Here is a 144,179-nt window from a genome sequence, read left to right as displayed (position 1 = left end):
CGAGGAGTTATGGGATATTTAGCAGAAGTGAACAGGATTATGGTCTAGGCCACTTTAGGCTATATCACTGTTACTATGTTTGTGCTTAATGTTACTAGTGCTTAATACATAGCAATATTTGTATTACTACGTATTAAGCACCAGTAACATTAGGTATATATATATATAGTGCGGATAATACACCTTATTAATATGATATGTATTTACATGCTAGCCAGCATATATTACTCAACGCTGCCCTTAACATATAGCCTAAATTCTGCTTAGAGTTACAGTCGGGGGTAATGGTGCTGGTCTGGTGTAACTGTATGCATCGACTCCACTCTGGGCCTGAAGGGGTTAATGGGAGCCCGGGGGCACAATCAGCTTTGCCCCGCTATAGCTGCAGTAGGTCTCAGTCTGGAAGGAGGAGTAGAAAGGTCTGAACCTGGCTCAGTCAGGCCCTGGCCAGGAAGGAGGGCAGAGCTGTGGTTCTCGCTGATTGAGGAAAAGCTGGCTGGTGCCAGACAGCTGAGTGGGGCTGCGGGCAGACAGCACCTCTGAGGAGGAAGGTGTCTCTGCACCAGGGAGCCCAAAGCAGCTGGGGAGGATCAGCAGGGATTCTGCACCCTGGTGAAGGGGGCTGTGGGGAGCGGGACAACTCCTGTTGAGCAGGGCGGGTGGAGAAAATGCCCTTGCAGCAGAAGCAGCTGGATGTCCAAAGGGCTAGAAGCTCTGCAGGGAAGGGGTGAGGAGGTGGAGAGAGAGCAGGGCCAATATCTTGGTTGCCTGGGAGAGGCTGAGGCCCGAGAACAAGGCAGAAAGGAAGTGGTCTGGGAGGACAACTGGGGTCTGTGTAGCCAAGTCTTGACTGCACATTCCAGAGTCCCTGGCCTGGAACCCAGTGCAGAGGGAGGGTCTGGGGTCCCTTCCAGCTCACCAAGGAAGGAGGGGCAAAACCACTCACAAAGCAGGAAGGATAAGGAAACCCCAGAGACTGGGGTAATGACCAGTGAGCCCAGACCGGGGCCAAAGTCCCAGGGGAAGTGGAAGGCCTGATATTTGTTGCACTAGTTGTTTCACCCTGGAAGGGGTGGGACTCTGTGAGCAGGGAGTGCTAAAGGAGAAGAAACTGGTCTGCCATGCCCAGCCAACCTGGGGCATGCCGGCCAGTGAGTCACCTTCCTAAATCCAGATTTACACCCTCTGAAGTGAAGAGCAGAATTTACCCCATTAGCTGCAATGTCACTTTCCATGAAACAACCTTCAGGTTCAATTTGGCCTGTATGCAGGATTAAAGTGACGAATGTACAGGAAGACTGGATTTGAATCATTTCAGTATAAATCACTTTCCTTCAGGGACATTAGTGCAGAGCCTGAATTAACTGTCACCTTATGTTCATTTTTCTCCAGAGAAATAAAATGATGATGTAATTTCCCCAAAGTATGTTCTCTAGATGAGCCTGTCATTGTGGGCTTCCTAAAAACAAAGTGAGATGTTCTTCTGTCTAATGTGTGTCCGTGGAGTTATCCTCCATGCTCAGAGCTCACGGGGCTTTTCATCCCTCTAATGAGCTGGCTGTTTTTCCCTGCACCACAACTGACATTGACAGACACAGTTTTGTCAGCAGAAATATAGGGTTTTTTTTAAAACAACAACTAGTTTTTATATTCTCCAAGGATCTACTTGATTTGTTTGTTTGTTTGTTTGTTATGGAATAATTAATCTTTGGCCCAAAGAGCCTGCCAGTGCACTAAGGAATACTCAGCAATGTGTCCTCTTCCTCTGGAATTTCACCTGCAATTGGCATTTCCTCAGGAGAGAGAACAGGAGTCCTTGTGGCACCTTAGAGACTCACACATTTATTTCAGCATGAGCTTTCCTGGGCGACAGCTCACTTCAGAGGATGCATAGAATGGAACACACAGAAGATATTGATACGTACAGAGAACATGAAAAGGTGGAAGTAGCCATTCCAACTGTAAGAGGCCAGTCAATTGAGATGAGCTATCATCAGCAGGAAAGAGAAACTTTTGAAGTTTCTCTCTCCTGCTAACGATAGCTCATCTCAGTTGATGTATGTATCAGTGTCTTCTGTGTGTTTCATTCTATGCATCCTCTGAAGTGGGTTTTAGCCCATGAAAGCTTATGCTGAAATACATTTGTTAGTCTCTAAGGTGCCACAAGGACTCCTGTTCTTTTTGCGGATACAGACTAACACGGCTGCTACTCTGAAACCAGTCGGGAGAGAGAGGAGATTAACAGTGCACATCATTGTGCAGCTGGAATTGCTCAGCACTTGACCTTCGCTCTAGAACAGGATGAGAAATCTGGCTTGAATGTCAATTTCTTGTAGTGACTGTGCTGAAGCATCTGTCCTTTGTGACAAGAACATGCATCTTCTGTATTCTGACTCTTGTGTCGTCTCTCCAAGTAGAATTTCTAGCAGCACAAAATAATCTTTCCTGCATCATGTCTCATCCTTTTGATCTTCAGGCCTCAATTTTTTTCTGATCTTTTACCCATATTTAATGAAGTGGAAACTTTTTGAAAAAGTAGTTTGTGGCTTCAACACTAACAACTGGTTGAAATACCATGAGCAAGCTTAAGCTTTGAAGTTATCTCAAGCAGGGGCCCATGACCAAAGATGTTGCCAGCAGACAGGATTAGGTTGATAAAAAGGCAGCCTAAGAAAACTACTCTGAGTTTGTATAAGGATCAATTTTCAGTTGCCTGTCCATACCCTTCATGTTTTCCAGCATTAAAAACAGTGCAGGTTTTACCCTTTGATGTGATCTGCCAAAATGCATACAGGACAGGAGCACCTCTTATGACAGTCGTTAACATTGACAGTGAGGGGAGCTGTGAGCTTGCAATGAGATGCGACAACAAACCAGGCCAGCGTGACTTGGGGCCGTGTATTCTGCAGCTTCGCATTGTGAGGGAGCAAGGCTATATATCCCCTCTCGATACGGCTCCCATACCATATTCATCCCTGCATGCCTCTGTATCGTAAGTTGTAGGTAACTGGAGGTAGTTCATAGTCAAACAACACAAATTGAGGGGCCGGAGGAGACTGACTAGCATAAGGAATATTTTTAAATGGCCATGCATGGGTTAATTCGGCCAACAGATGGACTAGGGCAGGTGGACAAAGGGTACATTTGTAGGAGTGTTTGACAGAGGCAAACACCACAGGTTGGCATTGAAACCACAGCCTCATGTAGGGGAAGTCTAGAACCACTTCCACCTCCTGGAACATCCTGAGAGACCATGCTTGGGAGACAGCCTCTCTTGGTGATGCTGCTTGCACAGCATTTCTTCCCTGGCTGCATCAGCCCCTCATTGCCATGAGCCTGTCTCCTCCCCTCCCTTCCATTCTCTTTTTCCTCCAACTCTCAGTTTTCTTTCCTTTGAATTCCCCAGCCCTCATCCCACCACTGTATCCTCTTCCATCCCTGGGGTGATCATCATACTGTCTCTTCTTCATCCTAGGAAAAGAGGTATGGTCTCACCGTTCAGACACTGGCCCAAAGTGGAGCAGAGCTGGTTGTGCAGGACAGAGGACCTGGCCCTTGACTCAGTGACAGGTCTTTCAGAGCTATTAAGCTCCATAATCTGCCCAGGTTTTTAGGGACTTTACATCCAGCCACAGATATTGCTGAAAACCAGATCTGCTTCACCCACCATGGTCAGCTCTGGCAAAGGGACATGGGCTTCACAGGTTCAGAAGACAGGAAGGCTAGCATGGCACTGGAGAACACAGAACCAGCTCTTCTGGATTTCATCACCAGAGCACAGGCCAGGAGGACAAGCGGGGAGCCAGCTAAGGAGAGCTCAGCTCCAGGCCCCCAACCACGGAGCGTGGGCAGCATCTGGAAGATGTACTAGGATTTTGCAAACCTGCTGGTTTGTTTTGGTCAGTCTCAGAACCCAGGCTTCTCAGGGTCACCCTCTTCTCTCATCTCCATGTTCAGAATACTGCACTGAGTATTTGCTTGTAGAGCAAACATGTTTAAGAGGAAAAAGCCTGATATGCTCAGAGAGTTAAACAATCACAGATTGAATTCTGCATGTTGACACAGTGTGCAGCTCCTACTGACTTCCAGAGCCAAACGCTGGAGTCTAAGGAGCTACGGTTTATTTCAACACGCTACAAATATTTAGATTATAGCTCCTGCCAACTTTAACTTTGATCTTGTGGCTAGTTTGTAATTAAAACATGTGAGTCCAAAACCAGCTTATTTAAACCCATAATTAAAAATGACTACTTAAAAATAACATGAAAGAAAAATTCATTTGGGCTGAAATTACTTTTTCAAAGTGTAGCGGGAATGTTATGACAAAGTTACAAATGACTGGGAAAGGACTTTATAATGGAAAACCCGACATACCTTAACTATAACAATGACAAAAGGTGCTGCTGTGATAAAAATAAATTGCCTTTATGGGGGGGGTGTTACCTCTTTTCTACGAAAGGAGAGCAAGAATGGAAAGCTTTTACAATTCTATTAAATTTAATGGATTTGCAGGTTCAACTCCACTGTTTATCATTTGAGTTGCACCAACAATGAAAAACAATATATAGGGCTAATTAATTGCCAGCGTTAGTAATTAACCATTCCCCAGATGTTTATATTTTCCAGAGACTGGAAAGGATGCCATTTAGTGTGCAATTTTATAGAAAATGAAATAACCATGCTGTGTGGAGCAGCACTTATAACTGTCTCTAGTAATTCAAATGTAACAAGTAATCCCACAGAAGGAGGCTGCCGCTCGCTGATGGGCCAGCAGAGGTGATGAGATGGAGGCTATCTGCAGCTTAGTTTGTCTCCTCCCAGCTGCCAGCAGGAACTGAGGATCAGAGCTGCTCCAGCAGGCAGCAGGAAGGGCCAGCCCTCAAGATGAAATAGCAGACCAGCTCTTGGCTCACACTAAAAATGCAGGGGGGAAGATGGCCACAAATGGCTTGAAATTACAAATTGCTCCAGCTTTGAGACCAGCTTTCTCCTACTCGTCTTGCAGAGGTGCTGGTGGAAGAGCAGGGGGTGGCTTTCTCTCTTGCAGCCCGTGTGGGATTGTGTGGATGGTGGTGATGAGTTACTATCTGAATTCTGGTAGCACCTAGGGTTCCTGTGTGCTAGGCTCTGTACCGATAAGGTCAGAGTAAGGGAATCTTGTTCTGCCCATTGTATACACGGGGAACTGAGGCACGGGGAGATGAAGTGACTGCCCAGGGTCACACAGGGAGAGCGTAGACAGCTGGGAGTTGAACCAGCTCTCCCGACTCCTAGTTCAGTTACTGTTCCCAGGCCTCACCCAGAGCCTTGCACTTCACCCAGCAATGGGTGTTAAAGAGGAGAACAAAGAGCTTATCTATGTCTTTGTCAATGTGGTCACTGCCGGGTGCAGCCCAGACCAGTGCGGGGTTGTGTCACCACATGCCTAAAAACCCTAAGTGCCTTCCAATGGTTTGCTGCTGGAGCTCCCAGCCTGAGCTGCTCATAGCCTGCCTACGAGAACATAGGACACACCCCGAATGTCAGTGCACTCAGATAGTGCTGGGTCAGCAGCTCTGACCCCAGGAACATGTCTACAGCCCCACTCTGCCTTGCACCAATCTTCGTTACACCTTGCAGCATGACCCCCAACACACTCCCAGTCTCAAACTTTCCCAAAACCATGTGCTCTGCGATGTCCAGCACTCTCCTGGACAGCGCAGAGAAATACATTTGAGCTGGTTTATAGTAAAATAAAACACACTGATTAAAAATAGGATGTAGGTTTTGTTCAATATCTTCATTAATGAGCTGGAGGATGGTGTGGACTGTACCCTCAGCAAGTTTGCAGATGACACTAAACTTGGAGGAGTGGTAGATACGCTGGAGGGTAGGGATAGAGGAACCTAGATAAATTAGAGGATTGGGCCAAAAGAAATCTAATGACGTTCAACAAGGACAAGTGCAGAGTCCTGCATTTAGGACAGAAGAATCCCATGCATTCTACAGACTAGGGACTGAATGGCTAGGCAGCAGTTCTGCAGAAAAGGACCTACAGGTTACAGTGGACGAGAAGCTGGATATGAGTCAACAGCATGCCCTTGTTGCCAAGAAGGCTAACGGCATTTTGGGCTGTATAAGTAGGAACATTGTCAGCAGATTGAGGGATGTGATCATTCCCCTCTATTTGACATTGGTGAGGCCTCACCTGGAGTACTGTGTCCAGTTTTGGGCCCCACACTACAAGAAGGATGTGGAAAAATTGGAAAGAGTCCAGCAGAGGGCAATAAAAATGATTAGGAGGCTGGAGCACATGACTTATGAGTTGAGGCTGAGGGAACTGGGCTTGTTTAATCCACAGAAGAGAAGAATGAGGGGGGATTTGATATCTGCTTTCAACTACCTGAAAGGGGTTCCAAAGAGGATGGATCTAGACTGTTCTCACTGATATCAGGTGACAGAACAAGGAGCAATGGTCTCAAGTTGCAGTGGGGGAGGTCTAGGTTGGATATTAGGAAAAACTTTTTCACTAGGAGGGTGGCGTAGCAGAGGAATGGATTACCTAAAGAGGTGGTGGAATCTCCATCCTTAGTGGTTTTTAAGGTCAGGCTTGACAAAGCCCTGGCTGGGATGATTTAGTTGGGGATTGGTCCTGCTTTGAGCAGGGTGTTGGACTAGATGACCTCCTGAGGTCCCTTCCAACCCTGATATTCTATGATTCTATGTTTCTAAGAGGCAAGGTGATCTCAAACTTTTCTTCCCTTGCTGGGTATGATTTCTGTGTAAATGGTGCTTCCATTGTTTCTGATTCCACCAGGCTTAATCTACACAGGAAACAAGGAGAGAGCTGTGACATTCCCTCATGTCTGGGCAGGCCATACAGCCTCATATCATGGCATAGCCATATTTCCTTTAGACAGTGTTAATACAGACATTTCACAATGATATCAGTGACGGCATGGCATTAGTTGTCGGGAAAGACCTCACTTTATACACTCTTATAATACAGTAATATTGCATCCCAGCTGTTGAGTCAATTCCTTGTCACTTGAGGTTAACACTTCCTGTGTTTATAGACGGGACATTCCCGACATAGCTGCTTTAGCTTTAGTTTCCAAATGATACCTCCCAAGACATGTTTTGTACAACGATCATTACAAGCGTGTGTAGGGTGTGAATCCAGCGGTGCTGAGTGTCACAGGGTGGTCATAGGAAGAGGATCTGGCCCCACTCAGGAAGCGCTGACCTGCAGGCTGGAGACCATCTCCCCAGGCAGAGCCGGGAGCAGCTAGAAGCAATGTGATGCCCGGTGCTCCTGGATGTCAGAGGAGTGCACCTGTGTTCAGGGACATGAAGGGTGCACAGCAGGGGCTCTGGGGAAGGGTTGCTGGACACATGCCCCGGGATGCTGGACTCCAGGCACAGATGTTGGGGAATCCTTTGGTGTTAGTTTCTTCCTTGCTAACTTGCTCGGATGTACCTTGAGAAGGATTTGCTCCTGTGGAAAATGCTTCTGGCTTATTCCTATTCCTGGAATATTCCTTATTCCACAAGACATGCCCTGGGAGGGAGCTCTGGAGAGCTGGCTATCTCCTTGCAGAGATCCACAGGCTATGCAATCACACGACGAATCATTTAAACTCTGTTTCATACTGTCAACATTTGCCAAGTATCAAGCTGCTGTTCCTTTGCTGCATCAGAAACCATGGTGCTTTATAGGCTCAACCACGCAGCAGCGTGGAATTGAAGTCGAAGACTCAATTCTCCTGAGACTACTGCCTGGATGGATTAAATAAAGTTTTCAAAAGATTTTTTAAAGCTGCAAGCCTAAATAAATAAGGAAGCCACCCTACTGTCTAACAGTCCTGCCTTTATGTATCCAGCTGGAATGATTTATTGGTGCCTTAACCTTCCTGTAACTTGAATAGGGAGAACTGAATTCATATGACTGGTTACCCAGGGGCTGGCTAAAAGACAGGGCGAAAGTGAGCTTTGAAACGTAGTGTTTTCCACGCCGCATGCATTGCCAATCAGCTCGAGGTGCAGACCGTGTCAGCAGGTGACACAAATCTGTTTGGGTGAGATGTCAGTGTCCATCATCTATTTGGCCCTGGGCAGCCAGATTATTCAGTTACGGGCCTGTTCGTTGTTGGGTTGTTGTTTTCTTTTCTTCTGTTTTCCTCCAACTTTATAGTTTCAGAAATATTGATATATCCAACTTTACGCACTTAAAAACATGACTGTAAGTTAAAGCAAGTTCCAGTTGGAAATGAGCAGAGGAGAGATGCTCTCAAGCCCAAGTTCTCTTTAATTAAGCACTATTCACTAGATCCTTGCTCTGTCTTCTGGGACATGTATCCTAGGAAGGGCAGGGGTGGGGCAAATGAAGACACTTTTGTGCTGCACAAATTCTGGGCTGCATCAACCCCCAGTCTTAGGAGAGGCACCCAAGGTGCTGCTTTATTTTCTTTATTTTATTTTCTGGCCACCAGCCTGGGTGTGTACTGCTTTGCAACACAGAAAACTCCTGGCCCTGAGCATGCCTCCCGGTGCCCCGTGCCAGGGTGTGTACTGCTTTGCAGTATCGAAACCTCCTGGCCCTGAGCATGCCTCCCGGTGGCCCGTGCCAGGGTGTGTACTGCTTTGCAGTATCAAAATCTCCTGGCCCTGAGCATGCCTCTCGGTTCCCCGTGACAGGGTGGCCATGTGCACCAAACCAACATGGACTCTTTGCTGGGGGGGCTTCTGCCCCTGCCCATTGTGGCTACTTTACAGTCATGTACTGAGGCAGGAGGCAGAATCTGGCCCCACATATAGATGGTCAGTAACACATGTCAAAAACACGCTTTCTGAAAACCCATTTGAGCTAGAAGATATTAATCATTTATCCCTCAGGTCTTACCCTGCCAGCACAATTTTCAGCTCATCTCTTTTCCCTTCATATTAAGTTTGGGGCACAGAAGGAGACTAAGGTGGCATCTGATGGTGCTTGCAGAGGACAAAGGGTATTTTTCTGTGTGCAATGTGTACGTCCATTTTAACATTGCACAGCCAGCGAAAGATTTAAAATGAAAAGTTCTGCTGGCATAAGCTGGCGCTGTGTGGAAGCTGGACTTAATGTTAACTGAACCAGAGCTGAAAAGAATTTGCAGAAGTCACTATGAATGTGCACCCCAGACGTACGCATCCAGACAGTTTTGTGTGCCCTGGCAGACGCTCTGAAGACTGAGCATGGCATTTGCTGCTACAAAGGGTGAGTGTTGCTACAGTGCACAGTAATGAGACAGGACAACATGCTCTTCCGTTATTGCTGCTGAATGCAAATTGCATGGTTAATAAAGCCATCATCATCCCTGAGCTAACTGAGGAGGTGTCAGGGTTCCCTCCCCACTCTGAACTCTGGGGTACAGATGTGGGGACCTGCATGAAAGACCCCCTAAGCTTATATTCCACCAGCACAGGTTAAAAACTTCCCCAAGGCACAGATTCTTTCCTTGTCCTTGGATGGTATTGCTGCCACCACCAAGTGATTTAGACAAGATTCAGGAAAAGAGTCACTTGGAATCCCTATTTCCCCAAAATATTCCTCAAGCCCCTTCACCCCCTTTCCTGGGGAAGCTTGAGAATAATCTACCAACCAATTGGTTACAAAGTGAGCACAGAACAAACTCCTTGGTTCTTAGGACACTGAGAATCAATCAGGTTCTTAAAAAAGAATTTTATTTATAAAAAAGTAAGAGAATCACTCCTGCAAAAATCAGGATGGAAGGTAACTTTACAGGGTAAAAAAGATTTAAAAGACAGAGAATTCCCCTCTGGGCTCAGCTTCAAAGTTACAAAAACAGAAATAAAACTCCCTCGTAGCATAGGGAAAATTCACAAGCTAAAACAAAACAAAACAAAAATCTAACACATTTCCTTGCCCTTACTTACACTTTTTGTAATGTTAGATGCTCATTTAAGGTATGTTTTCTGGAGATGTTTTTTCCTGCCTGGTCTCTCTCTTCATCCAGAGAGGGAGCAACAAAGAGCACAAACAAAACCTCCCCCACCCCAGATTTGAAAGTATCTTCTTTCCTTATTGGTCCTTTTGGTCAGGTGCCAACCAGGTTATTTGAGCCTCTTAACCCTTTACAGGTAAAGATTCAGTATAGCTGCTCGGGAGGGATTTTATGTTACCCTTAGCTGTATCTTTATGACAGGAGGCTCCTGATTTTCCATGCATGTGAGATGTGGTTAGAGGACTCTGTGCTTCCAGCATAGTGTCCAGTTCACCCTGTGTCAACAGATAGGACACAAACCTGCTGTAGCTGTGTTGCTCTTGTGTGTCCTGAAATACGGAACTGGCTTAGTGTGTCCACATCATCATGGGGCTGCTCAGCCGATGACTGTGTAGGGCTGGTCAAACATTTTCCACCAAAGAATTTTTCCGTCTGAAGACGCCCCTTCATTGAAACTGAAAGTTTCCTGGAGAAAATGATTTTGATCAAAACACAAAAGGTTTTGATACAGCTGATTTAGAAGGAAGCCCCACATTGCAATGTCAGGAGTTCACACAGAACGTCACCCCACTCTGATGCATGCTCAGGTCTCCCCACGTCGCTGCAGTCGCAGCCAGTCAGTGGCATCGCTCACTGTGTTGCTGTCAGATCACGTAGGCAAAGGTGACATTTATAGGTGGGCTCAGGAGCATGTGGGTGACATGACTTCTGTGAACCTATTGCAGGTGGCTTCTGCCTCGTGCCATGTGGCAGGTCCCACCTAGATCTGGTGCGTGGTCTGTGACTGGACAGAAGGCAGGGGAGTCATATGATGAATGCTGCTTGTCACATGGATATGCAGATTAAGACATGGCCAGCATGGCCACACATCTAGGCTGGATGTATGAGGGGCTGCCATTGACTCTATGCAGCACACTGTCATTGGCATGTCTATGCCAACTCTCCAAGTCATTCTCCATGCTAGCAGCTGGACAACAGCGGCAAGAGAGAAGAAGCTGCAGTCAGCATGCCCACTAGCCACCCACTGGTAAGCAATTTCCTAGTTTCTAACCTTGCTGCACTCAGGAAGTCAGTCGGCTTTGGCAGAATGAAGAGCCCCCAAAAGCCCCATCGGAGGGTGGGTCAGTGTCACTTGAAGCTTGAGTTTTTGCTCTGGCTGGTTTGTTTCGTGTCTGCGTCTCTCTCACTCAGCATGATCAGGTGATACATGGAGAATAAAACGTGTCAGCTCTGTCAGTGCCAGCACCCACTGCTGCCCACTGTTCCCAAAGTCATTAGCTTCGTGCCCTAGACTCTCCTCCTGACATACTGTGACAGAGACACACTGAACATTATCGTACCACGTGGGGTGGAGCTGGGACCTGGGAGCACCCGGGGACCTGGCCCTGCAGCTATTGGCAGGGCAGAGGAGACCTAGTCTTTCCCAGGACAGCTTTGTGCAAAGCTGGGAGGGGAGAGGACATTCTCTCTGCTGTCCCTGCTCCTTGTCGGGTGATCTGTCCTGGTGGGCAGCAAGGGATCACTCTTGGGGTCCCAGGGATCCATATTGTTGCCAGCATTTGTGTGGACTGTGCAAGCTGGAGAGACAGACTTCTACTGCTTCGTTCCCTGCTCTCTGCCCTCATGCAAGGGCCAGAATGGGTCATACCAGGATGGAATTCAGATGGGAAATAAGGCGCAGGCATTTAACAGGGAGAGTATTTAGCCACTGGAATGATTTACCTGGGGCTGGGGCAGATTCTCCATCACTTGTCATCTTTCTGAAAAATACGCTCGAGCTCCACCAGTGGCTAAGCTTGCTGCAGGCGTCACTGTGTGAGATTCACTGCCCTGCACTACACAGGAGATCAGACTACAGATCTTAATTGTCCCTTCTGACCTGGAGATCTATGAGCCTATGATCTTACTGAACAGGAAGGCTGGATGGCCTTTCTAGCCTGCCACAGCCAAAAGGAAATATAGATGACAAACCTACCCAAAATTAACTGGCTGACGAATGAAGCAACTTGCCCCCCGCCCCCGCAAAAAAAAAGAGCCAAAAAAAACCAACAACCAATCAAACCACATATCAAGCAGTTTTTATCCCTAACAGGAGAAGAGCTGGCTCACAGTGAAATCCACTCAGGGGACTCAGTGACGAGCAGTGGCATAACACCTGAAGAGAGGACAGGTTAGCGAAAGAAAATGTCAGCCATTGGCTCTGGGGTGAACTTTCACTAGGAATGTTTAAACGATCTGAAAGCCTGTTCTCTATCACTGAGACCAGACCCTCTTGTGTGATAATTATAGTAGCATTTTGGCCAGAAGAGACCACCAGGTCTTCGAGTAAAGCGGTTCTCAAACTGTGGGTCCCAACCTCAGCTTAATGGGATCACCAGGGCTGGTGTTAGACTGGTTGGGTCCCAAGGCCGAAGCCGAAGCCCGAGCCCCCAACCCTGGACAGTGGGTCTTGGGCTTCAGCTTCAGCCCGGGGCAGTGGGGCTCAGGTTACAAGCCCCCCACCTGGGGCTGAAGCCCTGAGGTTTTGGCTTTAGCTACCCCTTCCACCCAGGGCACTGGTCTATTTCTTTTTTGAACCCATTTACAGTTTTGGCCTTCCCAACATCCTATGGCAGAGAGTTCCACGGGTCATTTGTGTGTTGTGTGAAGAAATACTTCCTTTTGTTTGCTGACTATTAATTTCATTGGGTGATGTCTGGTTCTTGTGTTATGTAAAGGAATAAATAACACTTCCTTATTCCCTTTCTCCACACCAGTCATGATTTTATAGGCCTCTCTCATATCCCCCTTCAGCCATGACTGTGGAAGAGGAACTGAGGGTTATAGTGGATCACAAGTCAACTATGAGTCAGCAGTGTGCTGCTGCACTGAAAAAGTTTACTGTCATTCTGGGATGTATTAACAGGATCATTGTATGTAAAATATGGGAGGTAATTATTTCTCTCTACTTGGCACTGGTGAGGACTCAGCTGGTGTATTGTGTCCAGTTTTGGGCATCACACTTTGAGAAAAATGTGAACAAACTGGAGAGAGTCCAGAGGAGAGCAATGAAAATGATAACAGATTTAGAAAGCCTGACCCACAAGGAATGGCTGTAAGAAATGGGCATGTCTCCTTTAGAAATCAGGAGGCTGAGGGAGAATATACCAGTCTTCAAATATGTAAATGATTGTTCTAAACAGGATGGAGCTCTGTTGTTCTCCATGTCCACTAAAAGAAGGACAAGAAATAATCAGTTCGGTTTGCAACAAGAGCAATTTAGGTTAGACATTAGGAAAACCTTTCCAACTGTCAGGGTAGTTAAGTACTGGAACAGGTTACTAAGCGGTTGTGGAATCTCCATTGTTGGAGGTCTTTAAGAACAAGTTAGATGAGCATCTGTCAGGGATGGTCTAGTTACACTTAATCTGGCCACAGCATGGAGGCGAGTAGTAGATGGCCTCTTGAGGTCCCTCCCAGCCTACACTGAGTCTGTAACTGATTGCTTCTTGAGCAAACTCTGCATTGCTTAAACATTCTCTTGCTGAGTGTCATAGCAATGGTTTGGTGATTTGGTGTTCATCTTCCAAGTGCCACAGTAACAGTTCAGATTTATAAATGTGGAGAGTCGTGCTATTGTGTTCAGGGCGAAGATGATTTATAATCATAAATCACAGGCAGAAGACACATAAACAGAGAATAACTGCGAGGCGGAATGGAACACTCAGATACTAGAAAAGCAATGGATCCGATAATGGGGGGAAATGGAAATCGGGCAGAAACTGAGACTCGGCAGGACAAATATTATATTGGGTTCCCGCGCTATTTTTACAGTAATAAAGATGATGACTATTTTCTCTGTGCTGATGCAAAGGGGGACATTTTCTGTACCCATGATTCTATATTACTGATTTAGAGAATTTAGGTGACTGGTACCAGAGTACACATAGTACTTGAGCAGTGGCTTACAAAGAGACCAGTAAATACTGAATGTTGGGCTGCCGAAACATTCCCATTTGGGGAAAGTGCCATGAAGGGAAGTTTTTGTCTGCCATTGGGTGCCCATGATGGGCTCTGTGTCATCATCAGCAATCTGCTGCCTTCTGCATTTGGAGACTTACCTGTTTCTTACTTCTGCACATTACCCCCATGGTGGGACTTCGGCAGACTGTCCCTTATTTCAGATTGTTGGAGAAATGAGGAGGTGGCTGCATGGCTGATCCTACAAAGTAGAGACCCATAGGAATCTAGCTCTGGCTTTGGGCTTCTTCAAAAGAAATGCATAAAAAATGAGGGCAGGGGATTATCATTGTCCTTCCTCTTCCCAAATAGGTAAAAGCACCTCAAACTGGACAATGACATCAGAACTACATAAACCCCAATGGCTACACTTCTCCTCTCCTGCCCTCTGGGCCACCCACTCACATGACTGGCATTGCCACAGCGGCAGAACTCCTGGCAAATAAACTGTCTTAAGCAGCTTAACTGAAGCCAGGGAATAGTTTCAGCAGCAGCAGCAGTTCAATTGTCCATTGCAGGGTCACCATGGTAATAATGCCAAGCTGCAAGCCAAGGCGTTTGCTGCCCAAGGGAGATGTTGCTTTTAGCTTTGCTCAGTGGAAAATTCTCCTTTGTTTACCTTCATCCCTCATCCTCCTTTTTCACTTCCTCTCACTTTCCTTGCCTTGATTTCGGCTCTTCCGCTTTGATGTTTTATCTCCGCATTCTTGGTTTCTTCCTTCTGTCTGTCCTCGCTTGGTCCCTCCCACACCACTAGCAACTCCCGGATTTCTGCCTTAGGGTGACCAGATGTCCCAATTTTATAGGGACAGTCCCGATTTTGGGGTATTTTTCTTAAATAGGCTCTTATTACCCCCCACCCATGCCCATTTTTCACATTTGCTGTCTGGTCACCCTATTCTGCCCCCTGCTGATTGTCCCTTCCACCCCTGCCCTCTCTTACCTCTGAGGATTCCTTTGAGGGTGGAACATCTCCCCTCTTCAGCATCAGACCTGCTCCACCTCTCCTTGCCCCCTCTCTCCTGCTGTCCTACAGGGTTGCTCACAAACAGAACCAGAGCTAAATGCTCCATTTGTTACTACTGCCATTGTTCTCATCTACCATCCTAGATTCTTCCTCTGCTCTTCGGAGGTGGGAGCTGTGCCCACAGGGTGCACTTACACATGAGTGTAGAATTACTGGGTACATATATTAGGCACCTGCAAGCTCCAAAACTGGAATTGTTCCCATTCACACCACGTACCTGTCCATGAATCAATAGCCCTTGCTCGTTTTGGCTTGCCTGATGTTCAGCTTAATTTTTTTTAAAAAAGCTGTAAACCACCTGACTGATGAAAGCAGTATATTAACAGAAAACAATATTTAAAATTTCCATGCCAATGAAACTGTTGCAGCCAGATATGAAAACACCAGCATAGCTTGAAGCAAATGAATGTTGACAAGAGTTTATTACCTGCCCAAAGCATGTCATACATTGTATCTGTGCATTGGCATGCTCACTAATCAAATTAGGGAACTCCATGGCTACTGACAGGAAAATGATGAGATGCTGGTTTGCTGGTTCATATCTGTTTTAAGCTGCTAGGAAATCCTTACACTGACTTTGCTTTATCCTGGGATAGTAACAGCTCCAAACAGCAGGATACTTAATTTGTATGCATAAAACTTTGATAAATGATGCTACAACAAATCTCAAATCGAATTAATCAGTTAGAAATCATTATGATCCGAGTTCATAAGTGATGTAAACAGAGGTCTAAGGGCTCCTTGTGTGTAAGAGCATCAAAAAACAGGTATCAATTATGTTTAACACCACATAGCCATCCAGGTCCAGGAGGGAAGGTGGGCGTAGAAGTGCCTGGAAAAGGAGGGAGAAGAGCAGATGAGAAGTAGTGCAGTGATGTTGACCAGCTCTAAGTGTGGCGGGTCTGAGAAGCATTTTTATTAGCTGCAATCTCTGGGTGCTCCGTCAGCCCCCAAGGGGTGGTCAGCCAAGGCAAAACATACTGTCAGGCTAACCAGTCTGTATTTTTTCTGATTCCTGGGTCATCTGAACGCAACCAAAGGGCAGGCACTTGGCGTGTGATTCACAAAGTAGCTGAGCACCTAACTGCCACTGAAATCAGTCAATGGGAATTAGGCCCCACTCTTGGGCTCTGGTGACAGTGAATGAGGCAGGACACATCACCTGGGATTTCCTGTACCTCAGAACAAGTTGGCTCCAAGTTTACCAGACCCTCACACCACTGAAGTATCCCGTGGATGTAAAGCCAGCAAGTGAAGCAAAACCCTTCGGCATGCCAGGTATTTCTCATTTCGATACTATTTCATGAACACCCAATATTTTATAATTTAACAAGCACAACTGTACAAAATAACTCCTAAAACAGTTACCCCTTGTGGGGCCTTCACAAGAAGAGCACCTCATGCCTGCTTGATAATTAATCTCATGGTTGCATAGGCAGCTTTTTAGTATTTAAATCTAAATAACGGTATTTTCTATTATTTGTTTAACCTGTGAGTTCAGTGAAAGGGCCAAACTAAAAGGATGTAACTAAAAGACGGACAGCGCAAATGAGAGAGATTGAATCAAGGAGTGTCCGTGGTGCCATATGCAACTTCCACAGCAGCAAGCTCCTCTGGCATCCACGCAGCACGTTAGGCTGAGCTCCATACAGGAGCCATTGGGTGCTGACAAGGCAATGCAGTAATTTCCTATGTATCTTAAAAGTCTCTGCTTAGTTGTGACTTTTCCTTTGACAGATCTCCTCACTGGCATCCAGTTAGGATTCGGTGGCGATAATCACCTGCCTGTTTATTTGTCAGACTCATTGGTTTTTTCTAATACTGTTTATTTTATCACCACACGACAAAAGCTACATCAGTGCCTTAGTGGATAGGTTCAAGCAAGAGGGAAGAAAATGCTACTAAGAGAGGCAATTGTCAGTGACATGAGCACTATATTCACTGCAGGGGGAAGGGAGAGGAGACTGTTCAGTGCCATCCAAACCCAGCATGTTCACTGGTGTGAGGGCCAAGTTGGCTCCAAGCCCACAGCTGAGCTGAGCTGCATTGGCTGCTGCAACCCTCCTAAAGAGAATCCTGGAGTGCGGTAGAGTTCTGACCAGGCCCCTCCCCAAGGGCCACACCCCCTGCTGCCAGGTGCTGCTCGCTGGGTTGGGTAAAGCAGACTCTACATCATCTCACCATCCCTGACGTGCCAGAGCAACTCTTCATCTGGCCAGGTGCGGCAGGATCATGGCCTCTTTGGCTGCTGGGAGTAGTGCAAAGAGCTATGGTAGGAGCCAGGATCTGACCCTTGGGTTACTAAAATTCCCCTTCTCCTGCAGGAAAGGAGTCTCTCTGTTACAGGAACTCAGTGTAGTTAACTGGCACTCAGCCTGCATGGCAGTGGGAGGATTTTGGAGCTCCACAACTGTAAATCTCTCTCGAGTCTGGACCTGATGAATCCCATCCACTTTGTGGTTTGTCTGTTCCTTCACCCCAGGGCTCACCAGAACTCCCCTCTTGACTAACACCTCACAGACTCCCCTCTGCCGTCATCACAGCCAATGGCCTATCCTGAGTGAAAAGCTGTCATGACATCTTGGGGCTCCGGATCTTCCCCAGCTCAGATGTTACCCCCAAGTCATTGGACATCTCAGAAAGCTGGAGTGACTCAGTGGGAAGACAGAAGTCAGCCGGATCCCAGCAGCTTGGGAGTAGGTCGAAGGGCTTTTAGTATATTGGCCTGTTTGTTGGCCTGGGATAGAATTTTGGGTTTGATTTTTGATAGTCGTATATCTTTACTAATATGTGTGAACCAAGAACAAAGACCCCGTGTGTTTCTTCTGTCCAGACAGATGGGGCTCACAGTATAATGAGATATGGGAGAGAGTTAAACATGTTCCAGCATATGGTGGGAGTGTAATATAGGTGTATACACTGGAAGGCTGCCTGGCTCCTCTCTTGCGCCAAGGTCAAGCAACCAATTACTAGGGGCAAGGGATGTTGGGGGATCAGGGACACATAAGAAAGACTAAAGCTAAAGAAAACCCTGGCCTTGGCCAGACACAACCTCACTCCTTACCCTTCCCATGGGATACAGAAGAGGTGGGATGAAGACCCTGGACTCATGACCCTCGAAAACAGTCGTAAGTGGTGGGACCAGGGATGTGCACTCCAGGTATATTTGGGCTTGCTAAGAAGTGGGGGGAAGATGGGGAATGGGGGACAGGGACACAGGCAAGGTTCTGAGGCATCAGAGCTGGGAAAGGAATGCTTGAGGAACAGACTCTGCTGGCATGTAGACGTAGGGATACGCTTGCTGGAAACGAACTCCAATAAACCTCGCATTGCCTGCACTTCGGACTTCTGGTCTTCTGCTGTCTGTCTGGGTGGCAAGAGCCATGGGAGGGGGTGAAGGAAAAGCCTCTAACAAGGACTCCATAGCTGAGCCAGCCAAAACCTTCGGCAAGATTCATCTTCCATTAGACACTTCTGTGAGTCCCAGCTTTTTCTGGACTGCTTCCTATTTGTAGCACAAAGGGCCTTAATATACATGCTGCATCACACGTTGTCAGTTGTGTTTGCTGGGATGCCTCAAGCCTTCAGGGTTAGGGTTACAGTTAGAGTTAGGTATCAGGGGGTAGCCTTGTTAGTCTGTATCCACAAAAGCAATGAGGAGTCCGGTGGCACCTTAAAGACTAACCGATTTATTTGAGCATAAGCTTTTGTGGGTAAAAAAACCACTTTTTCAGATGCACAGCTATGGATCTTAATAAGTGGTTTTTTACACACGAAAGCCTATGCCCAAATAAATTCGTTAGAGTTATCAGTGACCCATCATGCTATCTTGCACCACGTGCTATGCTATTTTGCAATATACTGGAAGGTTACTCATAGTTTCACTGCTGCATGTACCTGTCACAAAAATAGTTGTGTTTCACCTTGGGTTTGCTAACTATCCAGGCAGCACCTATTGAGTTGTTTTGTAGAAACCAAGTGTTCTCCTCCACTAATTCTAGTCATTCAGTTGGATACAGGGAGTGAGGTAATATATTTATTGGACCAACTTCTGTTGGTGAAAGAGACATCCTTTCAAACCACACAGAGCTACACAGGTCAGACCTGAAGAAGAGCTCTGTGTTAGTCGAAAGCTTGCTTCTTTCATCAACAGAAGTTGGACCAGTAAAAGGTATCACCTCCCCCACCCCCACCCCCTTTGTCTCTCTCATATCCTGGAACCACAATGGCTACAACAACACTGCAAACAATCATTCAGTTGATACGATGTAATTGTTTCTCTGATTTCCCCTGGACTGAGAGTCCCTGCAGTAGTCTTTCTATACCTTTCTCGTAACATGTACCTTTTCCGAATAAGAATACCATGGGGGTGTCCACCAGATCCTTCATGTTCAGTAATTTTGCACATGGCAGTATAGCCTCTCAGGCTGCCATCTGTCTGCTTACCTCAGTTTAAAATCTCAGTTAAAGTTGCATGATTTAGTTGTATTATTATTTTCAGTTTTCCAACTTTTTTAATATTGGCTTTTAATGTATAGCGTGATGGATTTGAGCGTGTTCCCATTTTGGGTGCCGTACAAAATCAAGAGATTCTAGTCCTGGATGTTTGCCTTCCAACAGTTCTTTTAGCCAAGAGGGAGGAAGCTAGCAGGAAGCTCCTGATGTGCTTTAACACTCGTAGTTTCAATCTGAACAGCATTAGCAATAGCACCTTCTCCCTTGGTACATTGGCCTGCATGTGCTGTTTCTAGTTGCCAGAATGTAGAGGTCAATGTTCACTGCAAAAGGAAATACTGTTTGCGGTTAGAAAAGGGCCCCCACGTATGTATATACCAGAACGATCATTAAACAGCCATCTCAGGAGTGTACCTTGGTCATTATCTTCCCATTGAATCCAATATGGTACCACTGCAAAGGAGTCCTGGTGCTTCGGCTACCAGCCAAGGCAGTGGGAGGCATGGGTTCTAGTCCCTCTGCTGCTACAGGCTCCTTTTGTGATCCTGGGCGGACAGCTTAGCTCTCTGTGCCGCAGTGACAGTAGCATTGGCCTGTCTCACAGAGGTGTTATGTGGTTAAATGTATTAAATTATTGGGATGCTCAGTTGCTATGGCAATGGGTCTGTGTACATACCACAGAGACATTAAAATACAGGCCTGGGAAGATGAAAGGGGGGAGAGAGTCTTTGGAAGTTCCACAGGGCCCTCGTCCTTGGTACTACAGTGACTGGCTGGGGAGAGGTAGTGGGGTTGATGAGTCCCTACTTATGTGCATCCACCAGTCATTCTCTTGTCCTTTGTAATGAATCTTAGGGTGGATACACAATTTGCCCCTTTGAAATTTTGCTCTCGCCATGCAGAGCTTTGCTCTGGTTTCACGCTCTCTCCTGGGAATCATAACCGGGGAAGAGCCAAGAAGGAAGTGCTTGTTTCCAGAGCAAGGTTTGGATCTGAGGATGGACCAGGGTGTAGCTGTCATTCAAATGTGGGGCTTCTGGCTCTCACAGGTGCCTGTTGAGAGCTTTCCACCTGCTCACCAGGTTTCAGCCACATCCACAACAGGACTGTAAAGCAGGGGACAGATGGTTCTGTGACACAGCAGAAAGTAAAGAGATGCAGTCAGCAAGGTCTCCCCTGAAGCGCTAGTGTTTGTTCATTTTACATGCGTCTTATTAAGTGTGAACATTTCTGCTCTCCTCCTCCCAGTATCAAGGGGGTAAATTTGAAGTGACCTGGTGCAAGTCGACACAGCCTGATTTCAGTGGGGCTACTTCCGATTCAGAACTCAGAGGTGAGCGAATATCTGGAGTTGTACTTTGTTCTTCACACTTAGGTCTATGTCTCTGTCCCATTCTTGCCCATCTGCCTGTCTGTTGGGCCCTCATGGCTCTTGGTACTATAAACTTCTGTGTTGGCAGTTCCCAAGCTGTTACAGACAGCTAGAAATGGTGAGTTAGATCCACAGCTAGTGAAAATTAGGCTGTAGCTCCATTGATACCAATAGAACTGTGTCTGTTTAAACCAGTGGTGATCTGGTCACCTGCTTTTATTGAGTAAACTCTGTGAAAAAATCAGGGAGAGGTGTTTTCCACAGCACTTTGCATTTGCCTAACTCTGCTTCCATCGAAGCCAAAAACTAAACCCACTGACTTCACTGGAGTTAGGCAAGTGCAGAAAGAATTTACAAATCTGACCTTGAATGTATATAATCTGTTTATACTTTGCAAGCACCTGCAACACTGCAAACACCTGAAACCCTGTGCTATTGCAATGAGATACAACTTTCAGACATACGCAATGCAGTACAGTTTCCAAAATGTAATAAAGCAGATTTTCATGTGATGTAGAAGAAGATTTTCCTTTTGTTCATGGTCCTTTCATGTTCCATTGGCTTTGTTGTCCCTCTTTTTAGTCATCACAGGAACAAAAAATCGTGATAAGATTCACTCAGTAAAAACTTTGATACACTGTTTCTAAGTCAGTTTTGGTTTTGGGTGTTGTGAGCAGCCACACTTGCCTGATACTTGCCCTAACATTCAGGAGGATTGATGAATTAGTTGTTTCACTTTGTTACATACAAGAAACACATGATCAGTGCTGACAAACAAAGTCAGTAGCCTTTCCTGAGAGCAGAGATATGTCAAATGTCTTTTCCAGTGGGGTTTGTTTCTGTCCTTTCTATCTCTCCCAGGAAACTTGTGATGCCACTTGTCATGAAGAGCTCTGTTCAAACCAACTAATAAGTAAATGAAGGGAGCCAGTAAATGCTCTGGGCTCAATATAATTCCTCTTGCTCATTTTTAGATGTTCATAAAATATGGTAGCTTTGTCACTACACTTTCTTGCAGTCATCTCTTATGGGTTTTTGTGATGGCAGAGATTTTCCCATGCAAAAATCTCCTATTTTCATGCTTTTAACATGACATTCTTATCCTTTCCTCACTTTCTCCTGTTCCATTTTATTTCTTGCTTTTCTTTAGATGTTGATTCCCATAATAACATTTTGCAACCCAGGACATTATCTTGCCAGGAATGAGACTGAACCTTGGAGTTCCATATTAGCTATTTGGGGCTATAAAAGAGGAATTCCAATCTTGGGTCTGAAAGCCATGGTCAAAGGTGCAGAACATTTCTATTCAGCAGCCTCTGTTTAGATGAAGAATCTTTATCTAATGGTTACATAGGGCCAAATCCTGGTTCTGTACTGAGCAGTGCTCCCATTCACTTCTGTGGGACTATGAGCATGATTATGAGATCTCATGCGAAGCCCACTGAAATCAACAGGAGTCTTTCTGTTGAGTTTGCAAGGCTTTGGTTCAGGCCCAGGGACATCAAGATTTGGTTCACTGTCTGCCTCTCCACATCATACTCCAATTTAAAATTGCCCATCTAATGCCTGCATTGCTCCAAGCAGTTGAGTCATAGAGTCATGGAAACCAGAACTGGAGAAGACCTATTAGACCATGCTGTCCATTGCCCTGGGAATGCAGAGCTGTTCCCAGCACTGCATTTTCTAGGATGTTTTAAAAGAGACTCAGGGTAAAATGAGTTTTCAGGCAGATGTTCAGTGAATTGTTTTTCAGAGCACAGCTTGTATGTTGCAGCTGTACAGTAAGAATCAAATGTGAATTGTTAATCTTCATGCAGAAGTCCACACTGCTTCCTCCCCATTTAAAATATCTTTTCAGGAATTAAGTATTTTTCAGCTAGCATTGGGTGCAGAGTACAATGTAATCCTTAAATCAGCACTCAATGAGCCATGTTAAGTTTAATAATGGGGTAGAATCTTATTTTGTTACATAGAGGAAGCAAAATCACATCTCCTGTTCTCATTTTTCTTCTGAAATACAATTTTGATATCTATTAGCCTAAGATATAATACACATGTAATTTTAAACATATCAGGGAGAAGTTATGCTCATGCTGGAATGGAGCAGAGAACTAGCAATTCAGTGGGAACATAAAGCCAGCGTAAACAGTCAATTTAACTTCTATTCAAGTATACAATATTCTCATAGAATGCAGAACGTTCCCAGAAATTGTAAAAACTGATAGTTCAATTTTCTTTCTGGAACACTCATTATGTAAGCTGAATAGAAAAATGTAATAAAGCTTTAAACTTTATTTATGTTTACCCATTTGTTTTGACTAGAAAGTTTCTTATAATACAAATCAGATCACCCGCTGCACCTAAAACAATAACCGCTTGGCTAAAACGTGATTCTTGTTGTTAACATTCCACCATTAATTTCTGAACCACAGGACTTCTACCTCTGATAATTGTCTAGACACTGTGATTATTATTCACTTGATAGACAGGTGGGTTAGATAGGTTGACACACACTTTAACAAGGTATTTTTTTTCTCTCTTTCTTTCAAATAGTGACGAATTGTGATTTGAATCCAGTAAAGTATAATTTGATTTCATGTTCTTCCACTAGTAAACATTTCTAATTGTCTGTGGATCTGATTAAAATGTTTAAGAAAACATGTCAAAGTAGTAAACAGCACAAGTCCCATGGATCCTTCAAAGCATTTCCTTTCTGCCGAGTCTGTACCAATCCAATGGAATATGAGCTTCCTCGTTAACTTAATCAGAAATAGGGCTTTATTAGTTTCATCCCATGGTCTGGCATCAAAATAACGGTATGAATTCTTGGCCAGTGCCTTGCCTAGGTCATGTACGAGTCTTCATTTTGGTCTCTGCTCAGACACCACTTCCCATATGACTCACAGAAATCAATTGGACGTAGTGCTTTGCTGAACTGGACCCCCCTCAGGGTCCTATAAAGCACAGACTATTAAACTGTTCCCTTTTGGGGATAGCACTCTCGTTATCATTCCTTTTTTCCATCAGAATCTTTTCTCTGATTATTTTGTTGAGCAATTAGTCTTGCCACAAGCAATAGCTATTATTTATCCTTTGTATAAACCGACGTTGGTCTTTTTCAAGTGTAAAGTGTAAAGTATTTTTGCTAGAAATTAGAATGTACTCATCTCTACTAAACTGAATCCCATTGTAATTCCCTTCTTGCTTCTTTCTGATGTTATCAATTCTCTGTCTATGTTTAGCTGAATCCAAGAACAGCTGAGCTTGCATCTCACTACTGAGGGGTTACTTCAACAGCCGGGCAAAACTTTCATTTTTTAGCTTGGAAGCCATCAGCGTGACAGCCCTGGAAATGATGTCCTTTATATATCCTCAGAACAGGGACAGCGGGAGCAGTGACAATAAAGATGCTACCAGCGACCACTTCCGCTATGCCCCACTCCGAAAAGGGGGGAAATAAAATCATAGCAAAATATCTTTGCCTTCATCCCAAACCTATGTGCTGTTCACAGCTGTTTATTTAAAGGAATAGCTCTTCCAAATGATTCCTCGAGCTGCTCTAAGGCCACATGTACACATTCCAGTAGTGAGCTGAGAGTCATCACGATTTCAGGGAATGGCCATGAGCCATCGCACAACATGGCAGGACAATTTAGAAAGTCTCTTAAGCAAAAAGCAGACATGACCATTTCAGTAGGTTTGCAGGACTGCACAGCAGCAGCAGGACTCCTTTGACTAGCCTCTCAGGCCCAACACAGGATGGGGAGAAAGGGGCTATCAAACTTGTTCTTAACCTGTGAGTGGATTAGAGGCAAGTTACAGTGTCAAGGTCACCAATACCCACTAATTGGCACCCCACATCCAACACAAGAGCCTGTGGTGGAATGTAACTATTTCAAATTCAATAGGACATCCTAAAAACAAAATCTCATGAATTCCCAGTACATTCAAGTGTCAGCCTAATAATATAGCCTTTATTCCTTAGTTTCAAAGATGTTGAAGGGATGGCTCAGCTAGCGGTCCTGTGGTATCCAAGGCCATGTTCTTGGACTACCACTGTTGAGATATGTGCAACTACCAACAGAAGATGGGTGCCATAAAACTGTGATTTGTGGAGGAACTCAGGGTGTAGGAAAGAACAAACTGAAAGCACCCCCTTCAGGGACATGGGTCCCAGGCTGCTCCAAGTTTTATTGATTGGTGGGGCAGGGAGTTGTAATTCACCCATTTCTGTACCAGCATCTGGTGCAAAGAGTTTCGAACAGGTGTAGAATGTTAATGGATGTTCGCCCAAGAAAGAGAGGACACCTGCTTCTGTACATCACACTAATGTTAGAGAGCGTATCCCTTCAGTCTCCCACCTCCCTGGCCCTTCTCGCATGAACAGAGAGCAACAATACCCGAAGGTGCAAACAATTCAGTGTTTATTGGGGTGAACTTCCAGCAAGCTTAAATCCAAGTTCTTTTTTTCTTATTTTCGAATCTCAGCTTACTTCCTATTTGCCCCTAATTTAAATAGTAATATTCTTAGCTATACCTTAACCAGTTATTCCACTAAAATTCACCAAACTAATCCTAATGTATTGTAACACGGTTAGCTAACCAATTATATCCCACCACCTTCATTAGTTTACACCCAGCAAAATTAATTATACAGCAGACAGAAACAATCACAGAACCAAACAGAGACCATGCAAATAAACATACAAAACAATACAGAAGTGAGGAGTTCACAACTACATCTATACAGACATAAGGTTTCCCAGCTGTGCCTATTGATAAGTGAGTTCTTACCAGACAGAAAACTATCAAACTAAATTTCCTTTTACATCTTCTAGGCTCTTCCCTTTCTCTGGAGGTGATAGATCGGATCCTCTTCCTAACAGCCCCAGATTGCCTCAGACTGTCACAGTGAGAGAAGGCCCTTACACAGATTCTTTCTTTTATATTGCTTTAACTAGCTAAATGATAAACATATACTTAAATTCTTAAAGTATAGGCCTTTGCAGACAGGCCTGAATATCTGTATCCTAACAAGTAACAGCGAGCAATGGAGCTCTGTAGGAGAGGTCAAGCGTTATGAAACTCCTGGGCCTAGAGAATTTAATAACTGGGGAAGTGGGAGTGGGACGTCCCTCAGGGAAGTTTGTTTAATAAATAAATTACTGTAACTATTTTTGAGGAGGGCTCAATTCCGAGGAAGCTTGAGCCCGGCTATATGCTCATTAGCTATTTATGTATTGGTTGTTTGGTGATGGAGAGGAACAAACTGAATTCTAACTTCCTATCCAGGCTTTATTTGTGTCCATGTCCATGCATGAATCCGGCCTGGCATTAATGTCTCCACAATGTCATGGTACAAACCAAACAGACTGATTTGGAGAATATCCTTATGCGGTCCTAAGTGTGATGTGGAGCCTTAGTACAGCCGTAGCACCCTGTCCGTTAACATGGGTCATTATTCACTACGCTTACTCTAAATGCCCTACGTTTTGGTACTCATTGAGCCCTGTCACCCAAACCATTTCCTCTGCGTTACTGTGTTTAACTAATTTGCCTGGAGAGAAAGGGCCTTAATTCCATCCCACGTTAGTTACTGAGTTAAATGATCTGCTTTGCCGTGATCAGCAGAGAGACGAGTGGAAAGGCCGTTACCGATAGCGTAAAATGGTCAGTGTAATTGGTTTATGTTCAATCCAGTTGACAATGGCATTGCTGTCATGTGAGATTGTCAGACAAGTTTAATTTTAACATGTGAAAAATGAGATAATTAAGGCGAAAGAAAAGTTTTCAATCTTGGATTCTTCAGTTTCCTTTGCACTATTCAAATTGCCTTCATACCTGATTGCTAATCAGGATAGCCTTCTGATTACGGATACCAGCCTCATGTTTGCACACACAGGCCCTGTGGATACAAATAGGCCTTAGCATATGTAGGATGTAATTGGGCAGCTGAGTTCAATGAGCTGTCACTGAATGAACTTATTTAAGGAGCATCTCATTGTTGTGAGATTGTTCTGTATTAAAGTAAGGCAGTGCCTCTGTGATTACCCACATCCTCGTCCCTTTGGTACCAACCAAGCGAACGCACTGTATTCTGTAATGAAATGCTCCCAGATAAAGCAAACTTGAGCTACGATGTCACCTTTGTGTCACAACCGCCTTTTCAAATCTGTGTTTCATTGGTCTGCTGCAACTGCTATTCTCATGTACCGATTCCTTCAAGCAGCCTGGAGCCGGCCCTTTATCATAATGCCTTATGATGTAGCATTGTGCAGGTTTGGTGATGTTTCATTGCCTCCATTGCCAGGGAGAAATCCTGGTCACCATTAAATCAGGAGCAAAACTCTCACTGAGTTCAGTGGGTCCGGGATTTCACTCAGCAACCTTGCCTGGTACTCGATTTAGTGTTTCTCTGTGTGTGGGTTTTGTGGAACTCAGAGCATCCCAGACAGAGGGTGCATGGGGAAAGCTGAAGCACAACCAGTTGGAACCAGACCCAGAATAATGCAGCGTGCTAGCCAGCTCCTTAACCCCTGAGTGACCATGGCACGCCACAGGCATTATGTTTAAAGTACTGATGCTAGTAACCAGCTAGTTCAGAATAGCTTCTAATGGTTAAACTCTGGGAATATTATAAGGATGGATGAGGAGACTGGTCCCAAAACTCAGAAGTATTCCACCCCCTGTAGTAAAGTTCTCCCATTGCTAACGACTGAACGTATCCAACATGAGATTATTTTCCATTACTGTGCTGGAAAAAGTAGATGCCACTGTGGTGCTGTCCTCATTCAGAAAGAACCTCTTTACATTTCTCTATTATTTAGTATGTTATTGATTAGTTTGGCAGGGAGGCATCCTTTGATTTCTCTTAATTATCTCTATCCAGTCAATTGGCTACTCAGTCTGGCAGCACAGCGTCCATCATTTCCATATGTGAGTCTTGGATGCAGATTGTAAAATGTCTCCTTAAGCCTTTCAGACAGTTTCCCATAGGCCACATTAATACCCGCCGACAACGGCCAAGCTGATCCTTGCAAGGCTCCCGTACTACAGAACAAAGCCATCAAGTTGCTCATGCTTCGTAGATGCTACTGTTTTTACAGAAAATTCTGCAATGCGTTAACCAGAGTTTCCCTGGCTTCTTGAACTAATGTGTGCTATCAGCACAATTAAAATCTGGAACGTGCAGCACCAGAATTAAAAGGTGACAGAGCTGGATCAGCCACTAGCCTGGACCAACAGAAAGTGAGGTGGTTAATTGGTGATGAGCTTAGAAATGACTGTGTATTTGACGAGCAGCCTGCCGTCACCATCACTACAGGGGAAATAGAGACAGAGCAGGCAAGGTGAGAGAACATACATCTTATCTCAGATTAATCTTTTTACCCTCCCCTGGAGACACGCCGCTAAGGTATAATGCTCCAATGAATAGGTTTGTACTGCTGCTTCTAGGATTGATTAGAACATAAGAACATAAGAACGGCCGTATCAGGTCAGACCAAAGGTCCATCTAGCCCAGTATCTGTCTATCGACAGTGATCAATGCCAGGTGCCCCAGAGGGAATGAACCTTACAGGTAATGATTAAGTGATCTCTCTCTTGCCATCCATCTCCATCCTCTGATGAACAGAGGCTAGGGACACCATTCCTTACCCATCCTGGCTAATAGCCATTTATGGACTTCACCACCATGAACTTATCCAGTTCTCTTATAAACACTGTTATGGTCCCAGCCTTCACAACCTCCTCAGGTAAGGAGTTCCTTACAAGTTGACTGTGCTCTGCGTGAAGAAGAACTTCCTTTTATTTGTTTTAAACTTGCTGCCTATTAATTTCATTTGGTGACCCCTAGTTCTTGTATTATGTGAATAAGTAAATAACTTTTCCTTATCAACTTTCTCAACATCACTCATGATTTTATATACCTCTATCATATCCCCCCTTAGTCTCCTCTTTTCCAAGCTGAACAGACCTAGCCTCTTTAATCATTCCTCATATGAGACCCTCTCCAAACCCCTAATCATTTTAGTTGCCCTTTTCTGAACCTTTTCCAGTGCTAGAATATCTTTTTTGAGGTGAGAAGACCACATCTGTACACAATATTCGAGATATGGGCGTACCATGGATTTATATAAGGGCAATAAAATATTCTCAGTCTTATTCTCTATCCTCTTTTTAATGATTCCTAACATCCTGTTTGCTTTTTTGACAGCCTCTGCACACTGCGTGGACATCTTCAGAGAACTATCCACGATGACTCCAAGATCTTTTTCCTGACTCATTGTAGCTAAATTAGCCCCCATCATAGCTGGGATTATTTTTTCCAATGTGCATTACTTTACATTTATCCACATGAAATTTCATTTGCCATTTTGTTGTCCAATCACTTAGTTTTGTGAGATCTTTTTGAAGTTCGTCACAATCTGCTTTGGTCTTAACTATCTTGAGTAGTTTAGTACCATCTGCAAACTTTGCCACCTCACTGTTTACCCCTTTCTTCAGATCATTTATGAATAAATTGAATAGGATTGGTCATAGGACTGACCCTTGGGGAACACCACTAGTTACCCCTCTCCATTCTGAGAATTTACCATTAATTTCTACCCTTTGTTCCCTGTCTTTTAACCAGTTCTCGATCCATGAAAGGACCTTCTCTTTTATCCCATGACAGTTTAATTTACGTAAGAGCCTTTGGTGAGACCTTGTCAAAGGCTTTCTGGAAATCTAAGTACATTATGTCCACTGGATCCCCCTTGTCCATACGTTAGTTGACCCCTTCAAAGAACTCTAGTAGATTAGTAAGACACGATTTCCCTTTACAGAATCCATGTTGACTATTGCTCAACAGTTTATGTTTTTCTATGTGTCTGACAATTTTATTCTTAACTATTGTTTCGACTAATTTGTCTGGTACCGACATTAGACTTACCGGTCTGTAATTGCCGGGATCACCTCTAGAGCCCTTTTTGAATATTGCCGTTACATTAACTAACTTCCAGTCATTGGGTACTGAAGCCGATTTAAAGGACAGGTTACAAACCTTTGTTAATAGTTCCGCAACTTCACATATGAATTCTTTCAGCACTCTTGGGTGAATGCCATCGGGTCCCGGTGACTTGTTAATGTTGAGTATCAATTAATTCCAAAACCTCCTCTAGTGACACTTCAATCTGTGACAGTTCCTCAGATTTGTCACCTACAAAAGCCAACTCAGGTTTGGCAATCTCCCTAACATCCTCAGCCATGAAGACTGAAGCAAAGAATCCATTTAGTTTCTCCGCAATGACTTTATCGTCTTTAAGCGCTCCTTTTGTATTTCGATCGTCAAGGGGCCCCACTGGTTGTTTAGCAGGCTTCCTGCTTCTGATGTACTTAAAAAAAATTTGTTATTAGCTTTGGAGTTTTTGGTTAGCCCTTCTTTAAACTCCTCTTTGGCTTTTCTTATTACACTCTTGCACTTAATTTGGCAGTGTTTATGCTCCTTTCTATTTGCCTCACTAGGATTTGACTTCCACTTTTTAAAGGAAGTCTTTTGATCTCTCACTGCTTCTTTTACATGGTTGTTAAGCCACGGTGGCTCTTTTTTAGTTCTTTTACTGTGTTTCTTAATTTGGGGTATACATTGAAGTTGGACCTTTATTATGGAGTCTTTAAAAAGTGCCCTTACAGCTTGCAGGGATTTCACTTTAGTCACTGTACCTTTTAACTTTTGTTTAACTAACCCCCTCATTTTTGTATGGTTCCCCCTTTTGAAATTAAATGCCACAGTGTTGGGCTGTTGAGATGTTCTTCCCACCACAGGGATGTTATATGTTATTATATTATGGTTACTATTTGCAAGCAGTCCTGTTATGGTTACCTCTTGGACCAGTTCCTGCGCTCCACTCAGGATTAAATCTAGAGTTGCCTCTCACTTTGTGGGTTCCCGTACCAGCTGCTCCATTAAGCAGTCATTTAAAGTATCAAGAAATTTTATCTCTGCATTTCGTCCTGAAGTGAAATGTTCCCAGTCAATATGGGGATAATTGAAATCCCCCACTATTATTGGGTTCTTAATTTTGATAGCCTCTGTAATTTCCCTCAGCATTTCATCATCACTGTTACTGTCCTGGTCAGGTGATTGATAACAGATCCCTAATGTTATATTTTTATTAGAGCTTAACATTTCTATCTATAGAGATTCTATGGAACATGTGGATTCGCTTAAGATTTTTACTTCATTTGAATCTACATTTTCTTTCACATATAGTGCCACTCCTCCCCCTGCATGACCTGTTCTGTCCTTCCGATATATTTTGTACCCCGGAATGGTTATGTCCCACTGATTGCTCTCTGTCCACCAGGTTTCTGTGATGCCTATTATATCAATATCCTCCTTTATCACGAGGCAGTCTAGTTCACCCATCTTATTATTTAGACTTCTAGCATTTGTGTACAAGCACTTTAAAAACTTGTCCCTGTTTATTTGTCTGCTCTATTCTGATGTGCCAGATTCTTTTTTATGTGACTGTTTACCATCTGATCCGGCCCTTACATTATCCTCTTCCGTCCTCTGCTTCTGACTATAACATGTAGATTCCCTATCATCAGACTCTCCCCAAGAGAAGTCTGTGTCCGATTCACATGCTCCTCTGCAGCAGTTGGCTTTCCCCCATCTCCTAGTTTAAAAACTGCTCTACAACCTTTTTAATGTTTAGTGCCAGCAGTCTGGTTCCACTTTGGTTTAGATGGAGCCCATCTCTACTGTATAGGCTCCCCCCATCCCAAAAGTTTCCCCAGTTCCTAATGAGCATAAACCCCTCCTCTCTACACCATCGTCTCATCCACACATTGAGACTCTGAAACTCTGCCTGCCTACCTGGCCCTGCGCGTGGAACTGGGAGCATTTCTGAGAATGCCACCATAGAGGTCCTGGATTTCAGTCTCTTCCCTAGCAGCCTAAATCTGGCTTCCAGGACATCTCTCCTACCCTTCCCTATGTCATTGGTACCTACATGTACCATGACCACCGGCTCCTCCCCAGCACTACACATAAGTCTGTCTAGATGCCTTGAGAGATCCACAACCTTCGCACCTGGCAGGCAAGTCACCATACAGTTCTCCTAGTCATCACAAACCCAGCTATCTACGTTTCTAATGATCGAATCTCCCATTACTAACACCTGCCTTTTCCTAGAAACTGGACTTCTTTCCCCCGGAGAGGTAACCTCAGTACGAGAGGCAACCCCAGCACCATCTGGAAGGAGGGTCCCAACTATGGGAAGGTTTCTCTCTGCTCCCATTGACTGCTCTGCTTCCCTGGACCTTTCTTCCTCCTCAACAGCACAGGGTCTGTCTGACCAGAGGTGGGAAAATTCTACAGTATCCCGGAAAGCCTCATCAACATACCTCTCTGCCTCTCTTAGCTCCTCCAGTTCCACCACCCTGGCCTCCAAAGTCCGTACGTGGTCTCCGAGGGCCAGGAGCTCCTTGCACCGACAGCACACATACACCACCCGCCCACAGGGCAGGTAATCATACATGCTACGCTCAGCACAATAAACTGGATAGCCCCCACTCTGCTGCTGGGCTTCTGCCTGCATTGTCTCCTAGTTAATGAAAGGGTGGTTTAAAGAAGAGGTTTTGAATGTAGTTTGGTTTATAGGTTTTAAGGGGACTAAAGGGGCACAGATAGGACCGACAGGGGACCCTTGCTCCCTTCCCACTCACCTGCCAAATTCCCTTGCAAAACTCCCTGTTAGCAGCCCCTGTTCGCAAAACTCTCTGGTCGCTTGTGCATGGCTTTATAAAGCCCTGGCCTGAGTGAATGCCCCGCCCACTGATTAAGGCTCTGCCAATTACCAGAGGCTTCTAGCTTTCAAACCTTCCTTTGAAGCTCACAGCCTCCAACTGCCAGCCACAGCACACAGTCCTTCAAACAAACAAGCAAATACAAGCTCAGCACACAGCAAGTAACCCCAAAACACAAACACACACACACTACAGACAGTCACTTACCCCACAGATGCTGTATTTGCTCCTCCTTCACCTGGAGAACTCCCTTGCGAAACTCCCTGTTAGATTGGCTCTGGCATATTTCCTTACTCTGATTCAATGTAGGAGCTGCAAAATGTACATAGCTTAGAGATAGTGTTTGTACAGCAGATTAGCCCAACAGATCTCTTGCCCTTTTGTCCCGAGGGGACTTTGGTACACCCTGGTATATCCCCAGAATGCACTGTTGGGCTGTAAATTCCCACACGGAGCCCTATCAAGCATCTGCCAGAATTTTTTCTAAAATCCTTTGGAAGCTGGATTAAACGGAGTTTCCTTCTTAGGGAGGAGGAATGACTGGATCCTATCTAAGGACTTTAGCAGTTAGCATAGAGATTTTCCCTTAGGGCCTGATTCAAATACCACTTCCCTTGATTGACTTCAAAGGATTTGGATCAGGCCTGTATTCACACCTCTCTAAAGTTCCCTCAAAAGCACAGAAGTCGTGGTTTTGAAAATATGTTCTGTTTTATACTATGAGAAATATGGATATATGGGTCATAACAATATTTTATACATGAGACAAAACAAAACAAGCACTAAGGGCAGAGAACAAGCCAACAGAAGAAGCACATTAACATTTAAAATGTTTTGCATTTACAGCTTTTTAACATTTTCTCTCTTGAAAATGTCTGCAACCCAGTTGTCAATGTGACTGCTTCCCTGGCTCACTCTTTCTAGTTGAACCAGGAAATTAAGAAAATAATATTTCAACACTACAACCATAACATGGGGCAGAAATGACATTCCGGTGTGCAAGTGGTTTTATTCTACAGCCCTTGTGCTTGTAAAAACCCCTCTGCTTCTGGCAGGAACAATGGTTGTAAACAGGAACTCAACCCTGTCCACAAGGAGTTGCCTGTCAGGAAGGAAATCCCTTTCAAGATCAATGGAGTCTGTAGGCTGATATGGGTGGACTTTCCCAGTGGAGGAGGCCATGATGATAACTTGGTACGAAAGTATCATAGTTGGTGGGTCACTCTCAATGGAATGATATTGACCCATTCTCTTACTCTTGGGTGATATTTGATTGTCTTAACTAGGAGACAGGCCTCTGGAGTGTACAGAACAGCTGGCCCTGGTGATTCAAGAGTGGTCAGTCAGATGAAATCTCAGACATGCCCACATGGAGGATTGATCCTGGGATGCTTTTGTTTTGCAGCTGAATGTTTCTTGGGCACTGAGCTCTATTGTGAATCACTTGGTCACATGATTTTCTAGGTTTCTAAAGAGAAAATGTTATTCAAAACCATATTATTCTCCACTCCCACCTCGGCATGTCATTCCTCTGCCCCCACCTCCACTGTTTAGAATATGTTAGTGGATGGCAGCCCATCAGTCTGTGCCATCACAACATACAGTGATGTGAAGTATGACAAGGTCACTGTTGGGTTGACATACAGCAGCTGGAATTCAATCAGCTGACAGGGACAGACTTTTTTTTATTTCCCCCCAATGACTGTAAATCCTTATTCTTCAATTTCATATGACTCGACGGTGAGTGATTTGGGCTCGCCACTCTCTAATGTTCACAGGTCTTAATAACCATGGCTGAAGGCTAGGCCAACCCCAGAGGATAATTCAGCTACTAAAAGGAAGTAAGCAGTCACTCATCAAAAAAGGAACTATGGGCCAATGTCAAACCTGGAGTAACTGGGTTCAAATCCACTGCCTTCCATTTGCACCCAAATCTGATTGTGTCTTTGTCTGATTCAAACATCGCGCTGTTCTATTAAAAAACCCTCCTGTAAAGATTGTTTTGCTTCTACTGTTCTGTGAGTGAGAGTCCCTTACCACGTCAGGAAGACTGTATGATTAAGGGCAGGAAAGAATTTGGCCCTAGCAGAATTCTGCATGTCTTCATACAAGGTGGGTGAGGTAGTGTATTTTATTGGGTACCTTTCCCAGATGGGAAGAAAAGCTCTGTGAAAGCTTGTCTCTTTCACTAACAGCAGTTGGTCCAATAGAAGCTATTACCTCACCCAGCCTGTCTCTAATATCCTGGGAGCAACATGGCTACAATACTGGAAATAGCTTCAGACAGGACAAGTCTTTTACCCTTTGTGTCTTGCTGTGGATTGCTTGTCATTCCAGCACACACATCTTGTTACCTTACACTGACAAATGTGTCGTGCTTTGGTGCTTGTTTTTGCTGTTTCAGCATTTAATTTGCTGTTCTATAACACAAATAGTCCTTCCTAACTAACAACTGTTTCAGAGTAGGTTGCTCATGTATAAGGTATTATTACATGGTGCTACTCACTTTCCCTTCACCTAACACAAATAGAATCATTGAATATCAGGGTTGGAAGGGACCTCAGGAGGTCATCTAGCCCAACCCCCTGCTCAAAGCAGGACCAATTCCTAACTAAATTATCCCAGCCAGGGCTTTGTCAAGCCCGACCTTAAAAATCTCTAAGGAAGGAGATTCTACCATCTCCCTAGGGAACCCATTCCAGTGCTTATCTAACCCATTCGTTCTCTTCCTCTCTCTTTTCATATATCATATCTGTCCTCTTGTTCTCTCTCTCATCCCCATATGCTGCTTTGCACTTAATTCTGAGTAGCATATATCCCACCAGGATATATTCTGTATGTTTGTTGTTATTGTGGTTTTGGCCTGAATTTTGCAGCTATTTAATAGGACAGTTTTTACATGGTATGATTTAATTCTCCAGGTCAGGGCTGTCACCTTTTTAAATATTCCTCCAAAGTGTTCTGGGTCAGTGCATATTACAATTATTCTGAAGAGTAGGAGAAGAGGAATGATTGTGTATTGATTGCTTATGATGTGATAATGTGTATTATGGTACATCTGTAGCATAGCAGCAACTGCAGCCTAGCCAGGACAGGGCCCCCTCGTGCTAGGTGCTGTACAAAAATAGAGATTTGAAAGCTGTTGGAATAAATGACACAGCAAGTTGCACCTGGGGAAAGGGTACTGAGAGCAGCTTGGTGGAACCGGATGGGTGGAAGATGTTATAGGGAGAGTGGCGGGTAGAGATGGAAATTAAGGGCAGAGTTATGCTGTGCCTTTGAACTGAGAAGAGGCTGGTTTGGAAGAAGGATGGAGACTGAAGAGAGTGGGGAAAGGTGAGCTGAAAAGCAGCAAAGTGAGATGCAGTTAGCAACAAGAATCTGGCAGGAGAAAAGGAGAGACAAGAGAGGAAAGGATGAGGAACAGGCAATGGGCAGGGCAGTAAAGACTCAGAGCCTGGAGCGGAGTCTTGTTGACAGAGGTGGAAGGGCCAGATTCTCCTGTCTGTTAACTCTGCTTCTCAGCTTATGTGGCACAAGATGGACTTAGATAAGCGAGCAAATGTCATCCCCCCACACACACACACACACAGGCTGTGGCTCCAGCTGTTACCCCCACCTGAACAGAGAGGTCAAGGCTCCAGACAGTGGCAGATTAATGATTTTGTCGCCCCTTGGCCCTGAAATAATTGCCGCCCCTTGGCCCCACATGAACTTGGTTTAGTTTTTTTACAACTTTGTTTGAATTAAAATGAATGTAAATATCATTAAAATAATTGAACATTTACAAGTTTTATTATAAATAAAATTACAAGTACAGCAGACCCTCACCTGAATGCACGTCTGTATAGCGTGATTTCGCTTATAGCGCAGGACCGCACATGAATCCAAAATCCCACGTTCAAGCGGGAGTTCAATGTATATCAAATATTTATTTTTTTTATTTTATGTAGATACAATAAAAGTATGTGAGACCTCCCGGTCATATTATTAACGTTTAGGTTTCTCACGAGTATGGTTACTAAATGGTGTCGCGCCGTCATTGATGATTTCAATACACGTAGAATCGCTGATGCCACGATTACAAAAATGCTGCTATTATAAATTTGCCACCCCAGGCCTAGGTCTTGTTGGCCTAGGTGATAATACACCACTGGCTCCAGCTGCTACCTCCCCCATCCCGCACAGACAGGCTCCAGCTGTCACTCCTCTCTCCCATGCAGAGCGGCTGCAGCTGTTACTCCCCCACTGGAGCGGGAGACTGCTGGGAAAACTGGACCTATGGTAACCCACTGGGCATCCAGCCAGCAGCCTTCCTTTCTGGCTGCCCAGCTCTGCAGGCAATGCCCCTGCCAGCCACAGGGCAGAAGTAAAGGTGGCAATCCCACCACCCCCTACAATAGTCTTGCAATACCCCACTCTGGCCCCCATGGTTACAACCCCATGGTGACGTTTCAGGTGTAGATATCTGAAAACATGAGACTGACAATTTTAAACCCCTGGTTGTGAAATTGATGAAAATGGACCGTGAATTTGGTCGAGCCCCAGCTATTGTGAAGTCCCGACAATGTTTCCCGAGAGCCAGTGATTCAGATGATTTGCTTGTTCTGATAAAAACTGAAAGTGGAAAATTCTTGGAAACAGTAAGTAAAAGTACATTAAACTGACAGCCAATGCACTGAGACATCATGGCAGTTTGTTTATTCTATTTATTGAATGATAAAATGAGGATCATCAGTTCAGATCTCTTTTGATAGAGACTGGGCTCAAAGCTGGGTTCAGTTCCATGAAACAATGATAAAAAGTGATCGAGATTTGGATGGGTTTTGGAAAATTCTTGGTTTGCTAGCAGAGCGACCTACTTGATTAGCATTGTTCATGTACAGAATGGCATTCGTACACCAAAAGCAAAATGGATGCAATATATTTGTGTTAAACAACCTTAGCAAATCCCTCAGAGTCCAGTGTTGACACACACACACAATACCACGGTGCTACAACCATTTCACTGATCAATTTTCCGGTGTTAGTATCACCAACAGTCAGCAGTGTTATCTGTTCACAAGAGCTAAATATGTTTCATTAAGATTAAAAAAAAGCCATTGAGGTTTCTAATATTTAGTCCAAAGAAAAAGCAAACAGGCATTGATCTGTATGTCTTTTCTAAAATATCCTGAAAACCTGTAATCTGAAAAAATCATACCCGGTATTTCATATCTATTAAATATTCATTGCTCATTCATTGCCAGTGGGTGAATTCTGTAGCTATTTTGAATTATAATCAAGGATATCAAGGGCAGCAGAAACCAAAATCCTGTGGTTTTATATCAGAAATGTCTCTAGCTTTGTGATCACTAGGAGCTCAGAAATAGATGTCATGGAGTTAGGAGTCAGGTTTCCTTGAGATTTCAGCAAAATTATGTTTTCAAGCAAGAGAACAAATGCATGAAATTGAACATTGAGGTCTTCTGTCCAAGGTAGTAAATCAACGTACAAAGGGGGCTAGAGTTTGCTCAATTACATTATCTTGGTATAATTCCCCACTCTGAACCTTAGCGTCCAAAAGATGGGGTACCAGCATGAATTCCTCTAAGCTCAATTACCAGCTTAGTACTTGTAGCGCTGCCACCAACCAGGAATTCCAGTGCCTGGTACACTCTGGTCCCCCCAAAGCCTTGCCCAGGGACCCCCATGACCCAGACCCTCTGGATCTTAACACAAGGAAAGTAAACCCTTTCCCCCACCGTTGCCTCTCCCAGGCTGCCCCTCCCTGGGTTACCCTGGAAGATCACTGTGATTCAAACTCCTTGAATCTTAAAACAGAGAGGAAAATTCCCCTCCTCCTCCTTCTCTCTCCCCCTCCCAGACTCTCCCTGAGAGAGAAAGTAATCCTAACACAGAGAGAAAATTACTCTTTCTCTCCCCCTTCTCTCCTTTCTCCCCACCAATTCCTGGGTGGATCCAGACCCAGTCCCCTGGGGTCTCATCAGAATAAAAAAAATCAGGTTCTTAAACAAGAAAAGCTTTTAATTAAAGAAAGAAAAAACAGTAAAAATTATCTTTGTAAATTTAAGATGGAATATGTTACAGGGTGTTTCAGCTATAGACACTGGGAACACCCTCCCAGCCTAAGTATACAAGTACAAATTAAAATCCTTTCAGCAAAATACAAATTTGAACTCCTTCCAGCCAAATACACATTTGAAAATAAAGAAAACAAACATAAGCCTAACTCACTTTGTCTACCTAGTACTTACTATTTTGAATCTATAAGAATCTGTATCAGGGAGATTGGAGAGAAGCCTGGTTGCACGTCTGGTCACTCTCAGAACCCAGAGAGAACAACAACCAAACACTAACAGCACACACAAAAAGTTCCTTCCCTCAAGATTTGAAAGTATCTTGTCCCCTGATTGGTCCTCTGGTCAGGTGACAGCCAGGCTCACTGAACTTGTTAACCATTTACAGTCAAAAGACACATGAAGTACTTCTGTTCTATTAACCCTTAACTATCTGTTTATGACATACACCATCAGAGTATTTGTATTTCTAGAGGTTAAAAGCAGATCTTGATTAAGAGGAAAGTCTTGTGATATATTCAAAAGTCTGGGTTCACAATGGAAATCACCAGGCAAAGTACTTCTCTGTAATGAAAACATTGTCTGTTAAACAGATAAAATAATTACCACAGTGTGATTGCAGGATGGTACAATATATCCAAAATTAACCTGCAAATTGAATGCTTAGCTTCTTCCAAATCAAGAACATGTGCAAAAAAACAACCAATTATAGCAATTTTCAAGCTGTCATTTACCATCACCTTCTGCCACAAGACTTTCATGTGCCAAAGTCTGCCACTCACAGACGATATTCGAGAATGATGTGGGTTATAAATCTTTATACACAAATCCACATTCTGCCACTGGTTGCACGTGCCCACTTCCATTGACATCAGTGTGAGTCAGGCACATATCCGTGAGGGTAAAACTTAGAGTCATGGTGTTTAAGGGCAGCTGGAACCAGTAGATCATCTAGTCCAGTGGTTCTCACACTGTGGGTTGGGACCCCTTCGAATGGTGTCGCCAGGGCTGGCTTAGACTTGCTGGGGCCCGGGACTGAAGCCCGACTCCCACTGCCCAGGGCTAAAGCCAAAGCCGGAAGGCATTAGCCCTGGGTGGCAGGACTTGGGTTACAGGCCCCTTGCCTGGGGCTGAAGCCCTTGAGCTTCAGCTTTGGTCCCACTGCCCGGATTGGTGTGGCTTGGAGTTTGGCCCCACACCCGGGGCAGTGGAGCCTGGGCAGGTTTGGGCTTCGGTCTCCCCGTCTGGGGTTGTGAAGTAATTTTTGTTATCAGAAGGGGGTGGCGGTGCCATGAAGTTTGAGAACCCCTGACTAGTCTGATCTCCTGTATAGCACACCAAGCAGCCACCAACACCACCGAGCACCAGGGGACCAAACCCAACAACCAACGTATACAGCCTACAGGAGACTCAGCTGTTCTGTGCCACAAGCAGTGAATAGGCGGGCCCGAGGTGCACCAGGGCCTGAGGCTCCCTCAGTGGGAGGGAAATTAAGTGAGATACACTGAGATAATCTTGGCAAGTGACCTGCACCCAAAAGTTGCAGATGAAGGCGAACCCCCCATCCTGACGTCCCTGCCATTCTGACATGGGAGGGAATTCCTTCCTGTCCCACCTATGGTGGTCAGCTAGCCCCGAGCATGTGAGCAAGAACCTGCCAGCCAAGCAACTGAGAGAGAAAATACTCGGTGCCATCCTAGAGCCTTGGCCCTCCCATCCAGTGTCCCATCTCTGGCTGTGGCCATCTTTGATTGTTAAGGTTTTGATGTATGTCCAACTGCAAAATATATTTTCATGCAAGGGCAAACTTCTGGTGTATGGGTGTAACCTGTTACTGTTAAACATGGAAGAACGCTAAGGCATCAGGATGTAACGATGAGAACAATGGAGAAGAGTCATCCAAAGAACTCTATGGCCCCTTCGTCTAACTGCTAGACACAAAAGTACAAAGGTGAAATTGGTGGTATGTAACGCCAACCCTCTCTTCAGTGTCGGACCCAAAATGGAATACAAATGACTCCACTCCAATTTATCCCCTGCAGGCAGAATTCTCGGAAGCCTGAAGCAGGTACAATTTGTTCAACACTTTGGCTGAAGCAGTCTGCTGAGCTCTTACACAGTTGTACCCAGCAGCTACATTTTAATTTTGAAATGCCCATACTGCATTTAATGGCGATTTTCTGCGCCCGTTGGTTGCCCCAGTACTGGAGCTGTTTGAGAACCGGAATTTCCATCCCACAGCAAATTTTGCATTTCCAAATATCTTTTTTTGTTCCCAATAGGAATGAAAAGTCAGATGTGAGAAATTTACCACCTGCAGGACATCTCCTAAAAATTCCTTTTTGGAAGAACCAGAATGGAACTTTTCAAAGCTGTCTCATCCCAGCTCTCCAGCTCTGGGGCAGCCCACTAGGCAGGGAGACTGGCCCACACTTCCCACTGGCTGGGCTGCCAAGAACTGGGAGCCCAAGAAATGTTGGGGGACTCAGGGTGCCTGGGCAGCCAGCCTGCTTACCTGCCTGGTTTCCATCTAAAGTTTCAAAGACCTCGGCCTATTCCCAATGGAACATTTTGATTCTGTGGAATCAGCATTTTCCTAACAGAAATATGTTTTGTCAGAAAATGTTTGACCAGCTGTGACCATTACATTTGGGGTGGATGCATTGTGAGGAACATGAGACAATTTGGCCCAGCATATTAAAAGGTCAGAGAGGGCAGGACAATGAGAATTTCTCTTCCATTTGCAAACAGCCACTGAATTACCATCAGCTCAGACCTTACTCACTCCACTTCCGCCATGCTTCTCATTAAAAAGTAGGCTGTTTTAAACAAGCTCTTTATTTCTGGAGTTACTAAAACCAATAACGATGATACAAATAAACAAACGTTCCTGAAGTGGAAAGTATTCTGAAATACCATGTGGACTTAGAGCAGTATCTCACCTTGCCGTGATAAGTTCAGGCCAATTTCACTCTCCTTACTGGCAGTCCATTCCCCTTCCGGAAGAGGGAAAGGGAAACTGATCTACAGTTACCACTAATATAGAGTTTAAACAACAGTCTGAGGAAATGTGCCCAGAATGTTCCATGTGTCATTGATCAGTGTAAAAGTGAGTCTCGCTCAAGGTGAAATTAACACTTGCAAAGAGGAGTCAGCGTTCAAAGGCTCTGGATTCCTTCAGTAGGTGCAAAGAAGACAGAACTCATCGTCTCTTTATTTCTGTTTATCACAAACCATGTTAAGTCATAGTCTTAGATACTTAGGGCAAAATTCTAGTCTCCCTTACATCAGTGATAACCTCTTTGAACCATGGTAACATGTGGGAGCGGGATAAATTGGATTATAGGCCCCGATTCAGCCAAACACTTCAGCACGTCAGAGTTTTGTAGTCAATGGATGTTAAGAACATAAGGACAACCATACTGGATCAGAGCAAAGGTCCATCTAGCCCAGTATCCTGTCTTCTGACAGTGGCCAGTGCCAGGTTCCCGAGAGGGAATGAACAGGACAGGGAATCATCAAGTGATCTATCCCCTGTTGCCCATTCCCAGCTTCTGGCAAACAGAGGCTAGGGACATCATTCCTGCCCATCCTGGCTAATAGCCATTGCTGGATCTATCCTCCATGAACTTATCTAAAGTTAAATACATTGTGTGGAAGTAGGGAAAGAATTGACAAGGATTTGTAGGGGATCTTAATGCATGCCAGTCTGTTAGCAAGAGTCAGGCTAGCAGTTAACAAGAGTTAGGCCAGCTGTAACCCTAATGACGCGAGACTTGTAGAAGCGAGGATAGTGTGAAGCGAGTAGGAAAGAACTGTGTGAGAAGTTATCATGACCTTGCACTGATAATTAAATACGTAGACTGGCGCCTAGAAGTGAGGAAAATAAGACAGCAGGATAGCCCATGTATAAACAAAATGCAGCTGTTGCTCATTATTGTCTGTATTATTGCTTGTTATTGTCTGCAACAAAGGTATAAATGCTTGCTGTAATTGTTTACGTGTTGAGAGACCTGTCTGGGACTGGGGCGACTCAGTATCCTAGGGCACTCCCTCCCTCTATCGCAATTGCTGGAGAAATAATAAAGTATTTGATTTTGCTGCACTCAAACAAAAAAGCGAGAACTGAGTTTTTCTCTGACAATTGTTTGACTGGGCTTTGGTTGGTAAGTGCTAGTGGGTGCAAACTCAGCTCCTTTTGAAAGAGCATGAACTTTCTTTGCTCTGCCCAGGGTGACCAACTACGCCACTGTGACGTTGTGGTTCTGGCGGGACCCAACTGAGAGTGCCAGTTCAGGACCAATTGCTCAAACAGGGCAGTCACAGCCCAAGGCTGGGGTTTTTCCACCTCTAAGGCAAACCAAACCAGCCAGACAAAAAGGACTTCGGTTTTACCCCACTGGCTAACTACAAGTCACACAAGCAATTTCCTTAGACACAGAAGTCTCCTAGTATCAACACCAGTGCCACCCGTCCTGGGATGAATGGTTATGAAAACCAATACCTCAGTAAAAGAAAAAAGGTTCTCTCGATCCCAAAGGACCAAGCCCCAGACCCAGGTCAATATACACATTAGATCTTACCCACAAATCACGCTGTTGCCAATCCTTTAGAATCTAAAATCTAAAGGTTTATTCATAAAGGGAAAAAGATAGAGATGAGAGCTAGAATTGGTTAAATGGAATCAATTACATACAGTAATGGCAAAGCTCTTAGTTCAGGCTTGTAGCAGTGAAGGAGTAAACTGCAGGTGCAAATCAAGTCTCTGGAGAACATCCCCCACTGGGCTGGGTCCTCAGTCCCTTGTGTAGAGCTTCAGCTTGTAGCAAAATCCCTCCAGAGGTAAGACGCAGGATTGAAGACAAAATGGAGATGAGGCCTCCGCCTTATATAGGCTTTTCTAGGTGTAAAAACACTCTTTTGTTCCTGCTGTGGAAAGTTACAGCAAAATGGAGTTTGCAGTCACATGGGCCAGTTTCTGCCCACCCTGCTGAGTCACAGGGCGTAACTGCCTTCTCTCGATGGGACAATTGTGTAGGTGATGGTCCTTAATGGGCCATCAAGCAGGTTAAACAGAGCTGACATCAACTTGTCTGGGATCTTTGCCAGTAACACAACACAAGTTTGCAATACAGACAGCATACAGCCAATATTCATAACTTCAACTACCAAAATGCTACAGACATACAGACAGCATAATCATAACCAGTAATCCGTAACCTGGTCTAAGACAACTTATATGACCCCCTTTACCTAGGATTTGGTGCCATTACAGGACCTCAGTTGCAACCCATGTTCTATATGGTCCCAGTTTATATCAATAACGTCACACCAGAGTCTATGGAAGCAGAATGGCTCATCCACCTTCTTCCTCTGCTATGGCTCTGTCCCCAGTCTCCCACATGCCAAACTACCAAAGTCAGAATGTGATCTGTAAAGGTGAACCATTAAGAGCACTGCCCAATCTCACACAGACAGTGCATATAAAATGTACATGACAGCAGTATAATACAGTTTATGGGATACAAAACGAGGCGATAACATTGGCTGAGATGTGGTACAGCATGGCCTCCTGCTTTTCCATGCGACTGAAATAAAAAACAATTAAAAATTGTAATGCCCTGTTTGAAATCATTCTACGGCCATTTTTTTGATGAAGGCTTGTACTTAGACGAGGTCAGCCCTGGGGTCAGGTAATTCCCTGTTTATCTTAGCTGATTTACCCATCTCCATGACAGAAGAAGACTTTTCAGTAATTTAGGCACATTTTGGATCTTGTCTACACCGCCTGCATCTTACTCTGTAGCTGGAAGCACAATGAATGCCAGCCCCAAATGCTGCAAACCCAGAAACACTATGCAGAGAGAAGGCCCCTGCCTTGACAAGCTTACAATATAAATGCAACAGAAAGGTTAAGGGAAGGGAAGGCTCATAAAATAACTTCAGGTGTTGATTTAGTTCCACGGATGTTCTCTCACGCATACACACACTCTATTTTAAAATTATTTTTGCTTTTTGAATAACAATTCGCTTAAATATCTGCACAGCTCCCAGCATAATTGAGCTCAGATACCTGTTTGGGGCCTCTATTTTCTACTGCAATTCTAATCGCACTCAACAAGGCGTATGGGGTGGTAGGTGAGTGGTGGACGACTTGCTAAAAAGGCAAGTTGTCTGGGTGCCCCGGAGAAAGGAAATGTTCCCAGGAATAGGAAGGATGTAGGCAGTACCTGGACAAGGAAAAGAAGGGACCAGTAAAGCTATTGGTGTAGCACGGTGCCTCACTTGGGCTGCAGTAGGAAATGAGAGTTGCTATGTAGGTGGACGGGGCACACTGGGGAAACGAGCTGATCACTGAATAATTGCTTTGATTAATTTCACAATATTTTTGAATGAATGATTTAATGTCTGGTTCCACCCCAGGGGATGTATGGGGTGGCAGGGAGGGATGGGGCTGGGTAATGAGGCTGAAATGTTTGAACCTGCTGCAAAAGGAAACAGGAAACCAGTGCCAGGATTTGAGTAGGGGTTGACATGATTAGAACATTGGACGAGTATGGTAACTTAGACTGAGAGTTTGAATGGATGGTGGAAGAGAAACAATATCCAGTGGGTCATGGGAGGTAGAGCTTGGAGTAGTCCAGGAAGATGAGGGCCTAAGCCTAGGCTCCCCCGGTGGAAATCAGTGGAACCAGCAGCGCAGACTGTGGAGATGTTGCAGCTAGAGTGAGAAGTGAGAGGACTTGACAAAAGCTTGCATTTGGAAAGAGACACATGGGAAGGTGTCAAGGATGGTCCCACAGTGCCAATGGGCACAGCCCTCACTTCCATGGGCAGGTAGTGGTGAGAAAGACCGAGTGAGAGGGGGCACGTGAGCCTGATCGGATTGGAGCTGTGCCTGTGAGAATCATTGGCACAGAACCTGAGCAAGTAGGATCAGTGACAGGATGTCATGTGCTCAGCCTGAGTGTGAGACAAAGGAGCCAAGGGAGTGAGACGCCGTGGGGGGGAAGCGGTGGGGACTCCTGCCAGATAATGTTCTACTCAAATCAACTTGTAAGATCCTGAACAAAGAGGGAACATAACGAGGCATTGCTTCTTTGGGTGCATGTATGTTGAGGGGCCAAGCTCTTTACAGGTGGGAATTTTAGTCTCTAGATGAAGAACATGCCTTGAGTGGCTAGGTGACAGTGGCTTGCGTGCCAGCTTGTGAGCGAAGCTCTTGGCTGCATCTCAGCCAGACTGGAGAGGAAGCTTTCCAGTACCCAAGCTGGCAGGCTGGGAATGGAGTGACGTAGGGGACCAGCCGGATGAGGTGTGAGCGAAGGACAAAGTCCTGGGGAGAGCTGGAAGATCTTTGGTGAGCAGAACTGTGAGTTTGTCACTAAACCAGATTCCAAAGGGGAGATGTAATTTGGAGGCAGTAGCTGTATGAAAGCTGTACAGTAGAAAGGCAGAAGGGCAGCAAGGCACTAGGCACCTATGCCATTTTTGGAAATAAGATTTACACTCTTGAGTCACTTGGATGCTTTTGAAAATTTCACCCTATGTCTCTGAGTTGGAGGCCAGTGCCTGAACATGAGGACCATGGAAATGGGAAAGAGCCGGTAGAGTTTGGAGGCTGGGAGAGGGGTGAAGGTATGATTGCTTATCCTGGAACAGGGGAGAGCTAAATGGAGAAAGGAGAGATCTTCTGAGCTCTCTCGGACAGTGATTCTGAATTGGCTCCAAACATCCACCAAGGTAACATTTATATAGAAAGGAGAAAAAGAGCCTTTATTATTACAATATGTTACAGTAACATTAAGATCCATTTCTCTAAGCCTGTCAATGCCATTACTGCATGATGATTCTATGAAATGATTAAGAAAGAAAGTGATAATTCAGTTCATTTTACTGAAATCTGATCTGTAAGAAAGTCGTTATCAAAAATGGATTTTATGAAATAATGTTCAGCCACATTTAAATCAGACAGCTAAATGCTGGCAAACCATGCCAGTCAGTTCATTAAGTTTGAATAAACACAATACATTAATATTAATTTTCAATCTCATATATCTGAATTAGAAAGCAGCAAAGAGGAAAAAAATGTAATCTAATTAAACTAATTGGAATTTTGCTAATAAATTGCCCTTCATTAATTTCTTTATTGCAGTAACTTTTCTAAAGCCCCAGGAATGCTACCTAACATTCAGTACTGGTTGCTCCTGAACAGAAACCATCAGTCTCTGAGTCAGAGAGCTGATAACATGCTGCTTTCTGGGCACGACAGGAATATCTGCTGGGTGACATGCCTTTGAAGAGTCACCTTACATTTTGATGGATGCAAGACTGATACGCTGACCCAGCTGTAAAGAGCCTTGGTCACCCAAGTAAGGGTGCATTTCAATCCACTATCTCTAGACTCATTCAGCCTGAATTAAGATGTTGCTTACACTGCCTAAGAAAAAAGAGTCTAGGTCTCAAGAGATTGGTCCATTAAGGCAGCTTGGTGCCATCTATGCAGTTTTGCCACCAGTAGAACCTACGGGTCTGATTCCTTTTGCCGCCTGAGTGAATCAGAAATGACTCCACTGAATGGACCCCTGTGTAAAACTGGTGCTGGGGAGACCAGAATTGGGCTGCCCAAGAGACAGACAGTCACCGTGAGGATGGAAAGTTCATATTTAACAGAAATCTGCATTTTTCATTCTTTTTTTTTCTTTTTGACACTTTTGCTAATTAAAAATTGGGACTGATTCTGCAGTCACTGCACACTCAGTACTACCCTTACCACAAGGGCAGTTCCTCACTCCGGACCCCACACGGCTCCCTTCGAAGACAGTGGAAGCTGGATTGGGCTCAGAGTATCTACGGGATTGGAAGTCCAAGGACCTGTGTGTTCTCTCACCCTGCCCGTCATCTTGTCTTGCCTGACTGGACAACAAAATCAAAATGCTGAACTCCATATATTTGTAATTTCACAGTCTCTTGCCAAGGAAATATTACCAGCATAAGATCATGGGATGACTTAACAGGTAAAAATAGTTTGCAAGGAAGAAAATATTTTAATCCCACACAGTTTTCAATCAGCAGCAACCACAGGCAGGAGAATATAGAAAATACTGCAAAGTTGCTCTATGTTTAAACATTCTTTTCCTCAAGATTTCCCCAGTGCCAAAGTCTGGATAAATGGATTAAAGGTTCCAAACACTTGTCCTGAGAAGAATGAATAACAAAGCGTAAGCTTTGTCTCTGGGGTTGATGTTGGCTGTATTGCTCTTGGAGGACTCTTTTGCTAAGTGGGCCACTCAGAAATAATTCCAAAAAAGATGCATGGAAGAGTTTGACAGCAGTTCCAGGAGGAACAGTGGTCATTTCTCACTGCATGAGACAGCTGCTGGGCACAGTTAGTTCTCATGCTGCAAAGAGCCCTATGTAAAAAGCTACCCATTTTACTTCCAGACTGAACTGCTGCCAAGGAACACAGCTAGTTTGGTCACCCCAGCTTCTTAGGGGGACAAAGCTGCTCTGACCATTTTCTGGTATAAATCAGTTATAGCAAATGTACACACAGAGGTAATCTTCCCTTAGAGGCAAAATCCATCCCCAGCAGATTAGAAATGATAGAGAAGGTTTACGAAAAATGTTATTTCATCTGCAGTGGAGCCACAGCACTGGAGCAGTGCCTGGAGCACCCACAGAGGGGTACTCTGTGACCTGCCCCCCATAACAAGGTCTCCACAGCAGCCACACATTGCTTACAGAAACATGCACTCCCCATTTGCTAGGGATGGAAGCAACACAGCTCCAAAGCGTCCGCAGAGTGCTAGAAAGCTGTACAATTCAATAGTTGTGAGGTCCTTTCTGGAGGCTCTTTTGAACCACTCTAAAGAAGCCAATGAGGGGACGACAATTGTGTATTAAATTCTGCAGGACGCTTTGCTCACATTTCATATTGACACTCCATTTATGAAGAGTTAATACATGATTGAATAGATGTTCCAGGCCTGTTATAGACATGGACTTGCTTAGCAGGAGTGGTGGGATCACTTAACTGTGGCAGTTACACTGTTTCAGGTCCCAGAGGGGAAATGCAACGCAGGCCTTTCTAGGCAGTTGGACTTAGCTGGTGGAACTCACAGTGCAGGCAAGGAGCCCTGCAGCCTGGAAATACCTCAGTAAGGAGGGAGAAAGATTCATATCTCCTCCCAAGAGATGCGATGGCTGGTGAGCCAGAAACCTGAGAGACGGTGCCCTGGCTGGCCCATAGAGGGGAAAGACAGGTGCTGTTAACAGCTACCACAGCCCTTAGTATGCTGTTCCAATGGTTAATTACCTCACTTAACATTTACACCTCATGTACCGGCTAACACTTCCCTTCTCCCTTCCCTTTGGTTCTCTTCTCTAGAGAAATCAGAGGTCCCCAAACTATAGGGGTGGAATGTTTGGGGTGGCCTGGTAGGACCCGGGTCAGCCCAGTGAGGGGTGGGGAGGGAGTGCCACCCAGACCCTCTTCGGCACTGACCTCAGCCCCATCCCCAGCTCTGGCCCCCAACCACGGCTTCCGATGCCGGCCCCAGATCCAATCTCCCAGGCTTGGCCCCAGACCCAATCCAAGCCTTGGCCCTTGGCTGCAGCTCCATTCCCAGTCCCAGCCCCAGCCCTACCCCCCGCTGTGGCCCCAGTCTCAGCCCTCTTACCCCGTCTCCCCCATCCCTCGAGCCATGGCCTTGCTCCTGGGAGGCACGGACAAGGATAAAGGGGGCAAGACTGTGAAAAGTTTGGGGCCACTGATGTAAACTGTAAAGTCTTCAAGGCAGGGGCTGTCTCTCACTCTGTGTTTGTTCAGGCCCTCGCAGAGCGGGGCCTCAGGCTCATGTAGAGTTCCTGGATGTTACTGTAACGCAAGGAATAAAATAGGAAATGTTTGAAAGTTCTATAGTTTGCAGGTACAGCAATGGACTCACAGAGCTAAATTCTGAACTCCATTACTACAGTGCCATGCGCTGGGAGAGAGGGCACAATGTTTTTATTCCTTCATTTGGTGCCAAGCACCTGCAAAGAGTTCAGATACATTTTAACTAGGGCTGCTGAACATTTTTTTTTAAATAATTGTAATTAATTGCGAGATTTAAAAAAAATCATGATTAATCACAGTTTCAATTGCACTGTTAAACAATAATAGAATACCAATTTAAATTTATTATAAATATTTTTGGATGTTTTTTTACATTTTCAAATATATTGATTTCAGTTCCAACATAGAATACAAAGTGTAGAGTGCTCACTTTATATTATTATTTTATGACAAATATTTGCACTGTAATAAAGGTAAACTAAAGAAACCAATTTTTCCAGTACACCTCATACAAGAACTGTCTTCATCGTTGGTGATTCCTCGAGCTCAAGGATGATCTTTCACAGGTTTTATTTTTCATGAGTCCTTTGGTGACCAAGGAGTCCAATCCTTGAGCCACAGGCTCATTAGCAGACACTGTAGGTGGTGTTGGACAACAGGGTTGGCCCGCAATTGCTACGTGACCATCATCTTTCCTTTCTTTTCTGGTGTTTTTCTGAGAACAGGGCAAGGCAATTTTCCTCAAAAGTGGACGTTCCCTCTCTGGCCAGTCTTCCCCAGTTACCCCTGTCCTAGGCTTCTCTCTCTCAGTGTGTGGTGTCGATGCCATATCTCTTGATGTTTATCTTGAGAGTGTCTTTAAAGCATTTTGTTTGGTCTCTTGGTTTCCTTTCTTCGTTGGCGAGCTGGGCATACAGCAGTTGTTTTGGTAAGTGTACATTAGGCATGCGCACATAGTGCTCACTCCACCTCAGCTGGTGTTGGATAATAAGGGCCTCAACACTGATGATGTTGGCCTCTGTGATGACACTGACATTAGTGTGATGATCCTCCCACTTTATGTCGAGGATCTTCTGAAGAAAGTGCTGGTGCTGGCACTCCAGATTTTTCGGGTGTTTTCTGTAGGTCACTCAAGTCTCACAGCCATAGAGGAGAGTTGGGACCATTACCACCGCTTCATAAACTGAAAGTCTAGTGTGTGTTCTGATGTGATTGTTGAACACCCAGCGAGACAGTCTGCCAAAGGCAAGGCTGACACAGTGAATTCTGTGCTCAATCTCAACGTCTATGTCTGCCTTCTGTGAGAGATAGCTGCCAAGATAGGCAAAGTATTCTACATTTTCCTGTTCTTCTTTGTCGCAGTAGATCATCCTTGCTGGGTCTCATGATTGACCAGGGAATGGCTGGTGAAGAACTTTTTTTTTGCTGATGTTCAGAGTTAGTTCTAGGCTTTCACAATCATCTGCGTTCTGGAGTTCAATTATTGTTGCTGATACTAATTTAGTTCTGGCACGGAGATGAGAATGGTTGAAGAGGTTGCCATCAATCTGATATTGGATGCCAGTGCCCTGTGGTAGACAGTCTCGGGTTCACACAAGTACTGTAGTGCAATCTCTTTATCATGAAAGTGCAACTTACAAATGTAGAATTTTTTTTACATAACTGCTCTCAAAAATTTTAAAAAAAAACTTTATGTCTAAAGGTTAAATCATGAAGGGCATACGCATTTTTAGCGTATCTGACACATAAATACTTGCAATGCTGGCTACAACAGTGCCATGTGAATGCCTGTTCTCACTTTCAGGTGACATTGTAAGTAAGACATGAAGCATTATCTCCTATAAATGTTGTCGTTTTATTGACTGGCTGAACAAGAAGTCTGACTGAGTGGACTTGCATGAGGTGAATTGAAAAATACCATTTCTTTTCTTTATCTTTTTTACAGTGCAAATATTTATAATCAAAAATAATAATATAAGGTGAGCACTGTACGCTTTGTATTCTGTGTAGAAACTGAAATCAATATATCTGAAAATATAGAAAAACATCCAAAAATATTTATAATAAATTTAAATTGGTACTCTATTATTGTTTAACGGTGCGATAAAAAACTGTGATTAATCAGAACTATTTTTTAATCTAGTTAATTTGTCTTGCATTAATCACATGCATTAACTGAAATTAATTGACAGCTCTAATTTTAACTTTAAACATGCATGAACAACTCTGGATTTTTTCCTAGACATAATTTTCCTTTCCCTTTTGCTATCGACTATACAGCACGCTGCACTATTCCCATCAATTCCGTGACCTTGCTTTCTTTCAAAAAACTACCACTCTTCATTTTGTGAGAACCCTTTGAAGGAATGTCCTCTTAGTACTTTAGCTAATATGGATCAATAGAAAAGTTACACTTTTCTCCTACGTTTGAGTCAACAACAGATTTTGGATGCAAGCATACAGGAACTAAAAAATGAGTACAATTCTGTTAAAAACACTCTTTGACACTTCGCAAACAGAAAATCATCTGGGAGGCCATGATTCTTACAGAGCTCCGGAGATGAGCTGTGTCCTGCCAGCCAAAAATGTTGGAGGCAAAGGAAGGTGAGATAAAACAGGAAAGGGAGATGGGAGGGTGGAGAATGATACAACGAAGGAAAGGGTAAAATTTAAAGAAGTGAAAACAGTGAGAGGTGGGAATGAACAGAAGGCTGAGGACATTGAGAGAAGGGGAATGGGTCTGTTTTTTATTGTTACTGTTTGTGTGTGAATGGGAGAGAGGCAACCAGTTCATTTCTGCTGGTTTGAAAGATTATCCTGTTTCCAATGGCATTTCCCATTTGAAAGATCAGGTCTCTCTCTCAGAGGCGACGGCTATTTCACACCATTGGAACTTTTTAAGTGCACCCAGCATGGCACTGAATGTAGAAATATCTCTATGAATCTCATACAAATCTCTGACTGTGTTTTTTTTTAAATCTTTATTCCCCAGCAGCCCCTTTATCTCTTGTCTTGCCCTTTTCGAACTTCCAACCATGCTGTGTGTGAGAGCGAGCTGACTCAATATTGGGCCACAGCTGGGTAGACAGACTAATGCTCAAAGGGGCAGAAAGCTGGAAGGAGTTCAAATATTGGTTTTTATGATTTTCATTCCCTCAGGCTATAGCAGAGGGGCAGACAGCAGCAGAGAAGCAGTCAGCTTTGCAGTCAGTGCGCATTCCCACAGACAAGGTAAAAGATATTGAGAGAATATTTCTGTGCTTTAAGCTAAAGCAGGTATGAAAATACACCTCAGCTCTTTGAAATAATAAACATGTTCCCAGAATAAGCCTCCAGTGCACTTAACACAAGAAAAAACAACAGTGAAAAAGGACAGAAACATTAAACTAACTTCAGAGCAATGAATCTAAAACATTAAGTTTTGCAAAGCGGCAGGAGTGTTGAAAGAATAAAAATCTTAGGGCAGTAAGGCGACCTTGCAAAACTAATGGGAAATTTACCAGCTCTGACATAACATCACCATGATGAAGGGATGATGGGAAAACAGACTGATATTTACTCACCCACCAACATAAAATGAATGACTCACCCGGAGCACGTGGGAGGGAGTATTTTGCAATACAGAGAGGCAAATCAGTTGGGATCTGTCTGTGTTCTTCGTAGAGGAAGAGCTGCTCTGAAGTCGACAGTTAGTCAAAAGAAGCCCAAATAATGCTTCACTGCCACAGTACTCAGCTTAGTGGCTGCATCTGACCCCAGTGTCTTTAATGCCATTTGCACTGACTTGATACCATTTACTGTGAAGTTACTGCTTTTGAATGGATTTCATTGTAACTGGCAAAAAACTGCAGGTGGTTTTAAGCTTTGCCTTTCACTGGAGAGAGGCATATCTCACTTGCATGAGCCTGTCATGTGCTGTTATGTAAACAACGCTGGAGGCATAGGGCATTTCCTGGGAACTAATGACAGGCCTGGAAGAGTCGATAACCCTTGACTCTCAACCCCAGGTGGTTGTGAATCCCCAGCAAGTGTCCTGCACTGAGGTTTTCATTGCTGTTGCCTCATTGGGCTTCGATTTAGTCCACCATGGAGTTCATAGGTTATTCCAGGGTGGGTTATTCCAGGGAGCTCACAGTGCTGGCCATATCTTGGAGCTCTGCTTGCGGTGGAGCTGGCATTAAGGTCACCGGAAATTACTCTATGTCATAGACTGACATTGCCACCAACGCTCTGAGGTCAGGACCCAGGAATTCTTGGGTGAGGTTCTCTCGCCTGTGTTGTACAGGAGGTCAGACTGGATCAGTATAATGGTCCTGTTTGGCCTTGGATTCTATCAATTTATTTGTATGCCCATTTGGATCAGAACCTGCTCCATCAAAATCAGTACCCAAACTCTTACCTTGAGGCCTATGAATATCTTCCTTGTCTTCATCCTCACAAGACTCCCTCGTTCATGGATGACACAAGGTGAGAGGGAAGAAAGCTGGAGCTTTGATTTGTTTTGTGTTGCAGACACACTGGTGAATCCCAGGGTCCTCTGCTTGGGTAGCTGTTTGGAATCCCTCCCATTGTGAGGAAATGTCTTGTAATTTTGTGGATAAAATGATCCATTTCAGAGCTATCTTCATGCATCTTTGATGACAGGGTAATATTCTGGGGGAGTTGGGGACAAATGCAGTCTTCTTTGCTTGACCAAGTGCCTGCAAGTGCAGTGAGAATTCCATGTTATTACAGGTAGATAGAGTCGGTCAATTTTTTTGGCCACAGTTTCCCCATCAGAGAATTCAGTTTAACTGAGATCAAAGTTTTTTGCAGAATGTCTGTGTTGATGAACTGTTTCAATTTCTCTGCCAGATTTTTTTTAATGTAATTTTATATCGACATATGGAAACAAAATACAATTTTTCATTTTGCGTTGAGTTAAAATGTCAGTTCTATTTTTGTGACATATTTTCTGAAATGTTTTAGTTATCTGGTTTTGGTTTCTGGAGATTCAGGATTTTTTCCCCTTCCTCCTCCTATTTTCCACTAGGAAGCCGTAAAGTGAAAAGATGGGAAAGTGAGGAACTGCCTCCTTCCCCAATGTTTAACACTTCTTTACCTTTTCTAACATTTTCATGTCTCTAATTTATGCAACTCCACTGTGGAGAAGCTCCATTTTGAAGTCCAATGTGGCATATATTCCCAATGAGCTCCCTCAGCTCAGTCTGTCCAGTATAAGGAAAATCAGTCTGGAAGCTTTGCCTTCTCCTGTGAAGCTGCACTTCCCAACCCCATAGCACTTACACACAGAAGCAATTAATGACAGGTGAGAGGGAAACCCAGCCACTCCCAAAGCCTCCTTCAGGCTGACTCCTCCCTTCCTCAATCAGTTTGAAAAGACTCTGAGTCTGCCAAGCAGCTCGGTGACTGATGATGTCATTTGTCCAGAGAGGTTAAAATATCTATGCTGTTGGCAGAGGGCAGGAGAGGAGACCTACCCTCATTGACAGGGCATGCTGGGAGCAGAGAGAGAAGGCAGGTAACCAAGCACCTGGAGCCCACTGGAAGGAGACACTAGCTGTATGGCTGACCCCAGAAATCGTTCAGACATTTCCACAGAGTCCAATGGGCTCTGGCTAGGCGATGAATATAAAGCGAGCCTGGTCAGGTGCTGTGAGGGCATTTCAATTTCGAGCTGCCTTTACAGGACATTTTTACCACCTAAATTTCCAGCCTGTGCTGTGTCAGTTCAGCCTTGGCTACTCTCTGCTGGGTGGTCAACCCAGTGCAGATTACACTGAAGGTTTAGCTTGCTTCACATAGGGCTGGATTTTATTTGAACTATAATGCTAATGTCCATGAGTGCCCTAGACTCCGAAGAGGGACGATGAAAGCTGATGCCGAGCCCCATGTTGTTTGAACCCTGCGGACAGCTGAATAAGAAGAGACAAATGATTTCCACTCAGCATAAGAGGAGCAGGGTGTTTGCTGTCGTTTTCACGGCCTGAGGTGGGCAGTACGAGGAGAAACCAGTTTTATTTACGTGGGGGAACGGTGAAAGATTTTGAAAGTGGAGACAAGCGAGTTACAAAAAACATCAGGGAGCAGCAGAAAGGAAAGTTTGAAGGGGGAATAATAAGCTACATCTACTCTAGATTCACATTGGGTCCCCTGCTAGCAGCCCTGCCTCCTGCAAAACGGGACCTTCCATTCACACGATCTCAGACTCTGGGGAGGGCATGGGGACTGGACTCGATGACCTCTCGAGGTCCCTTCCAGTCCTAGAGTCTATGAGTCTATGAGAGCCGTGATGCGGCTGCTGTTGGCCTCCCCCGTGTTGCTGAGGGGGTCATTAACTCTCCATGTGTGCCCTGTGTTATACAGGAGTCAAATTAGATTATTCACAGTGGTCCCTTCTGACTTTGTGATTTATGGATCTATGTGTACAAGGGGCCTCTGATCTGCTATCCTGGCAATACAGTCGTGTTCCCTTGTATCCCCATCTCTTCCTGAACGCACTTCCTCTCAGGTGCTCTGAGGGGCTCATCTCGCGGTCAGAGGTCAGTGTATAGACTGCTAGTTTCTCAGGTCAGGAACCCGCTTTTCTTTGTCTTGATAGACTGCACAGACCACACTGCGAGGGAGTGGGTGGGGGGGGGGGCAGAAACAAACTGCTACAATAATTGGGCAGGACCAGGCAAGTCACATACACATGAGCCATTGAGCTTCTAGAACATATATCCATTAGGGAAGCATTTCTCAAACTGGCATCCATGGACCCCTGGGGGTCCCCGAGGACTCTCCAGGGCTCTGTGGGCCCCACTGGTCAACTCCTCCCCCTCCCTCTAGCTCCCGGAAGCTACTGAAGCCAAATTGAGAGATTTTAGGTACTAAAAGTCCAGTGGCGCAGCGGGGCTACGGCAGGCTCCCTATCTGCCCTGGCTCCACGCCACTCCCAGAAGTGGCCAGCACGTCTCTGCGGCTCCTGGAGGGGGCAGGAGGTCTCCACCCTGAGCACTGACTTCTCAGCTCCCATTTTCCATGACCTGCACCCCAACCCCCTGCCCCAGCCTGGTGAAAGTGAGGGTGGAGGGAGCGAGCGATGGAGGGAAGGGGGAATGGAATGAGCAGGGGGCAGGAAGAGGTGGCCAGGGGTGGAGTTTGAGGGAAGGGGAGGAATGGGGGCGGGGCCTGGTGCTGAGTGAGAGTCTTGGAGGTCCCTGAAAATTTTTAAATCAAAATGGGGAGAGTTGCTAAAGTCTGAGAACTGCTGCATTCAGTGAACCTGGAGTTGCAAAGTATCTTGGGTGTGAATCAAGTTTCCATTCTTAACAATTTAAACCAACATTGCAAATGAGTTGGGGCAGGGACTGATCGGTGCAGCTGGGAAAGGGTTTAGATTCCCATATAACAAAACTACAACTAATATGAAAAGCCTTAAATACAGATTTAAAAACATGTGAGAGAGAATACTTCACCACCGCAGCATTGCAGCCATCTCTGGGGTGGAAGGTGGGGGTCTTCACACAGCACAAAGGAACACTTGGGAACTGTTCAGGTTACAGAATGAAGTGATCCCTGTATATAGTCTGTCAAACTATTTGGACTCTTTGGATGAAAGGTACAAAATAAATATTATCCATTGTAACAGGGACAGGGGAATGGTCAGGCATTATTCTATATAACTATCTGTTCCTCTCCCTCCTGGCCCTCAGCTTAACTCTTTGCTGAAGCACAGACCAGAGATTTATCTTTTCAGGCATTTTCAGAAAGTATTACACAGAGTTAAAACTCAGGGCTATCGTATGTATAACTTAAATAGATGTGAATAATTTCTAGTCAATTTTCAAAGAGAGAGAGTGCTATACACTTTCACTCAGTGCACATAAAACACATTGAAAAGAGTATAAAATATTATGCATAACTTTTAACCAAACCTATGAAACAGTACATCTGTTCCTTATACAGACTTTTCCTCTTTTGTTTCTGTTTCAAACCTTCAAATATAAGTTTGCCATATAACATTTCCCCCATTTTAGCTCACACATCCCTTTCTGATTTTCTCCCAGAGATGATTTGTTCAGTCTTTATGGGCTCGCCGCAGTATGTAGCGTGTGTCAGTTGGACTCTTCAGAGCTTGAGGGGAATGGCAGCACCTCAGTCCTTTCAAACGCTTCAGAACCCCGTTCGCTAACACACGCTGTGGGGAACGCCCCTTCAGCTCGTATTTTAATAGATGACTGGTCTTTGTTGCTGGTGAAACAGATCTGTAGCCTGTATAGAAAGTGGCACAGGGACTGGGATCGGCATATAGACTGTCCAGGCCCAGATCTCTCTAAGGCTTTTGCTCGCTAGGGCATTATTGTCTCCCCATAAGCCCAGCTAAGTCTGGCAAGAACTTGCAAACCTTCCTCTCATTAAGTGCTGCCCCGTTCGCTCTCCTTAACCGAGAAGCCGTCCCAACGGAGACCAAGTGGCCTGCGGCAGAAGAGAAGTTCCACAGGGTCTGTAGCCTCTAGGGGTGAAAGATGCTCCCCTCCCGGCTCTCCCTTCTCAGCGCTCAGAGGGTGACTGGGATGAGACCCGCCAGGTGGGTTGCCCACAATGAAAACGACACAGAAACCGCCACAGTGCATGTCAGGTAACTGCCACACCATGTTCTGGAACTTTCTGGGCCCTTCTGGCTGAGTTGCCCTGCCCTGTGCTCTGCCGATGTGCAGGGACACAGAATAGCCCACTACAACCCATGTTGCCTCCCCAAGGCTTCTCTTCCCCTCCCCAGGAGAAATGCTGCAGTATAAAGCAGCCAGCTTACACCATTATCACAGGAATGCAGGAGCCATATCCCATCAGACCAGTGCTCCATCTAGTCCAGTGTCCTATCACTAAGGCTGCGATTTAAATCTGTGACTTCCAAAAACCTCTGTGACTTCAGCCAGCACCTGCGGGGAGCGGCAGGGTCCCCTACCGCCTGCAGAGGCAGGGAGATGTGAGGTACCGTCACAGCTCCTGGCCACCGCGGGTGGCAGGAGGGATCTGTCACTTCAAGCTGCTGCAGGCAGCAGGGGGAACCTGGCGGCAGGGGGGATCCCCACTTCTCCCATCCACCGCGGGTGGCAGGGAGGACCCCCAGAGCTCCTGGGCAGCCACAGGAGGCAAGAGGGACCCCGGAAGCTTGGAGCCACCAGCAGAGGGGGACCCTGGAGCTCCCAGTCCCCCACCCCTACAGCTGCCCAGGCTACCTGTTGTGTCATGGGTATTTTTAGTAAAAGTCAATTCCATGAATTTTTCATTATTGCCCATGACCTGTCCCAGACTTTTACTAAAAATATCTGAGACAAAAGCTTAGCCTTGCCTATCACTGATGGGAACCAGCACCAGGTGCTTCAGAGGCAGACGCAGCAAGCTGTGGCGGTGGGCAGCTCCTGGGTAATCAGAACTGGTCTTTTGAGCTTGACTTACATCCTGGAGCAAGAGGGCTTCTATCTGTGCCCAAACTCTTGTGAGTATTTTTGGTTTTAATATTTCCTGTAATAATTCTGGATATTGTCATTAGTCCTGCAACTTTTGAACCCTTCTAATCTCTTGGTTTGAAGGACGTCTTGGGGCGATAAGCTCCAATGCCCATATTCATATTCCTCAAGTATAATTTAGGATTGGGGGGGCAGGACTGGGGTAAAACTTTCATTCTAATGGGAGCTGTTTTAACTGTGCTAGTGACTCAGTACAGTATTCCAGCATGGCTCTGTCTTTGTACATTTATTTTGCCTATGATGACACAGACCTGAAAACACCCGTCCCAGAGCCCGATTCCCAATCTTCTGTATATGTAAATAATGACAAAAGGCACTAGGCGCATTTATCATCAGCTGCAGTAATCTGACTGCACCAATGGCATATGTCAGGAGGTGGCCTCTTCAAAACGCTTCAGCATTCTGCAGCTGGGACTATAAAGGCTGCTCAGTGACATTGTTTGGCTAGACATGTGGAGAAGTAAAAGCCATTTGCGCAACTGTTCAGAAAGAGCACCCACTTTAGGCTTTAATTTGTGCTCTTCCTCCTTCCGAAAATATTTTGGGCAGTAATGGGTGGTTTTGCATTCAGAGCCATGTCAATTATTTCTGCTACTAAAACGCCCAGGGAATGACATTTATTTAGATTAGGCTGCCTTGTTACACAAACATAAATGTTATTTGAGCAAATGAAATAAATCTGCCTCTTTCCTCTTCCTGCTCTTCCAAGAAAGTCCACTGCGGCCAAGCCAACATACTAGCCAAATGCACAGCCATTTGTTACTCTGTTGTTTCTATTGCGACTAATGCTAATAATGCTTTCATCATGGCTTCAGCACAACGGCACACAGAAAAAAATGGAAGCCCATGTATTAGATAATGCATGTTTACTGCAACAGCAGATAACAAATGGGATTAGCTATTCAATAGCCATTGTTGGCTGGAGCCTTGGAAAAACATTAAACAGAAGGCAAAGCAAATAATCTCTTCCCAAGTGGCCGAACAGATTTTGAAATCATTCCCCTTTTTTTGTTTCTGGCCTGCAAGTAGCCTGTACAGAGACAATTAGCAATTTCACCAGTTATTTGCAAAACAAAAGTGTTTTAGCTAAAGAAATAAATAGCAGAAAACCATTTTTAAAAATCTGCTCAAAGGGCTCAGTTTGCCATTGTGTTATACCGTTTTTAGACCGGTGTAATTCCAAGTATCTGATTGCAACTGTATCATACATTGAAGACATCAGAGTTTCCAACAGAAACAATGGCTTCTAATTATTGTGAGTCACTAGATCATGCAAATAAAATAATAGGTTGCATCGTAATATAAAACCATTATTCAAAAACCACAAAAGTAGAAGCAGGATTATGGTGGCTTTTGGAGATCTCTCAAAACAGCTCATGCCTCATAGGAAGAGATACAGTGGTCGACATTAAAAGGTCAGCATTAGATTTAGATTAAATTTTTGGTCTGTTCCAAAAGAAGAATGTAAGAGCTGCCCTATTGGGTCAGATCATGTTCCATCTTGCCCAGTATCCTGTCTCCAATGGTGGTGCATACCAGAGCTTCAGAGGGAATATATACAACAAGGCAATTATGAAGTAATCCATCTCCGTCTTCCACTCCCGGCTTCTGGTAGTCAGAAGTTTAGCATAACCCACAGCATGGGGATGCAACCCTGCCCATCTTGGCTAATAGCCATTGATGGACCTCTCCTCTGTGAACTCATCCAGTTCTCTTTTGAACCCAGTTATACTTTTGACTATCACAAAATCCCCTGGCAATGAGTTCCATAGTTTAGTTGTAGCTTGTGTTAAAAAGTACTTCCTCTTGTTTGTATTAAATGTCCAAGGTTTGTTGCATGCAGCATCTGTAAGCTAAATCAGACTTGATTTGAAAGTCACATGATTTACCAGAGTAGTTGGATGCATTGGAAGGTCAAAAATAATAAAAAGTATTTGTCACCAGACAAAGAGAGAAGATAGAAACCAGTCTGGTAAAACAATTGTTATGAAAACATTTGTAATTTGTTTGGAGTGAGCTATTTGTCATTTTATTCTTCCTTGTTGCTGTTCATTTACAGGTTAAACATCCAGCCAATCAAAGTTTTCTCATCCACTTAATGGTCTCTACATTAAAGTTGACCTTCCAATTTAACTTCTTTCAAGATCCTTTAGGTTAAGATTAGTGAAAAGGTATCATTGAGAGTATACAACAAAACTAGACAGCTGTCCCTGGGAGAAGGTTACCCACAGCGAGAGCTGAGGTCCTTTTATAATGGTGTTCTCTTTACAATATACTCTGTGCTGTAAAATTAAAACTCTCATTCCTGGGTGTAACCTCATGCTGGTTGTGATGGGGTGCCTGCCCAGCACTGGCCTTGAGAGGGTTAAACCAGCCTAAGGATGCTGAGCAGCAGGCAGCCAAAGGAGGGGCTGCAGGAGAAATTGCCAATTAGGGTGGTGCAGACAATTAGGGCGGGGGCTGGGCCAGCCAGTCAGGGCCCTGCCAGCCCATATAAAACGAAGCTGCAGACCAGACCAGAGTCTGCTGCAGGGAGCCCTAGGGAGAAGACTGGCTTCCTAGAGGGCTCCTGGTGGGCTGCCAGGACTTACAGGCTTGAGGCCCTGGGAAGAGGGCAAAGGAGCTGGAGCCAGAGGCAGGAGTGGAAGGAACTGAGGCTGTGGGGAAGTGGCCCAGGGAATAGAAACAGGAACCTGGAAGGAAGGGGCAGCAGGAAGCTGCTCTTTGCAGGCTCCCTGGGTTGGGGCCCAGAGTATTGAGCAGGCCTGTCCCCCACCCCCAACCCCCCAGCTGCTGAAGGAGAGGCCTGGCTGTGGACTGCCAAGCCGCTGTGAGGAGTAGATGAACTCTTAGTGGAGGGAGGGAGGAAAAACAGATGGTGACACTGCCGGAGGGCTGTGCCACGAAGCAGATGCCGAGATAAAGGAGCGTGCAGGTGGAGGCGAGGATGGGAGAGCCACCACCACCCGAGGGTGCACCTGCTGGAACTGAGCTAATTCCTTTAATGCCCAGCAGGAGGTCCCAGTGTGGTGAGTGACACTGGTTCATACTGTAATATAGTTTAGCTAGGATTTGACTGCATTGTTCTGGTCATATAAATGCACAGATTGCCCCCTTTGTAGGATGTCTTTGGAAGGGACACGTAGTTTAGTTGATCTATTAACTTCTGAATTTGACTTATAATATGCTTTGAGGAGTGCTTTAATGTCAGGCAATAAGCTTAGATACGGGAGGTTGGAGCCAGATTTCCTAAATTCTCTCATGAGCTGGCCACTGACTCGGTGTGCAAACGTCAGCAAATCAAGTAACCGCTCTGTGCCTCAATGTGCCCTTTTTTCAAATGGGTGTAAATCTACCTAGCTTGCAAGAGGTACTTAGGATCTTCCAGAGTCAAAATTAACAGCTGGATAAAATTCTTTATCTTTACACAGATTTTTTTTAACATCTCAATTTCTGCTATAGACGTCATATATAAATACATAGTTTACTTGTCTTTAACAATTCACAGAGGCAGCTATGCACTTTGAATGATAATATTTCCAAATATGTCTGTGTGGTCATTGTTAAAATTATTGTGTGTGTCCCAGGGTGTAAAAGCCCCAAACTGATGGGACAGGAGCTACAAAGGCTCTGTGAGTGGAGATAGCCCCATTCCTCCCAAATATGCATGGTAGGAAGGAGGCCTTTAAAAAGGAGGCAGGTGTGGAAGACAGAGGGAGTTGGAAGTGGCTGGAGTGGTTCCTGAAGCAACATGAAGAACTCCCATGTCAGAGACTTGCACCCCCAGACCTGCAAGGAGTGACATGAACTTCCAGAGAAAGCATTCTAGGGAGAGCCTGACTGAGCTTTCCGTCCAGAAGGACCCTCATAAATATGCTACATAGACCCACCTGACGTAAGGGAATATCGCTGGCTTTTTTTCCTTTGGCGTTGGCCCCAGGAGGAGTCTATTCTCAGTTGCACTGATGCCCCTTTTGGTGCCCCACTAATAAAGAAATATAAGAAGGCCTAGAAAGAGCAGAGCCCACTGCAAGAACTAAGAGATGGGGACCTCAGCTTGGTCCACCCAGTGTTTATAATCGGTCATGTCCAGGGGCTCCCACTGGGTAGAAAAAACACCCCAGGGAGACTCGTTTACAACTATACTTTAAGTTTTCAGATCATTTGTATAGATTACGTACATCATATTCTAAATACAGAGGAAAAACTGTGTCCTCTGCCTCTTCTTACGGTGTTAGACTGTAATGCTGCATTTATGAATAAGGGTAAAGTTAAGTATATGAGTTGTCTTAATAAGCGAAAGTCTGGCTTCACTGAACTCAGTGTCAAATCTCCTGGTGACTTCCATGGGGCTACTCACTTGTTTAAAGTTATACAGATGTTTAAATCTTTGCAGGTTTGGGGTCTCAGTAATGATAAATTCCAGCTCAGTATGTTATGAGAAGTGATAGGTTACTGAAATAATTGCTGAAATAAACAGATCACAAGTAATATTGGAGGTTCTACCAAGAAGAAATCAGCAAGTCTGAGAAAATAAATGCTGTTTGTCCTTTCATGCATGGTTGATTGTTAAAGTAGGTGAAATATAACTGGTGCATGTATCACTAGCATGTAATTAACAGTCAGATCACTGTGATAAAATTATCAAAGAGCAGGGAGCTCTTATTGTTTATGAGAAAGGAGAAGAGCCATTATTCTGAGGCAGGAGAAAGAGAGAAGAACTGGATTTCTTGTGGATCGGCCAGTGGGCTGGTAAATTTATTAATTCAAGTGAGATGAAAGAAAATTATATTTTACTGGGGGATCACATAGGGACAGATGACACTAAACTGGGAGGAGTGGTAGATATGCTGGAGGGTAGGAATAGGATATGGAGGGAGCTAGACAAGTTAGAGGGCTGAGCCAAAAGAAACCTGATGAGATTCAACAAGGACAAGTGCAGAGTCCTGCACTTATGACAGAAGAATCCCATGCACTGCTACAGACTAGGGACCAATTGGCTAGGCTGTAGTTCCACAGAAAAGGACCTACGGGTTACAGTGGACGAGAAGCTGGATATGAGTTGACAGTGTGCCCTTGTTGCCAAGAAGGCTAATGGCATTTTGTAGGTGCTAAGTAGGGGCAATGCCAGCAGATCGAGGGACGTGATCATTCCCCTCTGTTCGACATTGGTGAGGCCTCATCTGTAGTACTGTATCCAGTTTTGGGCCCCACACTACAAGAAGGAAGTGGAAAAAACTAGAGAGTCCAGTGGAGGGCAACAAAATTATTAGGGGGCTGGAGCACATGACTTATGAGGAGAGGCTGAGGGAACTGGGATTGTTTAGTCTGCAGAAGAGAAGAATGGGGGGCGGGATTTGATAGCTGCTTTCAACTACCTGAAAGCAGGTTCCAAAGAGGATGGATCTGGACTGTTCTCAGTGGTAGCAGATGACAGAACAAGGAAAAATGGTCTCAAGTTACAGTGGGAAAGGTTTAGGTTGGCTATTAGGAAAAACTTTTTCACTATGTGAAAGTAGAATGAATTATATTGTGAAAATAGAAAGGATTAAAGAAATGCTGTCTGTACCTTTAAGCAAAACTGTTGGAATGCTGCAATCCAGGTGTCAGGAATACATTCACATAGAACAATTGCACCGTTTAAGGGCAATTGGTGAAGTATTAGCCTTAGATCGATAAGAGTTAGAAAAGTTAGTAAGAAAGTAAGATATGCATGCTGTGCCCCAGGTGAATTTTACTGTTTTGCTTTCTTTGTCCCTTTGTCTAATTCCCGCTCTTTTATCTGTATAAATAAGACTGTTTGGGTCTTGCATGGCCACTCACATTATCTGGTTGTTATTGGCGGAGCGCTGCGCTAATAAAACAGAGTAGTCTGACAAATTGTGAGTCCTGATTCTAACTTTGACAATTTGGAGGTTCCACCGAGATGGCAACCGTCTTCACTGAGGCTGTGTGATTCCTGACTGTTTTGGCAGCTGGCACTTGGGCATTTGGCCCTAGCGGTCCTCCACTAGAGCGGAAAGGTGCACAGGCACAGTGAGGTCTACGCCATTGAACCTGTTGGTTCCCACTCTGTTCTGGTATGGATCCCGGGATCTGACATCAGGAATCTGGTCAGGTAATTATTTCTGTGTTTTGTCCGGACTGAGGACTGTCCTGTCTCTGTGTCTATCCGTCCTCTCGTGGAGTGTTTGAGTCTGGTTGCCATCTCCGTCCTGGGATCGGCCGACCAAGGGGTTCCTGTCCCCGCGGTCTGAGTGAGTGGAATCTGCACAATTGCAGCCGCACCGCACTTTGAGTAAAACCCCTGGTGTGAAAGCAAGAGCGATTGAGGCAGTGGCCTGGGGGCTCCTTTTGTGTGTTGCACTGGGCATCACTCTGACGAACCTGAATTTCCTTCCTGTGTGATTGGTGTGTGAAGTCCTCCTGTATGGGTAACCAGACGTCTACGTCAAGACAGTTCCCTAAATGAATGCCGGCTCATTTTATGTATTTAGGATGGGTCCGGACTCCTATAAAAAGGGTCCAGACTCCCATAAATTTCTGGAAAAATGGTCTAGACTAACTCAGGGGGATCCCAAAACTCAGTGGCCACTGTTAAAATCTTGGAACAAAGACTGAGTGGATGTCTTAAAGAACAAACTCAGCCAACCTAAAACTAAATTGGCTAAAGGAGAGGTTAATTATTTCATGCAGTGGTGGCAAGAGGCAAATCATAGGTGGACAAAATCAAAACTTGCCTCTCTCAAATATTCAAATAATAAGTTAAAAGCTTTATTAAAAGCCTCCTCTCCCACCACCAGACTGAGAGCTCCCCTTTACCCAGTTCTCCAAACCCGGGATAGAACCAACCCCCTTCATACTCCCATCTCATTGTAAAAAGGACAAAAAGCCCCTTGTTCTGTTCCCCTTTGTTGTCTGCCTCAAAAACTGATTCTTTAGTGTTCCACTACCAATTCAGCAAGGAGGGTGGGCTCCTCAACTAGCCCCCACCCTTCCTGGTCCCTTTCCTTGAACATTTCTTTCAAAATTGTGAAATGACCACAATATCACTCACAAACAGTTCATTGGAAAAAGCAGGATCAGGCCCAGACAAGCAGGCAAGCAACAGATAAAGAAACAGGTTGAAAGCCCTAAGGGAATAGTGTCAGGGCTAAGAAAAGCAGTAAGTGCAGGCATGAACCCCTGGAACAATACTTAAAATGGTGAAATCTGAGGTGATAAAGGTGTCATTTTGGGACATAAACAAGTGATTTAAGGAAAGAGAGTGAAAAGTTAACTCTACAGAGGCTGGAGAGAATTAAGCAGTTAAACTTTGTAAACATGTTAAAAAAGGACCATGTTAAAGAGAGAATTCTTGGGTTCTTTGCAGCCATTCTGAAGGGAAAATGGGCCCTTTTCCAGAAGAATGCCTGTAAATAATCCAAATATATATACAGCTATGTGAAAACAAAGCAGTGTAAAGAAATGTTAAGGAAAAGAAAATGTGTATGTATCTATTTGTCTGTGAAAATATGTAACGTTCTAAGAATCTAAACCAACCCATCTAGTTTGTAAAACTCCTGTTTTGTAGGTGTAAGATAAATTGGTTTTGTTTTGTTTTTAATGCCACTAAAAATTCATTTCACTCTTTAATTCAAAGTTGCAAAACTGACAGACCTTTTTGCAAGACCCAGGTAATTAGTGTTGTTTGGCTTTGGGATTTAGCATTTAACCCTTAAGGGGTAACTTGATTCTTTACAAAATTAAATTTTTAAATAAAGACCATGTCATGGCTGCAATAGGGCAGTCAAAATCAGGAGAATAGGTAGAGATTCTGGAGTCTTTTTTGTTTGGTTGTTTTGTTTTTTTTTTTTGGTAACAATAGCAGATAAGAGCTGTAATGAAAGAGTAAGAATTAACAGTGACCCTTTGAAGCAACAGCAGAGGTGAGGTGCACAAAACAAAAAAAAGCAATGTTAAAAACACTGAGCCTTAAAATGGCTCTGTGTAATCAGACTGTCACTTTGATAAGGATACATGAAAACTCTGTAAGAACAAAAGAAACAGTTACACCTTATGTAAAAATTGATATGGCTAATGTTTTTAAAAAGTTATAGTATAGAAGGAATGTGCATTTTCCCTAGAACATGTGCAGCGTATGTTGTAGAAAGGGGTAAAAGAAATGAAAATGAAAAATGATGCTGAATTAAAATCCTATTAGGGATCCAAAAAGAGCCACAATAGGCTGTGTTTTCTTTTTCAGATCCCTGTGTGTTAAGACAGAGTCTCTGAGCTCTGCTGTTGACTGAATCCAAAAGCCTAGCCTGTGTTGATGCAAATTACCTAACTGATAAAAAAAAAAGGTGAGAACTGCCAGCACAAAAGAAGCTGCAAATAAAGAACATACCTGGTCAGCAAACAAATTGCCTACATAAAAGGCATAGCATAACAAGATACCTTTAATAGATTTGATGCTAATGTTATTGTTAATATTAAACATTGAAATAAATTTAACGTTAGTAAGTACCCCTGTAACAACTTGTTGTATGTATGATTTTTGGAAAAATCCTTTAAAGTAATATGGTAATGATGTTTCTCAGCTATTACCTGTGAATAAACTTAAAGCTTAACACAGCAGGAAAAACATTACAAACTTGGTCTGCTATATAAGAGGAAAAACTTGAGGTACACCAACTCATGAATTTAATAACTAAACAGTGGAATAATTTCCGCATAACCCTTAAAAAGTAGAAGCCATTAAAACCTGGCCTGCCTATAAAACCAACAACAATAAAAAACACAAGAAAATATGGGGGTAATTGCTCTGTTTTGTCTGCAATCAGCAAGGGTATTTGTAAAAGAAAGGAATCTTTTAAGTAATAATCAATGCCACCCCAAAAGGGGTAAAAAAATGTTATTTTTGTCTTTCAGATAATCCAAAGTACTGTATAATGCGCTATGTGTATGTGTTAATTCTTGGGGAAAAGTGTTTAAAAAGTGTGAGCAACCCACCAGAAGACAAATGTAAATGTACTGTAAGTACTGTGTTTACCAATAATCACATTTACTATTTGCCACAACAACAACAAAAGAGTCTCAGCTTACAGTAAGCACTGATTTAGTTGAGTTCTCTATCAATCTTGGCATTGAACGGCAAACAGTTACCAATCATCTGTTAAAAGGTAAAAAGGTAACATCGTTCCTAGAAAAAAAAATGTGGAAAATTGGACCATTCATATTATACACGCAAATGGGGACATGTTAAGAATTGCCACTGCAGAAAAACATAACAGCCTACCATTGCTATAACATATTTTCTGGATGGTCTCCCACAATTACTGGCATACTAATGTTACTGCCCCTAATTGTTTTTGGTTTTAAATTGTATGTGTTTAATTGAAATGTTTAAAATGTGCTGGCGGATAAAACAAATGTATGCAAAGCTAAAGCCACAGGCCCAAATCACCTCCCAGTATTTTCTATTAAGTGGACTAAATAAGAAGTGACACTGGTGATTAATAATCTTAGTGTCAAAAGGGGGATATGTAGGAGCAGGATTTTATACTGTCCCATAAGAATTAAAGTTATAATTTGATTTCATCCTGCTAGCCACCTTTTTTAAATAGCAGAAAGAAATGACCCCCTGGGCTATAAGATTCTGTTTTCCCATATGCATTACAAATTGGGCCCTCTCTAACTCTTTGTTTTAAGATTTAGGTAGTAAGAGACAGGATTCTCTATTGTGTCTATGTTAAGTGAATTAGAGAAACATTGAAGGCCTGGGTCTCAATGTAAATTGTCTTGGTTATTAATTGTAAAACTTAGCAAGGTTTAATTTACAATGCTTTTTTGCTCGATATAAAATACTACTGTTTGTATTCTCAATCTATTTGTGTGAATGAGGAATGTATGCATCAGGAAAAGATAAGGTGTGAAGGCCATTGTTATAGCCAGAGTCAAGGAAGAAGTAGTAAAGAGACTTAAAGAACATCAAAGAATCACCAGGCACTGCTTACTACCCCAGCGGCTGTTAAACTGTCTGGCATCTCGGAGTGGATACATGCTTTACAGTGTAAGAATGCACCACCCCCAGTGAACCAATCACCACCTCAGGACCACGCAGAGTCAATTGTGACTCCAGAAGAAAACGTAGAGGAACAGCCCGCAATACCTTACAATCTACGTTCTCATAAGGGTTGCCAGAAGCAGACGACAACCTAAAGCAAGGCCCAAGAAGAAGCAGTAGTGAGCCTAGCGCCTGCTGCCTGGTGGACATAAAACTGTGACTGCAGTTTCCTCAGTTGAGGTTGTCAGAACCAGAAGGGCCCGGCCTCCAACATGCACCTCTGGTGGTGCCTGTTCCTCGGCTGCTGGTGTCTTAAGGTCTGGGGAGTCCACAATGACAATTCTTTTATCCAGCAGCAAGTGTGGATAGCTCAGACCCTTATTATTTCTAAATGCTGGGTCTGCAGCCACATCCCAGCCCACTCTCAAACTGGTGTTCCTGTCCTGGCTACCCATTCAATTCCCCAGACCTCACTGGAGGACCTTGTCCATTTAACACAATATGGAACAGTAATGACACCTGGGAAGAGGCTATTAGCAGTTCCTTTATCCCATTTGGGGGAGTAATACACCAGGCAAAAAGGCTCCTGAGGTTACAAGCAGTAGTTGAAATAATGGCAAATGAAACCGGAGAAAGTTAAAAAACCCTGGCCAAAGAAACAGGGGCGATCTGACAGGTGGCCCTCCAAAACTGTCAGGCATTAGACATAGTGCTGGTGGCCAAAGGAGGGACCTGTGCTCTCACTGGAAAAGAATGTTGTGTGTTTATACCTGACAATACCAATGAGGTAATAGATCGCGCTAGCCACTTAGAACAAATCGTATATCTTCCCCATGAAGAGCCGAGTTCTTTATGGAAGTGGCTAAGTAACCTGTTCAATTTCTCTGGCATAGGAAACTGGTTGTTTCAGGGAGTCCTAACTATCCTGTTTGGAATCTTAGTGATTTTTGTATGCTTTCAAGTTAATCTCCTGTTGTATCCAGAATTGTCACCCAGGTGACTGCCCCAAAACAGAACGTTAATATGATGATTTTGAATATCAGTGATGAACAAAGAGATAAGGAACAGTTAATTTGTGGAACCCAGTAATTGTTGGTCATGGCGTGCGCTTGACCAAAAGGAGAGATTGTGAAAGTAGAATGAATTATATTGTGAAAATAGAAAGGATTAAAGAAATGCTGTCTGTACCTTTAAGCAAAACTGTTGGAATGCTGCAATCCAGTGTCAGGAATACAGACATTCACATAGAACTATTGCACCATTTAAGGGCAATTGGTGAAGTATTAGCCTTAGATCGATAAGAGTTAGTAAAAGTAGGATATGCATGCTGTGCCCCAGGTGAATTTTACTGTTTTGCTTTCTTTGTCCCTTTGTCTAATTCCTGCTCTTTTATCTGTATAAATAAGACTGTTTGGGTCTTGCATGGCCACTCACATTATCTGGGTCTTGCATGGCCACGTTATTGGCAGAGCGCTGCGCTAATAAAACAGAGTAGTCTGACAAATTGTGAGTCCTGATTCTAACTTTGACAACTAGGAGGGTGGTGAAGCAGTGGAATGGGTTACTTAGGGAGGTGATGGAATCTCTTTCCTTAGAGGTTTTTAAGGTCAGGCTTGACAAAGGCCTGGCTGGGATGATTTAGTTGGGGTTGGTCCTGCTTTGAGCAGGTGATTGGACTAGATGATCTCCTGAGGTCTCTTCCAACCCTGATATTCTATGATTCTAGTGGCACAGATTATAGTGTGGAAATATTTACTCTTCATAATATTCCTGAATAAACATACAGAAGTCAGTTTCTTATTTTGGGAATAATTTCTTTGAAATCCTTCTGGCCCTCATCTTATTTCTTTTAAACTAGTTTTCTCCAGAATATTAAAAAAGCCTTAGATCAGGGTAGTACCTTCCACTTGGACTAGTGGTGACTCTCTACAAGACAAACTCCCCCTGGCCATATAGAACAAGGCATGTACCATCCTCTCCCCATCCCATGGGACCTTAAGGAATTATCACTCTCTCATGGGATCCACCATTATCATAAATAATTTCCTGCACCATCACCCATTCCTCAGGATTCCCATTGCACTGTCCCTGTGAGTCTCCCACAGGGTTTTCCCTTTGCATGACCTTAGGGATGGACCAGGGAACCTGCCACTCTCAGGACACCACAATTCTCTGCTATTAGATTTCCACACTGGAATACAACTGGGAGCTAGTGCAGCTGGAAAAATCACTATAGCTTCTGGAGTCTGTTAGGTAGCTGCTACTGCAAAGTTCTCATTGAAAATCAGTGAGACATTGGCTCTTAAGTTACTTTTGAAAATGGGATTGTCTGTTTGATTCAGTTACAACTTGCAACATGGAATGGATCAATGCCTAAAGACCTGTAAAAACCTGGGCCTTGGTCTCTCTCAGTTCACCATCTGTACAATAGGCATAAAAGCACTGCTCTACCGCACAGATTAAAGATTGTGAGGCACTGACACATTAAGGTAATGAGTATATTTTAGCTAGATGATGATGATGATGACCGTGAAGACCTAGAGAACCAAAGTTGAGAGCATAAGAACATAAGAATGGCCATACTGGGTCAAATCAGTGGTCTTCCAACAGTGGCTGGTGCCAGATGCTTGAAAGGGAATGAACAGAATGGAGCAATTATCTAGTGATCCAACCCCTGTTATCCAGTCCCAGCTTCTGGCAGTCAGAGACCTAGGGACACCCAGAGCATATGGTTGTGTCCCTGACCATCTTGGTTAATAGCCACTGATGGACCTATCATCCATGAACTTATCTAATTTTTAACCCAGTTATAGTTTTTAGCCCTGACAACATCCCCTGGCAAGGAGTTCCACAGGTTGACTGCATTGTATGAAGAAATATTCCTAATATTTGTTTCAAATCTGCTACTATTAATTTCATTTCTGGTTCTTGTGTTCACTAAAGGGCTAAATAACACTTCCGTATTTATCCACTCACACCAGTCATGATTTTATAGAGCTCTCTCATATCCACCCTTAGTCATCTTTTTTCTAAGCTGAACAGTCCCAATCTTGTTAGCATCTCCTGTGGAAGTCATTCCATATCCTTAATCATTTTTGTTGCCTTTCTTTGTACCTTTTCCAATTCTAAGATAACCTTTTTGAAACGGAGCGACCAGATCTGCATGCAGCATTGAAGGTGTGGGCGTACCATGGATTTATGTAGTGGCATAAGGATATTTTCTGTCTTATTTTCTATCTCTTGCCTACTTGTTCCTACCATTCTGTTAGCTTTTTTTGACTGCCACTGCACACTGGGCTGATGTTTTCAGAGATTTATCTACAATGGATCCAAGATCTCTTTCTTGAGTGGTAACAGCTAATTTTGTCCCCATCACTTACTTTGCATTGATCAACATTGAATTTTGTCTACCTCGTCACCCAAATTTGAGAGATTCCTTTGTAATTCTTCACAGTCAGCTTTGGACTTAGCTATCTTGAGTAATTGTGTATTGTCCACAAATTTTGCTTCCTCACTGGCTATCCTTTTTTTTTCCCTAGATCAGTTATGAATATGTTTAACAGCACTGGTCCCCAGATCTCTGGGGGACTCTGATATTTGCCTCTCGCCACTGTGAAAAAGATCCATTTCTTTCTACCCTTTATATCCAACCTTTTAACCAGTTTCTGATCAGAGGACCTTTCCTCTTATCCCAGGATAAATCATACTTTTACACTCGGCTTGCCAGAGTTTCTGTTCCTTTCTATATTCCTATCTAGGGTTTGACTTCCAGTTTTTAAACAATGTCTTTTTGTCTCTGTCTGCCGCTATTATTCTGTTGCTTAGCCATGGTGACAATTTTTGATCCTCTTACTTATTTTAATTATTTATTATTATTATTATTACTGTATGTGTTTAGTTTGAACATCTACTATGGTGTTTTTTAAAAGTTTCCATGGCAGCCTGCAGGCATCTCACTCTTGTGACTATTCTTTTTAATTTGCCATTAATGAATTTACTCACTTTTGCATAGTTCCCCTTTTTGAAGTCAGACCCTAGTGTGGTGGGTTTCTTTGGACTTTCCCCTGAAAGTATATTAAATTGAATTGTATTACAGTTTCCATTACTGAGTAGTTCAACTCTATTCACTTCCTGGCCCGAATCATGTGCACCACTTTGGCCTAAACCAAGTATTGCCTGTCCCCTTATGGGTGCCAGGAGTAGCTGTTTCAAGAAACAGTCATTAAAGGTGTTTAGAAATGTTCTCTCCACAGCCTGTTCTGTGGTGATGTGCACACAGTCAATATGGGGATAGTTGAAATCCCTCATTATTATTTAGTTTTCTTTTTCTGTAGCCTCTCTAATTTCCCTAAGCATTTCACAGTCACCATAACCATTCTGGTCAGGTGGCTGGTAATATATTTCTAGTGTTATGCTCTTATTAATCAAGCATGGAATTTCTACCCATTGCGATTCTGTGGTACAGTTTGCCATTTAAGGTTTTTACTGTATTCTATTGTGCTTTCTTTCACATATGTTCCACTCCCCCACCAGCACAATCTACTCTGTCTTCCTTTATATGTTGTCCCCTGATATTATCATGTCCTATTGATTACCATTGTTCCACCAAATTTCTGTGATGCCTATTCTATCAATATCCTCATGCAATAACAGGCACTCAAGTTCACCCATCTTAGTATTTACATTTGTAGCAATTGTATAGAAGCACTTACAACATTTGTCAATACAGGCAGTCCTCGGACTTATGGCACAACTGGTTCCTGAAAATTGTGTTGTAAGTCGAAACATCGTAACTGAGAACCGCAATACATTCCACTGTGGGACTGAGCTGTAAAGTCGAAACCAGCTGTACGTCGAATCAGGGTGTCAATTCAGAAACTTCGTAAGTGCCGTTCATAGTGTAAGTCTAACATCATAAAGTCGAGGCTGCCCATATTTAGTTGTCGGCCTTCATGTGATGTAACTGAATCAGACTCTTGTTTATTTCACTTCAGTTCCTACCAGTACTTTATCATCTTCTGTCCAACGTATCTCTTTTAATAAATCCTCCCCGAAGGGATGTTTCTGTCCGAACCCTGTGCTCCTCTGCTTTCGTTCATCCCTTATTTTAAAAAAGCCTCTATGATCTTCATTTTACATGCCAACAATCTGGTTAAATTTTTGTTTTATTGGAACCCATCCTTCCTTCTTTCCCAAAAGGTTCCCCAGTTCCTAATAAACCTAAATCCCTCCTCACTACACCATCTTCTCATGCACGCATTGAGACCCTGAAGTTCTGCCTGTCTAATTTGCCATGCGTATGGAACTGGAAGCATTTCAGAGAATGCTACCATGGAGGTCCTGGACTGTAATCACTTTCCTAGCAGCCTAAATTTGGCCTCCAGGACATCTCTCCTTCCTTTCCCTTTGTCTTTGATACCTACATGTACCACAACTACCAATTCCTCCCCAGGAATGCACATACGTCTCCCTAGAGGTCATGAGAAGTCCACAACCGATGCACCTGGCAGGCTATTCACCAATTGCATGTATAAAGCTGGTTACTCAACAGCTTAATACATGCAAGTGAGAGACGACCTTGCCTTTATTACTATCGACACAGTTTAAAGACTAGTTGATTCAATAATGAGACACCCATGCTAAATATTTATGAAACATCATATTATAAAAAAAAATAGGCTATTTAAATTTAATTTGCATTTATACTTTCAAATCAGGTTATTATACAGTGGAACATGCTAAAATTAAATTCATAATGCTCATTACAGCAATTTGAGCAAATTGTACCTTGAAGCAATTTTTATTTAAAAAGGGTATACATGTTGCTTCACTTTCCGGTATTGTGAAAATAAATGTGCAAAGCATTTTCTGTGACATTATAGTATTTCAGTGCTAAATTGATATAGTCCGAAACAGTGAATGTTTACTACTTAATCAAATCTGGGCAACGTGAAATCTTAAAGTGTTTGAATTCTAAGGAAAACAAAAGGAAGCCATTTTTATTTTTATTTCATCCATCATAGCAGCTCTTCTTAGGTGGGAAATGTTTGTACAGCATCTCCTTGGCTCTTTTCCTAGCCCAAAGTGATGAGTCTTTTAGAGAGAGGCTCCATGCTTTTGCATCAGGCCCATCCTCCTGCAAATTCAGGAAGTCCAGATCTGGCTCCAGAGTCAATGGTTTCAATTCAAGCTAATGATGGCTTTCTATCAATTACCTTTTCAGCCCTTCCCAACAAAATGATTTTCCCCAAGGGACTTAAAGTGGAGTTGCTCAGCTGTTTGGAGACGCTCTCGCATAAGGGTGTGTATTGTGAGTGTGGCACTTTAGAGCTGAGGCAGAGGCAGGGAACACTGCACGGCTGTGTGCAGCAGCTCACTACAGAAGCTCTCCACTTTGTTTTAGTCCTTTCTCATTCCCTGGTTTGTTGTTTAATGAACCCCAAAAGCGTTACATTTGGTGTAAATATAGAGTTAGGCAAATTCCAGAGTGACAATTCTACTTAGGCCAGAAGTGAAAAATTAATTTGGAAATTTCATTCTGATCTCTGCCTTGCCATTAAGCTATGGGATATTCCAATGGGGGATCCCTCAGTCCCCCCTGTTGAACGGGAGGGGAACCGGATCCTGTGTCACCCAGGTGAGCGCTCTAACCACCAGACCACAGAGTCATTCCCATGCATGATCTCCCATGCCAGAGGATGTTTTCATTATGTATCCACAGCGTAACAGCTTCAATACTGGAGCAGAGAGAGCGAGAGCAAGTATGGGAATGACTCTGGTCTGGTGATGAGAGCTCTTGCCTGATGAGTACTCTAACCACTGGACTACACATTATGAAGGACATCAACCCGTCCCCCACCCCAAGCTTCTTGTAAAATAGCATGGGTGCCTAACACCACATAAGGTTTGCAGCTGAGAATTCCAAGCAGAGGGAGGCGCCTCCCTGCATGCCAGACTGAGGTGCCTATTGCCAAGGGAGAGACGGGATTTAGTATAGCTTCCCACACACACACACACCTTGGCACTCTCCATTGTCTAGCTTAGACAAGCAGCTACCTGACTTTTATGAATTCCATTCTGAGGTGTCTCTCTCCTGTCCTCCACTGTATAGGGAGCCTAAATGGCAAACTCCATCTTTGCAAACCACAGTGATGTTTTGGACACGTAAAAGTTAGGCGTTACCGCGCTTAAGTGTCTTCGTTAATCTAGACCGATGGGCATAGCTAATATTTTAGATAATTATTGCATACTATTATGTTTTCTATGCTAAATATGTACATTGCCAGGCAGGCAAATAACAAGGCAGGGTTGAGGTGCTGTGTTCTACCTTTGCATGAGATCTAGGGGAACATTTCCTGGCTAAAGCTTGGAATTGTAAAATGGGTTTGGATCAGAATCAAAAGCTTCTGGTGGAAAATGTTGGTTTTGATGATTTATTTTAAATTTCCAGCAGCAACATTTTAAACTAAAGCTGACATTCTGCCTCAATATTTCAATGTGTGAAAGTGTTTCATGTAACTGAAAATGTTGATATTTTTAGGTTTGATATTTGTGAATGATATTTTTCAAAACTTTTTTCTACAAATTTTTTTGTTGTTTCAACTTTTTATCTCCATTTTGGGATGAAAATAAATGTTGAAGTATTGGGATTTCCCTTAAGACAAAAATTCCTTTTCCAGCCAGCACGACTCAGCATTCACTTTTCCTGACTCTTCAGTGTCCCATGTTTTCAAATTTCATGTACATTTGACCACTAACGTCTCTGCCTTTTTTTTACTAAAAAATAAAGGAAAAACCTTGTGCTTAAGAAAATCGAACTTATCAGACTTGTTCCTGCCAAGTTCTTCAGAACCACAGTTCCCTTCCTCTGGGGGATTTTTTGAGTTCCACAGGAATTATTTGGGGGCAGTTCAATGGCCGATGCTATAATGGAAGTCTCACTGAATGATCACAGTGGTCCATTCTGACCTTAGAATTTATTAAACTATGAATCTATGATCTCCTTGTGTGATCTACAATATATGATCTAGAGCAGATAAGGTTGAGACCAACAGGAAGAGAAGTAACCATTCTAACATGTAAGTTAATGTGCTCAATCTTACAACAGAGGTTAATAAGAATATCCGCACTGGATTAGACCAGGGTCCTTCTTCTCCAGTAACCTATGTTTGACACTGGCCTATGCAGCTGCTTTGGAGAGTCCTGAAGTAGAAGTTAGTAACAAACCTGCCCCCGGGGGACATTTTCTCCTAACACAAAATAATTTTTGGTTGCCTCATGTCTCAAAGGTTGAGGCTTTACATCCCTTCCAAACATCTTCTTTTCTTTACTATCAGCAATTTTAACTCTGGATATTGTTGCTATCTATATAAGTATTTTTGAATCCTGTTAAGCTTTGAGCCTCAATAATATCATGTGGCAATGAGCTCCCCCCTTGAATAGTTTTTGGTGAAAAGTATTTTGTTTTGAATTTGCCAATTTCTGGAGTGCCCCTTGTTCTTATAATAGAAAGGGGGTTTGGTAGGTAACTACAATTCTGCACGCAGTCAAAGCCTAACAGATTACACTGCCTAAGTATCAGATAGAGCCATGATTAGTATGATGCAGCTGTGTAATGGCTTTTTATTTTCCAAACTTGTTTTACTCAAAGTCTGCTCAAATGTTTAGATCACCATAGTGTTAGGCGTGCTGAAAAAAAAAGCATGCACAAAACAGTTATGCCAGCCTGACCGAAGTCAGGCTAACAGGGGTTTCTGGGTAATCTCTGAGTGGAAAAATACCAAGGAGCATACTTACAAAGAGCTGGGAAAAGTAAGATAAGAAAGAGCTACATTCTTGTACCAGATGTGCTGTGTCAAGAACAGTTTGTTTAAAAGAATAGATAAGGAGTCTCCCTGTTTTCATTCCCTGGTTCTGTTCTCTGTCTATTCTTCACTCCCCTGTTCCTAACTTCTGGTAGTCGTCACCATGCTAATAAGAGGTTTGTTAAGATGTCATTAATCATTTAATGTTGCCAAATATAGGGAAATAGGTACGCATGTATACAAAATGTTTCTAGTTTCTAGTTGTTAGGAGAAGGGGGTTGGCGGGGGGATTGCATAAATGAATAATCTATGACGCGACGGAACTGTCTATATAAACTTACTGTAGTTGTAAAGAGTATGCTGGTTCTCTCTGGAGACGGGCTGCTCTCTATTGTTGTGTGCACCCCTCAATAAAGAGCTTATGATCGGACCTTGCTAGTGTTGCCTGTCTCTCTGCGGTCAGAACACGAACCTCGCCGTCTGGGTTCGGGTCCCCGACAATAGGAAACTCAAAAGAGATTCCTTCCAATTCCCTCTTTGCCTGTACGACCCCAGGACACATGCAGCACCATGTGATGCCTTTTCTCTAGCATATTGATTCACTACTTAGGAGATAAAGAGGCTGGCTGGATTAGTAAGTGGAAGCAGGGTGGTTCTCTTTCTCCATGACTATATTTTTCTATTGGGTTTCAATAAAAACTACTAAAAAGAAAGTCTACGGCATTTATGTTCTTGATACAGTTGTGACAAGCACGCACTTATTAAACCATCTCTTTTCTAATAACACTGTCCTTGTCTTTTACACAGAAACCATTAATATGGTCTGCGGTTACCTCGTTTTGTTGGTGGTCTATTACAAATCTCTCTATTAAGAGCCAGAGAACAATTGTTTGAGTCACACCTATATCTATCTAATGTGCAACCAAAGGTTTGTTTTTCTGTGTGTTGAACTTAATAAGGTGACTGAAAAGAAGTCAACAAAATTAAGGACAATGAGCCAATTATTCCAGGAGCAGGTTTCATTTTTAACATAAATTCCAAGGAGACAATCCTTGTATGGATAATAAATAGATCCCATTCAGTTATCAGTAAACTCTCACATCTATTTGTTTGTGGTACTTTGCATTTGTGACATATTGTACCTCAAAATAGCACCCTGTGACCGACACATTCACCACTTGGATATAGTTATATTTCGTAAAAATAATGCCCTGCAAGGTCAAAATCTGTATATCATCATTCTATGTGGAGTTATGAGATTTTGCTATATGGTTGTTGTTGAAATATTTTACGAACATGGGAGATGCCCACAGCAAGCTCACTGGTGAAAACAAAGCGGATGCCCAATACCCAGATGGGTATTATGCGACCATCAACAGCCATTGACCAGCAGTAGAATTGCAAACAAGAGATTTAAAATTTATAAGAGACAGTTGATCAAGCTTTACAAAATGGGGACTGGATGATTTAGTTGGGGCTTGGTCCTGCTTTGAGCAGGGGGTTGGACTAGATACCTCCTGAGGTCCCTTCCAACCCTGATATTCTATGATTTCTTAACTCTGTGACTCAGCAAGGCCTCCGGACATGTGATGTCTGACTCCATGTTTGAACCAGTATTTTTCCAGGCACACGAACTGAGAGTACAAAATAAGGGGCAGTGGCATCATGAGTCTACCCCTCTCTTTCCCCACCTACTCTGAAGGCAACAAGAACATTTAGAAGAAAAGATTTTTGAACTGGGGAGATTGGTCTCCAGCTTAGCAGGGAATTCAACCAGTATATTGAGAACTGTGAACTGCTTACAATATGCTCAGATTACAAAGGCTGGTGCATGTCAACTATCCTTTGATGAAGTGGTGAACTAATTAATGAGCTTGCATTGTTTAGGACATGGTACATTTCTGGGGTTCAAAGCTGGGGCTGGGGAGATTTGCTGGTGTCTTCCTCTGTATATTTCATGAGAGGCTCTGAGAGCCTGCCTGTAACTTCAGGTGTGCTTCCCATGCTAATGACAGTGTGACAGTGAAGCCGGAAGGGGCTGCTTGCACTAGCAGAGAGTGTGAGAGGTACTCTGAGCAGAGAGTTAAAGGGGACACAATGGGCCCCCAGTCCAGGTTGTTCCCTGTTGGGAGGGTCACAGAGTCTCAGCACCTTTCAGTGATTTCTAGCTTTAATGTGTTTATCCCTGGAAGGGTAGGGCAGTGATAGTTGTCTCATTTAAAAGAGGAGGCAGATAGGCCTAGATTTTTAAAGGTATTCCGGCATTGCTCTGCTCAGTTCTGCAGGACCCAAGGTCTGCGGAACTCCCTTTGATCAGCTCCAGAAAACTGTGAACTTTTCAGCTATTATGAGCTAAGTAGGGTCAGGAAAAAAGACTGCTCAGACAGCCTCAGGGATGCAGGAAATGGGTTTGCTGATTCAGCAGGGGGCACATTTCCTCAGTAATTATTTAAATAGTGGCTCAGCATGAGGCATTCAGGAGCAGTGTGTGCTGCAAGGGCTGTCTTTTAAATGACCCTCAAATAGCTACAGTGCTTGATTGCTTGTGGTCACTGCACTACAGGTACCTTATCAAATGTCCTTTTATTCCCAGTTTCATTAAGCAGATGAACTACACCACAAGGCCTGAGACATGCACAGAGATAGAGATAAACCATAACATGTCCAAAATCAGTGCTTTCCTACTCACATCCCTAGGGAAACACTGAGCTGAGTAAAATGGTGATCAGGGGGCCATCCTGTTGGGTGGTTCCTGATGTGCTTCCCCACCCACTTAGAATGGGCATCGCCTTTTATCCCTCTCATCTGTGCCCACTACGCTCAGGCATGTTTCTTCATTTGCACTGCCACACGTCATGGATTTTAGGGTACCCCATTTCTCATAGGTTACCTCCTTAGTTCCCCTTATTCTCATTAACATCCACAGCAATGAGTTACCATAGCAACATGAGATTATCACAGAATTCCCTGAATTGTTTCTATTGGGCATCGTGTTGCATTAGTGGCACATTGCAGCCTATTTTCCAGTCTATTGCTATATAGTTTCCAGAACTTCAGCACTTAACACCCCTTTTAGTGAACGCTGTTCCTCAGGATCTCTGTCAGTCTGACCTGGGGGAAAGTTCCTTCTTGACCCCAGATATGACAATCAGCTAGACCCAAGGCATGTGGGCAAGACCCAGCAGCCAGACACCTGGGAAAGAATTCTCTGTAATAATTCATAGTCCTCCCCATGTAGTGTCCAGTCCCCCTCAGTTGAGGATTTTTGCTACTGGCAGTCACCGATGGGCCACAAGCCATCGTAGGCAGTTCCATCATATCAATCCCTCATAAATTTATCATGCTCAGTCTTGAAACCCCTTAGGTTTTTTCCCCTCACTGCTCCCCTTGGAAGCTGTCCCAGAACTTCACTCTTCTGATGTTAGAAACCTTCACCTCATTTCGAGCCTAACCTTGTTCATGGCCAGTTTATCTCCATTTGTTCTTGTGTCCACATGAGTGCTTAAATAATTCCCCTTCCTCCCTGGTATTTATCACTCTGATGTATCTATAGAGAGATATCACATCTCCCCTCAGCCTTCTTTTGGTTAGGCTAAACAAGCCCAGCTCCTTGAGTCATCTATCCTAAGATAAGTTTTCCATTCCTCGGATCATCCTCGGAGCCCTTTTCCAAACTGTTCCAGTTTTAATACATCTTTCTTAAACATGGGAGACCAGAATTGCACATAGTATGCCAGATGAGTGCCTTGTATAATGGTACTAACACTTCCCTGTCTCCACTGGAAACAGCGGCAGCTCCAGGCACCAGCACTCTAAGCACGTGCCTGGGGCGGCAAGCTGGGGGGGGTGTGCCCTGGCGGTCCCTGCGAGGGCGGCAGTCAGGCAGCCTTCAGTGGCTTGCCTGTGGGAGGTCCGCCGGTCCCGCAGATTCAGTGGCAATTCAGCAGTGGGTACACCAAAGTCGCGGGACCGGCGGACCTCCCACAGGCAAGCTGTTGAATCCACGGGACCGGGGACCTTCTGTGGGACCGGGAACCTCCCGCAGGTGTGCTGCTGAAGGCTGCCGGACTGCCTGCCATGCTTGGGGCAACAAAAAAGCTAGAGCCGCCCCTGACTGGAAATACCTCGCCCGATGCATCCAAGGACCACATTAGCCTTTTTCATGGCCACATCACATTGATGGTTCATAGTCATCCTGTGATCAACCAATACACTCAGGTCTTTCTCCTCCTCTGTCATTTCAAACTGACACATCTCCAGCTTATAACAAAAATTAGTGGTGTTAGTCCCTAAATGCATGACTTTGCACTATTAAATTTCATCCCATTTCTATTACTCCAGTTTAGAAGGTCATCCAGATCTTCTTGTATGATTTTTCTGGTCCTCCTCCATATGGGCTATACCTCCCAACTGTGTATCATCAGCATAAGAACATAAAATAAGAATGGCCACACTGGGTCAGACCAAAGGTCCATCTAGCCCAGTATCCTGTCTACCGACACTGACCAGTGCCAGGTGTCCCAGAGAAAATGAACAGAACAGATAATCATCAAATGATCCCTTTCCTGCTGCCTATTCCCAGCTTCTGGCAAACAGAGGCTAGGGACACCATCCTGCCCATCCTGGCAAATAGCCATTGATGGACCTATCCTCCATGAACTAATCTAGTTATTTTTTTTGAACCTCGACTTCAGCAAATGTTATTAGCGCACTCACACTTTTTGTGCTAAGATTAGTAATGAAAATGTTAAATAAGATTGGCCTCAAGACCTATCCCCGAGGAACTCCTCTAGTAACCTCCCTTCAGCCTGACAGTTCACCTTTCAGAACAACCCATTGTAATCTCCCCTTTAACCAGTTCCTTATCCACCTTTCAATTCTCTTATTAATCTCCATCTTCTCCAATTTAACTAATAATTTTCCATGTGGCATACATACATTCAGATTTTCAGGATTAGAACCCACCACTTAAAAATAGCTTTTGTATCTCTTTTAAAAACACACACACACAAATGTTGGCTACCCATAAGTAAAATCTACTTACATTTAAAAGCCATATTTTTAGAACAGGAGACAGAAAACAAAATGCACAAGCCACGCTTCATTGGCTTATGCCAGGTTGGGTCATGTTAAGTAAAGTGATGTATCCTGTTGTAGCTAATCGGCTGAGCTTCATGGTAACTGCACCTTTATCAATTCATATGAATTATTGAAATCAACTTAAAGAGCATAATTGCTAATCTTGTGTCTGTCCATTCCCCAGAAACGCACACCAGTTACATGTGTATGCATATCTTCTAGTGGCTTATTGCTGTGTTCTCATGCTGCTCAGCTCTTCCATGTCACCCCATTCGAAATTTTTGCCAACACTGTCATTTCTTCACACCAAACTCATGCTCCTCTCACTCCTCTCACAGCCCATCCTGTCCTGCTGCGGAGAGACAAGCTTTCCAGCAAAACCGCTGTTCTTCAGGTCCGGGAAAGGTATTCTGAGTCTCACAGCGAAATGCCAGGTGGAACAGCTAGTTCAGTGTATGTGCTTAGCACATATTCTAAGAATAATTCAAGACAGAGTGGCCTGTTAACATCTCTGCAGTCTTAGGACAAAAAGTGTTTTGTTGTAAAAAGCCATAAGTCCAGGATCTCTGTTCAGTCTATGATTCTGAGTATTTAGCAGAATTATGAAATTAAGATCCCAGGCTCATCTTTTGAAAGTGTTGTACAGGTTTCCTTTGAGGATGAGAACTGAGAGGCTAATCACTTTGTGAGAAGTGCTCACCCGCAGATGATGTGGTATTTTCCTCTTCACACATTCCTGTGTGAGTTCATTCCAGAGCACAGTGATTATCTGGTTTCACCCACACCACTGTTATTGGGGTAGTTAGTGAACTGGATGAGACACCCCATTTGTGATAGGCATGCACATGAGCCGCACATTTTGAAAGGTGTGTTGTGAGTGGGGTTGATCATTGCGGCAATAGAGATACGACTGCAGGTTTTGCATGGATTATTCTGGCAGGATCTGGTACTGCTCTGAGTTGGTATGTTCTGAGTTGGTGGGGAGCTCGCTACTTTTGATGAGCTTGGAGAGGTTTGGGGGGTGTTTGAAGGCCAGAGTGGGGATTCAGGAAAGATTTGAGGATGGGGCTCCCAGGAAGTATGGGCTATAGTTGTTTGATGATATTCCTAGCTACAGGGATTCCAGTGTGGGGTGGTAGGTGACAACTAGGGGTGTGTGGTCAGAGGGGATTTTATTTCTGTATTGAAGCAGGTTCTCCCATGGCATTTGGGGGGCCCATTTGTTTAGTGAAGACAGTTTTAAGTGTGTTAAGATGAATAGCCTGGACTTTCTCCATGGAGCATATTCTGTGGTATCTGAGTGTCACATACAATTAATATGGCACACCTTAAATGGATTAAAAACTGGCTAACCAATAGGTCTCAAAATGTAACTGCAAATGGGGTGGATGTGTTTCCAGTGGGGTCCCACCGGGATCAGTTCTTGGCCCTACACTATTTAACATTTTTGTCAATGACAGAATGGCAATACTGGGTTAGAACAATGGTCCATCTAGCCCTGTATCCTGTCTCTCACAGTAGCCAGTGCCAGATGCATCAAAGGGAATTAAAAGAGCTTGGCATTTTTGAGTGATCCCTCCCTCCAGATCTGGAGGAAAACACAAAAATCATCACTGATAAAGTCTGCAGATGAGACAAAAACTGGGGAGGTGGTAAATAATGAAGACGACAGCTCACTGATTCAGAGTGATCTGGATGACTTGCTAAATTGGACACAAATATTTTAATATGGCTAAATGTAAATGTATACATCTAGGGAAAACAGGTCATATATACAGATGGAGATGTCAATCCTGGGAAGCAGTTAATCTGAAAAAGATTTGGCGGACAGTAGATAATGAGCTCCCAGTGCACCACTGTGACCAAAAGAGTTAATGCAACCCTTGGATGCATAAAGAGAGGAATCTCAAATAGGAGTAGAGAGTTTATTTTACCTCTCTATTTGGCACTAATGCAACCACAGCTGGAATCTTGTGTCCAGTTCTGGTGCTCACAATTAAAGAAGGATGTTGATCAACTGGAGAGGATTCAGAGAAGAGCCATAAGAATGATTAAAGGATTTACCAAATCTGCCTTAGGGCAGGCCTTCACTACTATACTATATATATAATTCTCACAGCAAAATCACTGGCCAAGTATTATTATTTTATCAACTACCATTGGTTAATGACATAGTAAAAGCCTCCTGATTGGTTAATAATTATATCACCCAGCGTTTTTAATACCATGCGTAGAAAAGAGCCCCAGGAGACACTTTTTACAGAGCCGCCTGGGCTCCTGAGACTCAATCTGAGTATCACTGGCCTAGTCCTTCTCTAATGAAGTCAATGGTCGAAGCGCCATTGTCATAAACAGATCAGTAAGAGTTAATAGAACAGAAGTACTTCATATCTCTTTTGCCTGGAAAGGGTTAACAAGATCAGTGAGCCTGGCTGTCACCTGACCAGAGGACCAATCAGGGGACAGGATACTTTCAAATCTTGAGGGAGGGAAGTTTTTGCGTGTGCTGTTAGTGTTTGGTTCTTGTTCTCTCTGGGTTCTGAGAGTGACCAGACGTGCAACCAGGTTTCTCTTCAATATCTCCGATACAGGCTCTTATAAGTTCAGAATAGTGAGTACTAGGTGATAAGGCGAGTTAGGCTTATGTTTGTTTTCTTTATTTTCAAATGTGTATGTGGCTGGAAGGAGTTCAAATGTGTATTTCGCTGAAAGCATTTTAATTTGTACTTGTATACTTAGGCTGGGAGGGTATTCCCAGTGTCTATAGCTAAAAGATCCTGTAACGTATTCCATCTTAAATTTACAAAGATAATTTTTACTGTTTTTATTTCTTTAATTAAAAGTTTTTCTTGTTTAAGAGCCTGATTGCTTCCTTATTCTGGTGAGACCCCAGGGGAGTGGGTCTGGATCCCCCAGGGAATTGGTGGGGAGAAAGGAGGGAAGGGAGGAGAGAAAGGTAAATTTCTCTCTGTGTTAGGATTACTTTCTCTCTCAGGGAGAGTCTGGGAGAGGAAAAGAGAAGGAAGGGAGGAAGGTGAATTTTCCTCTCTGTTTTAAGATTCAAGGAGTTTGAATCACAGTAATCTTCCAGGGTAACCCAGGGAGGGGAAGCCTGGGAGAGGCAACGGTGAGAGAAAGGGTTTACTTTCCTTGTGTTAAGATCCAGAGGGTCTGGGTCTTGGGGGTCCCCCAGCAAGGTTTTGGGGGGACCTGAGTGTACCAGGCACTGGAATTCCTGGTTGGTGGCAGTGCTACAAGTACTAAGCTGGTAACTGAGCTTAGAGGAATTCATGCTGGTACCTCATCTCTTGGACGCTAAGGTTCAGAGTGGGGAATTGTACCACGACATGGTGTGCAGCGTGTGGGATAGATAGATAGATAGATAACATAGAATCCAAAAGCCAGTGAGGTTTTTATTTCTCTCCCTGCTAGCTATCTGCAGGCAGACTGAGGTTTGGGTTTAGAAGCAAAAGCCAGCAGGATTTTTTCTTTCTCTTTCCCTGCTAGCTGTGTGTAAAGCAGGCTAGAGGAGATTGTTTTTAAAAGCAAAGGTCTGCAAGTTTTTTGGTCTCTCCCTTCTGGTACTCTGAAGGCAAAGGCATTAGGGTTTAACAAGGGTCTTTTGTTAAACAAAGGGACTCCAGTTGTGAGTCACCAAACATCAGCAAGATACATTTGCTAATGAATGTTTTTTTTTCTTTCTAACTCTGTTGGGGAATAGCTAGGTAGAAGGAGTTAAAAAAGACTCTGTTGCTAAGCAACTCTAAGGAGGCAACAGAGAAGCAGCATTTGAGGCATAAACAGCAGAGGGCGCCTCAACACGAGAAAGCAGAAACCATGAAAACCAAGGACACCGTGAAACAGGAATGGGCAAAACTGGAGGCAGAGAAACAAATCAAAGACGTAGACCACAAGCGAGACATAGAAAAGAAACTACAAGAACTAGAAATAAAACAAAAAGGGATGGAGCTGAGAGAAAGAGAAAGAGAGGCTGCCCACAGGAGAGAGCTGGAGATAAAAGAAAGAGAGAGGGAAGAGAGAGAAAGAGAAAAAGAAGCAACCCACAGAAGACAGATAGAACACCAGAGGGAGGCTCACCAGCAGGCCCTGGAATTAGAACAGGCTAAGCAGAAGAACGCAGCCGATCCTAGCAACCCTTCGCCAGTTATTGTTCCACATCCCAAGAAATTTCCCACCTACAAGGCAGGTGATGACACTGAGGCCTTCTTAGAAAATTTTGAAAGGACCTGCCATGGGTACAGCATCACTGAAGACCAGTACATGATAGAGCTCAGGCCACTGCTCAGTGGACCCCTAGAAAGAGGTGGCAGCTGAAATGCCTAAGGAGAACATGAACGATTATAAAATTTTTCAAACCAAGGCCAGGATCAGAATGGGGCTGACACCTGAGCATGCCCGTCGGAGGTTCAGAGCCCTAAGGTGGAAACCAGATGTGTCATTCACCTGGCACATCTAACACATTGGAAAGAATTATAATGCCTGGATCTCAGGAGCCAATGTTAAATCTCTAGACGACATGCACCTCCTAATACAATTGGAGCAGTTCTTAGAGGGTGTTCCGGAGGAAATAGAAAGGTACATCCTAGATGGGAAGCCCAAAACTGTAACTGAGGTGGGGGAGATTGGAGCCAGATGGGTGGAAGTGGCAGAAAAGAAAAAAGCTACTATCAAGGGGAGCGAATATTACAGGGGTCACACCAACAATAATCCCTATACCCGAGGGCAACCCAAGACCCCACTTACAACCCAAGGAAAGCTGCCGACTCCCTATTCTCTCACCTCACCAATCTCCAGTAACCTACTTCGGCCCAGTGACCAGTCAGCTGGACAATGCTTTAAGTGTAATGAACTGGGACATATAAAGGCCAACTGCCCCGAGAACCCCAACCGAGTGCAGTTCATTATATCTCCATCACTCCAAAGATCCCCAGGCCCAGATGCCTCTCAAATACCCTCGAAGCGAAGGAAAATCTTGAGAGCGGGCGGAAAGAAGGTTATCACGTGGAGAGACACGGGGGCACAAGTGTCAGCTATCCACCAATCCTTGGTGGACCCCAAATTCATCAACCCAAAGGCCCAAGTGACAATTTACCCCTTCATGTCACAAGCGGTAAACTTGCTTACAGCTAAACTGCCTGTCCAGTACAAAGGTTGGTCAGGAATATGGACTTTTGCAGTTTATAACAATTATCACATCCCCGTGCTACTGGGGGAAGACTTGGCCAACCAGGTAAAGTGGGCCAAGAGAGTGGGAATGGTTACACACAGCCAAGCCAGGCAAGCCTCCAGACCATCCTTGTTCCTGAACCGTCCACAGAGGCCCCGTCTGTATTAGCAGAGGCGCAGACCAAGGTAGTGGACTCAGATCCCCTGCCAACGACTGCAACAGCCACAGTACCTCCAGTCCCAGACCCGGACCTGGAAACACAACCAGCACCAGAACCATTGCCAGCACTGACACCAGCGCTTGCAAACGCATCTTCAACCCCAAAGCCAGAGGGTGCCAGCGAGCCTGGACTGGCAGAAGCAGCAGACAACCCAACCCAATAGGCTCAGCCAGAACCTGAAATACCACCTGGTGCACCACCGGAGAGCAATTCACCAGCCACAAAAACAACCCCATCACCTACATCACTTCCCGAAGGACCAAGCCCAAGTCCACAGTCTAAGGAAAACCTGGTGTCTCCAGCCTCCAGAAAACAGTTCCAGACTGAGCAGGAAGCAGATGACAGCCTTCAAAAAGCTTGGGCGGCAGCACGGAGCACCCCACCGCCTCTCAGCTCTTCTGACCAATCCCGGTTTGTTATAGAACAAGGGCTTTTATATAAGAGACTCTTTCTGGTGGACACAGGGAAGACTGGCATCCACAAAAACAATTGGTGGTTCCAATTAAATACAGGAGGAAGCTCTTACGCTCAGCCCATGATCATCCCAGTGGCCATGCTGGGCTGAACAGAAACAAAGACCGGTTGGGGAAGTCCTTCCACTGGGAGGGGATGGGCAAGAATGTTGCCAAGTATGTCTGGTCTTGTGAGGTATGCCAAAGAGTGGGAAAGCCCCAGGACCAGGTCAAGGCCCCTCTCCAACCACTCCCCATAATAGAGGTCCCATTTCAGTGAGTATCTGTGGATATTCTGGGTCCTTTCCCAAAAAAGACCCCCAGAGGAAAGCACTACATACTGACTTTCGTGGACTTTGCTACCCGATGGCCAGAAGCAGTAGCTCTAGGCAATACTAGGGCTAAAACTGTGTGCCAGGCCCTAATAGACATTTTTGCCAGGGTAGGTTGGCCCTCCGATATCCTTACAGAATCAGGGACAAACTTCCTGGCTGGGACCATGAAAGAACTGTGGGAGACTCATGGGGTGAATCACTTGCTTGCCACCCCTTACCACCATCAAACCAATGGCCTGGTGGAGAGGTTTAATGAAACTTTGGGGGCCATGATACATAAACTTGTGAATGAACACTCCAATAACTGAGACCTAGTGCAGCAGAAGTTGCTCTTGACCTACAGGGCTGTACCACATCCCAGTTTAGGGTTTTCACCGTTTGAGCTTGTGTATGGCCACAAGGTTAAAGGGCCATTACAGTTGGTAAAGCAGCAATGGGAGGGGTTTACACCCTCTCCAGGAACTAACATTCTGGACTTTGTAAGCAACCTGCAAAACACCCTCTGACACTCTTTAGCCCTCGCTAAAGAAAACCTAAAGGATGCTCAAAAAGAGCAAAAGGCCTGGAATGATAGACATACCAGAGAGCGTTCCTTCAAGGTAGGAGACCAGGTTACGGTCTTGAAGGCGCTACAGGCCAATAAGATGGAAGCATCATGGGATGGGCCATTCATGGTCCAAGAGCGCCTGGGAGCTGTTAACTACATCATAGCATTTCCCAATTCCTCCCTAAAGCCCAGAGTGTACCACGTTAATTCTCTCAAGCCCTTTTATTCCAGAGACTTACAGGTTTGTCAGTTTACAGCCCAGGAAGGAGATGATGCTGAGTGGCCTGACGGTGTCTACGATAAAGGGAAAAGTAACGGTGGCGTGGGAGAGGTGACCCCCTCCACAACCCGGAAACGTCTGCAGGGGCAACAGATCAAGGAATTGATGCACTCTCCCATGACAGTTTCCCAGAATCAACTGGTCAAAAATCGTCCTTACAATGTGGAGAATCTTGTAGTTGTACATAATTAGTAGCATATGTAAGGGTGCATGTGTTTATTGATCTGTTTATTCTAAAGTTCTAGGGAGAAATCACTGCCAGTGTGGTTCCACACTGTCAGCAATTTGGGAGGCGTGTCATAAACAGATCAGTAAGAGTTAATAGAACAGAAGTACTTCATATCTCTTTTGCCTGGAAAGGGTTAACAAGATCAGTGAGCCTAGCTGTCACCTGACCAGAGGACCAATCAGGGGACAGGATACTTTCAAATCTTGAGGGAGAGAAGTTTTTGTGTGTGCTGTGAGTTTTTGGTTGTTGTTCTTTCTGGGTTCTGAGAGGGACCAGAAATGCAACCAGGTTTCTCTCCAATCTCTTTGATACAGTCTCTTATATGTCCAAAAGAGTAAGTACTAAGTAGATAAGGCGAGTTAGGCTTATATTTCTTTTCTTTATTTGCAAATGTGTATTTGGCTGGGAGGAGTTCAAATGTGTATTTGGCTGAAAGGATTTTAATTTGTACTTGTATACTTAGGCTGGGAGGGTATTCCCAGTGTCTATAGCTGAAAGACCCTGTAACATATTCCATCTTAAATTTACAAAGATAATTTTTACTGTTTTTCTTTCTTTAATTAAAAGCTTTTCTTGGTTAAGAACCTGATTGTTCTTTTATTCTGGTGAGACCCCAGGGGAGTGGGTCTGGATCCACCAGGGAATTGGTGGGGAGAAAGGAGAGAAGGGGGAGAGAAAGGTTAATTTCTCTCTGTGTTAGGATTACTTTCTCTCTCAGGCAGAGTCTGGGAGGGGGAGAGAGAAGGAGGGGGGGAAGGTGAATTTTCCTCTCTGTTTTGAGTTTCAAGGAGTTTGAATCACAGTGATCTTCCAGGGTAACCCAGGGAGGGGAAGCCTGGGAGAGGCAATGGTGAGGGAAAGGGTTTACTTTCCTTGTGTTAAGATCCAGAGGGACTGGGTCTTGGGGGTCCCCAGGCAAGGTTTTGGGGGGACCAGAGTGTACCAGGCACTGGAATTCCTGGTTGGTGGCAGCGCTAGAAGAACTAAGCTGGTAATTGAGCTTAGAGGAATTCATGCTGGTACCCCATCTTTTGGATGCTAAGGTTCAGAGTGGGGAATTATACCATGACAGCCATTGACTACAATTGGAGCAGGACCAGGCCTTAAATTGTAAATAAGAGCTGACAATAGACAATTGGACAGGTCAGTAATGCCATGTGGCCCCATCCCTTCCGACTTCACGTTAGCTAAGAAGTCTATATATACTGAATATATATTTATATATTTTTCTAATTCTTCTCTTATTGTAGATACTATGATTTACAGAAAATTAAAAATGGACAAGAGTAAAGGAACAATCTGACTAATGAAAGCCCAGCTACGGGAGAGCAAACCAGATTGGATAAACTAGTTATCAATCTGTATAAGCAAACCCAGGGTCTGACACCTGCTCAGATATTTATCGGAATACATCTATAGTATAAAATTCCAGGAACTGTATATCACTCTGAAGCCTAAAATGTCTGCTGCGTCAGTGTGAAGTGACTCCTGCAGCAACAAGCATGGCTCAGAGCACTTCTTGTTCAGAATATCACTAACCTGAGTCATCGCTGGGTTTCACAGTCTATTGCAGTCCAATTTCTAAATTCTCAGCCAATCTGTCATTACAGATTACATCAGCGCAACGTACAACTACAGTAAGGGATGTCTCTATAATATGCCAAGAGTCGTAGACCATTGTAATTAGAGAGGTAACACAACCAATCCCCACCCTTACACGACAGCTAATTTCATGCAACAATTTCATTAGCTGTATGAAGGAGACTGCACAGATGGTGTATTACTTGGCCCAGCTCTTGCACCCATGCACCCATCTGCCATCCACACAAATCTCCTGGCACAATCTGCACAGACATAAATCAACACAACCAGTATAGCCAATAACCTCAAACATATGTAGCCCCTCACACCCCTCATTCACCACCTGCACAAATTCACACAACTCTCTCAGCACAACACAAATATGTGAGACACATGCCACTTGGGAAAGGCAACTCGTCACAGAGCTGACAAACTCATTACATCAAACACATTGTTTACAGGGCATTAGTCCAAAAAAGGTAACATGTAAGGCCTCTATTGAAAGCTTGCAACTTATCTGTGTTCATAGTCATGATGTGATGTGTGTACAAGTATATTTATGGAACAATATAACTATGTTTATGCCCTTAAAGTAAAAAGGAGTCACTGGGGGTAATATTACTCCGTGACATCCTATTAATTCAGAAGGGAGTTGCCTCTCCTTCCTGGTTAGCCAATGATTTAATGCAAGGCTGATTGCCCCATCACAGAACAATCAATGGAAACTCATCGAAGACAACTGCAAACAATCAAAACACCTTGGAGGTAAAAGTGGAACATGATCACACACAGAGGATCACCCTGACTGTGAATAAAGACAAAAGAACATTTCAGTTTAACATAGGGTGGGAGAGTCTGGATCCATTCATTGAGGAGACAATTTGTGGAGCAAGGGTGTTTTTCATAAGCGATTGGTTCCTGGTTCCTGTGAAGACAGCCAATTCTGCATTGGAGTGAACTTGTGGAGGGAATCTCCTGTATTGGATAGGAAAGGTAACTATTAATGAATGTAATGTAGTTTGGTGTTTTATGATTTTGTTTTGTATAGTAACCACTTATGTTCATAGATTCCAAGACAAGAGGAGACCATTGTGATCATCTAGTCTGACTTCTTGTATAGCATAGAGAATTTCCCCAAAATAATTCATACAGCAGACCTTTTAGAAAAACATCTAGTCTTGATTTGATAATTGTGAGTGATGGAGCATGCAACATGACTCTTGGTAAACAGTTGGTTAATTACCTACATTGTCAAATATTTAAGCTTTATTTCTAGTCTGAATTTGTCTAGTTTGAACTTCCAACCACTGGATCTTGTTAGACAGTTCTCTGCTAGATTGAAGAGCCCATTATTAAATATTTGTTCCCTTTGTAGATACTTAAAGTCTGTGAGCAAGTCACCCTTAACCTTCTCTTTCTTAAGTTAAATACACTCAAAGAGCTCAATCTATCATATAAGAGATGTTTTCTAATCTTTTAAACGTTGCCATGGCTGTTCTCTGAACCCTCTCCAATTTATCAACATCCTTCTTGAATTGTGGGCACCAGAACTGGACAAAGTATTCCAGCAGCCGTCGTACTAGAGCCAAATATAGAGGTAAGATAACCTGTCTACTTCTACTCAATATTCCCCCGTTTATGCACCCCAGGATTGCGTGACCTTTTTTTGGCACAGCATCAAACTGTGCTGAGCTCACATTCAGCTGATTATCTCCCATGACCCCAATCCTTTTTCAGAGTCACTGTTTCTCAGGATAGCATCCCCCATCCTGTAAGAATGGCCTGCTTTCGTTGTTCCTGGATGTATACATTTACATTTAGCTGTACAGAGTACCAATTATAAAATTCAATAGGCATTTAACTATTATCTATACATTTACAATGGTGATTGTAACATCATATAACTTAAAATGACCTCCTCTCGCCATGTATTATCAATAGAATAATTTCATGTCAAGTTCAGGACAAAATTATACAATTGCCCTAAATTATGAGGATTATTTTATTTCACACCAAAATTTGGATTTCTCCCCAACACCTATGATGCCATTTTACTATTGTTATAGAAAAGTGTTTACATCATTTATGCATCATGAACCAGGTGATATGAGAAACGTTATTCACCAAGGAAGTGACTCTCATTCCCTCTGAAGTTATCATTAGTAAAGTCAGTCAGGAATTGTTCAACTAAATGTTTTTTGTTGAAAAATGCCAATTCATCACCACTGAAACTGTGAAACAGGTTTAATGAATCTTCGGACTCAAAAAATGCTGAAAAAAAGTTTCAAAATTGTTGAAACATTTTATTTTGACATTTTCAAAATGAAAAAAAATAGCTTTCTGATTCAACACTTTTTGTTTTGAAGTTTAAGCTAATTAGACTTGAATTTTTTTAAAGGTTGAAATTGAAACCAAACGTTTTGAAATGATCAAACAGACTCAAAACTGGTTTTGTGGTTTGTGAATATTTGAGATTTTGAATTTCAGCCTGAATTGAGATGGGAAAAAAATCTGCAGTCCCTATAACTGTTTCCCACCCAGCAGTAATCATTAGTCATTTCCTTGCAGTCCTAGTTCCTCTCCTTAGCTTTTGGAACACTTTGTGGCCTCTTTTCTCCAGTGGTGTCTGTGGTCTTGAGCCCCAAACATTGCAGATCTCGTTAAGGTTGGATTGTCTCCTGCTGATGTAAATCTGATGTGGTGACTCTTAAACAACCCTACACAGTTCCCAGTTGCTCTAACAGCCCGTTGGAGTTATTAGCAGGCTGCATAATTGATAAACACCTGAAGAAGAGCAGACAACAGAGAATCAGTTCAGAATGCCAAGGTCTTCTCCACTCCCATGCAGCTATGCAGCATGCTCCTCAGTAGCAGTTGTGCACTGGGCCTGGGTTTGCATTTACTCTTCAGAAGGTTTAGAAGGAGATTTAAGGAAATGAGACACACATTATCCAGGTTTGTTTTTGTTTTTTTTTTTAAATCTCTGCATGCCTTTGCCTTCTGGATAATACCCTTATCATGAGACTGGACCACTGTCAGCAAAAGTGAGGACAGCTCCAAACACTGGACTAAGGAGAGTGGTGAGGAGGAATATATACATGGGAAAAATATTACTCAGAAGATGTTAAAGATAATAGGAAGGTGTCGGTCTGCAGGGGGAAAAAACACCAATATTATCCTGTTCTTAAAATCAAGGATTTCTCCAGCTGCTCTTAGTCTCTGTGAGGAAACAAAGAAACGTGTGGTCCATGCTGTTGTAGGCCACAGAAGTTACTGCAAAGCTCTCAGATGAAAAACACAGAAATGATTTTAAATTCCACTTGGTTACATTCAGGGTTACTGTATCAAAGATAAAGCCTGATTATTAAAAAGGGAGAGGGGAGTACTCATTCAAGGTTGGCTACAGCCCTTCCAGTAGCTCTCTAGCTCAAGCTCCATGAAACTCAAAGTATGTAATTTCCACAGTAATTAGTTTAGGTTGTCTGACACATTAGCTTTCTATCACTGGAGAAATTTCTAAACAACCTGTTTTTCACATACTGTTAGTAATCCGGGATAATCACCAAGGGATAAAGAACAGAAATGTAACAACAAAAGTTGTTACAGATACTTTTGTAAGCGGGGGAATGGTCCTGCTTTTGTAGGGAACTTTCCTGGCTTCTGCACGACCCCGGTGAAATGGGCTAGTGAAAGGATCTGAGTCCTCACTCATTCCTTTATCCAGAGGCCTGCCTGCCCTCAAGGGCTCCCCTTCCACTCTCCTGTCTGGCAGAGTCCTCGTAACCACAAGAAGGCTTGGCCCAGGATTCCTGGGGGGCTCAACTCCCAAGCTTGTTGTGGTCACTCAGGGTAGGGGCTAGGGTGTCCCCACTCCGGGGTGCTCTCTGCACTGGACACTTCCCTGACCCACTGATCATTAAATACGATTTAAAGCAAATATAATTTATTTAATCAGCAATTATTTAAAAAAAAATAAGGAAAAATGGAAAAGGTGAAAGGAAAACCCGTCACCCTGCTCTGTGGCACGGGGACCTCACAACCAGCACCTCTGGGATGTTAGGGAAGTTCACTCTCTTCCTCCCATGTCCCAGGACCCTGCCCCGGCCCTGGCTGTGCTGCAGGGACGCTGCAGCTCGGACACGTGCTCTGGCGGTTCCCACACGCTCTCAGGCTCTAGGTGGCAGGACCCTTCTTCCCAACACCACCCCCGCCCTGTCAGGGTTACGATCCCCTCCAAGTCTGGCCTGCAGGGCTCCTTGGCTGGGGGCATCTCCCTGGGCTGGGCCTGCTGCCCAGGGTCCCCCTCACTCTATCCAGCTGTTCACCGCACCCGGCTCCAGACGGCTCCAGCCCCAGCTCCACTCTGCCTCAGCACGGCTGCTGCTGCTCTGCCTCCAGCTCCCTGGGCTGCTTCTCTGGCCCCCCTGGCTCTGTGGCTGCAGCTCTGCTCCCAGCACAGGTCTGCTCTCTGGGCTGCTTCTGTGACTCTGCTCCCAGCTCTGACCTGCTTCCTGGGCTGCTTCTCTGGCCCCTCTGGCTCTGTGGCTGCAGCTCCACTCCCAGCTCAGCTCCGGCCCCTGCTCTCTCCTTAGCTTGGCCTCACTCTGCCTGACTCAGGCAATTCCAGCTCACACAGAGGACGGGACCCCCCCCAGTCTCCTGACTCTCTGTTTAGCCAGCCCACCCTGTCAATCAGGCTGACCTGGAGCATTGGCCTCTCCCCATTGCCCCTGGGGACTGTCAGTCTCAGGGTTCAGATTTCCCATCGACCCCTCCCCTTTTGGTACTGGGAGCTAACAACCAAAACACCCCACCGAGTGTTAGTAAGGGGCAGCAGTCCCCTTACATTTACAATGGTTTTAAACAATGGTTTTATGACTCCTCTCAGACACCAATCCATACAAGCTGCAGTATATGGATCGAGATGAACATAGGAATTAACAGACTGGATCAGACCACTGTCCACTTCTAAAATATCTGCTCTCAGCCACAATCAGAACCTGTAGAGGAATGGGAAAGAAACCCCAAAGTGGACAATTATATAAAAACCTACCCATAGAGAAGTTTCTGTTTAACTCAAGGTTGTTAAAGGTGATCTTATTCCCCACAGCATGAGGGTTAATAGAACAGCTGTGTGGCGGACAGAATGGTGTGTGGAGGACATTTTGAGAGTATGAAATGTGGCTTCATTCCAAATTGGAATGAAAACTAAAATGTTCAAAATGATTCGGGTTGATTGAAATAATTTGTTTTTATTTTGACTTAATATTTTTGTATTATATTGTAACATAATAAAATTTTATATATATACACAATATATATAATGATACTATATACCGGGGTCAGTAACCTATGGCGCAAGTGCTGAAGGCGGCACTCACGCTGCCTGGGTCCTGGCCACCGGTCCAGGGGGCTCTGCATTTTAATTTAATTTTACATGAAGCTTCTTAAACATTTTAAAAACTTCTTTACTTTACATACAACAACAGTTTAGTTACATATTATAGACTTATAGAAAGAGACCTTCTAAAGACATTAAAATGTATTACTGGCATGTAAAACCTTAAATGAGAGTGAATAAATGAAGACTTGGCACAGCACTTCTGAAAGGTTACCGATCCCTGCTATATACATATTATATGCAGAATAAAAACATTTAATATGAATAATATTTTCCAAACTGAAAATCAAAATGATCAGTTCCAAAATGTGCTAATGGGGTGTTTCAACGCTGTTGGAACTTTTTTCCCACATTTTTCTGAACAATGGTGAGACTGATGCAATTTCACTAAGTGTTTTGATTTAAATAGAACTGCATATTCTGATGGAATATTGTCTAATTAAAGCTTCTTTTACCAGGTTTAGTTAATATCCTTTAATAAAATTATTTTTTCCTTCTCTTGAATGATACTGTGTATGTTATGATTATCCATACAATTGTCTAACCCCTTTTTGATTCTCACTAATCTTTTGGCCTCAATGATATGTTGTGGCAATGAATCCCACCGACTGATTGTTCATTGCATAAAGAGAATTTCCTTTCATCAGTTGTAAATGTTGTTTGTGTGATGAAATATGACCAAAGTTTTCTGTAATAATTGCATATTTCAGTCTGTATCCCAAATGTAATTTCTCTGCTTGACTTCTAAGATGGTGTGTAAGATGGACAAAGAGGGTCAGGCACTTCGAACGCCTTCACCTGCAGAGGAGACACAGCTCATTGAGACCGAATGGGTCTAACTGCCTTATAATGGAGCAGCCACACACGGGCATTCTCCAGGATAGGCCCTGATGGATGCTCCCGCCGACTGGAAAAAAACAGTTTGAGCAGGCAGAGACTGAGAGCCCCTCAGACTCTGAGGGTATGTCTACACTACCCACCCGATCGGCGGGCAGCGATCGATCCGGCAGGGATCGATTTATCATTTCTAGTCTAGGGGTGATAAATCGACCCCCAAGCGTGCTCCCGTTGACTCCGGTACTACAGCACCGCGAGAGGCGCAGGCGAAGTAGATGGGAGCGGCAGCAGTCGACTCTCCATATTGAAGACACTGCGGTGAATAGATCTAAGTACGTCGACTTCAGCTACGTTATTCACTAGCTGAAGTTGCGTAATTTAGAACGATACCCCCAGTGCAGACCAGGGCTGAGAAACAAGCCGGGAGAGAAGAACAACACAGGACATGCTGACAGTTGTAACCAAGGTTTGCCACAGAGACCTTGGTTGTGAGCTGGCCCTGTTCTGTCCCTGTAGCTGAGAAGGCAGGCCGACCTCACTGAACTTGTAGTGGTGAGTATGATTCCATGAGACTAAACAGGCATGTCAGCCATTTGTTGTTTTAAAACCCCTTTTCTCTAATTCTGTGTTTCACCAAAAAATATAAATACAGTCTTTTGAGAAGGCTATTGGGCACATATCACTGAGCGGGGGTCCTGAAAGAAGAGACTCAATCCTACCCAGCCAGGTTTGCAGGGTGGTAAGTAGTTGGCATGTAGGACAGTGTCCCTGTGTCTTAGGCCTGGTCTACACTAGGGGGGGATCAATCTAAGTTATGCAATTTCAGCCACGTCAATAACGCGGTGTCTTCAATATGCTGAGTTGACTGGTGCCGCTCCCGCATCGACTCCGCCTGCGCCTCTTGCGGTGCTGGAGTACCGGAGTTGATGGGAGAGCATTCAGGGGTCGATTTATCACATCTAGACTAGACGTGATACATTGACCCCCGCTGGATCAATCGCTGCCTGCCGATCCGGTGGACGGTAGAGACATACCCTCAGACAGGTGAGCACCACCACTGCAAGACTGGTGTGGGAGAGAGACAGAGCAGAAAGGAGACAGAAGTGGAGCTATCCCAGTAACTGAACCAGTTCCATTGAATGTCCCTGAGCCTTGCACTCCCTGAAAGGGTAAGTAGGAGTCCAGACCAGTCTGCTCTATAGTATTTTAATTTACCTGTATTAGGAATGTGCTTAGAAGTCTCAGTTTCTCCAGTCTCTCTGCATGTGAAACACTTACTATGCTGGTAATAATTTTCCTTGCTGGTCTCTAGACCTCTCTATTTCTGCTATATCCTTTTAAATGTCTGTACACTAATGCGAGGAGCCTAGGGAACAAAATGGAGGAACTAGAGCTACTGGTGCAGGAAGTGAAACCGGATATTATAGGGATAACAGAAACATGGTGGAATAGTAGTCATGACTGGAGTACAGGTATTGAAGGCTATGTGCTGTTTAGGAAAGACAGAAATAAAGGCAAAAGTGGTAGAGTAGCATTGTACATCAATGAGGAGGTTAACTGTAAAGAAATAAGAAGTGATGGAATGGACAAGACAGAGTCTATCTGGGCAAAAATCACACTGGGAAAGAAAGCTACTAGAGCCTCTCCTGAGATAGTGCTTGGGGTGTGCTACAGACTGCCAGGATCTGATTTGGATATGGATAGAGACCTCTTTAATGTTTTTAAGGAAGTAAACACTAATGGGAAATGTGTGATCATGGGAGACTTTAACTGGAGTACAAGTGCTAGCAAGAATAGTAGGGCTCAGATTTTTCTGGATGTGATAGCTGATGGATTCCTTCACCAAGTAGTTGAAGAACCGACAAGAGGGGATGCCATCTTAGATTTGGTTTTGGTGAGCAGTGAGGACCTCATAGAAGAAATGGTTATAGGGGACAACCTTGGTTCGAGTGATCATGAGCTAATTCAGTTCAAACTAGATGGAAGGATAAACAAAAATAGATCTGGGACTAGGGTTTTTGATTTCAAAAGGGCTAACTTTAAAGAATTAAGGAAATTAGTTAGGGAAGTGGATTGGACTGAAGAACTTGTGGATCTAAATGCGGAAGAGGCCTGGAATTACTTTAAGTCGCAGCTGCAGAAACTATCGGAAGCCTGCATCCCAAGAAAGGGGAAAAAAACCATAGGCAGGAGCTGTAGACCAAGCTGGATGAGCAAGCATCTCAGAGAGGTGATTAAGAAAAAGCAGAAAGCCTACAAGGAGTGGAAGAAGGGTGGGATTAGCAAGGAAAGCTATCTTAGTGAGGTCAGAACATGTAGGGATAAAGTGAGAAAGGCTAAAAGCCAAGTAGAGTTGAACCTTGCGAAGGGAATTAAAACCAATAGTAAAAGGTTCTATAGCCATATAAATAAGAAGAAAACAAAGAAAGAAGAAGTGGGACCGCTACACACTGAGGATGGAAAGGAGGTTAAGGATAACCTAGGCATGGCCCAATATCTAAACAAGTACTTTGCCTCAGTCTTTAATAAGGCTAATGGGGAGCTTAGGGGTAATGGAAGGATGACAAACGGGAATGAGGATATGGAAGTGGATATTACCACATCTGAGGTAGAAGCCATACTTGAACAGCTTAATGGGACAAAATCGGAGGGCCCGGACAATCTTCATCCGAGAATATTAAAGGAACTGGTGCATGAAATTGCAAGCCCATTAGCGAGAATTTTTAATGAATCAGTAAACTCAGGGGTTGTACCGTACGACTGGAGAATTGCTAACGTAGTTCCTATCTTTAAGAAAGGGAGAAAGAGTGATCCGAGTAACTATAGGCCTGTTAGTTTGACATCTGTAGTATGTGAGGTCTTGGAAAAAATTTTGAAGGAGAAAGTAGTTAAGGACATTGAGGTCAATGGTAATTGGGACAAAGTACAACATGGTTTTACTAAAGGTAGATCGTGCCAAACCAACCTGATCTCCTTCTTTGAGAAGGTGACAGATTATTTAGACAAAGGAAATGCAGTAGACCTAATTTATCTCGATTTCAGTAAGGCATTTGACACGGTTCCACATGCGGCATTATTAGTCAAATTGGAAAAGATGGGGATCAATATGAGAATTGAAAGGTGGATAAGGAACTGGTTAAAGGGGAGACTACAATTGGTCGTACTGAAGGGTGAACTGTCAGGCTGGAAGGAGGTTACTAGTGGAGTTCCTCAAGGATCGGTTCTGGGACCAATCTTATTTAACCTTTTTATTACCGACCTTGGCACAAAAAGCAGGAATGTGCCAATAAAGTTCGTGGATGACACGAAGCTGGGGGGTATTGCTAACACGGAGAAGGACCGGGATATCCTACAGGAAGATCTGGACGACCTTGTAAACTGGAGTAATAGTAATAGGATGAAATTTAATAGTGAAAAGTGCAAGGTCATGCACTTAGGGACTAATAATAAGAACTTTAGATATAGATTAGGGACGCATCACTTGGAAGCAACAGAGAAGGAGAAGGACCTTGGGGTATTGGTAGATCACAGGATGACTATGAGCCGCCAATGTGATATGGCCATTAAAAAAGCTAATGCGGTTTTAGGATGCATTAGGCGAGGTATTTCCAGCAAAGATAAGGAGGTGTTAGTACCGTTATATAAGGCGCTGGTGAGACCCCACCTGGAATACTGTGTGCAGTTCTGGTCTCCCATGTTTAAGAAGGATGAATTCAAACTGGAACAGGTTCAGAGACGGGCTACTAGGATGATCCGAGGAATGGAAAACCTGTCATATGAAAGGAGACTCAAAGAGCTGAGGGGCGATATGCTTGCTCTTTATAAATAGATCAGAGGGATTAATATTAGGGAGGGAGAGGAATTATTTAAGCTTAGTACCAATGTAGACACAAGAACGAATGGGTATAAACTGGACACTAGGAAGTTTAGACTTGAAATTAGACAAAGGTTTCTAACCATTAGAGGAGTGAAGTTCTGGAACAGCCTTCCAAGTGGAGTAGTGGGGGCAAAAGACATATCTGGCTGTAAGATTAAGCTTGATAAATTTATGGAAGGGATGGTATGATGGGAGAGCCTAATTTTGGCAATTGATCTTTGATTATCGCCAGATAAGTATGCCCAGTGGTTGGTGATGGGATGTTGGATGGGATGGGATCTGAGTTACTGCACAGAATTCTTTCCTGAGTGCTGGCTGGTGAGTCTTGCCCACATGCTCAGGGTTTAGCTGATTTCCAAATTTGGGGTCGGGAGGGAATTTTCCTCCAGGGCAGATTGGCAGAGGCCCTGGAGGTTTTTCGCCTTCCCCTGCAGTGTGGGGCATGGATCACTTGCTGGTGGATTCTCTGCAGCTTGAGGTCTTCAGACCACAATTTGAAGACTTCAATAACTCAGGCATAGGTTAGGGGTTTGTTATAGAAGTGGATGGGTAGGATTCTGTGGCCTGCTTTGCGCAGGGGATCGGACTAGATGATCACATTGGTCCCTTCTGACCCTAGAATCTATGAATCTATGAATCTAAATAGATAAATATATATGCCAAAGACAGAAGGGATGACTGTGATCATCTAGTCTGACCCCCTGCATAACGCAGGCCACTGGACTTCCCTGAAATAATTCTGGTTTGATCTGGAGCAGCTCTTTTAAATAACCATCTTTGAGATAAGATGACCAGAAACAAACACAGTCTCCCAGGTGATGGCCATGCTCTAGATTTATTTTTATAAGTGTTTACAATATGGTTATCATTTCCCAAGCCATTCTTTGGATGAAGACGATGTTTCTGGGCCCTGTAACTTATTTTTGGTGCAAACATGGGGCTCTGAATCTTGCTGGGCTCTCTGGGGTGCATGCCATTGCTTAAAGAGGAAAACAAATCAGGTCTGTCAGTTATACCAATAGATGTAGAAAACAATAAATAATGACACTTCTTGTGACTTGAAATCAATCCTATACTCTGCAACCCACCATCACAGACCCTGCCTGCCACCACCTACTGTTACAGATCCATGCTGCCTGCCCCCACAGACCCCTCTCACCTGCCAGCTGCCACCACAGACCCATCTTGCCTGCCACCTGCCCCTGCAGACCCCTCCCGCCTGCCCCCACAGACCCCTCTCACCTGCCAGCTGCCACCACAGACCCATCCTGCCTGCCACCTGCCCCTGCAGACCCCTCCCGCCTGCCCCCACAGACCTCTGCCACCTGCCATTACGGATCCACACTGCCTGCCACCACAGATCCATCCCCCCTGCCACCTGCCCCCACAGACCAATCCCACCTGCCACAACAGACCCATCCTGCCTCCTACATGCCCCCACAGACCCCTCCCACCTGCCAGCTGCCCCCATAGACCAATCCCGCCTGATAACTGCCACCAAAGACCCATCCCACATGGCTCAATCCACCACAGGTCTAACCCATATACCACCACTCCCCTCCACAAGTCATCCTACCTGCCACCACCCCGCTGCCATAGATGCATCACACTGTACTCCCTTCTGCCACAGACCTATCCCATATGACACAAACCACCACATACCCATCCCCTAACCCACCACCCACCTGTATAGATCCAGCCAGGTCACTGCCACCTGCCACAGACCCATCCTGCCCTCACCACCTGCCAAAACACCATGCCACGATGCCACCTGATGTCACCCATTATCATAGACCAAACCCATACATCACAAACCACCACAGACCCATCCTGTAAGGCACCACCTGCTGCCACACACCCATCCTGAACACCACCAGCTGCCACCACAAACTGTGCCATGCACCATGCCATACGGCCACCCACCATCACCGATGCTGCCATCCCATTGACACCCACCCTCACAGAGCCAGTACCCAATTCACCATCACAGACAAATCCAGTGCCCAAAGAGCCATCCTAGACCAACAAATTAGACATTAAAATTAAGTTAATTTAATCAAAAACCAAATATTAAACAAGACAGCTGAGACCTTGGCTGCGAGTGCAGAAGGTACAGCACAGCCCCGACAGGGCATGTCCTGCCTTCCTGCCAGCCGGCACATATGCTGCAGTCATTAACATACATGAGCTGGGGACGCCCCTTCACAGGAAAAGAAAAGTGAATCCTGAAGTGCCTGATAGCTGCCAGCACTGAGCCATCCAGCCAAATGCTGGCAGGATGGTTCTTATAACAGACTTATATCTGGGCATCACTCCAAGGCTCTTCATCCCCAGGGAAAGCAGGATTTTGCACTCAGACATTACAAGAGTGAACCACTCATTTATCCAATAATGTGAGCATCAAGGTCTATCTTTCTGTATTCGTGTCCTATAATGAAGACAAAGCAGTCACATAAGAAAAAAAATGCATTAAAGATAATTAAGCCATTTTTTTACACCTACCTCTTTCCAGTATGTTGTGATTCACCTTTGGAAGAGAAATTAACCTTTGTCTGGTCACTTAAAACCACAAGGAAAACAGAATGTAAATTTCTCCTTAAACGTGTGGCCAGCAAAATATTGCTGCTGGCATTATACAGAGGTGAAATATACAAGTTAATTCATCTTTAAAAGAGTGAGATATAGTTATCGATATTGATATAGATGAATGGTAATAAATCAAGTGTAATTTGCATGAAGGTTAATGAGATTGAGATAATATAAGAATTGATTAAGAACACCCATACTGGATCAGACCAAAGGTCTGTCTATCTAACCAGTATTCTGTCTTCTGACAGTGGCCAATGCCAGGTGCCCCAGAGGGAATGAACAGAGCAGGCAATCACCAAGTGATACATCCCCTGTTGCCCACTCCCAGTTTCTAGCAAACTGAGGCTAGGGACATCATTCCTGCCCATCCTAGCTAATAGCCATTGATGGACCTATCCTCCATGAACTTATCTAGTTCTTTTTTGAACCATGTTATAGTCTTGGACTTCACAACATCCTCTGGTAACGAGTTCCACAGGTTGACTGTGCCTTGTGTGAAAAAATACTTCCTTTTGCTTGTTTTAAACCTGCTGCCTATTCATTTCATTTGGTTATCCCTAGTCCCTTATTTACTTTCTCCAAAACCAGTCATGATTTTATAGACCTCTATCATATTCCCCCTTAGTCATCCCTTTTCCAAGCTGAAAAGTCTCAGCCTCTTTAATCTCTCCTCATACAGAAGCTGTTCCATACCCCTAATAATTGTTGTTGCCCTTTTCTGAACCCTTTCCAAGTCCAATAAATCTTTTTTTTTGAGATGGGGCAACCACATCTGCATGCAGTATTCAAGATGTGCACTGCACATCTGCACTGCTACAGACAAGGGTCCAAATGGCTAGGTAGCAGTTCTGCAGAAAAGGACCTAGGAGTTACAGTGGAAGAGAAGCTGGATATGAGTCGACAGTGTGCCCTTGTAGCCAAGAAGGCTAACGGCATTATGGGCTGTATAAGATGGGGGCATTGCCAGCAGATCGAGGGATATGATTGTTCCCCTCTATTCGACATTGGTGAGGCCTCATCTGGAGTACTGTGTCCAGTTTTGGGCCTCACACTACAAGAAGGATGTGGAAAAATTGGAAAGAGTCCAGCGCAGGGCAACAAAAATGATTAGGGGGATGGAGCACATGACTTATGAGGAGAGGCTGAGGGAACTGGGATTGCTTACTCTGCAGAAGAGAAGAATGAGGGGGGATTTGATAGCTGCCTTCAACTACCTGAAAGGGCATTCCAAAGAGGATGAATCTAGACTGTTCTCAGTGGTACCCGATGACAGAACAAGGAGCAATGGTCTCAAGTTGCAGTGGGGGGAGGTTTAGGTTAGATATTAGGAAAAACTTTTTTCACTAGGAGGGTGATGAAGCACTGGAATGGGTTACCTAGGGAGGTGATGGAATCTCCTTCCTTAGAGGTTTTTAAAGTCAGGCTTGACAAAGCCCTGGCTGGAGTGATTTAGTTGGGGATTGGTCCTGTTTTGAGCAGGGTGTTGGACTAGATGACCTCCTGAGGTCCCTTCCAACCCTGATATTCTATGATTCTATGTGGGTGTAACATGGATTTATATGGAGACAATATGATATTTTTGTCTTACTATCTCTCCCTTTCTTAATGATTCCCAGCATTCTGTTTGCTTTTTTGACTGCCGCTGCACATTGACTGGATGTTTTCAGAGAACTAGCCACAATGACTCCAAGATCTCCTTTATCTGCCACTTTGTTGCTCAGTGACCCAGTTTTGAGAAACCCTTTTGTAGATCTTTGCAGTCTGCCTGGGACTTAATTATCTTGAGTAGTTTTATATCATATGCAAACTTTGCCACCTCACTGTTTACCCCTTTTTTCCAGATCATTTAGTAATATGTTGAATAGAACTAGTCCCAGTACAGACCCCTGCAGGACACCACTATTTACCTCTTTCCATTCTGTAAGCTGACCATTTATTCCTACTCTTTGTTTCCTATTTTAACCAGTTTCCAAATCCAGGAGAGAACCTTCTCTCTTATCCCATGACAGCTTACTTTGCTTAAAAGCTTTGTGAGGGACCTTGTCAAAGACTTTCTGAAAATCTAAATACACTATATCCACTGGATCCCCCTTGGTCCACATGCTTGTTTACTCCCACAAAGAATTCTAGTAGATTGGTGAGGCATGATTTCCCTTTACAAAAAACATGTTGACTCTTCCCCAACAAATTATGTTCATCTAGGTGTCTGACAATTTTGTTCTTTTCCTATAGTTTCAACCTATTTGCCTGGTACTGAAGTCAGGCTTACCGGCCTGTAATTGCTGAGGTCACCTCTGGAGCCCTTTTTAAAACTTGGCATCACATTAACTATCCTCCAGTCACTTGGTACAGAAGTTGATTTAAATGATAGTTTACAGACTACAGTTAGTAGTCCTGCAATTTCACATTTGAGTTCCTTCAGAACTCTTGGGTGATACCATCTGCTCCTGGTGATTTATTACTGTTTATCAATTTGTTCCAAAACCTTCTCTAATGACACCTCAATCTGGGACAGTTCCTCAGATTTGTCACCTAAAAAGAATGGCTCAGGTTTGGGAATCTGCCTCAGATCCTCAACCATGAAGAGCGACGCAAAGAATTCATTTAGTTTCTTCACAATGGCCTTATCATCCTTGAGTGCTCCTTTAGCATCTCGATCATCCAGTGGCCCAACAGGTTTTTCAGCAGGCTTCCTGCTTCTGATGCTATTACTTTTTGAGTCTTTAGCTAGCTGTTCTTCAAATTCTTTTTGGCCTTCCTAATGATATTTTGACACTTCATTTGCCAGAGTTTATGCTCCCTTCTATTTTTCTCACTAAGATTTAACTTCCACTTTTTAAAGATGCCTTTTTGCCTCTCACTGTTTCTTTTATTTCGTTGTTTAGCCTCGATGGCACTTTTTTGATTCTCTATGTTTTTAAATTTGGGGTATACATTTAAGTTGAGCCTCTATTATGGTGTCTTTAAAAAGCTTCCATGCAGCTTTCAGGGATTTCACTTTTGACGCTTTACCTTTTAATTTCTGTTTAACTAACCTCCTCATTTTTGTGCGGTTCCCCTTTCTGAAATTAAATGCTACAGTGATGGGCTGCTGTGGTGTTTTCCCTGCCACAGGGATGTTAAATTTAATTATATTACGGTCACTATTACAAAACAGTTCAACTATATTCAGCTATTGGACCTGATCCTGTGCTCCACTTAGGACTAAATCAAGCATTGCCTCTCCCCTTGTGGATTCCACAACTAGCTTCTCCAAGAAGCAGTTATTTAAGGTGTCAAGAATCTTTATCTCTGCACCCTGTCCTGAGGTGGCATGTACCCAATCAATATGGGGATAGTTGAAATCCCCCATTATTATCGAGATTTTTTTTAATGGCCTCTCTGATCTCCCCTAGCATTTCACAGTCTCTATCACCATCCTCGTCAGGTAGACAGCAATATAGCCCTACTGCTATATTCATATTATTATATTCAAGCATGGAATTTCTATCCATAGAGATTCTATGGTACTGTTTGGTTCATTTAAGATTTTTACTTCATTTGAGTCTATGTTTTCTTTCACATATAGTGCTACTCCCCCAACAGCACGACCTGTTCTGGCTTTCTGATATATTTTGTACCCTGGAATTACTGTGTCCCATTGATTATCCTCATTCTACCAAGTTTCTGTGATGCCTGTTATATCAATATCCTCATTTAACATGAGGCACTCTAGTTCACCCATCTTATTATTTAGACTTCTAGATTGAAACCCATACTAATATATAGTTATGGTTAAAAAGGAATAATCACAAATAATCAGCAATGTATGACAGGAGAATAAGCAGTATGGTATATTGAACAGAAAAATATACATGTGACAAAAACGTTAATATTTTACAGTAAGAGCTGGGGACAAGTTAAAGTTTCCTTGTTTATGAAGTTTAATAAACTTTTAATCTGAAATAGGATGGCATTCCTATGTTTACGCGTCAGCTATCTTTTTCCTTATTTCCTTTACTTCATTATCTCTCTTATGCTCAAATATGCTCCTTTTTATGAATAAAAATCACACAGTCTCATGGTGGTTTTTGAGGGTGTGTTGATTTTTGTTTGTTTTTTTTTGTGAAATCTCGATGAAAGCAAAAACCCTCAGAATTCCAACTTTTGTTGAGGACGTTTCTGAAAGCAAGGCTGGAAAGCAAATGCCCTTTTAAGAGGAATGGGAACATTTGCATTTCTCTTTAGTATCTGTGGAGCTGCAGAGTAAAAAAAGCAGTGCACTAGTTTACATAGGGAAGGTCACAGTCACAGCTAGAAGTCCCAGACACACTTTCTCTTTAAATCAACATTTAGAGTCTGGAGCAACATTAGCTTAGGCTGTGATATGCCTTGCCACTTGAGGCGGCAAGAACACTGGAGCTGGCCCTGTTGCCCATTTACACCAAGGCTGAATTTTACTCTAAATCTTACAGTTGCATGGATTTTACACAACTCTGTATTTCCATTTTCCCAGTTCATAACTAACCATTTAATTTGGTTACAGTCATGGACAGCCTCACTGTCTAGTCACAAGGAGCAGAGTCATGTTTCCCTTTGTTTTCATTTTTTAGAATGATTGAAATTCTTATTCTATGCATTTGTTCACACGACAGCAAAACAGACATACATTTATGCAAAAGTCTGGCAGGCAACATCATAACGCATAAGTACAGAAATGTATTCCACCAAGCAATGACTGAGCCAACAGGATGTATTTTAGGAATGGGTTTCAAACGAAGCCTTTGAATACATGTCTTTAGTGATGGAGGAATAACCTTGCAATAATCTCCATAGCGTACGTCAATCATATAAGAGTATAAGAACGGCCATACTGAGTCAGATCAATGGTCCATCTAGCCCAGTATCCTGTCTACGACACTGACCAATGCCAGGTGAACAGAACAGGGAATCAGCAAGTGATCCATTCCCTGTCGCTCAATCCCAGCTTCTAGCAAACAGAGACTAGGGATGGGGTTCTCACAACAAAATCTTTGGTGGCCTCAGAGTGAGGACACCAACTCCTGCTGGCATAGACGGTGGGTGGAGCCCCCCATTGGGGAGGCTAGCCCCCAGCTCTGCCCCTTCCTCTCCAGCCCACCTGCAGCTGGAGCCCTGAGACTCCCTGCAGCCAGAGCAAGGAGTCCTTCTGCAGCCAGAGAAGCCCTGAGCACCCCCTATCCCCCATCAGCCAGAGGCTGACCAAGCCTCCCCTCCCCTCCCCTCCCCAGACCCCAAGCTGCCCGTGAAAAGCCACGACATGACAGAATCTTTTCCCAAAGAATCTGAACATTTGAAATGCCTCATGAGGACTCTGGGGCAGCTGAGGAGGTAATCTCTCTCCGGAGTCAGAGAAATTACTGATGAACCCAGGGAGCTGAACAATACATACCACTTCCTCAGCCACCCCAGAACCTGCCTGGGACATAATAAAGCAAAACCATCTCTCGCCCAACTCGCAACTGGCTGTCCGGCTGCGGCAGAGCCTCCCCTGGCCTAGTACCCCACCGCCCATGCTTGCGGGTGGCCAGTCTGCCAATTTTTCAAAAAAAGCCCATAATTAACATTAGGAAAAAACAAATAAATATGCACATACACATGTCCAAACCATTGTAATTTATGTAGGGTTTTTTTGTTTTGTTTACAGACCCAATAATAAAAATACTGTATAGTTGTCTCTATTCTTTACTGGACCTAAACAGAATAGAAACACAAACAAGGTGCTTTGCATATTCTTGTCTTTTGTTGTTGTTGTTGTTTCTTTGGTTTTTAGATTTGCTAGCTAGTAAGTCTGCTGCTGAGAAAAGCGATACTTGTATGTTAAAATCGCTTTCCACTGCATGCCAGCTAGCTCCTGTGAAACGTGACATTAACAAACATACAAATATCAGATTTATTCAGCCCCAGCAAGCCTGGGGACAAATTAAGCCCCGGATGGGAAAGTTGGTTAGAAGGCAGCAGGGGCCAGGAATGGTGGGAGTGAGCCTGGGAGATGGAGACTGATGTGGAGCCCTGCAGCTGGAGCCTGCTGCCCCACCACCCCGGGGTGGAAGTCTGACCCCACCACCTCTGGGAAGGTGGGAAGTCAGCGGCGCCTGCTCCTCCAGTGTTTGTGTTTCCAGAGGGGGCAGGGCCCAACCCACAGCCACTGCTTTGTTCCCCTGCCTCCCCCCTTCCCCCCGCATCACTGCCCAGAAGGCTGTGACTGCATGCAGCCACCGTGGCCAGATCTGAGAGACACTGCGCTAGGGACACATACAAATACATCCACAGCAATACTGTAGCTTTTTCCTGATGTTTTCTCTTTGTGCCCATGACTCTCTGGAAGAAGAACTGAACTGCATCATTTCCTCCCCACATTTAGCTTCCTTTTCTGCTCAGGAAATGTCTGTGCGCAGCTGGAGTTCTCTTCATTCGAAAGGACTCTGCGCATTTTTGAAAGGGTTTGGCTTTCCACCTACGGAGTGAGCACTAGCTGCTTTCTGTGCTTATTATACACTTGGCATTCAAAACGTAAGCTCTTTATTAGCTGCAATTGGTCACGAAAATCTCATAGTATTGTTTCCACTCCCAGTCTGAACAAGCACAGCTCTTCTAATCAGGAGCCGGCTACAAGAACCCAGCAGTGCCTTTAACCTCTGGGGCAGAAACAGCAGTGCAGGGAGTGCCAGTCAATACACAGGATTAGGAGGCTTTTCCTTTCTGAACCATGCATAAGTCTTGCCTGAGATGCCATTCCTGGACAAAAGTAAGCTACTGTAAATGCCTGACTTTACTCAAGAGCAGCCTACAATTCACTGTGGGAAAGGCCAAATCATGAGATTGATGAGATCCACAGCTATTAAAAATAACCCTCTGGGCTACAAAACCCAGCTTTGGACAAAGGCTCCACCACTGGCTAGCTTTCGGCTTCCTTCACTAAGGGTCTCACTGTCATAAACAGATAGCTAAGGGTTAATGTCTCTTTCACCTGAAGCACCTGACCAGAGGACCAATAAGAAAACCGGATTTTTCCAACTTTGGGTGGAGGGAATTGAGTGTCTGAGTCTTTGTTTTCCGTCTGCCTGCTTTCTCTGAGCTTTGGAGAAGTAGTTCTACTTTCTAGTCTTCTGTTTCTAAGTGTAAGGACAAAGAGATCAGCTAGTAAGTTATATGGTTTCTTTTCTTTGGTATTTGCATGAATATAAGTGCTGGAGTGCTTTGATTTGTATTCTTTTGGAATAAGGCTGTTTATTCAATATTCTTTTAAGCAATTGACCCTGTGTTGTATCATCTTAATACAGAGAGAACATTTGTACTTATTTTTCTTTCTTTTTATATAAAGCTTTCTTTTAAGACCTGTTGGAGTTTTTCTTTACTTCAGGGAAATTGAGTCTGTACTCACCAGGGAATTGGTGGGAGGAAGAAATCAAGGGGAGATTTGTGTGTTGGATCGCTAGCCTGATTTTGCATTCCCTCTGGGGAAATAGGAAAGTACTTTTGTTTCCAGGATTGGGAACGGAGAGGGGGAGTCCCTCTGTGTAGTTTCACAGAGCTTGTGTCTGTGTATCTCTCCAGGAGCACCTGGAGGGGGGAAGGGAAAAAGGATTATTTCCCTTGGTTGTGAGACTCAAGGGATTTGGGTCTTGGGGTCCCCAGGGAAGGTTTTTCAGAGGGACCAGAGTGCCCCAAAACACTCTAATTTTTTGGGTGGTGGCAGCAGGTACCAGGTCCAGGCTGGTGGCTAAGCTTGGAGGTTTTCATGCTAACCCCCATATTTTGGACGCTAAGGTCCAAAACTGGGACTAAGGTTATCACATGAGTGGCAGCTGGTGGGATATAGACAGAATCCAGAAGCCAGTAGGAATATTATATTTTTCTTTTCTCTGCTAAGGGCTTTTTAGCAGAGAGAGAAACAGTTGGATTTAAAAAGGGAACCAGAGAGAATTTTTTTTTGTAATAACCTTAGTCCCAGTTTTGGACCTTAGCGTCCAAAATATGGGGGTTAGCATGAAAACCTCCAAGCTTAGCCACCAGCCTGGACCTGGTACCTGCTGCCACCACCCAAAAAATTAGAGTGTTTTGGGGCACTCTGGTCCCTCTGAAAAACCTTCCCTGGGGACCCCAAGACCCAAATCCCTTGAGTCTCACAACCAAGGGAAATAATCCTTTTTCCCTTCCCCCCTCCAGGTGCTCCTGGAGAGATACACAGACACAAGCTCTGTGAAACTACACAGAGGGACTCCCCCTCTCCGTTCCCAATCCTGGAAACAAAAGTACTTTCCTATTTCCCCAGAGGGAATGCAAAATCAGGCTAGCGATCCAACACACAAATCTCCCCTTGATTTCTTCCTCCCACCAATTCCCTGGTGAGTACAGACTCAATTTCCCTGAAGTAAAGAAAAACTCCAACAGGTCTTAAAAGAAAGCTTTATATAAAAAGAAAGAAAAATAAGTACAAATGTTCTCTCTGTATTAAGATGATACAACACAGGGTCAATTGCTTAAAAGAATATTGAATAAACAGCCTTATTCCAAAAGAATACAAATCAAAGCACTCCAGCACTTATATTCATGCAAATACCAAAGAAAAGAAACCATATAACTTACTAGCTGATCTCTTTGTCCTTACACTTAGAAACAGAAGACTAGAAAGTAGAACTACTTCTCCAAAGCTCAGAGAAAGCAGGCAGACGGAAAACAAAGACTCAGACACTCAATTCCCTCCACCCAAAGTTGGAAAAATCCGGTTTTCTGATTGGTCCTCTGGTCAGGTGCTTCAGGTGAAAGAGACATTAACCCTTAGCTATCTGTTTATGACACGCCCCCCAAATTGCAGACAGTGGGGAAGCTCACTGGCGGCGATTTCCTTCTAGAACTTTAAAATAAACAGATTAATACAACACATGCACCTTTACATATACTACTAAGTATATAACTAACAGACTTGTACATTTTAAGAACACTTTTTAACTACTGAATTTTGGGAAACTGTCACGGGAGAGTGCATCAGCAACTTTATTAGAAGCTCCTGTGATGTGTTGAATTTCAAAATAAAAATCTTGGAGAGCTAAACTCCAACGAAGAAGTTTTTTGTTGTTCCCCTTGGCAGTATGAAGCCACTTTAGTGCAGCATGGTCAGTTTGTAGTTGGAACCGCCGTCCCCAAACATATGGGCGTAGCTTTTCCAGGGCGTACACAATGGCATAGCATTCCTTTTCACTGACTGACCAGTGACTTTCCCTCTCAGACAGTTTCTTGCTGAGAAACACGACAGGATGGAAGTTGTGATATGTTGCATTCTGCATGAGCACTGCTCCTATACCACGCTCAGATGCATCCGTGGTTACTAGGAATGGCTTGTCAAAGTCCGGGGCCCTGAGCACAGGGTCCGACATGAGCGTTGCCTTAAGTTGGGTAAAGGCCTTTTGACACTCATCAGTCCACTTAACTGCATTTGGCTGGGTCTTTTTGGTCAGGTCGGTCAGTGGGGCAGCGATTTGGCTGTAGTGTGGTACAAATCTCCTGTAGTATCCGGCCAAGCCTAAGAAGGATTGGACCTGCTTCTTGGACCGTGGGACAGGCCACTTTTGGATAGCATCCACCTTGGCCTGTAGGGGGTTTATGGTTCCTCGACCCACCTGGTGCCCCAGGTAAGTCACTCTGTTTTGGCCTATTTGACACTTTTTGGCCTTAACAGTTAGTCCGGCCTGCCTGATGCGCTCAAAGACCTTTTCCAGGTGTAGTAGGTGTTCGGGCCAGGAGTCTGAAAAAATGGCCACATCATTGAGGTAGGCAACTGCAAATTCTCCCAGTCCAGCTAGTAGACCATCTACCAGCCTCTGGAAGGTGGCGGGTGCATTTCGAAGGCCGAAAGGAAGGACATTGAATTCATACACCCCCGCATGGGTGACGAATGCTGACCTCTCCTTGGCAGGTTCATGTAGCGGTACTTGCCAGTACCCCTTGGTTAAGTCTATTGTAGAGATGAACTGGGCACGTCCCAACTTTTCCAATAGCTCATCGGTACGTGGCATTGGATAGTTGTCCGGACGAGTTACAGCATTTAGCTTACGGTAGTCCACGCAAAAGCGTATTTCCCCATCGGGTTTGGGTACCAGAACCACTGGAGATGCCCATGCACTGGTAGATGGGCGGATTATACCCATCTGTAGCATGTTCTGGATCTCCCGTTCTATAGCAGCTTGGGCATGAGGAGACACTCGGTAGGGTGGGGTTCTAATTGGGTGAGCATTACCTGTGTCAGTGGAGTGGTATGCCCGTTCAGTCCGTCCTGGGGTGGCTGAGAACAATGGGGCGAAGCTAGTGCACAGCTCCTTGATTTGTTGCCGCTGCAGACGTTCCAGGGTGGTTGAGAGGTTCACCTCTTCCACGCCACCGTCTTTTTTCCCGTCGTAGTAGACACCGTCAGGCCACTCAGCATCCTCTCCCTGGACTGTAAACTGACAAACCTGTAAGTCTCTGGAATAGAAAGGCTTGAGAGAATTAACATGGTACACTTTAGGCTTTAGTGAGGAATTGGGAAATGCTATGAGGTAGTTTACAGCTCCCAGGCTTTCTTGGACCGTGAATGGCCCTTCCCATGATGCTTCCATTTTATGGGCCTGTTGCGCCTTCAAGACCATAACCTGGTCTCCTACCTTGAAGGAACGTTCTCTGGCATGTCTGTCATACAGGAGCCAATTTTATTTGCTTTTAATCAGTTAGAATCTCCAGGCACTGAATAGCTTTGAGATTACCGAACGGGTATACTGCAAGAAACAACACTGTAGTTGAGTAATAGGCATAATCAGTAAACCTATTGCTATGTTTGTACAAAAAGTGTTTTCACTCACCTCTAGCAATGCCATGTTCAGATTAAGTCTGTAAGTGCTGGGAGGGAACAGAGGTTTGAATCTCTTCCAGATCTCACACTGAAATTGGCCAGCGCATCATAAGGTATCATTATGGTTTTCTGTCCTTTCATAGAGCTGTAGCTCAGGCTTCCATTGCCACCGAAATTATTGGATTCCTGTAGCCAGGAGATTCAGACGTCAGCATCCAGGATGAAAGGCTGGAATTCTAACAAGGTTCATTAGTTTCATAACTTCCCAGGTTCTAGCAGCTAAACTCGCATCCCTTGCACTGTCCTTTTCCACAGTCCTCAGAAAGGTTACAATGAAATGTATCATCTAGAGCATTTCCCAGTGAGCCAGTTAAAAAAATGACACTTTGGAGGATCCTACTTAACGTGCTGTTTTAGAAGGAACTGTAGCACAAGACAAATCAGTAGAATGGAGTAAAGCTGGGGGATCATTAGTTGAGGAACTGTGAATCTTTTGCATTTTGATGTATATAAACCATTCTCTCTTGATTTATTTGTTTTGCTCTGCAAACTAAGATGGTCTTGTATGAAACTGGAGCCTTTAGAATTTCCCCAGACATAAGTGCCTCAGCTGAGAAGATCTAGACAGCTATTGCCTGAAGACTCATAGATGCAGTTTAAGCTTGCATTGTGTCTCATCTGTGCTATAATATTGTCACAGAAATGGATAAACATTGCATCAGTTCTGGCTAAGGTTACGTTTTAAGGCTCTCTTGAGACTGCTGCTCTTCTGAGCCATGTCTGTTCTTGTCAAAATCTTTATTGCATTAATAAGTTATTATCAGAGCAGTGCTCAGATGAAAATGTTTAGCTACTCCCTTCCCTCCTAGGAGAGGCAAACTATCCACTTCTCCTAGCTAAACTAATTTTAATTACTATTTGCCCATTTGTCACCTGATTTTTATGTGTTTATTTATTTTCCTACAACATGTCTTTGCTTTAAAAAACTAGAAGATGCAGTGTCAGTGTACAGAGCAGATACTTTCCATTCAGTGGCTAGTATACTAGGGCAGTGGTTCTCAACCAGGGGTACGTGTACCCCTGGGGATACTCAGGGGTCTTCCAGGGAGTACATCAACTCATCTACATATTTGCCTAGTTTTGCAACAGGCTACATAAAAAGCACTACCGAAGTCAGTACAAACTATAATTCCACACCAATAAGGACTATATACTATACACTGAAATGTAAGTACAATATTTATATTCCAGTTGATTTATTTCATAATTATATGGTAAAAATGAGAGAGTAAGTAAGTACTATGTCAGTAATAGTGGGCTGGGACACTTCTGTATTTTTATGTCTGATTTTGTAAGCAAATAGTTTGTAAGTGAGGTATAACTTGGGGCTACGCAAGACAAATCAGACTCTGGAAAGGGGTACAGTAGTCTGGAAAGATTGAGAGCCACTGTTTGAGAGCAGTAAGTGAGGAGCTGTTATAAAGTGCCAGAGGAAAGCTGAAGACCAGGGAAATGAATGGGCATCTGGAGCCAGGGAATGGTAAAAGAGAGGTACAGGTTGCGTGCTGGATTTCAGGAGACTGTGGTGTGGGTCCAGAGGTGGCTCCTGGAAGGACATGGCAGTGAAGCAGAGAGAGGTTTTAGGGGACCTAAAACGTCTCTAATTGGGTTAAACTTTGTAGAAGCACCTAAACCTTCCAGTGCTTCTCCAAACCCAAGCACGGAGATTGTTAGTGCATAGGATGAGCCATAGAGATGCATGGGAGACAGTTCAGGCAGGGTCCCTCTCAGCACAGGAGGCTGTGTGCTGCACACTTGCTCAGCTGATGTCCAGTAGATCTAGCGTCCTGTTGTCTAACTGTAACTCAGAATGCTCATCCGACTAGCTTTAGAGAAAAGTAAACTTGAGACAGGATCCAAAAATCAGTTACTTTTTGTGAGAAATCTTCTCTGTCTTCAGATGAACACTATTTGACATTGCATGAGGCAGTAGAGTTGGAATCCATGAACTTTTCCATCCTTGAGGAAAAACACAAGGTGACTGCATACAAGGAGGCCTGTGAGGAAGGTGGGCTGGAGTCTGGAGCCTTTGAAAGCCAAGGCAGAAAGGAGCTTTCATCCTCTGAAGAGGGAGCTGCAGAAGGTGAAAGTGATCACTCACAAAGGGGATCAGGCAAGGACACTGGGTAATCAAAGTTGTTAAAGTTTGGTGAGCAGGAGTGTTGATATTCCATATGCATTTTTATCCTAGTTCACCCCTAGCACCTACTGGTGCATGGTTATAGAAGATGAAAAATGCTGCAGTATAACAGGAAGTAGAGAAAGGTGTCACTGTGCCTCAGTGGGTCACAACTGAGAATACCAAATTCAGGACAAGGTGCTGGGGAAAAGGGCAGATACACCGCAAAACTAGAATAGCTATTCTCCCATGAGCTATCCCAAACTGGCAACAAAAGTAAACTTCTGTCTCACCACACTGGCTAACAAGAATTCAGAAATGCAGCCGCCTTAGGTATGCCAGTCCTGGATTCAACACCCAGACACTAGACTTAAAAATGAGTGGTTCTTTAAAATCAATTTAATCAAACAAAAGTTTCTTCTGATCCCAAAGGACCAGCCACACACCCGGGTCAACATATAACTCAGATCTTACCCAAAAATCATGCTGTTGCCAATCCTTCTGTATCTAATATCTAAAGGTTTATTTATAAAAGAAAAAAAGAACGGTGAGAGCTAAAATTGGTTAAAGGAATCAAATACATACAATAATAGTAAGGTTCTTGGTTCAGGCTTGTAGCAGTAATGGGACAAACTGCTGGCTTGTTAAGTCCCTGGGTGCTTCCAAACCACTGAAAGGTCTTCAGTCCCTTGGTTAGAATGCTCCCATTAGTACAAGTTCATTGTAGTCCACAGGTCTGAGCAGGAAAGAGGCAAAATGGAGGTATTTCCAGGGCCTTTTACACCTTCTACCAAGTGACAGGAAACCTATTGTTCTCACTGTGGAAAATTACAGGGAACATGATGATGTTTGGAGTCACACGGGCAAGTCACATGTCCATGCATGCTTCACTTAGTCAGGGTAGAAGCCATCACCCATATTCTAGTTACAAAGTTCACAGGACAGTCCATTAAGTGTAGATAGGGGTCTTGCATGGTCCATTGTGAGTTAAGTGTTCTTTGATAGGCCATTTAACTTGAAGAGTCCTTTCAAAATGTGCAGGCTAAATACCATGTTGGTGTTACCACAGAAGCAAACATTTGCAATACAAGTACATAGTTAGTATTCATAACTTCATATTTAAAAATGATAAATGCATGTAAATGGCACAATCATATTCAGTGAATCATAACTTTTCCATAGACACCTTACTTGACGCACTTTGTACTAGATTTGTTGCGATTATATTGATCTACATGGTCGTATTTTAATTAGATAACGTCACAAAGGGCACCTCAGAATGCTGAAAAGTCCTGTTTGGATAAGAACTCCAAAGTTCATGAGTGTATCTACACCACTGCAGGTGCCTCCCTCTCCTATGTATCTTCCCTGCCACACGGCTGCCACTTGCTGCTTCCGAAGGAGGCCATGCAGCCTGCATCTACTCAGCAAGCATCACTGGGGGAAACGCTCAACAGCGCTCCCTCAGAGCATCACGCCTCTTCCAGGCAGGCTCTGCATTCCACTGCTCGATGCACTTTCCCCTGCCCATGGAGGTTCCATGCTCTGTCACCATACCCACGGCAGTGCTTTCCCTTAGCCTCGGTGTCCTCGCCAAATTCCCATGCTGGAAGTTGCATTCCCATTGCCCTGCTGTACTTTCAGTCATATGCAGCATTTTTCACTCACTGTCCAACGTTGCTGAGTATTGTCAGTGCTCAGTCACGCAGTGTTCACACTCTAGCCCAGAGATGACTGTGTTTCATTGGTGAATGAGTTGATACCTGTACACTGTTAAAGCCCAAGAAAATCAGAAACCAGAATAAAAGGGGCATTGTTACTCATTAAAAATCTCTCTGCTGAGATTTCATAGAATCATAGAATATCTGGGTTGGAAGGGACCTCAAGAGGTCATCTAGTCCAACCCCCTGCTCAAAGCAGGATCAATTCCCAACTAAATCATCCCAGCCAGGGCTTTGTCAAGCCTGACCTTAAAAATCTCTAAGGAAGATGTCAAGGTTCCTTCCCCACTCTGAACTTTAGGGTACAGATGTGGAGACCTGCATGGACACTTCTAAGCTTAATTACCAGCTTAGATCTGGTATCACTGCCACCATCCCCCAAGCACTACTTTTTTCCCTGGGTAGTTTTGAGGGACTTCACCAATTCCCGGTGAACACAGATCCAAACCCCTTGGATCTTAAAACAAGGAGAAACTAACCATCCCCCCTCCTATCCCCCACCAATCCTTGGTGAGTACAGATCCAATCCCCTTGGATCTAAAAACAAGGAAAAATCAATCAGGGACTAAGAAAAACGCTTTTAATTAAAGAAAAGAAAGGTAAAGGAAACCCCTGGGAGAGATTAGCATACCAGCTACTCTCACAGACAACAGATTCAAAACACAGAGGATGTTCCCCTGGGCACAAATTTAGTTACAGAAAAAAATATCCAAATACCCAATTTGATTCTACCTCTAATGGCATAAGACAGGTTACAAAGAAATAAACATTAACCTATTTATTCCTTTCTAAAACTTACTACTCTGATAAGAGGCTGGTTCCTTGATCTTTTCCACTCCGGCTGAAAATGAAACTCTAAACAAAGGAAAAATTCTCTCCTTTCTTTTGAAACATCTTGTTCCCCTATTGGTTCCTCTGGTCAGGTGTTAGCTAGGCTAGTGGAACTTTTTAACCCTTTACAGGTAAAAGAGGCATTAACCCTTAACCATCTGTTTATGACAGAAGGAGATTCCATCACCTCCCTAGGTAACCCATTCCAGTGTTTCACCACTCTCTGAGTGAAAAAGTCTTTCTAATATCCAACCTAAACCTCCCCCACTGCAACTTGAGACCATTACTCCTTGTTCTGTCATCGGGTACCACTGAGAACAGTCTAGATCCATCCTCTTTGGAATCTCCTTTCAGGTAGTTGAAAGCAGCTATCAAATCTCCCCTCATCCTTCTCTTCTGCAGACTAAACAATCCCAGTTCCCTCAGCCTCTCCTCATAAGTCAGGTGCTCCATCCCCCTAATCATTTTTGTTGCCCTCCGCTGGACTCTTTCCAATTTTTCCACATCCTTCTTGTAGTGTGGGGCCCAAAACTGGACACAGTACTCCAGATGAGGCCTCAACAATGCTGAATAGAGAGGAATGATCACGTCCCTCTATCTGCTGGCAATGCCCCTACTTATACAATCCAAAATGCCATTAGCCTTCTTGGCAACAAGGGCACACTGTTGACTCATATCCAGCTTCTTGTCCACTGTAACCCCTAGGTCCTTTTCTGTAGAACTGCCACTTAACCAGTCGGTCTCCAGCCTGTAGCAGTGCATGGGATTCTTCTGTCCTAAGTGCAGGACTCTGCACTTGTCCTTGTTGAACGTCATTAGATTTCTTTTGGCCCAGTCCTCTAATTTGTCTAGGTCCCTCTGTATCCTATCCCTAACCTCCAGCGTACCTACCACTCCTCCAAGTTTAGTGTCATCTGCAAACTTGCTGAGGGTGCAATCCATGCCATCCTCCAGATCATTAATGAAGATACTGAACAAAACCGGCCCCAGGACCGACCCTTGGGGCACTCCACTTGAAACCGGCTGCCAACTAGACATGGAGCCGTTGATCACTACCTGCTGAGCCCGATGATGTAGCCAGCTTTCTATTAACCTTATAGTCCAATCATCCAGCCCATACTTCTTTAACTTGCTGGCAAGATACTGTGGGAGACCGTGTCAAAAGCTTTGCTAAAGTCAAGGAATAACACATCCGCTGCTTTCCCCTCATCCACAGACCCAGTTATCTCCTCATAGAAGGCAATTAGATTAGTCAGGCATGACTTGCCCTTGGTGAATCCATGCTGACTGTTCCTTATCACTTTCCTCTCCTCTAAGTGCTTCAGAATTGATTCCTTGAGGACCTGCTTCATGATTGTTCCAGAGACTGAGGTGAGGCTGACTGGCCCGTAGTTCCCCGGATCCTCCTTCTTCCCTTTTTTAAAGATGGGCACTACATTAGCCTTTTTCCAGTCATCCAGGACCTCCCCCGATCGCCATGAGTTTTCAAAGATAATGGCCAATGGCTCTGCAAGCACATCCGCCATCTCCTTTAGCATCCTTGGATGAAGCGCATCCAGCCCCATGGACTTGTGCTCATCCAGTTTTTCCAAATAGTCCCGAACCACCTCTTTCTCCACAGAGGGCTGGTCACTTTCTCCCCATACTGTGCTGCCCAGTGCAGCAGTCTGGGAGCTGACCTTGTTTGTGAAGACAGAAGCAAAAAAAGCATTGAGTACATTAGCTTTTTCCATATCCTCTGTCACTAGGTTGCCTCTCTCATTCAGTAAGTGGCCCAAACTTCCCTTGACCTTCTTCTTGTTGCCAACATACCTGAAGAAACCCTTCTTGTTACTCTTAACATCCCTTGCTAGCTGCAACTCCAAGTGTGATTTGGCCTTCCTGATTTCACTCCTGCAGCCTGAGCAATATTTTTATACACCTCCCTGGTCATTTGTCCAATCTTCCACTTCTTGTAAGCTTCTGTTTTGTGTTTAAGATCAGCAAGGATTACACTGTAAAGCCAAGCTGGTTGCCTGCCATATTTACTATTCTTCCTACACATCGAGATGGTTTTTTCCTGCAACCTCAATAAGGATTCTTTAAAATACAGCCAGCTCTCCTGGACTCCTCTCCCTCTCATGTTATTTTCCCAGGGGATCCTGCCCATCAGCTCCCTGAGGGAGTCAAAGTCTGCTTTTCTGAAGTCCAGGGTCTGTATTCTGCTGCTCTCCTTTCTTCTTTGTGTCAGGATCCTGAACTCGACCATCTTATGGTCACTGCCTCCCAGGTTCCCATCCACTTTTGCTTCCCCTACTAACTCTTCTCTGTTTGTGAGCAGCAGGTCAAGAAGAGCTCTGCCCCCAGATGGTTCCACTAGCACTTGGACCAGGAAATCGTCCCCTACACTTTCCAAAAACTTCCTGGATAGTCTGTGCACCACTGTATTGCTCTCCAAGAAGATATCAGGGTGATTAAAGTCTCCCATGAGAACCAGGGCCTGCGATCTAGTAACTTCTGCTAGTTGCCAGAAGAAAGCCTCGTCCACCTCATCCCCCTGGTCTGGTGGTCTATAGCAGACTCCCACTATGACATCACCCTTGTTGCTCACACTTCTAAACTTAATCCAGAGACTCTCAGGTTTTTCTGCAGTTTCACATCAGAGTTCTGAGCAGTCATGTTGCTCTCTTACATACAATGCAACTCCCCCACCTTTTCTGCCCTGTCTGTCCTTCCTGAACAGTTTATATCCATCCATTACAGTACTCCAGTCATGTGAGTTATTCCACCAAGTCTCTGTTATTCCAATCACATCATAGTTCCTTGACTGTGCCAGGAATTCCAGTTCTCCCTGCTTGTTTCCCAGGCTTATTGCATGTGTGTATAGGCACTTAAGATAACTCGCTGATTGTCCCACTTTCTCAGCCTGACACAGGAGTCCTCCCCTCTTGCACTTTCCTGCTCGTGCTTCCTCCCGGTATCCCATTTCCCCACTTACCTCAGGGCTTTGGTCTCCTTCCCCCATGAACCTAGTTTAAAGCCCTCCTCACTAGGTTAGCCAGCCTGCTTGCAAAGATGCTCTTCCCTCTCTTCGTTAGGTGGAGCCCATCTCTGCCTAGTACTCCTCCTTCTTAGAACACCATCCCATGGTGGAAGAATCCAAAGCCTTCTCTCTGACACAACCTGTGTAGCCATTCGTTGACTTCCACAATTGGACGCTCCCTACCCAGACCTTTTCCCTGCACAGGGAGGATAGACGAGAACACCATTTGCGCCTCAAACTCCTTTATCCTTCTTCTCAGAGCCACGTAGTCTGCAGTGATCCGCTCAAGGTCATTCTTGGTAGTATCATTGGTGCCCATGTGGAGAAGCAGGAAGGGGCAGCAATCCAAGGGCTTGATGAGTCTCGGCAGTCTCTCCATCCTAGCTCCTGACAAGCAGCAGATCTCTCGGTTTTCTCAGTCAGGGCGGCAGATAGATGACTCAGTCCCGAGGAGGGAGTCCCCAATCACCACCACCACCCTCCTTCTTCTCTTGTGAGCAGTGGTCGTGGAACCCCTATCCCTAGGACAGCGCATCTTCTGCCTTCCAATCGGTGGATTCTCCTTCTGCTCCCTTCCCTCAGACAGAGACCAGCACCTACAAAATCTCCACCAAGCATTCTCAAAACTATAATACCCACACAAGGAAATAAGGAAACAGATCAACAGAGCCAGACGTGTACCCAGAAGCCTCCTACTGCAAGACAAACCCAAGAAAGAAGCCAATAGGACTCCACTGGCCATCACATACAGCCCCCAGCTAAAACCCCTCCAAGGCATCATCAAGGATCTACAACCCATCCTGGACAATGATCCCACACTTTCACAGGCCTTGGGTGGCAGGCCAGTCCTTCCCCACAGACAACCTGCCAACCTGAAACATATTCTCACCAGTAACTGCACACTGCACCATAGTAACTCTAGCTCAGGAACCAATCCATGCAACAAACCTCGATGCCAACTCTGCCCACAAATCTACATCAGCCACACCATCACAGGACCTAATCAGATCAGCCACACCATCACCGGTTCATTCACCTGCACGTCCACCAATGTAATATATGCCATCATATGCCAGCAATGCCCCGCTGCTATGTACATCGGCCAAACTGGTCAGTCTCTATGGAAAAGGATAAATAGACACAAATCAGATATTAGGAATGGCAGTATACAAAAACCTGTAGGAGAACACTTCAACCTCCCTGGACACACTATGGCAGACCTTAAGGGGGCCATCCTGCAGTGAAAAAACTTCAGGACCAGACTTCAAAGAAAAATTGCTGAGCTTCAGTTCATCTGCAAATTTGACACCATCAGCTCAGGATTAAACAAAGATTGAATGGCTTGCCAACTACAAAACCAGTTTCTCCTCCCTTGGTTTTCACACCTCAACTGCTAGAAGAGGGCCTTTTCCTCCCTGATTGAACTAACCTCGTTATCTCTAGCTTGCTAGCATATATATACCTGCCCCTGGAAATTTCCACTACATGCATCTGATGAAGTGGTATTCACCCACGAAAGCTCATGCTCCAAAATGTCTGTTCGTCTATAAGGTGCCACAGGATTCTTTGCTGCTTCCCTCAGATGTATCATCTAGTCCACTCTCTGCATTAGTACCTGTGGAAAGAACATGAAAACAGTTGTTCACCTGTATCTCCATTGCTGGTACATGGACGCTCCTCTTTAGTCTTCTGGAGGTCACATGCTGCCAAATTTCTTCACCATCCCTCTCTCTCCTCTGCACAGCCTGCTCCGATTCTTCAGGATGTTGTGCCGGTAGAAGCATATCCTGATGTCTGTCCAGGAAATCTTCATTTTCTCTTATGCAACGCAGGGTTGATACTTGTTGCCCCAGACCTTGAAGCTTCTCTTCCAATATGGAGTCCAGCTTGCACTTTGTACAGCCAAAGTCGCTTCTGTACTGTGGAAGAAAGACAAACATGGCACAACCTGTGCATGGTACAACAGCTGAACGCTCACCTTCCATAATTTCTTGCTTCTAAGAGCTTCCTCAGCTGTTGCAGCAACTCACAGAAGCCCAAGAGATGAAAGCCTCAGTGGGCTCTCCCCAGGCGAACTCCCAGGAGAACTTCCTCTGATAGCCTCTGCTGTTCGCCGCTCAGCTGGTTCGCTGCTGACTGCCATTTTATAGCAGTCAGGCCCACTCAAGGCCCATCTGGAACAAAGTTCTCCCAATTCACACTGTTCAAGCAAACAATCAAACAATCAAGCACACAGTCAAACTGACAAACTGTCCCCTGCAACAGACACTCAGAAACTCACCAACACAGCTTCCCTAATGCAGCACTTAGCGTACCTCCTCACGGACAGATCCCAGGCAAACTCCCTCTGTTAGCCTCTGCTGTTCGCCGCTCAGAGTTATGGTGCAACCTCCCAGCAAGAGTACTGTGTGTTTTTATTTAAAGCCTCTGCTTGCATGCGGTGAGACACAACACCAAGGAGGTGAAATGTGCTTCTCCTGAGCTCTGGGGCAAGGATCCAGAACTGGGAGCCCTTCTCACTTCGCCAACACCTTGCTCCAAGTGTGGTGAGCTTTGTTCTGAACAAACTGCTGCATGCAGCATTCTGATGGTGGTCTGCGGGGAGACATGCCCTGGCCCACTGGAAGCTCTGTATATGGGAACCAAGGCCTAGGAATGAAGGGACAGGTGGTGAACGGACAGGCGGCGTAGAGAGCACTTTATTTATTACTGAGATTACCACTGTGTTGAAATATGCTCAGCACTCTTCACCCACTGGGAAACCCACAGCCCTTGTTCTTCATTTGACATTTCAACGGCACCACTCTTCAAGCAATGTGACTGTAATGTGGTTTCTTACAATGCCTTCAAAACGATTGAATAGACATTTAGTAGCTATTATCCCAATCCACAGACTTCAAGAGACCATCACAACAAGAGGTTCTGGTGCAGGGCGAGGAAAGAGGGGGAACTATCCTATCTAGCTTGTTTCAGGTTTGGACAATACAGGGCATCTCGAGAGCAAATCCACAGCATTCTACATGCCCTACACATCTCCTCTCCTCTGCCCTATTAAAGCCACTAGAACCTAGGACAAAAATGAGTTGCTCCCTCCACTTACCACACCAAACTCTTGAGCACATTTACATGGGTGAAAAGTCACTGAATTCAGCAGTTACTCCAGATTTATCTCAGTGTGACTGGAGATGAGGCTCCAACCCCCAAAGTGAAGACAGGGCTGCGGCAGTGTTTGGCCTGCGCTCCCCCAACAGCCGTAGGTTCCACAGCTGGAAGCAGGAGGCTGTCATGGTGCCCGGCCAGCACCTCTGTGCCTCTGAAAATCCCTCGCTCCTCCTGTGGCACTGCCCTGCCAAGGGTCCCAGCCCAAGTGGCTCCCTCTCTACACCCCCTTAGCTGGGGTGCGTGTGGAGCTCTGTAGTGTGGATTCTCCAGAGGATCTGAGGGGTGGGAGAAATCATGGGAGCATCCCCCAGTGGGAGCATGGACTGCACCCTCGGCACTGGGCAGGGTTCCGGGGGAGGGTCACACATGTGTAACCCTTCTGCCAGGCCGAATTGATAGCAGCAAGGGCTGGATTCAATACATAAGGGTCCCTTTCCTACAATGTAATGCAAAACCAGCTTGCACCCCCACCCAGTGACCTGGGAAAATCTTACACACACCTCTGGGTGCCTCGAAGAGGCAATACTTCCCCTCTCGCAAGCACAGAGTCTTGGTGTAGCAGAAAAGGTTTAATTACATGCGATAAACAACAAGCACTAAATTGGGAAAACACCTCAACTAGAGTTCATAGACCAAACCGTGAGCAAAGACCCACCCCAGGAAATTGGGCTGTGTCCTCTTTCCTGGGCTCTTGAGTCCAGCAACCCCCAAATCACCCACAGTCCCAAAAGTCCCACAATTCAAAAGTATCTGTCCTGGGTCAGTGCAGCCCCAGAGTTCGAGAGTTTATCTGCAGAAGTCCCTCCCCAGCCTGAGTAGAAAGGGGCACCTTATGTGGTCCGGGGCTACTGCCCTGCCTCTCCATGGGGTTCTGCTTCCGCCTTCTCCACTGCGCTCTGCCAGCTGCTCTGTTCCGCAGTATAGCTTCAGGCTCCCCCACTAGTTAGCACAGTACTCAGTGCTCTCAGCTTAGTAATTCCAGCTCTTTAGTGATTTCAACTCATAGTAGGGGAGCCCCAGTGCTAGTGCACCATTAGCCCAAAGTGAGTTCAGCTCAGTAATCCGTATCTAGATTCTTAAGGAAATAAAAATTCAACTCTGATATTCCACAGTGGAGAGAGGAGTGGGTGGAACTGGTGCTTCTGTCTCACAGAAGGAACCTACACCACCAGTCACAGATACCTGTCCCCAGCCTTTCTCAGTTCACTGGGTTTTGGAACCCATGTCTCTTGTCTAGCAAGTGTCACTTAATTGATATTGAGACATCTCTGTCATAAAGCAGTCTCATAGTTCCGCATTCACATAATCAGAGTGACAACACTTTGTTCCTCCTGCCCCAATAACAAAGAAATTGGGGATCCCAGAGCTGTCAAAATAACCATCCCAGGCTGCCATGGGCTGTGCTAGGTGGAATAGGTGTGCCAATGCAAATACCTAAAATTCCTTTCCACACTCCCCATAATTCACCACCAGATGTCAGGGTAGGGCTCATCCTGACTCTGCTTATCCATGGACCCCGCTGGGTGACGACCTGGATGAACAGGTGAGCACAGAGCTCAACCTTCCTGCAATTACCCTGTGGAGTGCCTCACTTCAGCCCAGCGGGCCGCAGCCCTGACTCTCAGCAGGAACCCAAGCAATTGAGGGCTACAAAGGGGATGGGGATGGCTACACAGCACTGTATATAATTGCCAGGTACTTACACGTTCCATTTACCTGCAGCCTGTTTGGGGGCATTGGGCTCAGCCTGCCTACCTTCTTCGTCTGAACACCACACAATGGCCGCTCTTCACAGCTTCCTGCTCTCCTTCCCCACTCTCCTTCTGAGAACGGCAACAAATGCAAGAGAGGCTGATATACCCAGTGAGCCCAATGTTCTCCTCAGTACCTAGTCCAGACCTCCAAAGCTGATTGAGTTAGACTGAGATGTCTAACAGCAAGGGTCTGACACACCAGCCCTTGGTGAATTGTGCTCTTGGCTCCTTGTTCACAATCCCCTCTGCTATCCATGGGAGTAGCACACAGAGAGAGAGAGAGAGAGAGAGAGCAGGATTTGGCCACAATGCAATATTGAGTCTCTTCACAGACGGTGCTGAGTGCAAAAAGATGAAACAATCCCCCTTTTCCCCTCCCTCACCCCCCGTGATGCTAAACCTTCCTTCCAGGGAAGCACATTGCATATATCAGTGTAAAGACTCCATTATACCTGAACATCTAAACAAAGAAGTAGCCAATGAGTTTACCCTTCTAACGCTACATTCACAAGTGACTCCCTCATCGGCAACGGAAAGCAAGCTGAACTTTCCAGTGTGAAGGGGAACGCGGTGTTCCAGCCTCTGCCAAGCTAGCCGTGGATCCCGTTGAAGAATGGCTGCACTCTACTAAGGATAAAGCCAAGCAATGCAACTCACCCAGCAAACCTGTGAGAGTCAGAAAGCAGAGCCTGAGCAGGCAGAGCTCTGATGATGATCAGTGGGAACATTATGTCAAGGAGGTCACAAATAATATGCAAAAGGAAATGTATAGCACGTCAAACATCATCTTGTTGGGTTTTTTATTGTCTGGCGGGTGCTGGCTAGGACAAAAGCAGAAGCAGGAGTAGGAGCAGGCTGTTAAGGGCCTTTGTGCTGTGTTTAGGAATCAAATCTATTTACTACATAGTGTCTCCTTTTGTAGTCTTTGTTGCTTTCTGCTAAGCATAAGATTTTAATCTGGAGTGAAACAAACCAGTCTATCATGACTGAAGAAGAAAATCTGCTGCCAGCATCCCTTTCTGGATCCCTGAACAAATCTCATAGACTCATAGACTTTAAGGTCAGAAGGGACCATTATGATCATCTAGTCTGACCTCCTGCACGATGCAGACCACAGAATCTCACCCACCCGCTCCTGTAACAAACCCCTAACCTATGTCTGAGTTATTGAAGTCTCCAAATTTTGGTTTGAAGACCTCAAGCTGCAGAGAATCCTCCAGCAAGTGACCCGGCCTCATGCTGCAGAGGAAGGCAAAAAACTTCCAGGGCCTCTGCCAATCTGCCCTGGAGGAAAATATCTTCCAGACCCCAAATATGGCGATCAGTTAAACCTGAGCATGTGGGCAAGACTCACCAGCCAGCACCCAGGAAAGAATTCTCTGTAGTGTAACTCAGATCCCAACCCGTCTAACATCCCATCAGAGACCACTGGGCATACTTACCTGCTGATAATCAAAGATCAATTGCCAAATTAATTGCCAAAATTAGGCTATCCCATTATACCATCCCCTCCATAAACTTATCAAGCTTAGTCTTGAAGCCAGATATGTCTTTTGCCCCCACTACTCCCCTTGGAAGGCTGTTCCAGAACGTCACTCCTCTAATGGTTAGAAACCTTCGTCTAATTTCAAGTCTAAACTTCCTAGTGTCCAGTTTATAACCATTTGTTCTTGTGTCCACATTGGTACTAAGCTTAAATAATTCCTCTCCCTCCCATATATTTATCCTTCTGATATATTTATAAAGAGCAATCTTTATAAAAAGTCTTTATAAAAAGTCTGTCTAGCAAAGCAGTCTAATAACCCAAACATTGTCTATAGGCAGGAGGTACCTTCTTTAAGAAATCAGGCAGACCAAAATGGGAAGAAGAGCCAGAGTGAGCTGATCAGAATCTATTCAGCCCTTCAGTACAGTTCTGAGAAATACCATTTTGCATGTCATTACATTTTGTCCTGTGCTTTGCAACAAGCCGTTTGCATTGGATACATCATGCTGGATATCAGGCCCGGTGGGGTGCTCTGACCTAGATTTAGAGTAAGTCCAAAGAGCTTTAATAGGAAAGTGTTTCAGAAGCTATAGGATCATAGTAACTTTGAAAGCTAGAGATGAATTCACCCCTGCATGGGGTTAGCCCTAGCCGCTAAACTATTGGCGAATTTAAGGGGTCATCTCTCCTTTTCCACAAATAGTTTTGAAAGGTTTCATTTCCATTTCAGTGCAGAAGAAAAAGTGCAGAAACCTTGACATTTTTCACGGAATGGAATTCTTGTTTTCTGACTCATCCTGCTTGGCACAAGGTTTGGGCACCGCTTAGGCCATCAAAAGGTATGAGTGAGAAGTAAGTGATGCTCTGCCTGACTCAGAGCAAGGAGCCCAGGTAAGAACCCTACCCCCTGGATTTTACCATAAATTAAATCCTGAAGCTATGAAACCTTCCCAACAAAAGCTTCACCAAAACCAATACAGTTCCTCTCAGGTTCAATGAATTGGTATTGTCTAACACACACACAAAAAAGGGTGCTGTCCAAAAATTCCCACCCAGCTGTAGTGCTGGCTTCCAGATCAGGGCGAATTTCACCCAGAGAGAGGGAAATGGCCAATTAGATCATTGTAAGCACTTTGAAGTCTAGCTCATCGTTTTGTTCTGTGTCTGTTCAGTGCCTACCTCAGTGGGGTCCTGCTCCATGACCAGGGTTCCTAGGTGCTACAGTAATACAAAGACTGACCCTACATGCACTGTTTGCCTAGGTCAGTGCCAGGAGGGAGCACAGGCAGCACATATGGGAGGGGTAGAGTTTAGGTATTGTTGATTTCGACTTTTATTGTCCTGATCCCTTTTTCCATTGTGCTCGATTCTGAGTTCCCCATAACGAATACAGCTCTGGTTACTGTTTTATCCAAAGTGCACAGCCAATGAACCGCTTACGGTACCAAACACTGTCAAGTCAAAATTGCCTCATGACCCAATGCCAGCATAGCTCAGTGTCATTGCTGACCACACACTCCCCTTTCACGAGTACCTCCAAAAAGTAGCTCCAAAGGAAAGATTCACGTCAACACCATCAAAAGTTATCTGGAACAAGGTGGGGATCAGCTGTCCCAGTGCTATGAACATTGGCTTGGCCCTGGTTTGCTCAGTTGTCTAGTACCGTGCACCAGTGCACACAAGAAGCTGCCATGCTTAGCTTGTGGATAGGCAAGTGAAGCAGACCCTGTGAATCATCCTAGGAGCTTTGAGGTCAATGCCTCTACCGTGGCTTTCTGTATTCGCAAACATCAGGCCTCCAGCTGCCCGTCAAAACATAGCCGCAGCACAGGAACTTAAATGTGCCAAAGACTACCTAGAACTTCCCGTCCAGCAGATTATGGACAACATGCCCCAGCAATGCCCGAAATCGCAGAAACCAGCATGGACCACAGGCAACCACCTCACATCTCTGGATCTGGCACAGGCATGCCAAAGTGTCACCATCCCAATCAGGCATTATATCACTATGACATAAACAGATAGCTAAGGGTTAATGTCTCTTTCACCTGAAGCACCTGACCAGAGGACCAATCAGGAAACCGGATTTTTTTCAACTCTGGGTGGAGGGAAGGTTGTGTCTGAGTCTTTTTCTGTCTGCCTGCTTTTCTCTCAGCTTTGAGAAGTGATTTCTGTTTTCTAATCTTCTGTTTCCAAGTTGTGAGTACCAAACATGGTTTTGTTGTTTTTGTATTTACATGTCTATAGTGGCTGGAGTGCTTTGATTTGTATTCTTTTTGAATAAGGCTGTTTATTCAATATTCTTTTAAGCAATTGACCCTGTATTTGTCACCTTAATACAGAGAGACCATTTGTATGTATTTTTCTTTCTTTTTATATAAAGCTTTCTTTTAAGACCTGTTGGAGTTTTTCTTTAGTGGGGAACTTCAGGGAATTGGGTCTGCAGCTCACCAGGGAATTGGTGGGAGGAAGAAATCAGGGGGAGATCTGTGTGTGTTGGATTTGCTAGCCTGATTTTGCATTCCCTTTGGGTGAAGAGGAAAGTGCTTTTGTTTCCAGGACTGGAATTACAGAGGGTGGACTCCCTCTGCTTGGATTCACGGAGGTTGCTTCTGTGTATCTCTCCAGGAGCACCTGGAGGGGGGAAGGGAAAAAGGATTATTTCCCTTTGTTGTGAGACTCAAGGGATTTGGGTCTTGGGGTCCCCAGGGAAGGTTTTTGGGGGGACCAGAGTGCCCCAAAACACTCTAATTTTTTGGGTGGTGGCAGCCATACCAGGTTCAAGCTGGTAACTAAGCTTGGAGGTTTTCATGCTAACCCCCATATTTTGGACGCTAAGGTCCAAATCTGGGACTAAGTTATGACATGGTGGCAGCGTTTATGGGAAAGATAGAATCCAGAAGCCAGTAGGAATATTATATTTTTCTTTTCTCTGCTAAGGGCTTTTTAGCAGAGAGGGTTTGGTTTTCAAAGAAACCAGAGAGAATTTTTTTTCTGCTCTCTCTGGCAGTTTGTGGCTTGCATATTAAGCAAGAAGCCATTAAGAGACTGTTAAGGGTCCTTTGTCACACAATAGCACTCCCATTAGGAGGCAAATACCAGCACTATATACATGCAAATAAAGTGGTTTTTCTGGTTTACTTAACATTGAAAAGATTAGCTAAAAGAAAACAAAGGGAAAAAGGCACTGTTGCTAGGCAGACCCCAGGAGGCAACTGAGCCTGCAGTTCAGAAGATAAACACTGGAGGGCACCCCAACACAAGAAAACAGGAACCATGACTTCTAAGGCAAAAATTGAGGCAGAAGAACAAATCAAAGAAGCCGAGCACAGGCGAGATATGGAAAAAAAAATACAGGAACTAGAAATAAAACAAAAAGAGATGGAGCTAAGAGAAAGAGAAAGAGAGGCCGCCTACAAAAGAGAGCAAGCAGCCAAAGATGCAGACCACCAAAAACAGCTGGAACTCCAGAGGGAAGCCCACCGACAGGCCACGGAATTAGAAAAGGCTAAGCAAAACACAGCCAACCCTAACAACCCTGCGCCAATGATTGTTCCACAGCACAGGAAATTTCCCACCTACAAGGCAGGTGATAACACCGAGGCCTTCTTGGAAAATTTTGAAAGAGCCTGTCTTGAGTACGGCATCCCTGAAGACCAGTACATGGTTGAATTGAGGCCACAGCTCAGTGGATCTTTAGCAGAGGTGGCAGTTGAAATGCCTAAGCAGCAAATGAATGACTATAAACTTTTTCACACCAAGGCCAGATACAGAATGGGGATAACCCCGGATCATGCCCGTCGGCGTTTCAGAACCCAAAAGTGGAAACCAGATGTGTCATTTCCCAAACACGCCTACTACGTTGGGAAAAACTATGAGGCCTGGATATCAGGACACAATGTTAAAACCTTGGAAGAACTGCACCTCCTCATACAAATGGAGCAGTTCTTGGATGGTGTTCCTGAGGACATCACAAGGTACATACAAGATGGAAAACCCAAAAATCTCGCTGAGGTGGGGGAGATTGGAGCCAGATGGATGGAAGTGGCAGAAAGCAAGAAAGCTACAGTCAAGGGGAACGAATACCCCAGGGGGCACACCGACCATAAACCCTACAACCGAGGACAGCCAAAGACCCCACATACAACCCAAGTAAAGCCACAGACGCCCTATTCTTCCACCTCACCAGTCTCCAGTAACTCACCTCGGCCCACTGACCCATCAGATGGAAGATGCTTTAAGTGTAATGAACTGGGACATATCAAGGCCAACTGTCCAAAGAACACCATGCGAGTGCAATTCATTACACCACCATCACACCAAAGATCCCCAGGCCCGGATGCCTCTCAAATACCCTTGGAGCGAAGAGAAAATATGAGAGTGGGCGGAAAGAAGGTTACTGCGTGGAGAGACACGGGGGCACAAGTGTCAGCTATCCACCAATCCTTCGTTAACAACAAATTCATCAACCCAAAGGCCAAAGTGACAATTTACCCCTTTATGTCGCAAGCTGTAGACTTGCCTACAGCTCAACTGCCTGTCCAGTACAAAGGCTGGTCAGGAATGTGGACTTTTGCAGTCTATGACAATTATCCTATCCCCATGCTACTGGGGGAAGACTTGGCCAACCAGGTGAAGCGGGCCAAGCGAGTGGGAATGGTTACACGTAGCCAAACCAGGCAAGCTTCCAGACCCATTCCTGTTCCTGAGCCATCCACAGACGACCCGTCTGGGTTACCAGAGACCCAGACAGAGGTAATGGACCTGGATTCCATGCCAACCACTGAAACAGCCACAGCACCTCCAGTCCCAGGCCCGGAACTGGAACAGCAACCAGCACCAGCAAGTGCAACCACACCTTCAAACTCAATGCCAGAGGGCGCCAGCGAGCCAAAACTGGCAGAAGCAACATACAGCCATACCCAAAAGGCTCAGTCAGAGCCTGAAATACCCTCAGGTGCACCAGCGGAGAGCGGTTCACGGAAACAACCCCATTACCTACATTGCTTCCAGAGGGACCAAGCCCAAGTCCACAGTCTGAGGAAGAACTGGTGACCCCAGCCTCAAGGGAACAGTTCCAGACTGAGCAGGAAGCAGATGACAGCCTTCAAAAAGCTTGGGCGGCAGCACGGAGCACCCCACCACCTCTCAGCTCTTCTAATCGATCCCGGTTTGTTATAGACCAAGGACTTTTATACAAGGAAATTCTTTCTGGTGGACACCGGGAAGAATGGCAGCCGCAAAAACAGTTGGTGGTTCCAACTAAGTACCGGGGGAAGCTCTTAAGCTTAGCCCATGATCATCCCAGTGGCCACGCTGGGGTGAACAGAACCAAGGACCGGTTGGGGAAGTCCTTCCACTGGGAGGGGATGGGCAAGGACGTTGCGAAGTATGTTCGGTCTTGTGAGGTGTGCCAAGGAGTGGGTAAGCCTCAAGACCAGGTCAAGGCCCCTCTCCAGCCATTCTCCATAACTGAGGTCCCATTTCAGCGAGTAGCTGTGGATATTCTGGGTCCTTTCCCAAAAAAGACACCCAGAGGAAAGCAGTACGTACTGACTTTAGTGGACTTTGCTACCCGATGGCCGGAAGCAGTACCTCTAGGCAAAACCAGGGCTAACACTGTGTGCCTGGTCCTAACAGACATCTTTGCCAGGGTAGGTTGGCCCTCCGACATCCTTACAGATTCAGGATCTAATTTCCTGGCAGGGACCATGGAAAAACTGTGGGAAACTCATGGGGTGAATCACTTGGTTGCCACCCCGTACCACCATCAAACCAATGGCCTGGTGGAAAGGTTTAATGGAACTTTGGGGGCCATGATACAAAAATTCGTCAACGAATACTCCAATAATTGGGACCTAGTGTTGCAGCAGTTGCTGTTTGCCTACAGGGCTGTACCACATCCCAGTTTAGGGTTTTCACCGTTTGAACTTGTGTATGGCCACGAGGTTAAGGGGCCATTACAGTTGGTGAAGCAGCAATGGGAGGGGTTTACGCCTTCTCCAGGAACTAACATTCTGGACTTTGTAAGCAACCTACAAAGCACCCTCCGACACTCTTTAGCCCTTGCTAGAGAGAACCTAAAGGATGCTCAGGAAGAGCAAAAGGCCTGGTATGACAGACATGCCAGAGATCGGTCCTTCAAGGTAGGAGACCAGGTTATGGTCTTAAAGGCGCAACAGGCCCATAAGATGGAAGCATCATGGGAAGGGCCATTCACGGTCCAAGAGCGCCTGGGAACTGTGAACTACCTCATAGCATTTCCCAATTCCTCACTAAAGCCCAGAGTATACCGTGTTAATTCTCTCAAGCCTTTCTATTCCAGAGACTTACAGGTTTGTCAGTTTACAGTCCAGGGAGATGATGCTGAGTGGCCTGACGGTGTCTACTACGACAGGAAAAAAGACGGTGGCGTGGAAGAGGTGAACCTCTCAACCACCCTGGAACGTCTGCAGCGGCGACAAATCAAGGAGCTGTGCACTAGCTTCGCCCCATTGTTCTCAGCCACCCCAGGACGGACTGAACGGGCATACCACTCCATTGACACAGGTAATGCTCACCCAATCAGAACCCCACCCTACGGGGTGTCTCCTCATGCCCAAGCTGCTATAGAACGGGAGATCCAGAACATGCTACAAATGGGTATAATCAGCTCATCTACCAGTGCATGGGCATCTCCAGTGGTTCTGGTACCCAAACCAGATGGGGAAATATGCTTTTGCGTGGACTACTGTAAGCTAAATGCGGTAACTTGTCCGGACAACTATCCAATGCCACGTACCGATGAGCTATTGGAAAAGTTGGGACGGGCCCAGTTCATCTCTACAATAGACTTAACCAAGGGGTACTGGCAAGTACCACTAGATGAACCTGCCAAGGAAAGGTCAGCATTTGTCACCCATGTGGGGGTGTATGAATTCAATGTCCTTCCTTTCGGCCTTCGAAATGCACCCGCCACCTTCCAGAGGCTGGTAGATGGTCTACTAGCAGGACTGGGAGAATTTGCAGTTGCCTACCTCGATGATGTGGCCATTTTTTCAGACTCCTGGCCCGAACACCTACTACACCTGGAAAAGGTCTTTGAGCACATCAGGCAGGCCGGACTAACTGTTAAGGCCAAAAAGTGTCAAATAGGCCAAAACAGAGTGACTTACTTGGGGCACCAGGTGGGTCGAGAAACCATAAACCCCCTACAGGCCAAGGTGGATGCTATCCAAAAGTGGCCTGTCCCAAGGTCAAAGAAACAGGTCCAATCCTTCTTAGGCTTGGCCGGGTACTACAGGCGATTTGTACCACACTACAGCCAAATCGCTGCCCCACTGACCGACCTGACCAAAAAGACCCAGCCAAATGCCGTTAAGTGGACTGATGAGTGTCAAAAGGCCTTTACCCAACTTAAGGCAACGCTCATGTCTCACCCTGTGCTCAGGGCCCCGGACTTTGACAAACCATTCCTGGTAACTATGGATGCATCTGAGCGTGGTATAGGAGCAGTGCTCATGCAGGAAGCAACAGATCACAACTTCCATCCTGTTGTGTTTCTCAGCAAGAAACTGTCTGAGAGGGAAAGTCACTGGTCAGTCAGTGAAAAGGAATGCTATGCCATTGCGTACGCCCTGGAAAAGCTACTCCCATATGTTTGGGGACAGCGGTTCCAACTACAAACTGACCATGCTGCACTAAAGTGGCTTCATACTGCCAAGGGGAACAACAAGAAATTTCTTCGTTGGAGTTTAGCTCTCCAAGATTTTGATTTTGAAATTCAGCACATCAGAGGAGCTGCTAACAAAGTAGCTGATGCACTCGCCCGTGAGAGTTTCCCAGACTCTAGTAGTTAAAAAGTGTTCTTAAAATGTAGAAGTCTGTTAGTTATATACTTAGTGGTATATGTAAAGGTGCATGTGTTGTATTAATCTGTTTATTTTAAAGTACTAGAAGGAAATCGCCGCCAGTGAACTTCCCTACTGTCTGCAATTTGGGGGCGTGACATAAACAGATAGCTAAGGGTTAATGTCTCTTTCACCTGAAGCACCTGACCAGAGGACCAATCAGGAAACCGGATTTTTTTCAACTCTGGGTGGAGGGAAGGTTGTGTCTGAATCTTTGTCTGTCTGCCTGCTTTTCTCTCAGCTTTGAGAAGTGATTTCTGTTTTCTAATCTTCTGTTTCCAAGTTGTGAGTACCAAACATGGTTTTGTTGTTTTTGTATTTACATGACTACAGTTGCTGGAGTGCTTTGATTTGTATTCTTTTTGAATAAGGCTGTTTATTCAATATTCTTTTAAGCAATTGACCCTGTATTTGTCACCTTAATATAGAGAGACCATTTGTATGTATTTTTCTTTCTTTTTATATAAAGCTTTCTTTTAAGACCTGTTGGAGTTTTTCTTTAGTGGGGAACTTCAGGGAATTGGGTCTGCAGCTCACCAGGGAATTGGTGGGAGGAAGAAATCAGGGGGAAATCTGTGTGTGTTGGATTTGCTAGCCTGATTTTGCATTCCCTCTGGGTGAAGAGGAAAGTGCTTTTGTTTCCAGGACTGGGAACGGAGAGGGGGAGTCACTCTGTTTGGATTCACAGAGCTTGTTTCTGTGTATCTCTCCAGGAGCACCTGGAGGGGGGAAGGGAAAAAGGATTATTTCCCTTTGTTGTGAGACTCAAGGAATTTGGGTCTTGGGGTCCCCAGGGAAGGTTTTTGTGGGGACCAGAGTGCCCCAAAACACTCTAATTTTTTGGGTGGTGTCAGCCGTACCAGGTCCAAGCTGGTAACTATGCTTGGAGGTTTTCATGCTAACCACCATATTTTAGACGCTAAGGTCCAAATCTGGGACTAAGTTATGACACACTAACCTAGCAAATTACCCTCCCGGGTTTGATCTGCCACAAGACTTTGGACCACACTGATCCACATCCAAACAAACCATATAAGATGTGGCTACTTGATACACAAGTAGAAAATCAAAGACTCCCATTCACGACTGTGGTGAGAACATCCAAACCACTGAATACCTTATGATGCAGTGCCCCAAATATGGATTGGTGAACTGGATGATAGCCACATCCTCAGAGAGGAGGCCTCAAAATGGCTTTTGGACCTACAACTGCATCTGCAGACGTGATGCATGCGCACATTGTATTACTCTGGGGATTGTGATTGCTGTTTGAGTTAGGGCTGGGTTACAGTCCTGTATTCCCCAACTGGCAGGAGAGATCCAGCAGTGGGCATGAATCAGCCTGTTACATGCAGAGGCTTCTCCAGGACTGGGGGGAGCAAGAAACAAGGAGCAAAAAAGACGCCCTGCTCCATCCTCGTGGGACATTCACAGACACATGGTGGGCGGCACTGACACTGGGCAATGGGGTGGGCACACCCAAAGGGTAGCCATGGGAGTGCACACATAGGGGGCACTGGTCCACACCGGGCACATTGGGTATGCACGCGGGGGCACAGCAGAGGTTACTGAGTGGGCAGATGCACACATGAAGGCCATACTGTGGAGTGCTGAGACACCAGGGATACTCATCATATGGGAGCTTCATGCTTGGTGATGGGGAATGTGGGTTACTCAGGCCAGAGAAGGAAACCCAGCCACTCCAGTTTCAAGGAAAGACCGACACTGGGGAGAGACCTGGAGCCCCCGCCCGCATCCTGCAGCAAAGCAAGAGAAGGACGTGGAGAAGCCATTGGACTCAGCGGTTCCCCTCACACGGCTTACTCCCCCAGGAAGGCATCTTCAGGCAGGGGAGCCTGTGGCAGGATGAATGGTGTTTGGAGACAGTGAATGATGGGACTTTGTGAGGGGCTCCCCGAGGCTCAGGACTCAGCTGTCTCAGTGCTGAGTGACACCTGGACTTGCTGAGGGTTTGATGACATGGAAGCGTATTAATGCCCTGGTTTAAGGTGCATCCTCCTCTGCTCTGCAAAAACTTTACACAGCTAAGTAAGCTCCTTTCATCCGTAGTGCACATGCAGGGATCCCCCGCTGAACGGGCTTACCCTGTGGTCCTCTCAGCATGGTCCCTGACTATGCACTGAGGCAGGGCCACCAGTGACGGAAGCTGGGGGTGTTCACAGCACTAAAACCATCCACTCCCCCCCGGTAATTAGTCGGGAAATATTTCTTCCCCAGAGCGGCGTTTCTGTGCAGACAGCCTGCCCCAGGAGAGCCATGATGAATGTTCAAGGCAACTCACACTGTCTCTTAAGTATTACAAAATGATGGGGTAAAATCCACATATCAGCTACCTGCTGGCACCAGGCATGTTAAGTGCTAGGCAGCTTAACTCACCCAGTAATTACCTGACATTGAGTTAAAAGCTCTAATGATCTGAATAAAAACGCCCAGCTTCTCTGCGGCATAGAGCTTCTGTCACAGGCCCACAATGGGCTGAATGCCAGTAGAGCATGGCCAGGAAGGTGGACTCCAGCCATACCGACCCTACCCCATGAAGCATCCTCTGCTCTGCTGCTAACGGGGGAGCTGATGCAGGGACCAGCTACCCTTGGTCTGTGGCAGCTGAGAGCTCACTCAGACCAGCCAAACACAGCCACGTTCCAGCCCCTCCACATTGCTCAGGCAGCACAAAGGGGCTAGAATGCAACAGGGCCCCTGGCCGGATGAAACGCTGGCAGCTGGCCCCACTGCCATGAGATTCAGGGTGAAAGCAGGCACAACAAAGGGGTTGTGGTGGGGTAGTCTACTTGCACACCCCACTCCCTCTCCAAAGGATCTGACATACATCTTACATGAACAAGCTGTGAACATTGTGAAGGGGCTGGAAAATTATAGGTTGCCAGATAAAGAAATAATATCCATGAGAATAACAATGAAAGTTCTACATCACATGCAATGACCTCAAGGATGTGTAAGTATTACACTTAAGGAAAAAATGATTCCTCTTGACAATGTGAAGAAATTGGGCTCATAGCTGTCAGAGAAAATGCAGAGGGCAACCATTCTGTCTGGATCAGACTTACAGGAGAACTGATATCCAGTTACGAACTGGGGGTGCTGAATTTGTACCCCAAATTCATATGAAATAGTTGGCAACATGTACCCTTAATAACATACATCAGAGGCACTTACAGCAATTTGAAAACAAAATCTTTTTTTTTCTTTGGACATTTTATAAAAATTCACTTAGCTCTGAAGTTATCTCTGAAAGCTCAAAAGTGGCCAAGATAATGCCATTAGGTTAAACCAGACCTGGTGAATTACTAGGAAATTAAAGGGCAGTTAGTTTCCCTCCAAGTGAATCTGAACTAATAAAAACTCTTCTATGAGCTCAAGCAGGGGAGCACTCTGAAAAATCACAGTTTGATTAAGAATAACCAGCCCCATCTCCTCTCCCGTTTGCTGGGTTTCTGTGAGAAGTGACTGTCAGGAGCCCAACAGAGCATGTCGGATATCATGTGCTATATACAATGCTGTTTTCAGAAATCAAGTTACATTTCACTTTATAATTCACAGTTAAGATGCAGAGGTGCAAACACAAGAGTATTTGGATTGCTGCTATAGGCAACCAATCATGCTCCTTCCCAAAAGTCTTGCAGGTGCAGTGCAGAGGTAGGCAGCAGAGTTCTTCAATTGTTTGAAGGGTTAAAATCCATATGCAGTTTATAAAATAACCTGGTATGTGGATTGTGCCAGCTCTTTTACAGGCCCAAAAGGTCCAGAGTTTGGTCAAGAGACCCGAGGCCTAGCAGATAGTGATCAGCTAAGAAAAAGCAGAACAAACAAACGATAACCTTGCTTTGCTCAGCAAATAGCCAGGTGCTGGAGCTGAGTACTGAATAATTGTGTCTTATTCAAGCTGCAAATTGAACAAAGAAGCCCTGTTTCTGTTGTGTTAGTTTCTTTTGTAGGGAGATGTTCTTCCCACAGTGCCAACCTTGAGTTTATGAAAGGTTGGCACATGTCAGTATAAGATATGGCATCCTTCCACCTCCCTTCCCAGGGACCAATGCCTGCCTTAAAACACAAAGGGGACAATCTTTATTGCCATATACTTTCACTGTTTCTTTGCTTTAATCCTTAGGAATGTACCTGTTGGACAACCAAAGGAGCTACTTCATTCCTATGGACCCCAAATCAGAATTCAATGTATTATACACACACACACACACACACACACACACACACACACACACACACACACACACACACACACACACACACACACACATTTTATCAAACTATTAATTAAATGTTAACTTGTTAACTTGAGACCATGGGCGGAGACATTATGTAACCTTTTAACCATTGGCTACTGTGCTATCTTGTCTTGCTGCCTACCCTGTCACTTTCCCCCATCCATGGAAAATCCATATATTCTATTGTAATCAACTGATTGACAATATCTCTGAGCCTAATAAGCCGGGTGACACTCCATCAGTGCTGTACGTAATAAACTCCTTGCTTGACTTCTACACGGTGTGGATTTATGTTCCTTCATGTTTACACAGATGGCCTTCTATGAAGGTATATAGGTCACAGATTGACAATAAAGTACATTACAAAAAGTCTATTCTTATACAACAATGTTTTATATTCCATCCTTACCTAGAAGACAAGAGAATTTGAAAGTAGAAGGAAGCTTGGGTGAAAGTGTTCATGAAATCATAGAGTTTGCAATTCTAAGGAAGGGTAGAAGGGAGTATAGCAGAATAGAGACAATGGATTTCAGGAAGGCAGATTTTGGTAAGCTCAGAGAGCTGATAGGTAAGGTCCCATGGGAATCAAGACTGAGGGGAAAAACGACTGAGGAGAGTTGGCAGTTTTTCAAAGGGATGCTATTAAGGGCCCAAAAGCAAGCTATTCCAATGGTTAGGAAAGATAGATAATGTGGCAAAAGATCACCTTGGCTTAACCACGAGATCTTGCGTGACCTACAAAATAAAAAGGCGTCATATAAAAAATGGAAACTAGGTCAGATTACAAAGGATGAATATAGGCAAATAACACAGGAATGCAGAGGCAAGATTAGAAAGGCAAAGGCACAAAATGAGCTCAAACTAGCTATGGGAATAAAGGGAAACAAGAAGACTTTTTATCAATACATTAGAAGCAAGAGGAAGACCAAGGACAGGGTAGGCCCACTGCTCAGTAAGGAGGGGGAAAAAGTAACGGGAGACTTGGAAATGGCAGAGATGCTTAATGACTTCTTTGTTTCGGTCTTCACTGAGAAGTCTGAAGGAATGTCTAATATAGTGAATGCTTACGGGAAGAGGGTAGGTTTAGAAGATAAAATAAAAAAAGAGCAAGTAAAAAATCACTTCGAAAAGTTAGATGCCTGCAAGTCACCAGGGCCTGATGAAATGCATCCTAGAATACTCAAGGAGTTAATAGAAGAGGTATCTGAGCCTCTAGCTATTATCTTTGGGAAATCATGGGAGATGGGGGAGATTCCAGAAGACTGGAAGGGGGTAAATATAGTGCCCATCTATAAAAAGGGAAATAAAAACAACCCAGGAAACTACAGACCAGTTAGTTTAACTTCTGTGCCAGGGAAGATAATGGAGCAGGTAATTAAAGAAATCATCTGCAAACACTTGGAAGGTGGTAAGGTGATAGGGAATAGCCAGCATGGACTTGTAAAGAACAAATCGTGTCAAACTAATCTGATAGCGTTCTTTGATAGGATAATGAGCCTTGTGGATAAGGGAGAAGCGGTGGATGTGATATACCTAGACTTTAGTAAGGCATTTGATACGGTCTCGCATGATATTCTTATAGATAAACTAGGAAAGTACAATTTAGATGGGGCTACTATAAGGTGGGTGCATAACTGGCTGGATAACCGTACTCAGAGAGTAGTTGTTAATGGCTCCCAATCCTGCTGGAAAGGTATAACAAGTAGGGTTCCGCAGGGGTCTGTTTTGGGACCGGTTCTGTTCAATATCTTCATCAACGATTTAGATGTTGGCATAGAAAGTACGCTTATTAAGTTTGTGGACGATACCAAACTGGGAGGGATTGCAACTGCTTTGGAGGACAGGGTCAAAATTCAAAATGATCTGGACAAATTGGAGAAATGGTCTGAGGTAAACAGGATGAAGTTCAATAAAGATAAATGCAAAGTGCTCCACCTAAGAAGGAACAATCAGTTTCACACATACAGAATGGGAAGAGACTGTCTAGGAAGGAGTATGGCAGAAAGAGATCTAGGGGTCATAGTAGACCACAAGCTTAATATGAGTCAACAGTGTGATACTGTTGCAAAAAAAGCAAACGTGATTCTGGGATGCATTAACAGGTGTGTTGTAAACAAGACACGAGAAGTCATTCTTCTGCTTTACTCTGCACTGGTCAGGCCTCAGCTGGAGTATTGTGTCCAGTTCTGGGCACCGCATTTCAAGAAAGATGTGGAGAAATTGGAGAGGGTCCAGAGAAGAGCAACGAGAATGATTAAAGGTCTTGAGAACATGACCTATGAAGGAAGGCTGAAGGAATTGGGTTTGTTTAGTTTGGAAAAGAGAAGACTGAGAGGGGACATGATAGCAGTTTTCAGGTATCTAAAAGGTGTCATCAGGAGGAGGGAGAAAACTTGTTCACCTTAGCCTCCAATGATAGAACAAGAAGCAATGGGCTTAAACTGCAGCAAGGGAGATTTAGGTTGGACATTAGGAAAAAGTTCCTAACTGTCAGGATAGTTA

This window comes from Gopherus flavomarginatus, chromosome 5 (genome assembly GCF_025201925.1).
Source record: "Gopherus flavomarginatus isolate rGopFla2 chromosome 5, rGopFla2.mat.asm, whole genome shotgun sequence".
In the NCBI taxonomy this organism is placed as follows: domain Eukaryota; kingdom Metazoa; phylum Chordata; order Testudines; family Testudinidae; genus Gopherus; species Gopherus flavomarginatus.
This window is presented reverse-complemented; position numbering follows the sequence as displayed.